The sequence below is a fragment of the Nycticebus coucang genome, chromosome 20, assembly GCF_027406575.1.
Source record: "Nycticebus coucang isolate mNycCou1 chromosome 20, mNycCou1.pri, whole genome shotgun sequence".
Taxonomy (NCBI): domain Eukaryota; kingdom Metazoa; phylum Chordata; class Mammalia; order Primates; family Lorisidae; genus Nycticebus; species Nycticebus coucang.
The window spans coordinates 65614481-65744188 of NC_069799.1; the positions used below are offsets into that span (position 1 = coordinate 65614481).

The following is a 129708-nucleotide window of genomic DNA, read 5'->3' on the forward strand; positions in this document are numbered from 1 at the left end:
ACTTGGAAAACCACTCACTACTTTTCAATCTTGGCAGCCCATTGAAATCATCACCTGGGGAGGCTTAAAGACTATTACTGCCTGGAGGCTGCCAGCTCAGAATCTCACTAAGGGGCCTAGGGTATGCCCTCAGGTATTGGGGTCTCTTAAAAGCTACCCGGGTGATTGTCGTGTGTATCCAGTGTTGAAAACCGCTGCACCAAAGTCCCTAAGATCTGTGCCCAAACCCCCCACTAAAGGCGCTGGTACCAAGTCCCCAATCCCTTACCTGGATCACATCTTACCTCTGTGTTTGCCCTTCACCTCTTCACTGGGAAAACCTAATGAAGTGTGCCCTGAGCTCACTGCACCCCCACGTTCAGGGTGCCCTGAGCTCGCTACACCCCCACGTTCCGGGACCCCTGAGCTCGCTGCACCCCCACGTTCAGGGAGTCCTGAGCTCGCTGCACCCCTATGTTCTGGGAGTCCTGAGCTCGCTGCACCCCCACGTTCCGGGAGCTGTCCCCTGCGTGCCGCCATGTCCAGCAATGAAGGACCCGCATCTTGTTGGTCTCCATGTTGCCGTGCAGGGGAAGTAATTGGGATTTAATAATTGTTGCCAAATGAATAGTTCTTTGCCCAGCTGCTGTCGCGCAGGCAGAAGGTCTGCAGGACAGTGGCGTGGTTTAGGGAAATGCAGGGCTAGAAGCAGAGGGCTCAGACTGCAGCCTGTGGGTGACTGACTGACTTGGGACTCTGGGCCATTGGGTTGGGGGCGTTTCATTCATCACCTCACTCCTCCGCATTCCCCACAGGGCCCACATTATTACCCATTTCAAAGGTAAAGAGAATGGAGTGACTGTCTCCAGTAAGCCTTCTCCACATCGTTCCTTACTTAGTCTCTCGGCCGCTTGTCGCCTCTGTGACACAGTGATTCTGTGGCTCTCCAGTTTCCTGGGTAGCCCTTTCTCTAACTTCTTCACAGAATTCGTTTACTCTCCGCCCAACTTGCCTTGCCACGTGGGCTCTTCCTGGGAGGATTCCGCGAGTGGGCTAACCCCCACCTTCTGTCTTTGCAGCCCAGCCGGTTCTCCTGTCTAGGGCCCTCCAGCCGCCAATGTGGCCTGCACGTTGAACTGCTGACCAGGCACCTCACTCGGGTGTTCTAGAAGCAGGTCAAACTCAACATTCCCAAGACATTTCTCAAAAAAATGTGTACACTTAGTCATCACCACGCTCCATCTCAGCCCTATCCCTAAGCAACCACGGACAGACTTCCCGTCTCTTATTCTGTTCTGGGCATTTCCTACAATGGAGCCATAGAATCCCTGAGCTCTCGTGTACCATTCAGAAGTTATGCTGCTGTCAACTCAATCTAGTTCTAAAACATTTCATTGTCCCCCCACAGACTCCATTCCCATTAAACAGTCACTCCCTACTCCCTGTGACCCCCCCAGCCCTTGCCAGCTTCCACTCTGGTTCCTGTTTCTATGGTTGGCTTGGTCCAGATATTTCATATAAATGGAATCACATGATATGTGACATTGTGACTGATGTCTGTCACTTAGCATAAGTGATAAGAGGCATCTCAGGGGGTGACTTGGATCTCGCTGTGGTTGGGATTGAGAATTCCCTGCCATCTGATGGGATGGGGCTCTGATCATGTGATAAGAGGCATCTCAGGGGGTGTCTCGGATCTCGCTGTGGTTGTGATTGAGAATTCACTGCCATCACAAAAAATCCCTAGGGGGGAGATTAAAGAGAATTCCCTGCCATCTGATGGGATCAGGCTCTGACCTTGTGATAAGAGGTGACCTGGGGGGTGATGTGGCATCTTGCTGTGGTTGGGATTGAGAATTCCCTGCCGTCTGATGATGCTGAGCATCTTTACATGTGCTTCTCGGCCATTCGTGTCTCTCCCTTAGGGACACATCTATTCAGACTTTTTGCCCATTTTTATAAATTAGGCTATTTGTCCTTTTATCATTGAATTGTAAAGGTTCTTTATGTATTCTAGATACAAGTCCTGTATCAGAGACGTGGTTTGAAAACATTTCCTCTCACCCCATAGGCTGTCCTTTCACTGTCTTCATCATGCTCCCTAAAGCACAAAAGCTTTACATTTTGATAAAGTAGAATTTATTTGTTGTTTTATTTCTTATGATTTTGCTGTCAGGCCTAAGAATTTATCAAATCTGAGGTCATGAGGGCCTGAGTCTTCACCCCCATTCTGTGTGTGAAGTGCAGAGATCGGGAAGATGAGCAGGACGATTCTTGCCATCAAGGAGGTCGCGGTCTGGTGGGCGAGGCCAGCGAGGAGACGCCCCACGGCAGGGGGTCAGTGCCCGTCTGGACTCTGTGGGGTGCACAGACCTTGGAATTGGGCCCCAAATGACTGCATGCCCACCTCTTCCTGGTCTTACCAGCTCTGGGGCTGTCCTCTGAGGATGAACTGGGATGCAGGAGCACACGCCCGTAGGTGGGGAGCAAGGGGCAGCTATCTGTGGGTGTGTGGATGGCAGACTCCTAGGAGCAAGCATCCACCAGTGAAGGAAGCATGAGTTATTATCCCTGGGCTTAGCCCTTGTGATCATGGACTTTCTAGAACCATGAAAGGGGGTGGTGAAGAGGAGGTGACAGGGATAGGCTAAGAGGCTACTGCTGAGGGAGAAGAATGGGCACTGGTGGCTCCCAGCCCGGTGGGCCTGATGCAGGTGCGAGGAGTCGGGGGTAAACCAGCTACAGGAGTGGTGGAGAGAGAGAAGCTGGACCATGTGCCCAGCTGGGGGGTTGCCTGGCCAGAAATGAGGACAAGATACACACTGGAAGGAAGGAAGGGGGCAGGATCCTTTGTCCCCTTACGCAGAAAGGACGTTTACTGATGACGTAGAAGGGGGTTGTGCAAAATTCATCATCAACAGAACTGAAAGTTGATGGGATTTGAAGGCAAGAGAAGTGACCTCTTATCCCAATGGCTTCCTCGCATGCGTACCACATTGCTCCGGAGTACCCAGGAGGAAACATTTCTCTGAGTTTTATCACCCATTTGCAAGTTATCTGGAATGGGTTGACAAAGTTGCTTTCCGTGGAAGGAAACAGGGAGTGTCAGAAAGGCCCTGGCTTCCGGAATGAGAATGATGCACGGTGGAGGCTGGGAAGAAAAATCCCCAAATAGAATGTTGAGGGAGCCTTTGTCTTTTGACTCATCTTTCTTAGGGCTGACCTTAAATCATTCTGCACATCCTCAATAGCGCTGACTCCTTGGTGGACTCCCCACGGCAGCTGTAAAATGTCCAATAACTGTTCACAGCGCTATCTCAGTCAATTGCACAGACTTTGCGGGTAGGTAAGACTACAAATGTCTACGTGCAATAACTAAGAAAATGCCACAAAGGCTACGTTGAACAGTTTGATAAGAATATTTCAGATTGTATCTGAAACCAGCACATTGTACCCCTTGATCTCACTAATGTACACAACTATGATTTAACAATAATAAAAAAAAAAAGACTCCCATTGCTGTTAGGTCTTCCCAGCCTGGAAAGTAAACTTATGTAGCCTCAGGTAGGCTGAGTCCTTTCTACCTGGGAATTGACCTAGAACTTCTAGTTCCTTCTTAAGTGTTTCCAGATGCTTTTATAAGAATGCTCTGCCCAGGGCTCCTGACATAACCCAGGAAAGGGAAATCACACCAGTGAGCTGAATAATAATTACCTGCTGGTCTTTCGGGGCACCACCCCCAAGTCCCCAGCTCTGCCCCAAACCCACCTGTTTTATCTGCACTCACCCTCATCTTCAGTTCCATGGTGAGCAGTTCTGTCAGGAGCACTGAAGCTCAGGCAGGAGAAATAGAGGGTCACTCTCTAAAGCCAGGGTGGGCTAGAGAGAGAGCCAGGAAGAACCTGGGCGTCCTTGGCCCAGTCCGAGGGCTGCGATGCAGAGGCCGCTGTTCAGAAGTGGCCTTGGGTGTGAGCAAAGCCAGCATCTAGGGAAGAACATGTCACACACACAACACCGCACAGCACACCCGGACCACACCCCGCACCCCATACGGACAGCCGAGACACCTACCCACCCACACACACCGCATACAACACACACATCACACCCTACAGCCCCGCACAGACACTCTTAACACATACCCACACCACAGCACCCACCACACCTGCAATGCACACACAGCCACCCTCCCATCCCCATCCCCTTACTTGGATAACAGGTTTTTCACAAGAGCAGCTTTGCTCGCTGTTCCTGACTCACTCATCCCCCCACCGGCCTGTGGTCAAGGGCGCCGCATGCCGGGAAGCGTGTGAAGTGCAGAGACTGGGAAGATGAGCAGGACGATTCTTGCCATCAAGGAGGTCGCAGTCCAGTGGGTGAGGCCAGTGAGGAGACGCCCCACGGTAGGGGGTCTGGACTCTGTGGGGTACACGTCACCCTCCCCTTGGTCCTTCTGGGCGTGCCGGAAAGTGAAGGCCCCAGAAGCTCCCTGCGGGATCCCGCTCCTCTCCTGGTCCCCACATCACCCTGCAGGGACAGCAGTGACCACTCTTTTCCCACCTTACTCTCTTTATCCCTTTGTCTGCTGACCCTTCTGCTAACTCGTGAGTTTCCTGAGGGCAGGGACTGTGCCCGCGGTAACCACGGCCTCTATCCCAGCAGGTGGAAGCCCTCGACTGATGCTCATTAGGTGAGAATGAATGGACACTCAAAGGGCACATCAACTCTGCTGATGGTGACAGGAACCCACGTGAGAGGTGCCTTACGGAGGAGACGCATCCTGCACGATGGAGCCATCATCCCTTTTCTGTCACCTCGAGCCTCTCCTACCCACTGCTTTTCTGTTCAATCCTGAGTGGTTTCTGAGTCTGGCATTTAGCACAGAGGCCATGTATTTCTCTTTCAAAACTGGAGGAGTTTTGCAGAAACCATGTTTGTGTAGAGGGAGCTTTAGTTGTTCATGGTATGAAGCTGAGGGGGGAGGTGAGCAGAGCATTAGAGCAGCACCAGGGACCGTCTACATAGCTGGCACCTGTTAGTGGAGGGGCACCTGGGGGAGCATCCGTCCGCACCTGTCAGTGGAGGGACACCTGGGGGAGCATCCGTTCACACCTGTCAGTGGTGGGGCACCTGGGGGAGCATCTGTCCGCACCTGTCAGTGGTGGGACACCTGGGGGAGCATCCGTCCACACTTGTCAGTGGTGGGGCACCTGGGGGAGCATCCGTCCGCACCTGTCAGTGTTGGGGCACCTGGGGGAGCATCCGTCCGCACCTGTCAGTGGTGGGGCACCTGGGGGAGCATCCATCCACCCCTGTCAGTGGTGGGGCACCTGGGGGAGCATCAGTCCACACCTGTCAGTGGTGGGGCACCTGGGGGAGCATCCGTCCGCACCTGTCAGTGGTGGGGCACCTGGGGGAGCATCCGTTCGCACCTGTCAGTGGTGGGGCACCTGGGGGAGCATCCGTCCGCACCTGTCAGTGGTGGGGCACCTGGGGGAGCATCCGTCCGCACCTGTCAGTGGTGGGGCACCTGGGGGAGCATCCATCCGCACCTGTCAGAGGTGGGACACCTGGGGGAGCATCCGTCCACACCTGTCAGTGGTGGGACACCTGGGGGAGCATCTGTCCACACCTGTCAGTGGTGGGGCACCTGGGGGAGCATCCGTCCACACCTGTCAGTGGTGGGGCACCTGGGGGAGCATCCGTCCGCACCTGTCAGTGGTGGGGCACCTGGGGGAGCATCCGTCCGCACCTGTCAGTGTTGGGGCACCTGGAGGAGCATCTGTCCGCACCTGTCAGTGGTGGGGCACCTGGGGGAGCATCCGTCCGCACCTGTCAGTGGTGGGGCACCTGGGGGAGCATCTGTCCGCACCTGTCAGTGGTGGGGCACCTGGGGGAGCATCCGTCCACACCTGTCAGTGGTGGGGCACCTGGGGGAGCATCTGTCCGCACCTGTCAGGTGGGACACCTGGGGGAGCATCCGTCCGCACCTGTCAGTGGTGGGGCACCTGGGGGAGCATCCTTCCGCACCTGTCAGTGTTGGGGCACCTGGGGGAGCATCTGTCCGCACCTGTCAGTGGTGGGGCACCTGGGGGAGCATCCGTCCACCCCTGTCAGTGGTGGGACACCTGGGGGAGCATCCGTCCACCCCTGTCAGTGGTGGGACACCTGGGGGAGCATCTGTCCGCACCTGTCAGTGGTGGGGCACCTGGGGGAGCATCTGTCCGCACCTGTCAGTGGTGGGGCACCTGGGGGACATCCATCCGCACCTGTCAGTGGTGGGGCACCTGGGGGAGCATCTGTCCGCACCTGTCAGTGGAGGGGCACCTGGGGGAGCATCCGTCCGCATCTGTCAGTGGTGGGACACCTGGGGGAGCATCTGTCCGCACCTGTCAGTGGAGGGGCACCTGGGGGAGCATCTGTCCGGACCAAACTTCCGTCTTGGAAGCAAGCAAGATTTTATGATCCTTACTTTACTGAAGTTGTAATTGGAGTCCAAAGTTAATAGGGGGATGGGAGTAGTTTGGCCAAGTTCATACAGCTGGTAAGAACACAGATCTTCTGACTTCTAAGGTGAGTCTCTTTCCTGAAACAAAGAGACTTCCCACCACCTCCACCCCTTCCACAGGAAGACACTTCTGGCCCAGGGCCCTGGACTCCCAAACCTTGCTGGAGAAATGAATTCCTTCTCAATACGTTTTAACTTTGCTAAATGCCAACTAATTCTTTTTGCTGCAGACTCCATGGCAAACTCACTTTTTAGCCAGGCCTGTCAGAGCTGGTCTGATTCTAATTAAAGATAATTAGTCTGTGAGGCTTAAACTAATGCTGGAAGTCCTTGTCCAGCCTAACAAGAGTGTGATAAATGCCACAGCACAATTGGCAAATGTGGGCAATCAGAGGTAATAAAGGCTTAATGGGTTTCAATAAAATCAGTGAAAAAAAGGTCACAGGAAAGCCAGGGAAGTGTGAGCAGAGGGAGGATGTTAGAGAGTTATCTCATCAAGAATCTAATAAATTTGCCAGATTTGGGGAAAAGAAACAAAGTAACATTTGTTACTCGAGTGGGACCGTGTATCCTGGAATCCTGCTCCAGGCTGAAGAAGATTCTCACGGTAGCTCCCAATACCTTCTATGATCTTGGGCTTTGTACTTTTTCTAATAGAAATGATCAGGAATCACAGGTGAGAGAGAGAGGGAGAGCTTCCCATTTGTGAAGCTCTAAGTTTCCCCTGAACCATCGTCTCCCTTGCTTGGCTCTTTACATAACTCCACGGGTTTGCGGGGACAGCGCAGCTTGCAGTGCTCAGAGGCAACCGTGCTGTCCTCGACGGTCACTGCGGTCTTGAGATCTGACGCAGGTACCAGTACAGGTGGTGCTCAAAGAACTTGCCTGTGGGTCAGACTCCGAGTTGTGTAAGATGCATAATTAGGAGAAGCCACGTCATAGGCCGTACCACTTCATGAACAGTAGCACCTGCTGTTTCACCCGCAGGGTCGTTTTTCTCTGTAGACTGGTTGGTACCTTTGGAAACCTTGAAAGGCGGAACTTCTGAAGCTGAGGCGGAGGCACAGGAGCCACCACAGCTGAGATATGGAACCAACATAATGTCCGTCCCCAATGCACAGATGGACGGTGGTGAGGATACCCACAGGGGGATGCTGTTCAGCCAAAACAAGAAGGAGTCCCGTTTTGGGTGGCAATGTGGACAAGTCCGGAGGGCATTACGTTAAGTAAAATAAGCCAGACACAGAAAGACAGATATTGCACCAGCTCTCCTGTGTGGAATCTAAACACGTGGTCTCATTGGAGTAGCAAGTAGACTGGAGGGGGAACTCAGGCGTGGGGAGGAGGGGAGGCCGGTGAATGGGTACAGAGTGACAGAGGGAACAGTCTGGTGACTGTAGCTAGCAATAATACAGAGTATTTCAAAATATTATAGCTAGAAGAGATGGCGTTGACTGTTTTCACCAGGAAGAAATGATGAATGTTTAAAGTGCTAGATACGTTAATCACTGTAATTTGACCATTACACATTGTATCCGTGCATCAAAACGTCACATTGTATCCTAAATATGTACAGTTATGTGTCAAACAAAAAGCTGGGGTCACAGGGTGGAGTGACGAGTGGACTCATCTCTCTGCCTGTCCCTGGGGAGACTCTCAGGGCCCTGAGGGCAGCAGACTGCAGTGACAGCCCCATAGCCAAGCCCCAGGGCAGGTGCAGGCACAGTAAGTCTTCACCACGTCATTGGCCGAGACTGAACACGTGAACTGCTGAGACCAGATGGTCTGCTACAGACCATCTTCTGTATAGAGAAGATGTTGTGCAGGCCACCCTGGGTGAGGGCCAGGAGCCTGGTGTGTGTGTTTAACAGATGAGGGACATTTCAGGGAAACTTTCACCATTTGCCCTCGGATCAGCCTTAGCACCCTCATTTCAGCTGCTCGTAGGACTGAACTGTGCTCTTGTCTGTCAATAGGACCAGCAGGGGGGACAAATGGCACAAAACAGACAGAATAGGGGTCTTCCCAAGGTGCTCCTATTGAAGCTGGATTCCCCCCCCCCATATTTTTCCTTTCGGCCATTTCGTTCATTTTTCCATGGGGTGCCATGTTGCGCCCCATCAATTCCAGCTCCTGGCGTTCAATGTCCTGAAATTCATTCTTGCTTCTGTGCCTTTGACCTTGCTGTGCCCACCCCAAGGCCCCGCCCTGCCCCCCTCCAAGTCTGTGCTCTGAGAACAGCTTTCTACTGGTTCCAGCACACAGGGCTCACTCGCCCCAGACTTCCATTGCCAATCTAGCCCTTATCACGCAAACCATCACTTCATTGTGCTCTAAAAATTTCTGGAGAGCTAGTTTTATTCTCCTCAACCAGATTTTAAGCCACGCTGGGGGAGAGGCTGGGCTGTGTGTGTCCCGTAGCCTCTGTCTCCATCAGGAGTGTGGGGCCCACTTCTGAGACGCACTGAATGCTTGGTGACCTTCGGCAGGGAGTGAGATGGTCGTCAGATGTGATTGCTCTTCTTTATAGGAGTCAAGGCCACAAGGACCAGGCGCGAGCAGAGTGGAGGAGAAATGGCAGGTGGTGGCTGTGAGAGGCCTGGTCCCCAAAACAGGTGCCTCCAGCCTCATGATATCTCCGGGAGGAAGGTCCAAGCTCCCCTAGGGCTGCGGTTGTGAGCGCAGGCTCCTGACATTGGTTCTGCACTCTGCTCTGGAGGGGGGCTGCCTTCCTGGTTTCTCTGCCCACCCCCTGTGCTGTCAAAATGTGGACAGGAGACAAGGACTTCAATTCTATTAAGCCCAGCATGGTGATGGATGTGTGTTCTCTGCATCTGAAATCAAATCAGAGTCAAATCTGATCACTGAGGAACAGAGAAACTCATTTACGTCCTGGGCTTTGCTGACAGCGTCCATCACTTTCCGTTGGGGAAAGAAGGGTTCAGTGAGTGTGGCCTTGCGAGGAGGGTGAGCAGGGGGCTGGGACTGCTGCCCCTCCCCACTCCATGGGCAGGCCCGGCTCTGGGAGTGCTTGTCCCTGGGTTCTGAGCGCTCAGCACAGGGGGCTTCAGAACACCGTGCCCGGATGATGGGAGCTTCCCTGGGAGCCATCCGTCCCCTGGGCTGTCCCAGTGGCTGCAGTCACAAGCCTGGGGGCTTCTGTTTTGAGGCGAGAGGCTCTCCACCTTCAGGAAAGCCTGATACAAATCCAAATGGCAGGGAAGAAGGAATTCCTCCAACTGTCACAGGCAGAGGGCCTTGGACAGTCGTGCCAGGAGGTAATGGCACAAATGACATTTGGACGAGGAAGGAGGATGGGGGACGAGGGGCTACAAGCTGCCCAGGACTCACCAGGTGGGCCTCCCTGTCTTGTCCAGGGAGGGCTCCAACCCAAACACTGCCGGAGTTAGGATTTTTTAAAGTCGGTGTTTTGGGGAATAAGAAAAGTTAGCTCATCTTCCAGAGCCTCTGGTCTACGGAGGTTCACATGCTAACACTTGGAAGTGAAATCTTTTCTTAGCTAACCAAGGACCTCTTTTTTCATCATTTGCTTTCAAGTCTATTTCAAGACGTATGCTGCTCACAGTAGGGACTGTGTCCTCCTCAGCACTGTATCTCTGGAGTAGGGAGACACTCTGTAATTTCGTAGGCAACACGTGTGAACTGTTGTGTTTTCCGATCTACACGCCTCTGGGGAAAACAAGTTCCCCGGCTGACAACCCTCTGTGTAAAGTTACACTTCCCTTGGTTTGGTCATAGGAAAGAATCAGTATTCCAAGGTCAAAGGAATAGGGTTTTTGGCATCTGCCATCCTCACTTTTATTTTTAAAGCAGGGGAGCTATTTTACCAAATACACTTTTCCTTGGAGCTTTAATATGTAACATGTACACAGGCCGGGGCTTCGTTTACGGGAGGAAGGCCCCCCCTTCACGCCTCCCACGTGGCGGCTCAGAGGGTATCAGATTCCAGGGCCCAGTGAATGGGGAAACCACAGCTCCAGAGCCCTGCTGTGAACACCCAGTTCACAAGCAGCGGTGGGTGCCTGGGGGTGCTGAGTTACATCCCCCTCTTCTTTCATTTTAGAGCCACGTTCATCTCTGGTGGGAAATGCTGCTCCCATTTTGCTTTAATGCTTCATCTCTGCTCAGGAAAGTCATCTGACTTCACAAGTGATTGGAAAGGCAGTTACCGCTTGTTAAAAAAATATGGCCAGTGGTCTTTTGTTTAGAGTAAAACTGCAAATCAACATCAATGAAGAGGGTGGTGCCTGTGGCTCAAAGGAGTAGGGTGCCGGCCCCATATACTGGAGATGGTGGGTGCAAACCCAGCCCCGTCCAAAAACTGCAAAAAAAATCAGTGAAGAGGTGTCAGGTTCCCAGTTATTTTATCTCATCTTTCATTTCACTTGGTTGGATTTCTGGAATTGGCTACAATTAGGAATTTTTAGAAAAATCACAATTTTCCCTCCTGGGAACTTTCCTTAAAGAATAGATTTTACTTTTTAGAGCAATTTTAGGTTCCCAGCAAAATTGAGAGAAAGGAGAACAGAGCGTCCTCATGCTCGCCCTGCTCCCCCGTCAACCCCCACAAAGCGTCCTCACGCTCCTCTGCTTCCCCATCAACACCCAGGACCAGAGGGTGCGTTTGTTTGGAGAGGAACCTGCAAGGACATGTTGTTACCACTCCGAGACCACGGCTCACATCAGGGCTCACTGTTGTAGTTGTGCCTTCTATGGGTTTGGCCAAAGGTGGGATGACACGAGTCCGCCACCCCAGTATCACACAGAAGTGTTTCGCTGCCCTGAAAACCCTGTGCTCCACCTTCTAGTCCTTTCCCTTCCTCAACCGCTGATCCTTTTCTATCTTCGCTGTCCCTTCCCCAGGACATCAGAGACCTGGCATCATACAGCACATGGCCCTCGCTGATCGGCATTGCCCCTTAGTGACGTGTATGTAAGATCTCCTCATACTTGTCTGTGGCTTGACAGCGCCTGTCCTCCAGTGCTGGGCAATGTCCCCTTGCCTGTCCACTCGCCCATTGAAGGACATCTTGGTTCTTCCAAGTTTTCATAATGATCAATAAAGTTGCTATAAACATGCAGATTTTTTGTGTAGATGTAAGTTTTCTATTCATTTGGTTAAATACCAAGAAGCGTAACTGCTGAACTGTGTGAGTCTGCTTGGTTTTTTAAAGAACCTGCCAAACTGCCTTCCGTGGTGGCTGCACCATTGTAAAGCCTTCCCACCAGCAGTGAGTGAGCGAGAGCTCCCGCCGCCCCACACCCTCACCGGCATTCGGGATTCTCAGTGTTTGGGCTTCTCACCATTCTTACGGGCACCTGCTGGTGTCTTACTGTTATTTTGTTTTCCAGTTTCCTAATTGTGTACGATGTCAAGCATCTTTTTATAGCTTATTTGTCACCTGTATATTCTTTTCAGTGAGGCATCTGTTCAGATCTTTTGCCCACTTTTTAATTGGGTCGTTCATTTTCTTATAGTTAAGTTTTTTTTTAGAGACAGAGTCTCACTTTGTCGCCCTCCATAGAGTGCGGTAGTGTCCACAGCTCACAGCAACCTCCAGCTCTTGGGCTTAGCCAATTGTCTTGCCTCAGCCTCCTGAGTAGCTGGTTGTAGTCAAGTTTTAAGAGTTCCGTTCATTTCGGACAGCAATCCTTCACCGTGTGTGTCTTTTGCAAACATTTTCTCCTAGTCTGTGGCTGGTCTTTTCCTTCTCTTGACAGTGTCTCTTGCAAGTAGAAGTTTTAAATTTTAATAAAATCCAACTCATCAATCGTTTCTTTCATGGGTCAAAATAGAGTGATATTGCTGAAAGAACAGACGGAGAGGCAGATCAGTGGGATGGACAAGAGGCCAGAGAGAGGCTCACACAAATTTAGTCACCAAAGAGCAAAGGTGACCCCAGAGAGAAGAGTCCATTCATCAGATGGTGTGGGAGCAAATGGACATCCATGGCCAAAGAGTTAATGGAGACACAAACCTTACATCTCTCAACTTGTGGATATTTTCCTTCTGTTATTCTAGTTTATATTTTCTTTTTCCTCTTGTGATATTATTATTTGCTTTTCTGTCTTTGTGAATTTACCTACTGGCTATGATTTATTTGCAACCCCAGAATCAACACCGTCCCCCCTTTCACAGACCTGCAGAGATGCAAAGATGGGAGTTGCCCGCAGGTACATCCCCAGCTGTGGTGGAGCCGGGCAACTCTGCCTCCTCCATCCGCTCTCGTCCTGTCCTACCTGTGGTCTACTGCACGCCACATTTCCAGCATTTTTCTGTTTCTTATTGGTGAGTTTGCTTTTGGCCCCCAAGTGCTGTGTGGTGTTCCTGGGTGCAAGAAGGCTATGACATGCCTTCTAGAAAAGAGGCAGCGTGTTAGATAAGCTCCGTGTTGGAGTGACTTACAGGGCTGCTGAGTTCACGGTACCGCAATATATATCTATGCAAGGGACCTTTACCCAGAAGTTCACACAAGACAAGTTTAGGTATTGGTTGGCTAAGAGGAGTGCTGGGACCAGAGGCCTGCAGGATGCTGGGTATTTCTCCAGAAGCAATGGCCCCGCCTTTCCTAAGTCAGTGTGCATAGCAACTTCACCGAGCATAAATACCAAAAGAATGAGAATTGATGGCATTTAAAATTTTCTTTTTGTCTTTTCTCTATCTGATTCTGGGGCATAACATCATTTGAGCATGAGGTATTATCCTCTTTACCTATTGTTGGATTTGATTAGCTGATCCTTTGTGGAGGGCTGTGTATCTATGTTCATGAGGGATATTGTTTTATGTTTTCTTTTTCCTCTTGTGATATTCCTGGCTGGCCCTGGTGTCAGAGTAATGATGGTCTCATACAATCCATAGGGATGCGTTCTCTCCATTTCTTCTTTCTGGAAGAGTTTGTGGGTAAGTGATACTGTTTCTTCTTAAAATGGGAATCATTTAAAAAGTAAAATATTTGATGGAATTTACTAGTGAAGACATCTGAGGCTGGAGTTTTCTTCACGGAAGATTTTTCACTACTAACTCAGTTTCATTGATAAATATAGGGTTATCTTTGTTGTCTGTTTCTTCTTGAGCAAGGCCACACTGGCTGAAACAAGTTTTCTAAAACTTAAATTTTCTCTCGAAAGCTTAGATTGTATCATTGGCAATGAACAGTGTCATCCTTAAAATGAGACAATGCTGGTATTCACCCAGATTTGAATCACTGACCATGGTTTGCCTACTAGTTGTTCTTTCAAGTAAAATAATGCTCCCTGACCAAGGCTCTGGTTTCAGCTTGGGCAATGGCTGAAACACCGGTGTGCTTTGTATGGGACCAAGCGTACTTCCCGCTTGGTCACGCAGGATATCACCCATTAAGAGGACGAGCGCTCAAGGTTTGAGAAGGGGAGACAATAACAGTCTTCTAGAATCTTAGTGGGGCTGTTCTCACCTGGACCTGGCGTCCTGTGATGTCACCAATGTCTGAAATACGTTTCCTGTTTCTTTTTTTTCTTCCGGTGTTTAGTTCCTTAAGGCAGGTGGGTAAGGGTGGTCCCTATTCTATGCCAATCTGTTTCTTTTCCTTCTGGAAATTCTCCCCAGCACTATTAGGTCTCCAGGAGCCATCCTTTCAGTGCCCTCTCTCTTCCTTCCAACTTTCATTTCTTAAGTTTCGCTTTCTTCCTTACACTCAGTCTCCTGGGCCAGTAAGTCAGGTCTAGTGAATGACCATCCTCTTCTTTAATTCCCACGTAGGCTCCAAAGTTCGAGACGTGTCTTGGGAAAACCCCTGGAGGGGGCTTTGCTTTCCTTTGGTCTCTTTGAATGTTCTCGCCACCTTCCCTTCCAGACATCATCTTTCTTCTCCAGGGTGATGTGGTCACATGCCACGTATGACAGTGGTCCCATAGGACACCATACTTTAACTGTGCTTTTTCTACGCAAGGCCCACAAATGCCATTGTGTTACAGGTGTTGGAGCAGTAAGGTGTGGTGTTGTGTGCAGCCCAGGAGCCTCGGGTTGTGCCGCACAGCCTGGGTGCACTGGAGGCTTCACAGAGAGGTCTGTGTCCGTGTATCCTGCGAGGTCTGCACAGCAGGGATGACCCTGCCTGACAACACATCTCTCCCCACGGTTAAGTGTTTTATGGGGCATGTGTTCTGAATGCTCCCCCACTTCTTCCTCTCTCTAGCTGTGCTGGGCCATATTTTTTTATTGGCTCAGCAGGGTTCACGACTTGTTGCCAGAACATACACAAAGGTGGGGGTGGTGACACCTGTGGCATCCTGAAAACGCAGTTCTCACACTTGACCGAGAGTCTCTTTCTTCTTGGATACTGGATCCATGTCTTCACTCTTTGAGAAAATGAAGACTTAGGGGGTCTGAGGTCAGAGGTATTTATTCCCGTTTTGTTTGTGTGGAATATGAGAAAGTCCCTGCGTGGCCTGGGAAGCACAGGAGGACGTCTGTGTCACAGCAGTGATTATCAGCCATCTGTCAAGCCCTTGTCCAGAGCTGGGCACTAGGGCAAACGTTTCCTCATGTGATTTTAATTATGGTTTCTGATGAAACCAAGTCGTCTGGTTACTAACGCGTGACATTCACCCTGTAGATACAGCTAGCGTTCCGCTTTACAGATAAAGAAACGGTGTCTTTACCTGAGACCCACACGCAGAGGGAGGAGGAATTGGGACTTTGCAATTCGGACCCGCCTGTCTTTGGAGACCTTGATGCTCTGCTGTCCCGGCATCTGCCGCCCTCTCTGCTGCCCCTGACACCTTGCTCAGTGAGCGGCTTCCACATTTAGAAAAACCCTTCATATTCGCTTATCGTCTGAGGTCGGGGGCCACCTCCCCGTCCCCTGTGCCCACCAACGCAGCTCTTATTGTTATTTTAATTGCTGTCGTATTTAACGCTTCATTGAAGAGATGGTGGGCTGGGTGCTGCTCCCAGGTGATGGGTCCTGCCCTGCCCTTTCAGTTGGCTGATTCATGGGTTGCTTCCTCATTACCATGAAATCCGGAGGCAGAACCATCCTATTTCTGGCTGCCATTAGCATTGTTTGTCTGGAGGCCTTCTGAGTGCTGGGTGTGGTGCCCTGGAAGCCTGGCCTCAGGGCTCAGAGGGTCTCCGCCAAAGGAGATTCCTGGCCCAGTGTAAGGAGAGGGGAGGTGGGGATACCTGGACCAGGCTTCGCCCCCAGACACTAGGTTTTTCAACTTTAAAACACAGACTGAGTTATAGGCTCTCTCTGTGGGAGAAGGTGGAGGGAGAAGCCCCACACATCAGGTACCCAGATGGAGGTCAGTGCAGATGGGGGTTGGGTGACCAGAGAGATTGGTCCAGTGAGATTGGCCAAAACCAGGGTGCCTGCCAGAGACCAGAGTGACGGCTCTCTAGCAAGTCATCCTCCCAACCATTGTCAGTGGACAGGAACCCAAACTCTGTGAAATAATTTAAAGAGGTTTATTTGTGTGTGAGCACAGCCTGGAGAGCCAGGCCCATGAAGCTTTGAGCAGGTGTACCCACCGTGTTTGGGTCACAGTGTGGTTTTATATATTACAGGGAGACAGGAATTATGTGCAAAGTCATCCATCAGTGCACAGAAGGTGTCGATTCCAAAACATGGGACATCCGGAAGCAGGGAATTGCGGGTCATAGGCGGCTTTAAAGATTCTTTTATTTGTAATTGGTTAAGGAAATGAATCTTTGTCTGAGGGCTGAAGGTTTTAAGTTAAGATAAGGAAGTCTGTTAATCAGAGGCAAGTGGCCAGACATGCACCCAGACTCGAGCGGTCTGTGAAGTGACTTGAGGACCTGCAAGTGTGGTTCAAGGTTTGTCTTGCATGACCATGAGTCTGCTCAGGGGTCACAGAGGTCTCCTCCAAAAAGAGGGGCCACAGTGAGGTGTGTCTGACCTCCATTCCCACGGCCAGCAACTCAGCTTCAGGGTACATCTGGGGTCCTCTTGACCAGGAGGGGAGTCCATTTGGTTAGCTGGGGGGCTTATGATTTTATTTTAGTTCAGACCATCTGTGGTTTCCCTACCCTTTTCCCCGGAAGGTTGAATCCCAGAGGGTTTTGGTGGGTCCTGGCATGTGTATTTGGGGACTCTGAGGCGTGCTACTTGGGCAAGGTGGTTCACCAGCCATAGCTGTCCAGAGGGGCCAGAGCTTGGGATGTAGTCGCTTACTCCTGAAGTCAGAGACCCAGGGTTTATTACATGAGAGGTGCGTGGCTGTGTGCCTGACACTTAGAGAGTGGCAGTCATCACTGCTACTGATTGACAGGGAGGGTGGTTCCAGAACACAAATGGAAAGTGAGTCAGGGTACAGGGAGGGTCGGGGTCAGGCATGATGGGGAGACCGCGGGATGCAGGTTTTAAGGCTGGAAAAAGACAAGGGCAGAGACAGGTGGTCCCAGGATGCCAGTGAGGAGGGGCCTGGGACGCAAGGCCCTGCCCATGGCTCCTTCCCTCCCCCGCTGCTCTGCTAGGCACCTCTGTGCATCCAGACACCAATCTCACTGCCTTTCTCCAGTTCCTTTAGGACAGTGTGGGACTCTTCTCACAGCAGCTTTTCCAAGTGCTGAGTAACCGACACCTGAGGGGCCTTCCTCCCCATCTGGGCCCCCACGGGGTGGGGTGGGGGACTTTCTTTCAATGCTGCCCAGAGAAACGGGGTGAAGAATGAATCAGCCTGAGGAAGGGAGGTCAACAGAGCAGAGGGCACGGGGACTGTGCCGTGACTGATGGCACGCTCTCTCTTGCCCAGCTGAGTCAAATTGTTCATTTAACATGGAGCAACCCCACCACTAAGGAATTTAACTGCATCATTTGCCAACCTGACAAAGCTTCACCCCTGAAGTTTGGAGAATGAGTTGACCCGATAGCAGGACTGTCTTCCTGTCCAGGAGGGAGAGGAGTCCATGGCATCGAACACCCCAGGGAGGGATGTGGTGTGGCAGGTGGGTTGGCTTTTCCCCCCACCCCGGCTCCTGTGCTGTCTGTGACCCCTGCTGGGGTGGTGACCAAGAGGTCCCTGTGTCCTTCTCTGCCCAGGCACCTAGGCCGACATTCAAGGTGATTCTGTCCACTCTGAGAGTCAATTGAGGGCCCGCAAGTGTGATTGTGTGTCCTCAATTTATTCAACTGTGACAAGTCATTCCCTCAGTTGCCCAGTGATGAAAATCCAGAAATTTAGCTTCAGGGTATTTTCCTAATTTTCTCTGGATTGCACCCATTTTCCCTGTCACCAGTTGGGTGAGAACGCACAAGGTCCAGATACCACGTCATCAAACACAAACACCCTCTCCCGGCTGAGGGCCGCTGCCCTGACCACCAGTGAACGGCACAGCTTTGTACGTTAACTGCATATTTTTATTCTTCTTTGATTTGCTTTCTTGTATTCTTTGCCCATTTCTTTTTTTCTAACTTTTGGCTTTTTGTTTTGATTCTGGGAGTTCTTTATCTCTTATGTCTGTAAGTCCTTTGCTAGAGCTTTGTAATATTTCTCCTGGCCTATGCCCCGACTTTTATTTATTCGTGGTCCCTAGTATGTTAATAAAGCAGAAGTTTTAAATTCTAATATAGTCAGATACATCGATCTTTTCCCTTGTGGCTTCTGTTCCATGTGCTGTGGCTCTGGAGGCCTTCCGTCCTCTTTGACAAGGTGCCCTGTGTTTTCTTTTAGTATTTTCAAAATGCTGCTTAAGATGGCCATTTTTATTGAGGTTATCCATCTTTCAGTTTCTCTGGGGAATGCTGTGAAGTAGAGGTTTAACTTAACTTCCCCATTATATGTGCCGCCCACAGTGCTAATAACAGTTACCAACTGGTCCCTCTGTCCCAACTGCCACCTGCCACGTAGACTCCTTGGTCTGTTTCTGGACCACACGTTCTGTGCCACTGTCGTGGTTGTGATTACTTCTCTAACAACATGCTATTTGCATCACAATAGCTGTGGAATATTTGCAATCTACAGGGCTGGCTCCACATCTCGTTCTTTCTCAAAATTTTCTTGGATCCTCTGGGCACATGAATTTTCAAATCAAAGTGGTCTTTGTGATGATTTTTTCTGTTTCTTTCCACCTCTTTCCCACCTGAATCTTTCACTTCTTCTCTTTTCTCCACTTTACCTCTTTAGTTTTTCTAGTTTCTCTCTCATCACCCCTTCTCTCCTTCCTCCATTTTCTTTGGGGAAATGGACAGAAACCTGTCCTGGGACTCTGTAAATCTGAGTTTTGGCCTGAGATCTGTGCTGTGTGACTGGGGGCAGGGGTGTCAGCCCTCTGCTTTAGTTTCTGTTTTCCAGATGAGACCAGACGCTTCTCTAAGAAGGGCTGGAGCAGCGGTTCTCAACCTGTGAGTCTCGGCATTGGGAAGGTTGAGAACCAGTGCACTGGAGGAATCCCGATTTCTACTCTTCCTTCGTGCCCCCATCTCTGTCAGCTCGGCTCGCCAACTTCCACGTCCTGCTAGGAACAGTCCTGTCTGTCTTTCTCTGCACCTTTCCATCCCGACCTTCTCCTCCCCGCCCAGCCACACACACCCAGGGCTGCTGACCAGGTACTGTGGTCATGTGGCCTGAATCCAGCACCTGGACTCAACGTCACTGCACGCTCCTTGGCAAGACAGGGGCTGCAGGCACCGTGGCTGCCGTTGGTTTGTCTGCAGGCTTTCTTCCACTGAGTCCCTCTTCAAGGAGGACAGTCAACTGTGCTCCCGTGGGTGGGATTAGTGACAACCTATTGCCCAGGCGGCTACCACCCATCGGCTGGCCGTAAGCCTCCACCTGAAACCTTAGTGATCGGCTGGGGTATATTTGCCTTTTCCCGGCTCTGTTTGCTTTTCTAACTGCTGATGGTCACAGTTTTAGGGCTAATAAGGCAATGGCTGCTCTTCTGGCAAATTAACCTCCCAGCAGAGGTGAAGCCTTAGATCAGATGGTCTCAGAGTTCTCACCTGCCCGGGGATGTGCTAACAGGCTGAGCCTTACCTCTACTTATTTGCATTTTCTGAGGGTACCGGGGAAAGGAAGGGTTTGGTCCATGGGCATGCTATGTTCCCTCATATCATTAATAAATGGCCACCAATCTGGTGGCTCACAGTGACACAGATCTATCAATTTACAGTTTTGAAGGTCAGAAATCCAAATGGGCTGGCAAGGCTGTGTTCCTGCTGGAGCTTCTAGGGAACACAACTTTTCCAGTCTAGAGGCTGTCTGCATCCCACGGCTCAGGGCCCTCCTTCCGTCCTCCCCTCCTCACCTCTCTCTGACCCCTCCTGCATCCCTCCTGCAAGGATCCATCCGGACAATCCGTGATCCGTAAGGAAACACTCACAGGTTTATGGGATTAGGATGTGGTCGCCTTTGGGTGGCCATTGTTCCGCTGACCACGGCCGTGAACAAAGCATGTTCGGTGTATGGTGATCAGTGTGAGCATCTTTGTTAACATGCTAGATCTGGAGGTGGGTCCCACAAAGACCGTGCTTTTCAAAGCACCGTCCAGGATGCGTGACAGTTGTCATGAGTAGGAAAGCTCTGCTCATCCTGTGGGGCAGTCGCAGGCACTGCTAAAATTGCTACATTCACTTAGAAAGAAGCGTCATTTTCAGTCAACGCTTAGTGAAAATAAGGATGCGATTTTTTCCCCCCTCACAAGTTCGTGGATCCCCCGAATCCCACCCATGTGTGATCAGGGAACCCAGATTAGGAAACTGCTCTGGGATGCGTGGTGGACACAGCGAGTGGTGATGACGGGGCGAGGCTCCTGACAGCGGGGAGCAACGCCTCTGAAGATCACAGGTCAGTCTGCCTGCTTCCACGAGCACCTGTCAAAATGTCCCCTTTGGCCGGCACGTAGCAAGCATTCAATTGATGCATCTGTTGTTTTTATTCTCATTGAGTTGTAAGGTCAGGAGTACAGGAAGGAGGAACAGACGGTCACCAGCTCCACTGGGGAAATGAGAGCGAACTGCCGATCTCCACCTGGGTGCTGACCCTGGCCTTGCTGGTCTTGTGTCTCCAGCCCTGCAGGTCACATGGTAGCTAGGTTGGCCTTCCCACATTTGCTCAGGAGCCTCTGGCCAGCCATCCTTGTGGGATTAAGTCAGAAACCCTGATTTCAGGTACACAACTGCACAGCAGGCAACCCCTGCAACTGAAGTTTGCAAATTGTCTCTCACAAGGACCCTGGCTGCACGGAGCCGAATTGTGTTTGAGTTGAGTTACCTCCATCCTATCTGCTGTTTTAGGCCACACATTCCCAGGGGACCGCTCCAGGCTTTACACTTTGTGAATTTCAGAAAGCCTGGCCGGGTGTCCGCAGAGCCCTTTGGTCACTCACCACACGCCCTGCCTGTCTGGTGGAAGACAGCGACGCTGCCCTAACTAACCACTTCTGCCACTCGCTGTGTGATCTTAGGCTAAATACCTGACTTTTGGGGTTTCAGTTTCCTCGTCCGCGGAATAAGCTAGTTGAAGGGAATTTGGAAACCGTCCCTAGAGTCTCCCAAACTCCGTTCTGTCAGTTTTGGAGCACAACCCCCCGGCTGGTGTAATACTGACTCCAGCCGCTAGAAGGCAGCGTAGACCAACATCCGCGCTGGACCCCAGCCCGAAGCTCACGGTGCTTTTGTTTCAGCAAATCCTGGAGACAGAGATTGTGGCGGAGAAGGCAGCTTGTCCACGCAGTGGAAGATCTTCCCGAGCTTTGTGTCGCTCTTTGTCCTCATGCCCGAGTTAGGGGCGTTCCCTCAGCATTTCACGGAGCAGGTGCAGGTGACCCCGAGTCTGCCAACCTGGCCGTCCTGCGGGGAGGCTCCGCACGGTCCCTGACCAGTCACTCCTCTCCTGCCCAGCTGAAATCCTTCAGTGTCAGAGAGACTGTTTTTATCCTGTCTCAAGTGCACATGAATAACAGGTTGGGAGACTACCTAAGAAAACCTTAAACAGTTGAAATTACTGGCAATATTTCATCTTTGTTTACGTTAGGCTGAAAACGGCCAGTTCACTCAGTTTTCTCCCCCACACAATTATCCTGCGAGTTCTATCCCGGGGCCCTTTTGGCCTCGGACTAGGATTTGCTATCAGGGGTTCTGACAGTGAATCCAAGGACAGAGCCCGGAGAGACCAGTGGGTTCCCAGGGAGGCCAGTGTGCTGCAGGGGACATCCAGAGGTGTCCTGGGAGGATGGGCTGGTGTCCCCACCGTGAGTCCCAGGCCAGTGCCTGCAGGGTCCCCACCTCAGCACACATGCATCTGGCCCTACTCGGTGTCCGGCACTGTGTCAGACCTGCAGTGAGGGGTGTGCAGGACCTGACTTGGCCCCCCCGCCTTTTGAGAGTGGCCAGCGAGGGAACAGACAGACATTTATAAACCAATTTCTGGAAATGGCTATGGGGAACAAGACCACCCCCAAAACTAAAAGTCTTCACCAAATCAAGGGTTGACTTTCTACTTGAGTCTGCCAGGTATCTGAAAGAGCTATCAGCTACTTGAACCATGATAGTTTTAGAGCAGTGGTCCCCAACCTTTTTGGGGTCAGGGACTGGTTACATGGAAACACTTTTTGCATGACTGGGGTTGAGGGTGGTGGTTTCAGGATGACTCAAGCCCTCGCATCGCCACCTGAACTCATCTCATGTCATCTGGCGTAGGTTGTTAAGTTAGGGTTCCGCTCCTGTGAGAATCTGATGCCACTGCTGATGTGGCAGGTGGCAGGGCTCAGGCGGTGACGGGAATGCTGGGGAGTGGCTCTAAATGCAGGTGGTGCTTCTCTCCCTTCCCTGCTGCTCACCCCCTGCTTTGTGGCCCCGTTCTTAACCGGCCAATACTAGTCCTCGGACCGGGGGTTGGAGACTATGGAGGATTTCCTTTAAATGACGAGGGAATTGACCAAAATGAGAAGGTGGGTTCCATTAGGATTTAGCCAGTACCTAGAATAGTCAAAAAAGTAAAGATGCCCTGATTTCATTTGGATTGTCTAGATGGCTTCTAGGAAGTAGTCATTGCTAGGTGACTAAACTTGTTACTCACCAGAAAAATCAAAGGAGAAAACAAGATGTCAATGTCATACAAATATAGGGTGACAGCTGTCTGTGAGCTTCCGAAACACTAAAGATGGATAGTTGAATCTCTAGATTTTAGTTTTGAAGTTGGAGACTATACAACGTGTTGACCCAGGAATGGCCTTCACTGGATCAGATTATCTGCATGAAATGTAACATCTGAACTTCTGAGATGATAATACATTTTATTTCTGATGAACTTCTCCAGGTAATAAATAATTCCAGTAGAAGCTGGAGTCCTAACAAGGAGCACATTCCAATTCATACACTGAATTTTTTCTTTGGCCTAAATTCAGAGTTTTCCATATAGAAATGACTTTGTGGTTGTGACTGCAATACTATCATAAAATAACACTGTTTCCTGCAAGGTTAAGGGCTCACCAGTTGTATTGCTCTGAAATTTCCTACCAGAAATCTGTTGCAGAGGCAACTATGTTATTATGAAGATTGCAGAGTTAAAAAAAAAAAAAAGAATTACGATTTGGATTTTAGAGATCATGCTTTTACTGAGGGCGTTCTATCAACTTTAAAATGTTCTATAAATATTTGTTCAACTTAGGTTAAGTTTTCTATGGTACCCAGAACCCCTTATAATTCAGATGAATGAATTTTGGTAGTATGGAAAGACAGTAATTCAATGTTACAGGTTCATCTGGTAGAGAAATATCCTGTTCATAATGACTCAGAGGTAGGTATAGAATGATCTGAAGTGGAAGGGTTGGGACTAGTGGTGAGTAGGTTTTCTCTGGGGAGTCTACAGCTGTTACTCAGGGTAACAGGATAAGGAAACCAGCAGTCATACTTTTGATAACTGGCACGTTTGTCAAAGAGATGACTCTAAGCCTGAAGCTATCTGCTTTACTTGTGTTGGGTCTAAACCTTCCTCATCTCCAACCATGAATCTCCTAAAAGTAATTTTGATCCATGATGAGTGACAAGTCTTTGTTGAGAAATAGGAAATTATTGAGGATGATTCAAAATGGAAAACAAAGGAAGTATCTACTTGTTCCTTCTAACAGCAACAGAGTTGAAATTAGAGCCAAGCGCGAGGAAGTCAGAGGCCCAGAGAACAGGAGAGTAAATGGGAGCTCCATGTAAGAACAGTTATTTCTGACCAACCAAGGCTTTGAAAAAAAAAAAAATATAGCCTCACCCATGAGAACTTTGTACATTAAAACAAACAAAAAAAAAACCCGTTGTAAACAGGACGGCCTAATTCACCAGCTAACTAACACGGTGGACACCAGCTCTGGGTCGGGTCCACGCGCAGTTCCAGGCAGTGGAGGAATGAGACCCACGGTCCTGCGCCTTTGTGGCTGGCAGGTTGTACAGGCAGGGTTCACGGGAAAGGACCTAAAAAATGTGACAGCTGCCACAGGGGGGCAGCACATGAGTGAGAGAGGGCAACTGGAGGGACCTGGTTTTCATGGAGTGGTTAGAGAAGTCAGCAGCAGCTGGAAAGAGCAGACCAGCCCGTCACCCGGACATCCTGCACCCCCAGGCGGTAAGGTCAGAAAAGGGGTTGTTTCCCTGGGACCACACTGAGGAGGTGGAGGAGGAAGTAGGAGAGCTCAGCTTTGCTTCCTCAGAGACAGGTGCAAGCCTGGCTGTCAGGAGTAACCAGGAGGCTTTACTGGGATAGGAATTTGTGTCTTGGTTTTGGTGCTACAGACCAGCCAGGAAGGATGAGAAGTCAGCCTTGACTTAGTGACAACCAGGGCTTGGGATAATCAAGGGCTTCCGTTCCCCCAGGGCAGAGTTGGGGAGGCTTTTGTTGCAGATCATCTGGGCTGAAGGTAGCAAACTATTGAGTTCTAGGAAGACCATTCAGACATTTGAAGAGTGGGTTGGAGAAACTTTCCTGAGGCTGGGAAGGCTGCGTATCAGCAGGGAAGGGACTTGGAGAATGGGTAAGGGATGCCTCATCTATTACTGCGTAACACACAACCCCCAGCTCAGTGGCTTAGGGTGAGACTTCTTCCACCACATTTCATGGGTCAGGAATTTAATGGCACAGTTTGGCTATAGGATTTTTCTGTCCCACTTGGCATTAGCTGGGGTGGCTTAGTTTTCAGCTGGCCACTGAAGGGTCCAGTGGTCTGGAGGGTGGCTTTGCTCACACACTTCATAACTTGGAAGGAGGGGCTGGGCTTAGGGGACCCTTCTGCCTCTCCTCATGGTCTCAAGGATTCTCCCGTGGGATAAGTGGACTTTGATGGCCATTTGGGGCTTCAGGAGCCTGCGATCGAAGCCAGTGGTCTCATAAAAGGTGGGAACTGCTGTGTTACCACGTCTGCTGCAGCCTGTGGCTCCCATCAGACACAGGGTGGGGGATTCAAGGGCTAGGGCCATAACATCCACTTCTCACTGTGGAGCAGTATCCAAGAGTCATTAATTCATCACTCTTGGGAAGATTCTGTCACTTGTCCTCATAGCTTCATCAGAAGGATGAGGGCAAGTGGTTTGAAGAGAAGGAAAGGGGGGTTTATTAATTTGCTGGCAAATGAGAAACATGGCAGACTCCTGTCTTAATGTCCCACTATCCTATCTTTTAAAGGGGGTTTTCAGCTTCAGTGTCTCGCCTTCCAGACAGAAAGAGTGTGTTTCCTTGACACTGCCTGACAAATGCCTGCTACCTGCTCCTTCCACAGGGACTGGAAACTCCACCACTTCCACCTCAGCTGTGTCTATAAAATGGCAGGTATCACTTCGCACCTACCATCCCCAAACTCCTAAGCCAATCACAGTTTTTGGCCCTAATGAGTCAGAAGAAACAAAACACACAAGTAACAGACATATGAGTAGATAAAGGATCTTTAGGGAAAAACATTTAATGTTTTTCAAAATGGCAAACATGCATCCAGTTTCTTCCCTTTGTGATCTGCAGACTTAGGGCCAGCTAACGGAGGCTGCTCAGCAGCGTGGAATTCACCAGAGGCCATGTGTCTGACGACCAGCCTCAGAGACGTCTCTGCATCACGACCCCACAGTGGCTGCCGCAGAAGGCATGGGAGGACCTCCACGCTAATATTCATCCGAATATGGGTAATTGGGGTGGTCAGAAAGTCTGCAAAGAGAAAGAATGGTGCAGAATGTGGATGCAATGACTCCGTTAGTGGGGGATAGGAAAGTGAGCCCTAGGAAGCTGCACTTGGGGCAGGAGTTACCAAACTTATTTTCTGGAGAGCTGTGGGATCTGCCTGTCTTACTTTTGTGACCATGGCTTTACGTGTCTCTAAAAAATACCCAACTGGGTGGCGCCTGTGGCTCAAAGGGATGGGGTGCCGGCCCCATATGCCGGCAGTGGTGGGTTCAAGCCCAGCCCCGGCCAAAAACTGCAAAAAAAAAAACAAAAAAAACCCAAACCAATCATTCAAGTTATATTCTCTTTCTAGAATAGAACACACAGAATGCTCAAAGTCACCCATCACATGTGTTTATTTACATCAGTGGTTCTCAACCTGTGGGTCGAGACCCTCAGGAACTGTGTTAAAGAACCACAGTGTTAGGAAGGTTGAGAACCACTGATCTGTATCTTTCACCAAGACAAAGAGATATTCTCTCCATTTTTATTTCAGATCATCAGTGGAAGTAGAAACCCTTTCTGTTATTTTGAACAGGGATAAGAGAGGTACATGCTCGTCACTAATAACTACTTCCGAGTGGCTCATGTGAGTGTCAGGAACTACACTTGCATTTTATTAATTAACTACTTACCACTGACCATATGAAGCATATTGTACTGGATTCAGAATTGTAAATTTTTGTATGTGTAGGGCCCTTCTCCAAAGAGCTGTTATACATTAATGAAAATCTCTATGTAGAAATACCACACAAAACAAAGTGATGGTTACGTGACTAGTTATTATTAAATATTTAATTGGTGGTAGAAATTGCTAATGCTTGCTAGTTTCTCTTTTTTATATTTTCCTTTCTGACTGTTTTACCCTGAAGTAATAACATATTAACAATGATAATGGATCCATCCGCTTCTGAGTGTTTGCGACGCGCCGTCACACGTACCCCTGTTCCTATCTTGTCTCTTCATCTCTATGAACTGTCAAGATCTCTATTAGCAGCAGGAACACAACTTCTTCTCTCTCATTGTGATAAATGTCCTTCTATTATCCTAGAATCTTAGAGTATGAAGGAATAGCAAGCACCTTTTGTTGGCTATCAATTCTCTCCCGTCAGGCCCGGGACTTGGTCTTGGGCCTGGCTTAACTAGGTTCTGGACGTGGACCGCTAAGCTACCTTGCTCAGGAACAATTTCTCTTAGGTGCCTGAGGGCTATCTACTTCTGCAGGGGAGAGAGAGAGAGAGAGAGATAGAGAAATAGAGAGAGAGCGAGAGAGAGAGATATCTTAGTCTTTAGTAGAGCTTGTTAATCTTCAGCAGAGAGATGCTGTGCTGGCGTTCTGCAGGCAGGAGAGGAGACAGAGTCAGAGTAAGCGAGTCCGTGATAGAACATGCATGCTCCCGACTGCCCTCTCCTCCAGCCTAATATAAGGCTGATCTCGTGCCTCTCAACACCATAGGTGTAGAGACTGCCAATTCACCACTGCTCTCATCTAGTGAGCTCTCATGCTTGTTAGGAGAGCTAAATCCCTCTCCATGCCCTTTGCACCAAGGTGTTCCATTGTTGAGCTATAGAGGTATTTCCTAGAACTCTCACCCCTTCTAGCCATAGGCTCTACGGGCTGCTACACCCTCCAGTAAGGAGGCCTTGTCTTCACCCTCCTCCCTCTCTAAACCATCGCCATCCTCTGTGCTGAGATGTCCATATTGGAGAATATCTACACCAAGAGCTCCATGGACGGCCATCAGGCCAGCCGTTCTAGAGGCAGATGCAGTGTTTGGGCCATGAAGGAGCAAATATCCAAGCAGAAGGAAGAAAGAAACTAGACCATTGAAGACACTGAATCTGCAGGATCTAGTGACCATTCCATGAGGGGAGGATGGAATCTGTGGCCCGGACACAGGTTGATAAGCAAGTTGGGGAGGATGAGATAGAAACAGAGATCTGAAACACATGATCAGGCTACACTGGGAATATCCGCAGTGTACGTCCACTAGACTCTGGTAGAAATGAGGTCCCCACGTGGAAGGTGTAGGTTCAGTGACGCTGGCTGCTCTGGAAAGTTCCATGGAGGCAGGAGTGCACAGGCCCATGCTGGCCCATGCTGGCCCTGGGCCCACTTGTTCTGTTAGAGAACAGAGCTCAGGAATAAATCTGGGAGGAGAGTTCCAGAAACTCCTGTCGCACTTGTGACTCAGTCTGGCCTTGCCTTCCTGGTGTTGAGGTGACTTAACACCTGTCCTACATTCCTCTTCAGAAAACAAAGTTAGACAACATATTAACCAAAGTTACTTACAAGTTAGAGATGAAATAGCGGCAATTTCTGTTCAGGCCATCTATGGTTTTCATGTCATCCGCAGTCAACTGGAATTGGAAAACCTATGACAGGAGTAGCAAATTGTCATCAGTCTGAGACTACATAACTGCCAATCAAGAGCACCCAGGCGTCTCGGAGAGTGTGGTGCAGAGGCAATACTTAAAATATCTGATGTTTCCAAAAGTTATGAAAGATGTCCAGCCAAACACTCAAGTGGTTAATGAACACCAGGACAGAAACGTACAGACTCCCTTGCTAGGTAAAATGTAGGGACACAGCACAGCTCTGCACTCAAAGAGAAGATCTCAGAAGATGATGGATCAGAAACAACCTGACACTTTTCAAACATTTAAAAAATACAATATTCAGAAGAATCAAGAGGCAAATTTTTGCAATGCATAAGTTGATATAGTAAATTGGATGGATATGGTGGGATTTCTATCTCTTTTCAATGAACACTTAGCGTATAAAGAACCTTTCAACACAATTCAAGCCAGGACTTGTCCAAACACAAATGATGTCGTGTTCAAAGCACATGGACACTGGCTGGAGAGGACCTCATTGTTTAAATTTGAGATATTTTAAATGTCAGAAAGATGCCCCTCATTGCTAACATTTGGACAAAATGATCCACGAATCCCTAGAAATACTCTGAACAGTGGCGCAGAGAATGCGCGGGAGGAAGAAAATAAGAAATGTCAGCAACGTAACACGTGATGAATTTGGGGAGGAGGAGTTCATTGCTTCCTTCTTTAATCATTTCTGTACATTTAAAAATTCTCAGTAGAAAAAATTTATCAAAAGGCCTCACATTCACAAGGGAATGGTGTGAAGAATTTGACTATTTAGGTGCAGAAACGTTTGTTTATGAAAACAGCCCAGACCTGGAGAGGCTACACCTGTCCACTCACTGCCCTGGCTGGTGCTGTGTGAGGGGGTGAAGCCTGGGCTAGGTGGCTGGAGGTTGGAAACTGTACGGGGCAGAGAGAGCGCCCAGGCCATGGCCGGTGATCACCGCGGAGCACAGTCGTCCCCCGCATCATCCCCCTTACACGTGCGGGAGCCCCAGGGACAGGAGAATTTGACTACATAGGTATATGAGTAAAACACACACACACACAATCTGGAGACCCCTTCACCTCGTCCAAAACTCTCACTTCAGAAACAGAGAGAAGGACACGTTTCTGGGGAGACAGAGCCCACTGCAGATGTAACCCTCAAACCCAGATCTCTGCTTGGGGCCCTGAGGACCTCTCCCCCTACTGCCTGTGCTGCTGGGAGCGGCAGGAAGCCCGGGGGATGCGCACAGCCCAGGCCCAGAGCATCTGGAGGGGGACATGGCCCAGGCTATTGGGGGAAGCCCACCCCTCTCCCCGTGCAGGAACCCGGGTCCAGCCCCCATCACCTGCATGTTTTCTCGGATCCGATGCTCATTGTAGCTCTTGGCCAGCACCACGACCCCTCGCTGCAGCTGGTAGCGCAGGGCGACCAGGGCCGGGGTCCGCTTGTGCTTTTTGGCCAGGGCACATAGGACTGGGTCTTCCAGGAGGACGGGGGAGTTTAGGTCCACCCTGGAAGGAGGGCGACAATGCTGAGCTCCTGAGGCCGAGTATTGGGTCTGAGCCTAGCGGGGGCTTCCCAAACAGACCCAGGCGTCCACTGTACACCAAGGCTTCTCCAGGGTGGTCCCGGGCCAGCAGCATCAGCATTTCCTGGGATGTTGTTAGACATGCAACTTCTCCCCCGTCCCTGAGCCACCCAACAGCTAACTCCAGAAAACGGAGTGCAGCATCACTAAAACAACTCTTAGTCCGAGTGATATTTTAGGTAAACTGCTACTGTCCCATTACCATCGTTTATCTCGCTGGGTCCCCAGAGCACTGTAGGCCACCAGGACGATGTCGTGGGCCTTGCAGAAATCCAGCAGCTTGCTCTGGTTGAGATAGGGATGGCATTCCACCTGTAGATGACCCAGACGGGAGGCATGTGGAACCGTAACATCAAGGTGAACAAAGATTATAAAACAAGAAGCTGTATAGAAGATAAAAATCCTGTAAAATTAAATTTGAGCTGAGAATTTTAGCCCCAATTAACGATCTTTTTTAAAGACATAAATTTTATAGCCATATGTCTGGAAAGAGTAAATTAATAAATTCATTTCTGAGAACAAGCAACTCCTTGAACTGGATTTTTAAAAACACATTTGTCCACTAGAGGGAGACATGGTCAGTTGCCAGCCTGAGCTCTTGTTGGGGAGCAGGCTAGGATGGGGGGTGCTGGCTGGGATGTGGGGAGCAGACTACGGCTGGGGCCGGGGGTGGGCACAGGGCAGCTCCGTGTTCTGCTCAAGAGCCTCAGTGTTGATTTCATCCACCATAAACAGGTGTCTCCACAACAGCAAAGTTTCTTTCTCACACCTGGATGACTTTTATTGTCTCCAGTTAACTTTGAATTTATCTTTGCCGTGTTCATGAACCCCTGAAGTAGAAATAAGAAGACCAAGGATTCAGGCATCCAAACCCCATTTCGACCCCCAGCACCCACCTCCTGTAATTCTCCTCTCCTTCCCTGCTGCCCATACCGCACCCTCACGGCCTTCCCACCTGTTCTCAGTCCCCTGCTAATCACCTCACCCATCAGTCCCTGCGTACCCTTCACAGCTCCGGGAATGACCAGTCCCTGTCCCCAGGTCTGATCCACCAGTCCAGGCCTCCTTGACCAAGTTCACCTCTCCAACTTACTGTACACACTTCTGCTCTGAGCTCTCCCCAAATTTGACTAAGACTTTTCCAAGCAGAGATACAACTGAAGGTCCCCCATGCCTCTCTAGACAGGGGCTGTGCTGTGCAGAATCTTCTGCTCCACAAAGAGGAGACAAATGGGAGGGAACGTCAGATGGCCACGTGTCAGGAGAGCAGGAGGAAGGACAGAGGAACAGGAAGGAGACGGGTCTGCCGAGCTCACCTGGTTGCAGACGGGCTTGTACTTGAGCCCGGGCTTGTTCAGGATCATGTCCAGCTGCCTGCGGTTAAAGTTGGACACCCCAATGGACTTGGCCAATCCAGCGTCTTTACACTTCTCCAGGGCCTGGGGAGGGAGGAATTGTGAAGGATCGCGTGTGCAGCTGACTGCAGATCACAGTCCATGCAGATAGAACGGTTAGAGCCCCATTTCTCTCTGTTTCATTCTCCCCCCAAACATGCAGACAGACTCCCCCATGAAGCTTGTGGATGTGTGGATAGGATGGCGCACATCCCAATACCGTAGGTGGAAGATGGGAAGCAGGTCCCCACCCCACTCTCCCCGCACACTCACCTCCCACGTGGCACGGAGATCCACCATGTCATATATCACTTTTCCATTTTCATCTTTTGGGAAAAGCTCCTCACCTGGCTAAACAGAAGTCATTTTAGTGCTGTCACAAATTGTCTCCTCTCCTAGCCACTGCCAGATACACCTCCAGGGGCTAATCCTTTGTGTGTGACAAGGTGCGGCAACATCCCCAAAATTGGTATTTGCAATGTATTTCCCATGCAGCTGTAGGCCATGTCTTCAGGAGGAGCTCCCTCTAATCTTGTCCATCTTTTATAAGTATGAATAAATACCGTCTTCCCAGCTCCCGATGAGGCCGCCTGACAGTTGACTTGTGTTATGTTTGTCTTCCCCTCTATATTCCTAGAAAATGCCTCTTTCCCTGAGAAACAATCTTTTTCAAAGAGATAAATTTTATATCTGTGTCTCTTGGAAATAACAAACTCAATTCTGAGAACAAGCAACTCTGCAAACTGGAATTGAAACACCACCACCACCACATCTGTCCACTAGAGGGACACATGGTTCAGATCCGGGACAAGGTAAGAGCTTTCTGAGCAGTTACTGGGGTAGGGAGAACATTTCATCGAGAAAGATCTCCCAATAGTCCTGCATGAGATCTCAGCCCAGGCATGAGGGTCAGGGCTCCTTATCCTCTTGACCGTGTTACGTCCACAGGTAGGACCATGACCCCAACATGGTCATTGGAGATTCTTTGTTTAAGATTAATTTGTATGTTGGAAGACCCAGAGAAGCTTTCATATGTTAATGACTATGGGCTTTAAATTGTTCCAAGGCCATAATCGTCAGGATTGATGAAAGGTGGGACAAAAAAAATACAGCAAACCTGTTTGAATACACAGATAAGGATGGAGAAAAGTTTCTGAAGACTTCATCAAATCCTGACACATAGCCAAGGCTCTGACTTCCTATTTACGTGATCCAATAAACTCCTTTGCTTACAGTAGCTTGAGCAGTATACAATATGGTAATTATTAGCTAAGTGCAGTTGCAAAACTCCAGTTCAAAAGAATAGTAAGAGGTACAAGGAAGTTTCCCAAGTCCCATAAAGGTCTGTGGTTTGAAACCAACCCAGTGAGTCTCTCCAAATCTGTCTCAGCATCTAACGGCGAGAGATGGAGAAACCCACTATGCTCCCCACGGCAGCAGTGTGGGTGAGCGCCAGCTGTGTGACATCTGTGTCTGTGACTATCCCAAGGGAGAGGCTGAGAAGTCACGATGGGGACAGAGCCTTGAACGCGGCTTCTGTTAATTTCTCAAGTTTTTGAGACAGATGCTTTGAGGCTTTCTTCTCCTGTTGGCATGCAGTAGAGAAGTCGGAGTGTGAACTTTACTAACATGAGGAGAATTGGGGTTATATTTAGGGTTCTTCTCCCGCTCGATAAACCCTACACCCTCCTAAGAAAAAACCTTAATCCAGCCATTCATGCTGACGGTGGGGGTGACCACGGCAACGTGGAAGGGGTTTGATCACCCCAGTCGCCTACCTGGAAAGACATTGGGGAATGAATGATGTACAGGTCAACGTAGTCCAGCTGAAGTTTTCTCAGTGACTTTTCCAAGGCTGGTCGGACCAACTCCGGTCGATGGAAAGTGGACCAAAGCTGTAGAGGTTAAGGAAAGAACGTTGTGTTGGATAAATGCTTTAAACAATGTTATTAGTTTGCTTTATTTAATTTTTAAACATTTTCCTACTGTTTCAACATGGTTGATCACTGGCAAAAAGAAATTCCCTTCCATTTCCTGTGTTTCCAGTTGATCTGAACTATCCATATGAACTCAATTATATGCTGGATATACAGGACAGCTACTGAAAATGGAGGCTAATTACACAAAAGATAACAAATATTACCAAGTAATAATTACTCCTGTCATCTGTCTTGTGTCTCACAGAGCTTATAGAGAGTTTGATGGTCTAATTCTGTCATCCCTTCAAATCGATGGGCAAGAATTAGTATTTCTGTTGTTTAGAGACTCAAGGGAAAAGGATTTTAATGTTCTAATGTGTGTTAGACACCCTTCAGGAAACTTCAGCTGTGTTTTGTTTCATAGTCACATACCTCTTTTATCTCTGTCTGACAATGGTGACCATTGAGATTCAGGATAATAAGACATTTTGTAGTGGCCCTGATTTGAGCTGAGTGTCACAAAAGCAAAGTGACAGTGATTACAGTGATTAACTTGAACACAGCAAGGCTGAGAGGGCCCTCATCATTCCCTGCTTTCCACTGTAGTTTTAATACAAGCACACGTGTGAACACAAGTTGAACCGATGAGCACCATTCACCGACAATTACCGATCCAGTCACATTACTGTCACCTCTCTCCCACCACGTTCCATCGTGCCCTCACCAGCACCCCATGACACTGCACCTTTGACGTGTAGAAGATGTCTTCTCTCCTCACAGAGCCGTCTGCAATCTTGCTGCGGATGGCCAGCCCAACCTGCTCTTCATTTTCATACAGGTGAGCAGAATCAATATGGCGGAACCCAGCTTCTATGGCCCATTTGGTGGCCTCCACAGTCTTGCTCTTGTCAACCTGGAGGAGCACCAGAGGTAGGATGAGGAGGCCCCAGTGACTGAGAGGAAGCTCAGGCACAAGCAGTGACCTTCACGAGAATCAGCTTTGAACCTGTCTCATTTTTCCTGAATCCTTCCCTTTCTAGTTTACAATTACTACACTAGTTAGGAATAGGAATAGGAATAATTTTATTACTATTATGCAAAGGTTGGGCAACCCAGGATTCACTTCAGTCCTGGGCAATCACTGGTTGATCACAGGCATGGGGTGGGGGGTGGCCCAAAGAACGTGCCTGGTCACTGATTAGTTGGAAAAATTAACAGGACTTAGCGCACCATTATGCTTATTAACATAGTGATTCATAGTTATTTTTATATAGTGAAGTTAACACAGAGAAAATGTGCATGCAGTGAAGTTTAGAAGAAACACAGTGCGAGCCTCCGTGAGTCATCTCCCGGGGTCAGTGAGCAGAACACACCACATCCCTTCAGCATCATCCGCTGTTAGCGTACGGGAAATGTCGCCTACAAGGGAGGCTTGGCAGCGTCTGCATTCCTCAGATTTTCACTGGGGGATGATGTCATAGACACCCTCTTTCTGCCTAGCACCCACCAAAACATGTTTTCCAAAAGCAAATGGGTATACATAAACCCTGCCATTAGCAAAAAGAGCTCAGTGACAGTCACCACACATGCAACTTAGGAAATCGGGAGGATGCAGGCCTGTAGGTCTAATTTTGAGAGTAGGTACTACCAAGGCTTCGGTCTATTACGTTATCACTTTTCTATGCTGTCTGTACCAAAGAACTAAACATCGGGGGTAACAGTGTGATGTAAGGATGTAGATCATACATAAGAATTGACCGCAGCCTGTAAAAGGTTAGTAAAGTAGGTGTCAGCCCTAAAAGTCAAGCCAACCCTTTTAGGAAAAACATCATTCTAGTGAAATTTAAAATGATTGTCTTATCTACCAATTTGGATAAACATTTGAAAGTGCATGTGTAAAGAGACAAAAAAGCTGAGTCAAAGAGACAATTTTCCATTTCTTTTTAAATATTTCAGAAGCTTGCTTTTAAAGGTGAATTACAAAGAGGTGTATCCTGGGTCTCCCTGTCCTCCCCTGACACTGGCCTTGATCAGCACTGTGGCTCCAACCCACTCCCAGACAGACTGAGGCTGCAGCTCCAGGGGTGTCCTCATCTAACCCCCCTTCATGCCAGTTTTTTTTTTGTTTTGTTTTACTAGTGCATATGCTTTTTTTTTTTTTTTCTTTTTAGAGACAGCTTCATTTTGTCACCCTTGGTAGAGTGCGGTGGTGTCACGGCTCACAGCAACCTCCAGGTCTTGGGCTTAGGGGATTCTCTTGCCTCAGCCTCCCGAGTTGCTGGGACTACAGGTGCCTGCCATGACGCCCGGCTGTTTTTTTGTTGCAGTTTGGCCAGGGCCAGGTTCAAACCTGCCACCCTCAGTATTACGGGACTGGCGCCCTACCCACTGAGGCACAGGCACCACCCCATGCCAGTTTATATTACAAAGTAAACGAGTCTGGGCAAGTCTTCCAAAGGTCTCTGCATATCCCTATCTTATAGACAAGACACTGCAACTCAACATCTAAGTAACCAGCCCCTAGTCCCTTGGGTCACTTGTAGCTAGGTCACGGTGGTGGAACTGCAGACTTTCCTCCAGCCTACCAACAGTTCAGACCCCAGTGGACTGTTCGTTCTGCTTACTTACATGTCACAACATCCCCCTATCATTCTGATAAACATTTGATGCATGTGAACGAGGACCAGTAGTTAAAACTTTCCCTCATTAGGTCCTAGTTTTCTACGAAAATGATGGCGCAGTTTCCTTTCAGGTAATTTTCCTAGAGAGAAGCGACTACATGGGCAATTCTATTTATTCCAGGTCCAGTATTTCTGTGTGGTGTTCAAGGCCATGACCCTGCAGAACAGCGATACTCTCCCAATTTTTAAACCCGCCCCATATCCAGTAACTTTTACTGGAAAGATTGCTTTGGATCATGTTTACTTAGAAGGGGGAAAGATTTCTTGAATTATAAAGAAATGGCTGCCTTTGCAATGAGTATGCCAGAAAGAGAGCAGCAGGCGCATTCCTCTGCGGAATTCACCTGCCAGGCTGGGAAACAGACAGAAGCAGGAGAGGAAAGAGTCGGTGGGAGGCCCTAAGCGTGGACCTGGACGCTGAGCAAAGTGTGACTTGCTTCTGTCTGGTACATAGACTATTTCCAGCCTGCAAAACTTAGAACCAGGAGAGGCCCCAGCCACACAGGCAGTGATCCTGACAACCAGGTTGCCTTCCACTCATCCAGGGTGGGGTCTATTTTTTTGAGCTTACAACACCAAGACCCCTTTGTTACCTCTGGAGGTGCGTAGGTGCCAAACCCCAGAACCGGCATGTAGTGGCCATCGTTCAGTTTCACCCGCCGGTGTTGGAGATCCATTGCCTCTTCCTCCTCTGCTCAGCACATCCTGTTTCCTCCCTCTGTCTCTGATGTTGGGCAACGCCCTGGTTGCCTGCCATTCAAAGGTTATAAAACCAAGCGGCAGGCAACACCCAGATTGCTCACTGTTGAGAGGCTAACCAAGGGAAAGGAGGCGGGAAACAGTTGGCTCCGTATTGCTCTGTGTGCAGAGGGGCGTTGACATGATGTTACAGGTTGATTATGAAGGAGAATTCTAAAGCAAAGTATTATATACTCATAAAAATATCATTAATTTTTGCCAAAATAAAGTTTCCCATTCAGAATCAACATATATTATCATGAGTTATGATAAGAAATTTGTAATCTCAACAGGGATGATGTTAGACTACTGTAAGAAACAGCCAGCTACAGACCTATTTTTTTTGTTTGTGCCATGATCACGCCCCTTCATCATGCCTCATTTAAAACAGTTGAATATCTTACACCGAGACACACAGACACTCAGAGACACACAGACCATATACACAGACACACATATACACACATACACGGACACACAGATACACACACAGATATACACACACAATTTAGAGGAAGGGATAATGACTATTTTTCAAAACTGACCCTCCATAAAAAATCAAAAGTTAAATTGGGCTGGGCAAGGTGGCTCATGCCTATCATCCCAGCACTGTGGGAGGCTAAGGAGGGAGAATTGCCTGAGCTCAGGAGTTCGAGACTTACATGAGCAAGAGTGAGACCCTGACACTTTTTTTTTTTTTAAATACATATTTATTTATTTATTTTTGCAGTTTTTTGGCCGGGGCTGGGTTTGAACCAGCCACCTCCAGTATATGGGGCCGGCGTCCTACTCCTTTGAGCTACAGGTGCTGCCCAAGACCCTGACTCTTAAAAAAATGGAAAAACCCAGTCAGGCGCTGCACCAAGTGCCTGTAATCCCAGGGGCTTCTGGAGGCTGAGGCAGCAGGATGCCCACAGCCCAAGTCTGAGGTTGCAGGGAGCTGTGACGTCATTGCACTATGCTCAGGGCATAGGGTAGGACTCTGTCTCAAGGGGGGAAAAAACAGCAAAGAATAAAAATAAACATAAAATAAGCAAAAGTTAAATTGAAAGGAAATTTCCCTTTTTACCTCCTGTGAGCACGTTTATCTCCCCTGTCCTTGCTCTGTGACAGGGATATCCATTTCTGACGATGCTGTAGTCCAGATGAGGTGCAATCCTGACCAGCGTTCAAAAACAAAAGAAAGAAAAGAAAAGAAATGCCGATATGGTGCTCATGGAGTATTAATTACTATCAGTTTGAGGCTTCAGGCATCATTTGCAATAGTAAGGTTCTGCCTATATTATTTATATCTTCTTGGTTTCAAAAAAAAAACTATCAGAAAGTAACTACCAAAAAATAATCTGCTATTTCATATAACTTGGGCTCTTGCTAAAGCATTACATAAAGAAAAAATTAGGACACTAATGATAATAAATTGGTGAATAACCTTCACACAGGGTAATCGTTTATGTTCCTCTTTTTGGAGGGGCAGATTAGGACGTGAGTTTTAGACTTCACAGGGTAAGTGAGTCGTATCTTAGAGTCATCAAGACATCCAGCACCCCCATCACTTCTGATTCTGTGACCAGTCTTAGAACCAAAATTTTATGATTCTCTAGTGCAGGGATCCTGAAACTTTTTAAACAGGGGGCCCGTTCACTGTTCCTCAGACTGTTGGAGGGCTAGACTATAGTTTAAAAAAAAAACTATGAACAAATTCCTATGCACACTGCACATATCTTATTTTGAAGTAAAAAAAACAAAACGGGAACAAATACAATCACACCGCCTCATGTGGCCCGTAGGCCGCAGTTTGAGGACCCCTGCTCTAGTGCCTTAGCTCCCTCACATTGCAAAGGAGTTTCCGGGGTTCACATCAGAACTGAAGCAGGTGGCTACGTGACCTTGACTGTGCAGTGTTAAAAGTCGGGATGAAACAGCGAGTGTTACCTCAGCTCCAGTGGCCCAGAAACTGGCAGTCTTAGAAAAAGTAAGAGACAGGTCTCAATACAAACTGCTGAACAGAACTTTGTAACTCTGTAAACTGCTACAATTTATTTGAGTTTTCCCCAGGAAACAGCAGAACCTGGTCACAGCCCTAAGATAACTACATACAGCGCCTTTCTCTACCAGAATGCCCAGAGGCAGTCAAGATACTCACAAACATTCCTGTGACATTTTCCCCAAGGGCAGATCCATTCACACTTGACTGAGACAACACAGGTGTGCCTAAGTCAGCCTTGGCAGAAAACACTGAGATCTGGGGAACAAGTAGGAAGTGGCTTTCACCCAGGGCACCCTCTCAGATATGCAGGGTCCAATGAATGAATAAAATCAAGGCAAATCTCCAACTGTACAGGCAGAACTTTTGGAGCCAGTCAGCCCACGCCAACATGAGTGTTATTTGTTTATATCTTTGATTACCTGGTGAATTGTTGGTGTCTTCCTCACGGGCTTATCTGTCCCCTTTCCAGATAATGACAGCAAAAGCTGAAGGGTTCCAGGCCCCCGTCAAGTATGAGGAAGATCTGGGAGCACGCCAGGCAGTGAGTGAATCACCTGTGATGAGAATTTCATGAGTTTCACTGAATAAGGCAAAACTGCTCTAAGAACAGTGGGGAAAATTCTCTTCTTGGCCCATCTCTGGCCAGCGGCCGCTGGGCTTGTCCTTAACTAGGTCTCAACCTTGGTCGTAAATATCAGCCCAAACACCAGCGTAGGGTCTAACAGTCCAAGGGCACAGCCCTAGATGCCCTGGCCCCTCAAAGTGCCTTCCTGAGGAAACTCAAGGCTGTGGGAAGAACTTGCTATTGGTTTCAGGAACCCCCATAGACAGGGACCCTGTCTCAGTCTCTGTTGGGGGAAGGAGGAGGAACCCACCTTGCATAGGGTCTGTGAGGCCCCCAGATGGACCAGGCACGGGTGCCAGCCACTCCTTTGGAACTTGATGTGATGTGTCCGTCCCTGGCTCTCCCCTCACGTCCTCCTTCTCGCTTTGCAGCGCAGAGTCCCTGTGTCTTCTCCCGGCTGTGACAGTATCGCCCTGATGGAGTCTGTTCTCACCCACTCAGTGAGCGCCTGCTCCTTGATTTGAGCAACAGCAGAACACATTCCTGCTGTCATGATTTAATGCACGCAGACAGCTGAGAATGAAGGCAGACCATTCGAGACGGTTTTTTTTTTTTTCCTTTTTGAGACAGTCTCACTCTGTCAATCTGGGTAGAGTGCTGTGTTGTCACAGCTTACAGCAACCTCAAACTCTTGGGCTCAAGTGATCCTCCTGCCTCAGCTTCCCAAGTAGCTGGGACTACAGGTGCCCACCCCAACCCCTGGCTAGTTTTTCTATTTTTAGAGATGGGGGTCTTGCTCTTGCTCAGGCTGGTCTCAAACTCCTCAGCTCAAGCAATCCACATGCCTTGGTTGCCCAGAGTACTAGGATTACAGACATGAGCCATTGCACTGGCCCATTTGAGACTTTTTCTTGGGTGTAATACATAGTATTGAGGAGCAAGCTAATCTTTTGAGGCTTAAAAATGGGATTAATTACTTAACCACAGTTTGTGGTAAGCCAAAAGAAACACTTAACCTTCATCATTAAAATATCAGCCGTCTATCTTTATGGGCAAAGCCTGTCTGTTTAGGAATCAAGCCTCTTTCATCTTCAAGTAAAGGGTAAGGGCAAGTTTAAGAAATTGAATTTCCCCTGTTACCAAATGGGATAGAGACATTTTCTCCCCTATCCTTGTCTTAGAGCATGTCATAGAGAAAACTTTTATTTGTAACTCCTTCCTCAGTCCTCTGACATGTATACAAATCTTTTTAGAAACTAACTAAGCCTCTTACCAGAATTGCAACCTAGGTTTTGTTTTCTTAAGGGCTTGACAGCCAACTCGTTGCAAACAACAAGGAAGTCAGCAGTCCTCTCTTCCTGGGCCTTGCTCCAAGCTGTAACTGACCCCTTGCCAAAGGGAAAGTTGTTTTTTCTTGGGAGGACGGTGATTAACACAGACACTGACTCATAGACCAGCTGAATTTAGGATTGAGCCCCGAAGACCACGTGAGGCAGTGTTGAGCGTTAAGCCTTATTCCATGAGGACTAGTTGTTAGTTATCTTCAGAACGTGTAAAGACTGTTTCTGCTGAGTGAAGGGGCTGACTTTCCGTCTGACTTTGTAATCTCATCAGCAGATTACCTGTGATGTTCACTGCAGCCTGGTTTAGTACTGGCATTAGAAATAATTTTTAACTGTTTGCCCCAGTTTAAGGGAGGAGGAATCTCACAGTTGGTGTCCCCAGTGCGGGACGTCAAGGCTGAGACCAGATGTCCCTATGGGCTGATAATGTCTACCTTCAGTGACATTATAGAGCACACTGGAGTACCCTCGCCTGTGCAGACTTCTCTTTGGTGTGGTCCAGTTGCACCCACTGACCTGAACACCCATTGACCCTCTCTCCTTCCCGCCCCCAGTCACTGGGGAGCAGCTGCAGCCCGGAGTCCTGGAACCACGTGGAGAGTGGAAAAATCCCCCTCCTCATGGAGGACCCCTGGGCAGAGCACAGCAGGTGCTGCTTCATTAGAGCCGGGAGGGGTGAGCAAAGTGAACACCCTGCCATGACGCTGCTCTAGGGATTCCGGAATCTCTGCCTTGTTTCCACCCAAGTCCCTCCCTGCTACTAGATTATAAACCCCGCACTGGTCCTGACTGGAGTCAGATCTGAGTCCAGAGTCCCTCTCCTATTTGGAGACCCCATTGCAGTGGTCCCTATAGCTAATGTCACAGTCCCTTGAGGAAAGTCTTTCTCACCCCACTTTTAACAGGAAAAAAACAAAACTCTGTACAAGAGGTTTATTCTGAGTTGAATATGTGTGACCATAGCCCAGAGCATATGGCCGCAAGAGGTTCTGAGAACACACGCCTGAGGTGGCCAGGTCACTGCTGGGTTTCACACCTTCATGGAGGAAGGAATCACAGGTGAGACCCTGAGTCAGGGCCTGGAAGGTGCGTGTCAGCTCAGCCCCAGAGTAGGACCTCCTGAAGCAGGGGCTCACACAGGTCACAGGTGGGCTCAACTTTCCCTGCATTAGTAATTGGTTAAAGAGATGAGGATTTGTCTAAAAGCTTAGAATGTTTGAAGTTAGGGAAGTCTCCTAATCAGGGATAAGTCTATTAAGGCAGTTGATGACCTGCAGATGTGGTTTAACTGTCACCCTGGCTGGCCTTAGGTCCTGTTAATCATTTCATATCTGATATGTCCTCACCAGGGAGGGGGCATGATGAGGTGTGTCTAACCGCCTGTCTCCTTATGGATGACAACTCAGTTGTAAGGTTTTCCTAGGGTTCCTCCGGTGGTGGGGGGTCTGGTCAGTCAGCTGGGGAGCCTTGGACTTTATTTCATGTGTCCTGAACATTTCTCATTGAACACCCTCTCAACCTGTAACACATTAATCCAGTGGTGGACACCTGAGTTTCTCTTGTGGGAATTTGAGGTGTAGAAGGAATATTGCAGACTGTGGGAGTCAGAGGTGCTTGAGGACCTTCAGGAGGCTCAGAGAGGAGGGGGAGTCACGGGTGTGGGGCTGAGAGGTCCGAGGCTGCCCTGCCCCTGGAGCATCCTCCACCCTACTGGCTCCACCTTCCTCACCCCTCCGGTCACCCAGTGTCCTGCCAACCTCCCTCCCCTTGCACTGGAGCCCGTTTCTACTGCAGCCAACAAAGGAAGGAGGTGACACAGCGTAAGGTGCTCCCCACAGCTCAGCAGCCCAGCAGCGGTGTCTTTGGAAGCGACAAACCCTTGTTATCTACTCGCTATGGCTTGAACGTGCCTCTAAAAGTTCATGTGACCCCAAAGCAATCGTGCTGAGCGGCAGAGCCTTTAAGAGAAGGTTTGGTCATGGAGCCCCCACACTCCTCAGTGTACTGAGCCCCCATCACAGCAGTGGTCAGTTATCAAGGGAGTGGGATTCTGAGAACAGTACGAGCTTGGCTCCTCTCCCTCATTCTGTCTGACTGTCTCTCTCTCTCCCACCCTCCTGCCTCTGCCATGGGATGAGGCAGCAGCAAACCCCTCACCAGCTGCAGCCCTGGGACCTGGGCCTTGTCGGCCTCCAGACCCGCAGGCCACGAGCCTCGCTTCTCTGCGAGCTGCCCAGTCTCAGGGGATCTGCTGCTGCAGCCTGAGATGCGGCCCTGGAAGTTTTGCCGTTTCCGGGGCCCAGCTCGTCCTCACTCCTGCCTTGTGCCATGTTTTTCTCCAGTGTTTGGGATGGTGCCATCTCCCGTCTCCCTCGCTTCTCGCTTCCACCGCCTCGTTCCCCAGCAAGTCTGGTGGCTCCTTTTTTCCTGTGTCTGTCTCCGACACTGTGTGGTGAGGGTCTCTGTATCTGGTGTTCGGACTAAGAAAAGGGGTACAATTGAGATGATTTGTCACTGTCCTGTGAGTAGCACCATTTTGGGGAATGGTCACCTCCAGACCTTCCGTGCCTTTGCCCAGCAGCGGAGGCCACAGGGGGGTTAGTTGCAGGTGCCTGTTCCCTACAGTCCTGCCCAAAACTGTTTGGCTGCATGGTGACATTAATAAAAACAGCGAAACAGTCACGTTTTGCCATGTATGATACATTTCTGAGTATAACGAGCACCTGCGTTTCTGACTGAAACGTTCAAGAAAACATCCCTCAGGAAAGTGGCCTGCTCTCCTGCTAAACGTGCCAATTGCACCGCCCTGCCGCAGCTGCCCACTCTGTGACCACTGCCCTTCCTCTCTCTCCCCCAGGAGACTGTCCCTCCCTGCCCCATTGTGGGCCACCCACGTGGCAGGCAGTGTGGGAGTTTCTGAGGTTCCTGGGGCTCACGTGGGGCTTCCGGTCCTTCACTGCACATGGCTGCGGCCTGCCTCCGAGCCCCGTCACTGCCTGCCCCGTCACTGCCTGCTTCCCTAATTGTGGCACTTGGTGGTGGCTCAGCCCCCTCCTACCAGATGCCAGATCTTCCTGGACTGGAACCCCAGGTTGCTGGTGGGCCAGGTTGTAGAGCGCAGCATCCCCAGGAGGCCTGCCAGGCTCCCCTGCTCCTGAAATCATGATAATCCTGATTTGCCCCCCAAAACTTTGGGGGAAAAAGTGCACATTATATGTGGGAAACTGTGCTACCTTGCAAAGTAAAATTAAAATCTTTGTAATCATTAGACTCGTGATTATTCAAAAAATTAAATTCTTTTTCTAAACTTGAAATACAAAACGTTTAGCCATTTCTCAAGGTCAGTGATAACTTTTCTTCTCACTAAAATCATTTGTGACAGTTTAGTGATAAGGAATTTCCCCATTCTTTTTCCCCAAAAGAAATTTTATAAGGATGAACTTTAGGGACCAAACAATACATCACTTATACAAAGAGTCCCCTGGGTCCCCCAGCAAGCCCTGCATCATTCTCCTTCACAGAGAGGAGGGCGCAGGTGCAGGCCTGGGTGTGGGGCCGTGTGACAGGACCGGAGTATCCTTAAACAGAGAAGGGACAATCACGGGCTATTATACTGTGTTTCATTTCCTTATCTTGCTGGTTATAACCATGTTATAACATTGTTTTAGTTGCTTGTTACAACAATGTTACAACATTGTTCTGGTGGGAAACTTACTATTTCATTTCTGAGTTTTCCAATTGTCTTGACTCTTAACCAAACACTTCGTTCTTTAAGAGATTGGCAGGTGGTGGCTTTGTCCTATTCTGGATGGATTTCTGAAGACAAAGGAAAACATTAAATTTCTTTTTGTGTGTCTGTCTGTCTGGGCTATGAATTTGATTGTTCTGAATCTTTCCCATAATAAAATGGCAGGATATTTTCAATGGGCCTCAAACTAGACGAACATTTAAATGCAAGGTAAGTGATGGGTAGGGTACAGTCCCTGTTGGTGAGTTTATTTTCTCTCTAAGCTAGTATTTTCCTCAGTATGTTTTCTTATTAGCATAGTGGTGGGGTTTTTGGTTCACAAAGAATACAAACTTAATACATAGAGGAACTGCCTAGAATGGTTAGTTTAAACCATCACGAGTGGTTTATACCCTGTTACCGTTGCTTTGTAGATAATGTAGGCAGTAGAAAACATTCCTGATTGATGTCTGTGACTGTTTGTCTCAGGTTCAAGGGAAGATGAGCTTCTGAAGACTGCCTTGGTTTGGGGCAAGCCCATCAGCTGTCAGGGGTCAGACGCTGCTCCGCTACCCCAGCCTGCATGATAGTAGCCACACTTAGCACACGTCCCTCACAGTCGATGGCACCTCCCTCTCCCAGAGACATTGCTGAGTCATGGTGACGAGAGGACTCTGTGGAATGTGGGAGCTGCTCAGATCACACACTGGGCGTGCCGCACAAGCTCGGGTTGCAATGGCTCTTTCTGGTACAAAGGGATTGAAAAGAGCCTTGTAAACATGTGAAGGTTAAATTTTAAATTGTTCTGTTAGTGGAAGCTTTTGTCCATTTTGCAAAGGAAACACCTGGAAGCAAATGTGCAAATAACAAACACCTTCTTAGGGATTATTTAATAACTAATGATCAGGTCTCTGTTTAAGTAGAAACTGCCCTGCCATCCTGGGCAGCAGGTTTTTCCTGTTTTTTGGCTCTCTGGCAAGATGACCTCCGGGACGACCTGGAGAGAGGGAGGAGGGTTCTCTGAGGGGGAGAGGAGGACAAAGGTCTTTTTCCTCCTCTTTACCTGGATTTCACTGATGGGTCCTGTAAAATAAAAGAGAAAAAGACTGATCATGAATAAAAAGCAAACAGAAGGCTGTTAGCATGTGCACGGCGCTCCCTGTGCTGGCTCTGCACCTGCACTTTCTGTTCCCCAACACCCCTTAGTCCTGCAGCCCTGTGAGGTTCCTCTAGATGTGACTCATCAGCACGAAATTCAAAATCCTCAATTGCTGTTAACATTCTTTAATGCAAACCTTCCCCCCACTTTTTCCCATTCAAATCTTCCCACTGCCCCAGGACCCCGTTTTTTTCCAGCAGTGATGCTGCCAAGAGGTGACAGTTCTCTTTCCTCGGGAGCATGGGGTTAGGGCAGGCAACCTCCTTTCTCCTCCTGCCTCTTCTGGCCCTCTCTGCCTCCCCGAAACACTGGCCTAAAAACTGCCTCCCTGTGTCCCAGTCAGCTGTTATGCACCCCACTTGGAGATGCTGACACCGGCCTCTGGCACATTCTGTAGAACTAATTGTGTCCCACTCCCGACATTTCCAGCAGGCATTTTCAGATGCTGCATCTGTCCTGTGCCTCTTGTTTCCTTTACCTTCTCTGTAATAATGCAAATACTTTCTGTTTAAAAAGCATTAGCCAGACTTTTCCTCACTTCCTATATTCCTGGCCTAATTCTCCAAAAAATTTCTCCATATTTGCTGGTTCTAATCCCCACCATCTTTAAAGTCACCCCGTGGATACTTCTGTCCTCCTGTGTCACTAACTGTGTCCCTGATAGGGTGTCCAGTGTCTTCCAGGTTGCTAAAGTGAGTAATTAATTCTCTACCCTGACTTGCCCCACCGACCCTTCATCCTCCTGAACACTCCCCTGCTCTTCCTCTCCCTGCCCCGAGCCTCACCCCTGTGCTGGCTTTCCCTCATTTTCAACACTTCTCAGCACTGGGGTGCCCCAACTCATAGCTCTCGAGCTCTTTTTCATCTCTAGGAATTGAGCATTCCTGATGATCTAAGACATTCTCATCACTTTAAATACCACCAGTAGGCTGTAAACTTTAAAATCAATAACCGAAGCTCAACCCTTTCCCTGGAAATCCAGCGTGGAAGATTTGCTTGTCTGCTCATCACCTCCACGTGGGGCTCCAGGGGCATCGCCACCTCATTATGTCCCAGGCGAAACTCAGTTCATGCCCCACCTTCAGCTGCCCCATTTTCAGCTGCCCCTGTCCTGACCACACAGCACTCCTGTCTACCGGCCACCAAGGCTGACATAAGGAGGCAGGATGGTGGGGCCACCTGCCCAGTCCCTGTCTGTTGAATTGTTAAGCTCCTTGGCAGGGTCCCTTCCCATAGGCGGCCATTGAGAAATGTTAGAAAATAGGAAAGGGGCTCAGCGCTTGTAGCTCAGTGGTTAGGGTGCCAGCTATATACACCGGGCTGGCAGATTTGAACCTGGCCCGAAGCTGTTGTATAACAATGACAACTGTAACAACAACAACAAAAAGTAGCGGGCGTTGTGACAGGTGCCTGTAGTCCTGGCTACTTGGGAGGCTGAGGCAAGAGAATTGCTTGAGCTTAAGAGTCTGAGGTTGCTGTGAGCTGTGACGGCACGGCACTCTACCGAGGGTGACTCTGCCTCAAAAAAAGGAAAAGGTTCAAGGAAACCAGGAACAAACATCTTTAAATTACAAAGGAAAGATGGATTCTGAAAAGTACGTGCTATGAGGTGTAGCACCAATCTGTAGTGATGCTCTAGGGTCGAGTTCAACGCAGGAGGCTTGGAGTCCTGGCGGCATTAGTGAGGACGAGCTGCCTGGCATCTTCCACTGAGACAGTCCCTACATTACGGACTCGGGGAGAAAGGGAGAAATAGGGTCCGTGCACTTCAGCAAAGCTTCCGTGCAAAGCACAGACAAATATCATAAGGGTATTAGATAAATTTGCAACCTGTGGAATGAGGAGCTCCAGGCTATTCACATTCAGGAAGAGAGAATTTCTTGCAACTTGACATAGAACTTGGACCCATTTCTGTTCAGTTCAACAGCTTTACCAATGGACTATAAAGGGGGTACTCACGCAACTCACAGCTGACACAGTGTTGGGTTAAATCCAAGCAAATGGAACACTCGAATAATAGAATCAGAAAGAGTTCTGACTTTGAGCAGCCGGAGGGATGGTGGAAAATAAGGTAAATGGCTATGTTGTGTCCTGTGGTTGGCTCTGATGTGCTAAGAGCACACAGGCAGGGTGGGGACTATGGCACCATGGAAACATTATTCAGACACCACTCAGGCTTTTATCTGGCAGAAGTCCCTTACTAGCTGACTGTGTAACTTCTGTAACTTGACTCTTCAAACTGCAGAGTATGAGCCATAATGAAGCAAGGGCCCTTGGGAAAGGGTGTCAACCTCATACAGAGGGCATGGGAGCCCCGAAGCTGTGAGGATGGGGCATCTGTGTCAGGGTCAGGAGGGGGTCATGAGCCGTAGGGAACAGGAGCGCGGGGAACGGGCCCTTTCTGACAGAGGTGGGAGCACAGAATGTTCTCGGCGGGAGCGCAGACGTTTCTCCTGCCAAAAGATTCAAGGAAATACGACAGACAGAACAGGAGGACGCAGGGCTGGGTGAGGGACTCGCGCAGTGGCCGGGGGTCCTCCCAGGGCACTGTGCTCCACATGTGCTTGGGAGCAGGGGCTAACTTGCCTCAAGAAATTGTCAGTAAGGGATATTTTGATGAGACGCCCAGGGAAACAGAACATACAGGGCGAGGAGGGGCTTACATCATGCCCTGTAGCAGGGTCAGTGTTTAGAAATGACCAGCCTCACGATGAGCTTCTAAAGTGAGTCGGTGTAATTACGAAGGACAAACTGGCGCCTGGATTTTCATCTCAGGAGTCAAGTGTGAGCCAGGCTGAAGAGGAGGTTAAGAGCCTTCTAGCATGCAGAGATTTCTGTGTGATTTTCCTCTAAGACACACCCGCAGAGATCAGAAAGGATTAGGGCACTCTTGGTCGACGGATTCCAGTTTCATTTCTGAATTACTGGAGCCAAAATTTCAGCTCCACCCAACTTGTGGTTGCGGAAATAAAGCTGGAGCCCTGTCCCCTCCTGGGCTCTCAGTGACGGACAGGAGGAAAGGACAGAGTCAGACTCGCTGGGCGGTGGGCGATGGCGGGGCTGAGCCTCCGTCAGTCCGTGGAGCTGAACGACGGACACTCCATGCCGGTGCTGGGATTCGGCACTTACGCTTCTGACGACGTGAGTGCACCCCAGGGGGACAGGGGACGTATATTCTTCTGCACTAAAAAGATGAAAAACTGGTGGGGGATTTAGAGATTGGTCACACTGTGGGTTCATGTTCTTCATTTCCATCACCGCTGTTGCCTAACGTATATCATATACTTCCCATATGTGCTAAGTATTTTCCAAACATTATCTTATTGAATTCTTCAACGACTCTTCTAGGGATATACTCTCATTATTATTTCCTGCATTGTCACTGTCCCAACCTCACACTGTTCCCTCTGCACTCACCTGCTGTGCTGGTCACCGCCTCTCTAATGTTACGAACCTGAGGGCAGAGGGCCCGGGAGAACTGGCAGCCTCTGTGCTTCTAACTATCGGGCGTTTAGAAAGGAAGACTCAAAGGCATGAAGTCACCACCGGGACTGGACTGTGCTTTTCACCAACGACATTATTCCCGATTCACACAGTTCTCTGCCGTGAACTTGAAGTGCCACACTCTGGTCACAGGGAGGGGGAGGGAGCTTTGGGGTTGCTTTGGAGGGATTGCCCCCAAATGACTGAAACCTACCTGCTCAGTTGTGGTAGACCCATGCCATTAAGTAATAAAAAAAAAAAAAACCTAACAGTTGTTAGACAAGGTCAGTTTGTTTCCAATGGCACGTGAACATAATTATCCATTTTAATCCATTGTAACTGCTTAAACATAAGTTATATCTTACTTGAGTTGCACGAGCCTTTTATTTCTGTTATTAAAGACAGAAATGTGCCATAAAGAATAAAAAAATTCTCATTTGCCAAGATCCTCTCACTTCAAAGAATAAAATTAATACCTGTATGTACTTAAGATTCAGGTGGAACAAAAGGTCCAAAGTGAAGCAGAAGCCTCCTCCATTCTGTTTTCTCTGTAAAGGCGGCTCCTCTGCCCCGTCACTAACTGGCAGTGCGTCCTGGCAGGCGTGAGAAGCATGTTCCCACGTGTGCTGGCCCTTCCTCTGTCTCTCCACGCCAGTTTTCTGGAAGGGTGCAGACGCAGTCTCTCAGATTTGCTCACTAGACCACTCACCACGAGAAACTGCAGGCCAGCTGTGCACATGTCCTCGTCCTGACGTTGCCCATGCGATGCCCGCCCAGTGGGCGAGGCCGTGTCCAGCTGTGGAGATGAGTGGCCGTCGGCTCTCGGGGCTCTGTCTGCGTCTGGCTGTGCTCTCTGGGTGTCCTCTTGGGTCTGGCTCTGGCCTTCTCTTCTCAGACCCTGTGCAGAAGTCCTGATTCTGACCCCGGGCAGCCTCACATGACTGTCTGCACATAAGGCCAGCCCATGACTGCAGTCACTTACAGGCTGAGCTGTCAGGCACACAGTGGGTGCCTACGCATGTGTTGTGTAGGTGTGAATGAGGGTCCCTGGGAAGGAGGAGCGGAAAGGAATCATGACATGAGGAGGCCAGGTGGGCGCAATCTGGAAAGGGTGGGGTGATGGTGGGGTGCAAGAGCTAGCTCAGAACTGACGGCGTGTGTGTGGACCTGCCCGTGTGTGTGTGTGTGTGTGTGGACCTGCCTCTGTGTCTGTGTGTGTGAACCTGCCCGTGTGTGTGTGTGTACCTGCCCGTGTGTGTGTGTGAGTGTGTGTGTGTGTGGACCTGCCTCTGTGTCTGTGTGTGTGGACCTGCCTCTGTGTGTGTGTGTGTGTATGTATCTGCCTGTGTGTGTGTGTGTATCTGCCTGTGTGTGTGTGTGTGTACCTGCCCATGTGTGTGTGTGTGGACCTGCCTCTGTGTGTGTGTGTGTGAACCTGCCCGTGTGTGTGTGTGTGTGTGTGTACCTGCCCGTGTGTGTGTGTGTGTGTGTGAGTGTGTGTGCACACACCTGCCCGTGTGTGTGTGTGAGTGTGTGCGCACACACCTGCCCTCTCTGCTGAGTGCCTTAGAAGGACTCTCCCGGAACGCAAAGTGTCTCTGTCAGCCTTTCCCACAGTGGATTTGTACTGAATACGACTTGCCTTTCCAGGATGCTGGAGCCCATCCCACTGTTGCCTTTCAGATTAGAAGTAGTGCTAGAGTTTATTCAATGTCCCCTGAGCACAGCTTTCTGTCACCGAAACCTGTGGCATCAAATAAGGGGCACAGAGGCGGCAGAAACCGTGGGCAGAGGTGCTCCTGAGCAAACACGTTCTCTCTCCTCACTCCTCTTTCACAGACTCCGAAGAGCAAGGCTGGAGAGGCCACCAAAGTGGCAATTGAGGTTGGTTTCCGTCACATCGACTCAGCGTACTTGTATCAAAATGAGGAGGAGGTTGGAGCCGCCATTCGAGAGAAGATTGCTGATGGTTCCGTGAAGAGAGAGGACATATTCTACACCACCAAGGTGAGCCATGTGCGGGGAGGGACCAGAGACCATCGTCTGTTCAGATATGGTATTTCTTTAAAATTGTGCATGGCTGTAGTCCAAGCACTCTGGGAGGCTGAGGCGGGTGGATTGCCTGAGCTTAGGAGTTCAAGACCAGTCTGAGCCAGAGTGAGACCCTGTCTTAAAAAATATCAGCATTGTGGCAGGTGCCTGTAGTCCTAGCTACTCAGGAGACTGAGGCAAGAGGATCACTTGAGCGAAAGAGTTTGAGGTTGCTGTGAGCTATAACCCACGGTACTTCAGTTTGAGTGAATACTATGCCTTCTAAACTGTGGGGACATGTTTCTAAAACACAGAAGAGTCTCACTCTGCTCTGAAGTGACTTAAAGGGGAAAGCGGTTCCTCCATGTCCCTGAAATAGACGTCACTCAGACGTGTGACCAGAACGGTAACCCTTCTCTCTGGAGCTGCCGTGCAGACCAGCCAGGGCACTGCGAGTCTGCTCGTTAGTTCCTCAGCAGCTTCTCTCAGGACGTGTCCAGTGGGGTGAGATGCTACACACAGAAGGGAGCCGCCTAGCAAACTCGGCTTTTCCTAATTCAGCACTGAGTCTCCTGGACTTTCTGAAGTTTTCTGGGTACAAGTCCCTGGCTCCAGTGTAAAAACGCTGGGGGTTCTGCAGGGGAACCCTGTGCAGGCTGATGCTGATGACAGTGGTTTGGAGGCTGTGAATCTCAGCAGAACTGTTGCAGGAGTTGGTTATTCAGGCAGAAGACCCTGTCTGCATCCTGCTGTGCCAGGACCCCTTTCAGAGGACCCCTCTGGCTCTGCTGCAGCGAGCGAGCTGCTTCCTCCTGACCCCTCTGAGTTTTCTCCTCAGATGTCTCACGCCGCCTCACTCAGGTGACTCTTGGGCCTGATTTGTCCCGAACACACGAATTCATCCCAGCTTCCCTTAGTTTTAGACCCCACAGTATTTCCTTACTCTATAATTTGTGTGATGTATAATTTCAGTCCCCAAAATGTGAAATCATAAGACCCTGAATATTTTGTTTAAGTGCATTATTTCTTTGTTTAGTTTTTGCTTGGAGGATCTGTCCAGTACCACCAATGGGTGTTAAAATTCCAGCCATTACAGTGTGGGAAGATATCATATTGTTCAGATGAGTTATGGTTTGTTTTATGTATCGAGGAGCATTCAGACAGGGTGCGTAGATTTTAACTATGGAAATCTCTTCATATTGTGTTTCCCTTGACTAGTGTGAAGTGTCCATCTTTGTCTTTCATTATTTTTTGGTTTGAATCCCATTGTATCTGCATACAAGATTGCAACCCCAGCTTTTTTCTGCTTTACAATTGTCTCGAATACTGTTGCCCATCCCTTCACCCTGAGTCTGGTTTTATCTTTTGAGTTAAGGTGAGTTTCTTGTAGGCAACAGATATCTGGCCTGAGATTTTGTATCCAGTCGGCCAGCCTAGGCCTCTTTAAAGAAGAGTTCAATCCATTCACATTAATTGAGGGAATTGCTAGATGTGGCAGAGTTTTGGTCCTCTTGTTTTTCAGAAGTCCAGAGCTTAATTTTACGCCTCTCACTATTGTGGAAGCTAGGCTTTGTTCTTTAATTTCTGGGTAGGTTTACTTTGGTGGTGTACCCTCCTGTTGATTTTTTATTTTATTTTATTTTATTTTTTATTAAATCATAACTGTACACATTGATATGATCATGGGGCATCATACACTCACTTCATAGACCATTTGATGCATTTTCATCACAATGGTTAACATAGTCTTCCTGGCATTATCTCAGTTACAATGCCAAAACATTTACATTCTACATTTACCAAGTTTCGCAAATACCCCTGTAAAATGCACCACAGGTGTGATCCCACCAATCCCCCTCCCTCTACCCACCACCCCCCTCCCTCCCCTCCCTTTCCCACTTCCCCCTATTGTTAGGTTGTAACTGGGTTATAGCTTTCATGTGAGAGCCCCAAATTAGTTTCATAGTAGGGCTGAGTACATTGGGTACTTTTTCTTCCATTCTTGAGATACTTTACTAAGAAGAATATGTTCCAGCTCCATCCATGTAAACATGAAAGAGGTAAAGTCTCCATCTTTCTTTAAGGCTGCATAATATTCCATGGTGTACATATACCACAATTTATTAATCCATTCGTGGATCGATGGGAACTTGGGCTTTTTCCATGACTTAGCAATTATGAATTGGGCTGCAATAAACATTCTGGTACAAATATCTTTGTTATGTTGTGATTTTTGGTCTTCTGGGTATATGCCCAGCAGAGGAATTACAGGATTGAATGGCAGATCTATTTTTAGATCTCTGAGTGTTCTCCATATCTCTTTCCAAAAGGAATGTATTAATTTGCATTCCCACCAGCAGTGCAGAAGTGTTCCCTTTTCTCCACATCCACGCCAACATCTCTGGTCTTGAGATTTTGTGATATAGGCTAGTCTCACTGGAGTTAGATGATATCTCAAAGTGGTTTTGATTTGCATTTCTCTGATGATTAAAGATGATGAGCATTTTTCCATATGTCTGAAGGCCGTGCGCCTGTCTTCTTCAGAGAAGTTTCTCTTCAAATCCCTTGCCCAGCCTGCGATAGGATCCCTTGTTTTTTTCTTGCTGATGCGTTTGAGTTCTCTGTGGATTCTGGTTATTAAACCTTTGTCAGAGATATACCCTGCAAATATCTTCTCCCATTCTGAGGGCTGTTTGCTTGCTTTACTTACTGTGTTCTTGGCTGTGCAGAAGCTTTTTAGTTTGATCAAGTCCCAATAGTGTATTTTTGAAGCTGCTTCAATTGCCCGGGGGGGTCCTCTTCATAAAATACTCACCCAGACCGATTTCTTCAAGGGTTTTCCCTGCACTCTCCTCTAGTATTTTTATAGTTTCATGTCTTAAGTTTAAATCTTTAATCCAATGAGAGTCTATCTTAGTTAATGGTGAAAGGTGTGGGTCCAATTTCAGTCTTCTGCAGGTTGCCAGCCAGTTCACCCAGCACCATTTGTTAAATAGGGAATCTTTTCCCCACTGACTGTTTTTAATTGGCTTGTCAAAGATCAAATAACGGTAAGTAGCTGGATTCATCTCTTGGTTCTCTATTCTGTTCCAGATATCTACTTCTCTGTTTTTGTCCTCCTGTTGATTGTTAATGAAGAAGGGTCTGAGTATTTCCTGTAGAGCTATTTACTCATGGCAAATTTCCTCAGGATGTGGATGTCAGTGAAGTATTTGATTTCTCCATCACAAATGAAACTCAGTTTAGCAGGGTATAGGATCCTGGGCTGGAAATTGCTTTGTTTAAGAAGGTTGAAGGTCGATGACCATCCTTTTCTGGCTTGGAAAGCTTTGGCTGAAAGATCTGCAGTTATCCTTATATATTTCCCTTTGTAAGTAATGCTTTTCTTATGGCTGGCTACTTGCAGAAGTTTCTCCTTCATATTAGCATTGCCAAAAGTAATTGCAATGTGTGTAGGAGATGCTTTGTTTTGTCTGAGTCATGCTGGGGTTCTGAAACTATCTACCATCTGAATTTCTGTGTCTCTTGCAATACTTGGGAAGTTTTCTGTCCTAATGTCTTGGAGCAGTGAATTTGTGCCTTTGGGACCATCCTCTTCTCCTTTAGGAATCCCCATAATTCGGATGTTTGATTTCTTGGAATGATCCTGTAACTCTCTCAGGGAATATTCTGCTTTTTTTTCTCCATTTTTCTGCTTCTTTGAATGCTTGGGATAGTGAAAAAGTCTTGTCTTCTTTATCTGAGATTCTTTCTTCGCACTGCTCAACTCTATTTCTAAAGGACTCTATTGTATTTTGAAGCTCCTCAAATACCTTTTTCAATTCCTCAAGCTCTGCTATGTCATTCCTCATTATCTCCATATCCTTGGTGACTTTGTCTTTGAATTCATTAATTTCTTGAGACAACCTCTGAACTGTTTTTTGGTTCTCTGTTTCCATCTTTTCCTCCATTCCAATTATCTTACTTGCAATCCATATTTTAAATTCTATTTCTGACATTTCTGCAGTTTCTCTGTGGATGGGATTCTCTGTTGTATTTTCTTTGATGTCCCCAGGAGGTGTTGATCTGCTCTGATTATTCACGTTGCCAGAGTTCTTCAGCTGATTCCTTTCTCTTGAGTATTTTCAGCTTCTTCCTCTTTTTCCCTGTTTAATATGTTAATTATATGTTTTAGTTGGATTGATAGGTTGTCCCTGAGAGCCCGCTCCTCACTGATGTAGTGCCACCAGTGCCCTAACAAGGGCAGAGAAGAGGTGAGTCCACAGCCCCAGGCAGTGTCTCCAGGGGGACAAGATTCAGTAGGCAGTACTGGCCCAGAGTTGTAGCAAGTGGCTCTGCCTGTGCTGGCTCTGCCCACCAAATCAAGCTCACAAGGCTGCCCAGCTGACAGCGCTGGCCCAGAGTTCCGGAGAGATGCTTATGTGCTGGGCACCATCCCCCCAATTGAGTGCTGAGGGCTGCAGCTCTGTGGACAGCGAAGGCACAGAGCTCAGACAGAGTCGCTCAGACACTGGGCACTGCCTGCCCAGTCATGCTCAGGGGGCTGCCACTGAGCGAGAGGCACAGGTCTTAATTTCATATGAGAGTGACTTGGGCACTGGGCACAGCCCACCCTATTGGGCTGAGGGAGCCTCCAGCCAGTGGAGAATGCTAATCCAAAGTCCAGTACAAAGTTGCTTAAACCTTGGCCCCACCCACCCAGTAGAGCTCAGGGAGCCCAGCCTGGTGGAGGCCAGAGGTCCAAAGTTCAGCCCAAAGTCACTTAGATACCTGTCTGCCCATCCAATCCAGCTCAGAGAGCCGTGCCTGGCAGAGGGGCCAGGTCCAAAGTAGAGACACAAGTCAAAGTTGTTTAAACACTAGCCCTGCCCACCAGTGGAGTGCAGAGTTTGTCCTGAAGGGCAGAAAACAGAGCTGCCTGAGAATTCTGAGGATCTGGAGATGGGTAGTTCACCCTCTCCCCACAAAGCTTAGCCTGCCCTGCTACTGTTCTCATGCTGCAGCTTGGAGGCTGCTGGCAGGCTTTCCCAGCTTCCCAGTGAGCTGGTCAAACACTCTGGACTCTCTAGGGGCAGGCCTTCTGGAAAGTAGGCTGGGGGAAGGGAGATCTGGATGCTCAGGATTGCAGGAAAAATATTTGGTCTCCTGTGCAGACCAAATGGGGCCCAGTCTCAGTGGTGGGACCTCAGTAATGAAGGGGGACTGGGACTTAACTGCTCTCCTGTGGGATATGATCGGGAGACTTTTGAACGCAGTTCACTGGCTGACTGGTCACCCAGCATGGAGCTCCCGTCTGCGGGGAGGGGAGCCGGGCTCGTACTATTGTTTTCCTTCCGCTTTCTTGTTTCTGCTGCTTGGTTCAGCCGGGTGGCGTGTTCCTCACACTGTCCTCTCAGTGCGGAGCTCCTCTCATTTGGCTTCCAACCACTTTAGTCCAATTATCTCTCCCTTTGGGCACGAGCCTCTGGGGAAAGCTGCTTCTAGACAGCCATCTTCCCACAATTCCTCACCCTGAGTCTTTGTGGTCACTGCAGGTTTGGAGCACGTTCTTTCGACCAGAATTGGTGCGACCAGCCCTGGAAAGGTCTCTGCAGAAACTTGGACTGGCCCACGTGGATCTCTTCCTCATGCACGTGCCGTTTGCTTTCAAGGTCCACTCTTCTCTCTCCCGGGACGTCCTCGGCTGTGTCCTCACTGCCACCAGCCTCTGGTCACCTCACTGCTGCCTACTGGGTCTTGCAGAAGGAGGGAGGTTGCACGGGGGGCCAAAACTGCCCTGTGGCTGCTGAGTCTCCCTGACACCCGGCCGACCCCACCTTCAAGTCTGTGTGTGTCTCATTCTCCAGCTCAGGGACCTCTCTGCCTCTACCTGGGAGAGTTGGGGCATTGCCCAGGCTGAATGAGTGGCCACTGTCATGGCCCTTGGCAATCAGGGTCCTCCAGGGTATGGGCTACACAGACTGCAGAGATACAATGGGGGGGGTTCCCCTTGCTAGGGACAGGGTCTCTCCTGTGTCTGCCTCTTAGCCCGAGGAGACAGAGACGGGGAGTCTCCCTCGCCAGGGACAGGGCCTCTCCCATATGTGCCTCTCAGCCCGAGGAGACAGAGGTACCTGGGTTGACACAGACGGCACAACGGGGCCCCCCAGGCTCCCTGAACCTGCCCCCATCACAGGGGATATTACCTGAGCACGCCAGGTGTCCTCCCTGCCTCCAACTTGGGGTTTCATATACTGGAGCTGAATATTGAATAATAGTCATGGTGCGTCCTGTCCCCACAACCAGCCTGTCCTCGGAAATGAGGGGACTTCTCACTGCAGGAGACCTCGTTCTCAGGAAGTTCAGGGAAGGCAGGGGAGGGGAGAAAATTGGGGAAGGTTTTTGTTTTGATTCTGCCCTTCCTTGTCCCTGGCTTCCTTCCACACACACGTGAACCTGACACACAGGTGCAGAGTGATGACACACACACTCCCACACGCTGTACACACCTGCACACTCTTATGCACACACTCACTAAACACACACTATACACACATGCACACACCTGCACACACGCATTCCCTGATGCACACCCACACACCCACGCGTGCACTCACTAAACACACGCACACGCTATACACACCCCCGCAGGAACACACATGCTCTCTGACCTACATACACAGACCGGACCTCACACTCACACACTCACACGCTCAGATTCACAGTCACAGTCCGCTGAGGTGATTCTTACAGGAAACGTTCTCTGTCCTGTGCTCTCTCTGTGTCCCAGCCGGGGGAGGAGTTGCTGCCAAAGGATGCCGACGGGAAGGTGATGCTGGAGACGGTGGACATTCGGGACACATGGGAGGTGGGTGCTGCTGAGACCCAGGGCACGGGCTGGGAGGGGAGGCTGAGAGGTTGTGGCACCTCAGCTGTGTCCTGGAGCTTCTCAGCACCTGGGGTCTCCCCTGCAAATGAGGCAGGGCAGGGGGTGGCCGCTGGGTACGTTTTGAATTTCGGCATCTACTTGGCCCTGGGATGGGGTTGAGGCCTGAGCCCTGTAAAAGGATCAGCAGAGAAAAAGCACAAAAGGCGTTTCCTGCTCCTTGGTTATCTCAGGACAGATAAACTCCCCACAGAGGGCGGCTGGATGCCGTGAGGGGGATTTAAGAGCATCCCCTGTGTGTGCATGAAACAGGATCACGGGGTGGACATGTCCGCACACAGGGAGGGGCACTGTGACACACGCGTGCAAGGGACAGACGTGCTCGGGTCAGTCTAACTGCTCTGTATGTTCAATTTCCAGCGTTTCAAAAGTGCAGTCAGTCCCATGAAGGGCAAACTGCACTGACTTCTTCCGCACGTTTCCTCCTGCCAGGCCCTGGAGCAGTGTAAAGACTTGGGTTTAACCAAGTCCATTGGGGTGTCCAATTTCAACCACAAGCAGCTGCAAATGATCCTGGACAAGCCGGGGCTCAAGTACAAGCCCACCTGCAACCAGGTGCGCCCTCGGCCCCCGGGGCCTTCCCCCTCCTCCACTGTGCACAGGCCTCCTCCTGACCTGGTGGCCACTGTGCCGTGACTCTTCCTTTCAGTGACACAGGAAACTGTGGGGAAGGCTCAGGTGGAGAAGGGAGGGCACAATGGCCACTGTGCAGAGGTGGTGGAGGCTGTGGGGAGGCAGCACGGTGCAGGGGCTGGGCTGGCAGGTGGCAGCACTGGGCTGGAGCCCGCAGGGGCCTGGCTGGGGATGCAGTGTCCAGGCCTGGGGCTTCTGGATGGTGATTAGCTCTGCCAGAGCACAGTCACAGAATGAGAAGGAAGAGGGCAGGAAGGGCCACAAGGCAGGGTCAGGGACTGGCAGGAGAGTGAACAGGAGTCACTAGACAGATGGGAGCAGGAGGGGAGAGGGTGTCAGGAAAAACAGGAATCGCCAGATAGGTGGGGAGCAGGAGGGGAGAGGGTGTCCGGAAGCTGAAGTCAGAGGGGAAGGGTCCGTGTGTGTAAATACACAAGTGCAAATATACAAATATTTTAAGTACAATTTTATTTCTCCTTGAAGATAATAGAGTTTTCTGTACCTAGCAGTAGGGATGTAGTCACACTTATGATGGCTCCGTGGAGAGCTCTGCTGGAGGAGTGTGAGGACTGATAGAAAAAGGAAAGCTTCGGCCACAGTGTCACCTTGACAGCACACAGGTCAGCTATTTGCCACTTGTCAGCTAAGACCTGTCAAGCCGGGAAGATCACAAAAGCACATTCAATCTGGCTTGAAATTGAAAGAAGCTGAGGCTCTCCCAGGTCGGGCTGCTGGAGAAGAGTTGGTGACTGTGCTGGACCCCAACAGCGCTGCAGGAGGGGCCACAGGCAGTGGCTGGACGTCTCTGGTTCATGTTCAGCAGGAAGGCAGTGTTTTCTGGGGCTGTTTCTACAGGTGGAGGAAGAGTTTTTGCAGTTTTCTAGCAAATTTGTGCTCATGGATCCTTGCCTGTGCCTTTCCAAACACAGCAAGAGGAAGCAGGTCGCCGTCCCCAGTTTATGAGTGAGCTTGTCCTGGACCGCAGAGGCTGAGTGTGCAGGAAGGGAGGAAAGGCAGACACAGTCGGGGCTTGGAGAAGGAGAATGTCACTCAGAGACACTCGCTGTAGATGCCGTATTTGTAATTAAATAAAAATGACTATAATTAAGGACAGCAAGATGGTTACAATTGCTGTCTGGCTCTGGTGGGATTCTAGGTGACTTTGTAGCATTTTTTCCTCTACTTAACATGAGAATATTCATTCTATGACTTTTTTTTTTTTTTGCAGTTTTTGGCGGTGGCCCGGTTTGAACCCGCCACCTCTGGCATATAGGGCCGGCACCTTACTCCTTTGAGCCACAGGCGCCACCCTCATTTTATGACTTTTAAAAGGTTTATAATTGTAATGTGTCAAGCTGTATAAAGGTACTGAGAATATTCTAAAGCCCTTCATCTCTTCCTGGGTACCATTCCCATTCTTAGGCAATCATGATTTCACATCCAATCTGTTACCTACCCTGTTTCCCCGAAAAGAAGACATCCCCTGAAAATAGGACCTACTTACAGGAAAGCTAAGACATCCCCTGAAAATAAGACCTAGCGCATCTTTGGGAGCACACCTTAAAATAAGACACTGTCTTATTTTGGGGGAAACAGGGTATTTGCTCTTACCTCTGGGAGGGTTTGCAGTGGGCATTCTGTCTTTTCATCTGTGTATATTTCAGCATATTTAAAAAATGTGCATGTTTTCGGCGGCACCTGTGGGTCAAAGGAGTAGGGTGCCAGCCCCATATGCTGGAAGTGGTGGGTTCAAACCCAATTATAGTGAGTGTTAAAATATGACCGTGTCACGTTTTTAGAGTGGATTCATTTTAATTGTGGTGGAAATGAGGTCCGTGTGCTGAGATACAGATACACGTCCGTCTCCCACCAGATTCACTTGCCTCTTTCGTCTCGTCTCTGCTCCCTCCACCTCTGCTTCTAACTCTCCTCTTCCCCGTCACTCTGCCCTCCCTGTCCTAATTCTCTTCTTCAGTTTATTTATGAAAGTTATTAAGCCCACACAAGGGGTTCTGCTCATTGATCTCTATGATATGGTTTGACACAAGCCCCGTGTACATTCTGGAAGTTGCTGGTTTGAGCTAAGGACTTCGGTCCTGTGTGATCAATGCCATGTGAATCATGAAATTTTACACGCGTGACTCCATCCATTATACTCATATGTACTTTTCTTACTTTCCTTTCTTTCTTTCACTCTCTCCTTCCTTCTTTCTTTTTTTTTGTTTTTGAGACAGAGTCTCACTGTGTTGCCCTCGGTAGAGTGCCGTGGTTTACAAACTTCAAACTCTTGGGCTTAAGCGATAGTCTTGCCCCAGCCTCCCAGGTAGCTGGGACTACAGGCGCCTGCCACAACACCCGGCTAGTTTTTTTGTTTTTGTTGTTGTTGCTGTTGTTGTTGTAGTTGTCATTGCTGTTCAGTAAACCCTGGCCGGGTTCGAACCCAGCAGCCCTGGTGTGTGTGGCTGGGGCCCTAACCACAGAGCTACGGGTGCCAAGCCAACAGTTCTGATGCTCAGAATGACAGCACGCTGGCCATCTGGAGCATCTTCAAGTGAGCGTCTGCGTCTCTGAGATCTCTCACCACCTTCTCAACCTCTGTGCTTTGTAGAGGGCAGACTGCTCATGGTCCAGCTTGCAACCTCCCCACGCAGAACTGGAATCAGCCAGTTCTCTAAGGAATCCTGGTTTCTCTTAGTTAACAACAAAAAAAGGCATGGAGAGGCTACACTTCGGATGGAAGGGATTTTTTATAATTTTAAAACCATACTAAAAAAAGAGTAAGAAGAAAATTGTATCAGTTTGGCAGCTGATGAGATTTAAAAAGGTATTTCAGATGTGCATGAGAAAAATGGCCAATTTGAAAAATATAGTACATATGATAAACTAACACTTCTGAAATTTACATGTGGCTGCTGGCTGATGCATTCTGACACCTTTTCATCTGGGAAATTGCAGGTGGAATGTCACCTCTACCTCAACCAGAGCAAACTCCTGCAGTTCTGCCAGTCCAAGGACATCGTCCTGGTCGCCTACAGTGTCCTGGGGTCCCACAGAGACCCAAAGTGGTAATAAGACTGTCAGGATTAACCTAGAAACCCTATTGATGATGAAATATTGTTTTTAAAACAAAGTTTTGACTACTATGGAAAAACACAAATATCCGGAAGTAAACTCTACGCTGTAGAGAACGCCCACAGGCGATCCTGGGGCTTCACCGCCCCCCACATTCTGCCCCTCCTGTTCCATCTGGTGTCTGCCGAGTCCCCGTTCCTCTCAATGCCCTTATTTTGGGTGGTTCTAAGGACACCTGTCTCAGCTGTGCAGTGCAGACCCCACCACGCCCGGTGCCACCCACACCCTGCCGTGACACGGGGACATTCTGCCTCCTCCAGATCCCTCTGTGTCCTCCTGAGACAATTCCTCTGCACCTCTAGCGAGCCCCTCTGCTGACATCTCATAGGAGGTGAGGACGTCCTGTGAGGACGGTGTACGTGTCACTTTGTGTGGGCTCTGCTGCCCCGTCAGTCACAGCAGCCACGCAGCGGCCAGTCTCTGCAGGGCTTTCTGTTTTATTGCTGGGTAACGTTCCACGTACAAACACACCACATGCTCTTTACAAGCTCGTGTGCTGATGGACAGTCCAGCTGTCTCCAGCATGCTGCAGTGAGGACAAATCTCTGTGCGTGTTTATGGGACTCTGTTATTCACACGATATTGCGTCTGCTGTCAGCTCCCTGGGGAGTTTGGGGGAAAGGGCGGATCACTCCTGATTCACCATCCTCATTTTTTAACACGTGTGTTATTGTGTGTTTTGTTCAGGGTGGACAGTGACAGCCCACATCTCTTGGAGGAGCCGGTCTTGAAGGCCATTGCCAAGAAGCACCATCGGAGCCCAGGCCAGGTAGCCCTGCGCTACCACCTGCAGCGGGGTATGGTGGTCCTGGCCAAGAGCTTCAATGAGCAGAGAATCAAAGAGAACTTCCAGGTAGGGCCGCGTGCATCTCCTGGAGGGAGCCCAGGAGCTGGGCTGGGCGTCTACAGGTGGAGAACAGGCACCATGTCTCTCTCATCCCCGTCACCCCCCACATGGGAAAGCTTGGAAGGCGGTGAAGGGAGAGCTCTGGGCTCGGAGTCCTCAGATGTCTCCCCCGGACTTGGCTTTGCCCCCACTAGTTGTGTGACACTAAGCAAATGTCAGCTCCATTATCTTTTTTGTTTGTTCTATAGACTTCCTGGTTCCTCTCTTTCACCTTCTCTACCTGACAAGCTCCTCTTTGTGTTTTAAGACCAAACCCAAATAGGATTATCTTGTTTGATGAGCCACTGGGACACCCCAGCACGTCTTGTGACCACTGTCGTCCTTGACCTGGCTCCTTAGGGAGGCTTTTCCTTCTCAGCCGACCTTGGCTTATGGGCCAGTGCGCTGTCTCCAAGGTGAGGCCCTGACTGCAGGGACCTGGTGTCACCCTCACCACCTCCTCTCCGGCAGGGCTCTTGGCAGGGAGGAGCCTGGACAGCCAGTTACACTCAGCAGAGTAGCTGCCCAGTGAGTGAAGTTACGTCCCTTCCCCATATACACTCTGCTCCCTTAGATCAATCGGAGGTCTTGAATTCATTTTGTTTTCAAAAGCTATGTAAGCTTTATCTCACTTGTGATCACAGTTAGAAACTTTATTATAAGTTTAATATTCATAAGCATGACATTTGAAATATATAATTTCTGATGTGTTTGCTTCAGAACTGTGCAGCTGTAGATGGTTTATTAATTTATATAAGAACAAATCAGTAGGTAAATAAGAATCTCATTGGCAATCTACACAGAGAATATTCAGCTCAGCATGCTGATCTGTGTCTGTGTCACTCGAGAAGGATTTCTTTTTTAGAAAAATGACTGATGAATAAATGGAAGGTTGGGCAGATAAATAATCCAAAATAGACCCATGTATAGGGCAATAGAGATACATCATGAGACAGTGTACCAGTAGATAGATAGAGCCTTGAGTGGCCAAGAAGTTGACTCCTGTGTTAAATAATGAACTTTTTGCACGCATGGGCTCACACACACATACATACGGGGTTGGACAATTAAGTTTACCAACTTACCCTAGAAAAAGTTCCACATCCCTGGTTGCTGAATATCACTACAGTCACCTTCAAGATACTCCCCTTCGGAAGCGTCTCACCCACACCAGCGCTGAGTCCACCTTTCAAAGCACTTTTTCTAGGATAAGAGCTTAATTGTCAGATCTCATACAGTGATAGCTCTGATAGTCATTCCAGAAAAAGAGTTACAAAATTGCATATACATGTTAAGAAAAGACCAAACCACCTGGATTAAAATTGAAATACTCAATATATACCAATAATATTTATTATCTTAATGTTATATCTTGTGTCTCTTGTAATTGCAGAAGTCAAACGTGATTTGAATATTACAATTTTAATACAGTTTTTTCCTTTCTTAAAATGTATATACTTTGGGGCTCCCTCTGTGTGTGTGTGTGTGTGTGTGTGTGTGTGTATACACAGTATATTTTTACCAAAAATTGCTTTGCTTATTCAGTGACTCTCCACCAGGAGTTATGTTATGTCAAAGGAAAACAAGTTTGAACTTAAGAGATTTATTCAAAAGGGGAAACTCTTTGAACGTGAGCTTTGTGTGTCTCAAGACCAGTTAGAAAGGTTCCTACAGGGAGGAGCAGACAGAGCTGGAAACACCCAGTGTCTGGGGACAGGCGAGCAAGGGGTGAGGTGGGTCAGCTGGTCCGGAAGTGCTTTGCCCTGAGGCCCACAGGTGCTTGGAGGGGGCTTGTCTTGTGGTCCAGGACTTGATCCACCAAGGCTGGGTCACGTTCCAGGGGGTATGGGGAGGGAAACACCCCAAAGTTTCTGTTCAAGTCAAGGTAGCAGGTATTTTTCCCAGATTCTTCTCGTGTTTGGAAATAAAATGATAGTTTTCTGTCTGCGGAAATTTTCTTGGCAGAATTAAAGATGGACAAGTTGTGTGACTTTCTTTGGTGCAGGGGGGCAGAGTAGAAGGGGCTGGGAGAGGAGGGCAGAGCTCGGGCCAGAGAGGCCTCAGGCCACGTGCACCACAGGCCGATGACAAGGCCCAGGTGCCCTGAGTCCCTCCTGCCTCTGCCTCCGGGAACATCCTCCTAGTCCTGGGTGGAAGCTGCTGTCCTGGGGACAGGTCAGCATGAGTCTTTCCTTCCTTTCAGGTTTTTGACTTTGAGCTGACTCCTGAGGACATGAAGGCCCTGGACAGCCTCAACAGAAATTTCCACTATAGTACATTCCAATTGTAAGTGACTATTTCAGACTGTTTGGCGGGTTGTTTCCTGTCTCGTGCAGGTAAACAGAGCAACAGGCTTCCCTAAATCATAATGTCAGGCCTGACTGTGGGCACAGGCATGAAACGTGAGCAGCCCAGAGCCCTCAGACCACAGGTTCCTCCAGGGCTCAGTCTCTGCCCTGCAGAAGTGTGAGTCTGGGGACCTGGGAAGTTTGCCCCTGACAACCCGGTTCCTGGTGCCCTCGCCTCTCTGCCCTTTAGACGTGAAGGCATGGTGCCTACTGCCCGCTGTGCTTTCAGGGGCCCAGGAGAATGTCCCCTCTTTAATTTATGTTATAATCAGAAGGAAAATGAAGAAAAATGAGTGCAGTAGGAATGAACTATGTGTAGCGAGGGACCCAGCAGGGCCGCCCTTCTCTCTGTGCCAAGGCGGCAGGAGCCCTGATTTTCACATTCCTGTGGGGAGGGGTTCTGGAGGGCGAGTGTGCCTGTGTTCTCCTCCCCTCAGCGTCCAGCACACTTGGACTGGGCGTGGCGTCCTCTCCAGAACACTCCCGGCTCCTCCACTTGCTCCTCCATGGCCCCCTTCACCCACCATCGCTCCCACTTCTGAGCTGTGTGATGTCACCAAGCTGAACTGCAAACTGTCATGACATCAACTGACCCTCCAGTGGTAGAGACTGATGGGTCTCCAGTGGCTTTACCAGGATGAGAGCTGCTGGGCTTTCTCTGACCTTGAGGTCAAGGCTGTTACGGAAGTGCCATCTTAGTCCATGAGAAGCCCAGCTCTGGAGTGCCCCACGGCCCTTGACTGTGGTTTATTCACACACGGGATATTGTGGGATCTCTGGGCTCAGGGGAAAGGAGAGTCCTCAGGCAGGGAGCAGATTTACTAAGAAGCATCAAAATTTACTCATGAGAACAAAGATTTCAGAAAGCTCTTCAGGGTCCCTCTCCTTTTTGGAAAAGAACCGCAGGACTGTGACCCAGACATCTGAGTGAGAATAACGTGGGAAGCACCTTCCCGTACCCGAGCTTCTCAGTGCCAGGCTGTGATCAGCCTTGTGAGACCTGTGTGGGCATGTGGGTGACATGGCTCCTGGTGCACACCACTGCAGAGAAGTGACCCTCCAGTGATGTTCGATTGCAAAGGACTAATGGTAAAACAGAAAAAAGAAACATGGAAGAAAAAGAAAAGCAAGGATAACACTAGTTAGTGTATACAAGCATTCTAATAAATTGTGATTTTGATAATGTTAGTCACATTATATAGGTCTGATTATCAGAGATACATCTCCTCTCTGGGTCAGGGGGGTGCTGAGTAGGTGGGTACAAGGAGCAACATGACCCTTACTGCTACCAGCCCCCCCATCTCAGGGCAAAGACTATACTTGGGGGTGAACTGGCCGCACATGGTAGCTGCAGGTCTGACACCCTCTTGGACTTTGTAATCTAAATGAAATTGCCAACTGCTTCAGTATTTACAGTACTTGCAGGTGGGCACTGAGCCGGCCTGTGAATCTGCCTGGGAAGGCAGAGCTTGCATGTGTGTGTGCCTGGGAAGGCAGAGCTTGCATGTGTATGTGCCTGGGAAGGCAGAGCTTGCATGTGTGTGTGCCTGGGAAGGCAGCTTGCATGTGTGTGTGCCTGGGAAGGCAGACCTTGCATGTGTGTGTGCCTGGGAAGGCAGAGCTTGCATGTGTATGTGCCTGGGAAGGCAGAGCTTGCATGTGTGTGTGCCTGGGAAGGCAGCTTGCATGTGTGTGTGCCTGGGAAGGCAGAGCTTGCATGTGTGTGTGCCTGGGAAGGCAGCTTGCATGTGTGTGTGCCTGGGAAGGCAGAGCTTGCATGTGTGTGTGCCTGGGAAGGCAGAGCTTGCATGTGTGTGTGCCTGGGAAAGCAGAGCTTGCATGTGTGTGTGCCTGGGAAGGCAGAACTTGCGTGTGTGTGCCTGGGAAGGCAGAGCTTGAATGTGTGTTGCCTGGGAAGGCAGAGCTTGCGTGTGTGTGCCTGGGAAGGCAGTGCTTGCATGTGTGTGCCTGGGAAGGCAGAGCTTGCATGTGTGTGTGCCTGGGAAGGCAGAGCTTGCATGTGTGTGCCTGGGAAGGCAGAGCTTGAATGTGTGTGTGCCTGGGAAGGCAGAGCTTGCATGTGTGTGTGCCTGGGAAGGCAGAGCTTGCGTGTGTGTGCCTGGGAAGGCAGAGCTTGCATGTGTGTGTGCCTGGGAAGGCAGAGCTTGAATGTGTGTGTGCCTGGGAAGGCAGAGCTTGCGTGTGTGTGCCTGGGAAGGCAGAGCTTGAATGTGTGTGTGCCTGGCAAGGCAGAGCTTGCATGTGTATGTGCCTCGGAAGGCAGAGCTTGCATGTGTGTGTGCCTGGGAAGGCAGCTTGCATGTGTGTGTGCCTGGGAAGGCAGAGCTTGCATGTGTGTGTGCCTGGGAAGGTAGAGCTTGCATGTGTGTGTGCCTGGGAAGGCAGAGCTGGCATGTGTGTGTGCCTGGGAAGGCAGAGCTTGAATGTGTGTTGCCTGGGAAGGCAGAGCTTGCGTGTGTGTGGCCTGGGAAGGCAGAGCTTGAATGTGTGTGTGCCTGGGAAGGCAGAGCTTGCGTGTGTGTGCCTGGGAAGGCAAAGCTTGAATGTGTGTGTGCCTGGGAAGGCAGAGCTTGCGTGTGTGTGCCTGGGAAGGCAGAGCTTGAATGTGTGTGTGCCTGGGAAGGCAGAGCTTGAATGTGTGAGTGCCTGGGAAGGCAGAGCTTGCATGTGTGTGTGCCTGGGAAGGCAGAGCTTGAATGTGTGTTGCCTGGGAAGGCAGAGCTTGCGTGTGTGTGGCCTGGGAAGGCAGAGCTTGAATGTGTGTGTGCCTGGGAAGGCAGAGCTTGCGTGTGTGTGCCTGGGAAGGCAGAGCTTGCATGTGTATGTGCCTGGGAAGGCAGAGCTTGCATGTGTGTGTGCCTGGGAAGGCAGCTTGCATGTGTGTGTGCCTGGGAAGGCAGAGCTTGCATGTGTGTGTGCCTGGGAAGGCAGAGCTTGCATGTGTGTGTGCCTGGGAAGGCAGAGCTTGAATGTGTGTTGCCTGGGAAGGCAGAGCTTGCGTGTGTGTGCCTGGGAAGGCAGTGCTTGCATGTGTGTGCCTGGGAAGGCAGAGCTTGCATGTGTGTGTGCCTGGGAAGGCAGAGCTTGCATGTGTGTGTGCCTGGGAAGGCAGAGCTTGCATGTGTGTGTGCCTGGGAAGGCAGAGCTTGAATGTGTGTGTGCCTGGGAAGGCAGAGCTTGCGTGTGTGTGCCTGGGAAGGCAGAGCTTGAATGTGTGTGTGCCTGGGAAGGCAGAGCTTGCATGTGTATGTGCCTGGGAAGCAGAGCTTGCATGTGTGTGTGCCTGGGAAGGCAGCTTGCATGTGTGTGTGCCTGGGAAGGCAGAGCTTGCATGTGTGTGTGCCTGGGAAGGCAGAGCTTGCATGTGTGTGTGCCTGGGAAGGCAGAGCTGGCATGCGTGTGTGCCTGGGAAGGCAGAGCTTGAATGTGTGTTGCCTGGGAAGGCAGAGCTTGCGTGTGTGTGGCCTGGGAAGGCAGAGCTTGAATGTGTGTGTGCCTGGGAAGGCAGAGCTTGCGTGTGTGTGCCTGGGAAGGCAGAGCTTGCATGTGTATGTGCCTGGGAAGGCAGAGCTTGCATGTGTGTGTGCCTGGGAAGGCAGCTTGCATGTGTGTGTGCCTGGGAAGGCAGAGCTTGCATGTGTGTGTGCCTGGGAAGGCAGAGCTTGCATGTGTGTGTGCCTGGGAAGGCAGAGCTTGAATGTGTGTTGCCTGGGAAGGCAGAGCTTGCGTGTGTGTGCCTGGGAAGGCAGTGCTTGCATGTGTGTGCCTGGGAAGGCAGAGCTTGCATGTGTGTGTGCCTGGGAAGGCAGAGCTTGCATGTGTGTGTGCCTGGGAAGGCAGAGCTTGCATGTGTGTGTGCCTGGGAAGGCAGAGCTTGAATGTGTGTGTGCCTGGGAAGGCAGAGCTTGCGTGTGTGTGCCTGGGAAGGCAGAGCTTGAATGTGTGTGTGCCTGGGAAGGCAGAGCTTGCATGTGTATGTGCCTGGGAAGCAGAGCTTGCATGTGTGTGTGCCTGGGAAGGCAGCTTGCATGTGTGTGTGCCTGGGAAGGCAGAGCTTGCATGTGTGTGTGCCTGGGAAGGCAGAGCTTGCATGTGTGTGTGCCTGGGAAGGCAGAGCTGGCATGCGTGTGTGCCTGGGAAGGCAGAGCTTGAATGTGTGTTGCCTGGGAAGGCAGAGCTTGCGTGTGTGTGGCCTGGGAAGGCAGAGCTTGAATGTGTGTGTGCCTGGGAAGGCAGAGCTTGCGTGTGTGTGCCTGGGAAGGCAAAGCTTGAATGTGTGTGTGCCTGGGAAGGCAGAGCTTGCGTGTGTGTGCCTGGGAAGGCAGAGCTTGAATGTGTGTGTGCCTGGGAAGGCAGAGCTTGCATGTGTGTGTGCCTGGGAAGGCAGAGCTTGCATGTGTGTGTGCCTGGGAAGGCAGAGCTTGCGTGTGTGTGCCTGGGAAGGCAGAACTTGCATGTGTGTGTACCTGGGAAGGCAGAGCTTGAATGTGTGTGTGCCTGGGAAGGCAGAGCTTGAATGTGTGTGTGCCTGGGAAGGCAGAGCTTGCATGTGTGTGTGCATGGGAAGGCAGAGCTTGAATGTGTGTGTGCCTGGGAAGGCAGAGCTTGCGTGTGTGTGCCTGGGAAGGCAGAGCTTGAATGTGTGTGTGCCTGCGAAGGCAGAGCTTGAATGTGTGTATGCCTGGGAAGGCAGAGCTTGCGTGTGTGTGCCTGGGAAGGCAGAGCTTGCGTGTGTGTGCCTGGGAAGGCAGAGCTTGAATGTGTGTGTGCCTGGGAAGGCAGAGCTTGCGTGTGTGTGCCTGGGAAGGCAGAGCTTGAATGTGTGTGTGCCTGGGAAGGCAGAGCTTGAATGTGTGTGTGCCTGGGAAGGCAGAGCTTGCGTGTGTGTGCCTGGGAAGGCAGAGCTTGCATGTGTGTGTGCCTGGGAAGGCAGAGCTTGCATGTGTGTGTGCCTGGGAAGGCAGAGCTTGCATGTGTGTGTGCCTGGGAAGGCAGAGCTTGCATGTGTGTGTGCCTGGGAAGGCAGAGCTTGCATGTGTGTGTGCCTGGGAAGGCAGAGCTTGCATGTGTGTGTGCCTGGGAAGGCAGAGCTTGAATGTGTGTGTGCCTGGGAAGGCAGAGCTTGAATGTGTGTGTGCCTGGGAAGGCAGAGCTTGCGTGTGTGTGCCTGGGAAGGCAGAGCTTGCATGTGTGTGCGCCTGGGAAGGCAGAGCTTGAATGTGTGTGTGCCTGGGAAGGCAGAGCTTGCATGTGTGTGTGCCTGGGAAGGCCGAGCTTGCGTGTGTGTGCCTGGGAAGGCAGAGCTTGCATGTGTGTGTGCCTGGGAAGGCAGAGCTTGCGTGTGTGTGCCTGGGAAGGCAGAGCTTGCATGTGTATGTGCCTGGGAAGGCAGAGCTTGCATGTGTATGTGCCTGGAAAGGCAGAGCTTGCATGTGTGTGTGCCTGGGAAGGCAGACCTTGAATGTGTGTGTGCCTGGGAAGGCAGAGCTTGAATGTGTGTGTGCCTGGGAAGGCAGAGCTTGCGTGTGTGTGCCTGGGAAGGCAGAGCATGAATGTGTGTGTGCCTGGGAAGGCAGAGCTTGAATGTGTGTGTGCCTGGGAAGGCAGAGCTTGCATGTGTGTGTGCCTGGGAAGGCAGAGCTTGCGTGTGTGTGCCTGGGAAGGCAGAGCTTGAATGTGTGTGTGCCTGGGAAGGCAGACCTTGAATTTGTGTGTGCCTGGGAAGGCAGAGCTGGCATGTGTGTGTGCCTGGGAAGGCAGAGCTGGCATGTGTGTGTGCCTGGGAAGGCAGAGCTTGCGTGTGTGTGCCTGGGAAGGCAGAGCTTGCATGTGTGTGTGCCTGGGAAGGCAGAACTTGCATGTGTGTGTGCCTGGGAAGGCAGAGCTTGAATGTGTGTGTGCCTGGGAAGGCAGAGCTTGCGTGTGTGTGCCTGGGAAGGCAGAGCTTGAATGTGTGTGTGCCTGGGAAGGCAGAGCTTGAATGTGTGTGTGCCTGGGAAGGCAGAGCTTGCGTGTGTGTGCCTGGGAAGGCAGAGCTTGAATGTGTGTGTGCCTGGGAAGGCAGAGCTTGAATGTGTGTGTGCCTGGGAAGGCAGAGCTTGCGTGTGTGTGCCTGGGAAGGCAGAGCTTGCATGTGTGTGTGCCTGGGAAGGCAGAGCTTGCACGTGTGTGTGCCTGGGAAGGCAGAGCTTGCATGTGTGTGTGCCTGGGAAGGCAGAGCTTGCATGTGTGTGTGCCTGGGAAGGCAGAGCTTGCATGTGTGTGTGCCTGGGAAGGCAGAGCTTGAATGTGTGTGTGCCTGAGAAGGCAGAGCTTGAATGTGTGTGTGCCTGGGAAGGCAGAGCTTGCATGTGTGTGCGCCTGGGAAGGCAGAGCTTGCATGTGTGTGTGCCTGGGAAGGCAGAGCTTGCATGTGTGTGTGCCTGGGAAGGCCGAGCTTGCGTGTGTGTGCCTGGGAAGGCAGAGCTTGCATGTGTGTGTGCCTGGGAAGGCAGAGCTTGCATGTGTGTGTGCCTGGGAAGGCAGAGCTTGCGTGTGTGTGCCTGGGAAGGCAGAGCTTGCATGTGTATGTGCCTGGGAAGGCAGAGCTTGCATGTGTATGTGCCTGGAAAGGCAGAGCTTGCATGTGTGTGTGCCTGGGAAGGCAGACCTTGTATGTGTGTGTGCCTGGGAAGGCAGAGCTTGAATGTGTGTGTGCCTGGGAAGGCAGAGCTTGCGTGTGTGTGCCTGGGAAGGCAGTGCATGAATGTGTGTGTGCCTGGGAAGGCAGAGCTTGCGTGTGTGTGCCTGGGAAGGCAGAGCATGAATGTGTGTGTGCCTGGGAAGGCAGAGCTTGCGTGTGTGTGCCTGGGAAGGCAGAGCTTGAATGTGTGTGTGCCTGGGAAGGCAGACCTTGAATGTGTGTGTGCCTGGGAAGGCAGAGCTGGCATGTGTGTGTGCCTGGGAAGGCAGAGCTGGCATGTGTGTGTGCCTGGGAAGGCAGAGCTTGCGTGTGTGTGCCTGGGAAGGCAGAGCTTGCATGTGTGTGTGCCTGGGAAGGCAGAACTTGCATGTGTGTGTGCCTGGGAAGGCAGAGCTTGCGTGTGTGTGCCTGGGAAGGCAGAGCTTGAATGTGTGTGTGCCTGGGAAGGCAGAGCTTGCGTGTGTGTGCCTGGGAAGGCAGAGCTTGAATGTGTGTGTGCCTGGGAAGGCAGAGCTTGAATGTGTGTGTGCCTGGGAAGGCAGAGCTTGCGTGTGTGTGCCTGGGAAGGCAGAGCTTGAATGTGTGTGTGCCTGGGAAGGCAGAGCTTGAATGTGTGTGTGCCTGGGAAGGCAGAGCTTGCGTGTGTGTGCCTGGGAAGGCAGAGCTTGCATGTGTGTGTGCCTGGGAAGGCAGAGCTTGCATGTGTGTGTGCCTGGGAAGGCAGAGCTTGAATGTGTGTGTGCCTGGGAAGGCAGAGCTTGCGTGTGTGTGCCTGGGAAGGCAGAGCTTGAATGCGTGTGTGCCTGGGAAGGCAGAGCTTGCGTGTGTGTGCCTGGGAAGGCAGAGCTTGAATGTGTGTGTGCCTGGGAAGGCAGAGCTTGAATGTGTGTGTGCCTGGGAAGGCAGAGCTTGCGTGTGTGTGCCTGGGAAGGCAGAGCTTGCGTGTGTGTGCCTGGGAAGGCAGAGCTTGCATGTGTGTGTGCATGGGAAGGCAGAGCTTGCATGTGTGTGTGCCTGGGAAGGCAGAGCTTGCGTGTGTGTGCCTGGGAAGGCAGAGCTTGCATGTGTGTGTGCATGGGAAGGCAGAGCTTGAATGTGTGTGTGCCTGGGAAGGCAGAGCTTGCGTGTGTGTGCCTGGGAAGGCAGAGCTTGAATGTGTGTGTGCCTGCGAAGGCAGAGCTTGAATGTGTGTGTGCCTGGGAAGGCAGAGCTTGCGTGTGTGTGCCTGGGAAGGCAGAGCTTGCGTGTGTGTGCCTGGGAAGGCAGAGCTTGAATGTGTGTGTGCCTGGGAAGGCAGAGCTTGCGTGTGTGTGCCTGGGAAGGCAGAGCTTGAATGTGTGTGTGCCTGGGAAGGCAGAGCTTGAATGTGTGTGTGCCTGGGAAGGCAGAGCTTGCGTGTGTGTGCCTGGGAAGGCAGAGCTTGCATGTGTGTGTGCCTGGGAAGGCAGAGCTTGCATGTGTGTGTGCCTGGGAAGGCAGAGCTTGCATGTGTGTGTGCCTGGGAAGGCAGAGCTTGCATGTGTGTGTGCCTGGGAAGGCAGAGCTTGCATGTGTGTGTGCCTGGGAAGGCAGAGCTTGCATGTGTGTGTGCCTGGGAAGGCAGAGCTTGAATGTGTGTGTGCCTGGGAAGGCAGAGCTTGAATGTGTGTGTGCCTGGGAAGGCAGAGCTTGCGTGTGTGTGCCTGGGAAGGCAGAGCTTGCATGTGTGTGCGCCTGGGAAGGCAGAGCTTGAATGTGTGTGTGCCTGGGAAGGCAGAGCTTGCATGTGTGTGTGCCTGGGAAGGCCGAGCTTGCGTGTGTGTGCCTGGGAAGGCAGAGCTTGCATGTGTGTGTGCCTGGGAAGGCAGAGCTTGCGTGTGTGTGCCTGGGAAGGCAGAGCTTGCATGTGTATGTGCCTGGGAAGGCAGAGCTTGCATGTGTATGTGCCTGGAAAGGCAGAGCTTGCATGTGTGTGTGCCTGGGAAGGCAGACCTTGAATGTGTGTGTGCCTGGGAAGGCAGAGCTTGAATGTGTGTGTGCCTGGGAAGGCAGAGCTTGCGTGTGTGTGCCTGGGAAGGCAGAGCATGAATGTGTGTGTGCCTGGGAAGGCAGAGCTTGAATGTGTGTGTGCCTGGGAAGGCAGAGCTTGCATGTGTGTGTGCCTGGGAAGGCAGAGCTTGCGTGTGTGTGCCTGGGAAGGCAGAGCTTGAATGTGTGTGTGCCTGGGAAGGCAGACCTTGAATTTGTGTGTGCCTGGGAAGGCAGAGCTGGCATGTGTGTGTGCCTGGGAAGGCAGAGCTGGCATGTGTGTGTGCCTGGGAAGGCAGAGCTTGCGTGTGTGTGCCTGGGAAGGCAGAGCTTGCATGTGTGTGTGCCTGGGAAGGCAGAACTTGCATGTGTGTGTGCCTGGGAAGGCAGAGCTTGAATGTGTGTGTGCCTGGGAAGGCAGAGCTTGCGTGTGTGTGCCTGGGAAGGCAGAGCTTTAATGTGTGTGTGCCTGGGAAGGCAGAGCTTGAATGTGTGTGTGCCTGGGAAGGCAGAGCTTGAATGTGTGTGTGCCTGGGAAGGCAGAGCTTGAATGTGTGTGTGCCTGGGAAGGCAGAGCTTGCGTGTGTGTGCCTGGGAAGGCAGAGCTTGCATGTGTGTGTGCCTGGGAAGGCAGAGCTTGCATGTGTGTGTGCCTGGGAAGGCAGAGCTTGCATGTGTGTGTGCCTGGGAAGGCAGAGCTTGCATGTGTGTGTGCCTGGGAAGGCAGAGCTTGCATGTGTGTGTGCCTGGGAAGGCAGAGCTTGAATGTGTGTGTGCCTGAGAAGGCAGAGCTTGAATGTGTGTGTGCCTGGGAAGGCAGAGCTTGCATGTGTGTGCGCCTGGGAAGGCAGAGCTTGCATGTGTGTGTGCCTGGGAAGGCAGAGCTTGCATGTGTGTGTGCCTGGGAAGGCCGAGCTTGCGTGTGTGTGCCTGGGAAGGCAGAGCTTGCATGTGTGTGTGCCTGGGAAGGCAGAGCTTGCGTGTGTGTGTGCCTGGGAAGGCAGAGCTTGCATGTGTGTGTGCCTGGGAAGGCAGAGCTTGCGTGTGTGTGCCTGGGAAGGCAGAGCTGGCATGTGTGTGTGCCTGGGAAGGCAGAGCTTGCGTGTGTGTGCCTGGGAAGGCAGAGCTGGCATGTGTGTGTGCCTGGGAAGGCAGAGCTTGCGTGTGTGTGCCTGGGAAGGCAGAGCTTGCGTGTGTGTGCCTGGGAAGGCAGAGCTGGCATGTGTGTGTGCCTGGGAAGGCAGAGCTTGCGTGTGTGTGCCTGGGAAGGCAGAGCTTGCGTGTGTGTGCCTGGGAAGGCAGAGCTTGCATGTGTGTGTGCATGGGAAGGCAGAGCTTGCATGTGTGTGTGCCTGGGAAGGCAGAGCTTGCGTGTGTGTGCCTGGGAAGGCAGAGCTTGCATGTGTGTGTGCATGGGAAGGCAGAGCTTGAATGTGTGTGTGCCTGGGAAGGCAGAGCTTGCGTGTGTGTGCCTGGGAAGGCAGAGCTTGAATGTGTGTGTGCCTGCGAAGGCAGAGCTTGAATGTGTGTGTGCCTGGGAAGGCAGAGCTTGCGTGTGTGTGCCTGGGAAGGCAGAGCTTGCGTGTGTGTGCCTGTGAAGGCAGAGCTTGAATGTGTGTGTGCCTGGGAAGGCAGAGCTTGCGTGTGTGTGCCTGGGAAGGCAGAGCTTGAATGTGTGTGTGCCTGGGAAGGCAGAGCTTGAATGTGTGTGTGCCTGGGAAGGCAGAGCTTGCGTGTGTGTGCCTGGGAAGGCAGACCTTGAATGTGTGTGTGCCTGGGAAGGCAGAGCTTGAATGTGTGTGTGCCTGGGAAGGCAGAGCTTGCGTGTGTGTGCCTGGGAAGGCAGAGCATGAATGTGTGTGTGCCTGGGAAGGCAGAGCTTGAATGTGTGTGTGCCTGGGAAGGCAGAGCTTGCATGTGTGTGTGCCTGGGAAGGCAGAGCTTGCGTGTGTGTGCCTGGGAAGGCAGAGCTTGAATGTGTGTGTGCCTGGGAAGGCAGACCTTGAATTTGTGTGTGCCTGGGAAGGCAGAGCTGGCATGTGTGTGTGCCTGGGAAGGCAGAGCTGGCATGTGTGTGTGCCTGGGAAGGCAGAGCTTGCGTGTGTGTGCCTGGGAAGGCAGAGCTTGCATGTGTGTGTGCCTGGGAAGGCAGAACTTGCATGTGTGTGTGCCTGGGAAGGCAGAGCTTGAATGTGTGTGTGCCTGGGAAGGCAGAGCTTGCGTGTGTGTGCCTGGGAAGGCAGAGCTTTAATGTGTGTGTGCCTGGGAAGGCAGAGCTTGAATGTGTGTGTGCCTGGGAAGGCAGAGCTTGAATGTGTGTGTGCCTGGGAAGGCAGAGCTTGAATGTGTGTGTGCCTGGGAAGGCAGAGCTTGCGTGTGTGTGCCTGGGAAGGCAGAGCTTGCATGTGTGTGTGCCTGGGAAGGCAGAGCTTGCATGTGTGTGTGCCTGGGAAGGCAGAGCTTGCATGTGTGTGTGCCTGGGAAGGCAGAGCTTGAATGTGTGTGTGCCTGAGAAGGCAGAGCTTGAATGTGTGTGTGCCTGGGAAGGCAGAGCTTGCATGTGTGTGCGCCTGGGAAGGCAGAGCTTGCATGTGTGTGTGCCTGGGAAGGCAGAGCTTGCATGTGTGTGTGCCTGGGAAGGCCGAGCTTGCGTGTGTGTGCCTGGGAAGGCAGAGCTTGCATGTGTGTGTGCCTGGGAAGGCAGAGCTTGCGTGTGTGTGTGCCTGGGAAGGCAGAGCTTGCATGTGTGTGTGCCTGGGAAGGCAGAGCTTGCGTGTGTGTGCCTGGGAAGGCAGAGCTGGCATGTGTGTGTGCCTGGGAAGGCAGAGCTTGCGTGTGTGTGCCTGGGAAGGCAGAGCTGGCATGTGTGTGTGCCTGGGAAGGCAGAGCTTGCGTGTGTGTGCCTGGGAAGGCAGAGCTTGCGTGTGTGTGCCTGGGAAGGCAGAGCTGGCATGTGTGTGTGCCTGGGAAGGCAGAGCTTGCGTGTGTGTGCCTGGGAAGGCAGAGCTTGCGTGTGTGTGCCTGGGAAGGCAGAGCTTGCGTGTGTGTGCCTGGGAAGGCAGAGCTGGCATGTGTGTGTGCCTGGGAAGGCAGAGCTTGCGTGTGTGTGCCTGGGAAGGCAGAGCTTGCGTGTGTGTGCCTGGGAAGGCAGAGCTTGCGTGTGTGTGCCTGGGAAGGCAGAGCTGGCATGTGTGTGTGCCTGGGAAGGCAGAGCTTGCGTGTGTGTGCCTGGGAAGGCAGAGCTTGCGTGTGTGTGCCTGGGAAGGCAGAGCTGGCATGTGTGTGTGCCTGGGAAGGCAGAGCTTGCGTGTGTGTGCCTGGGTGCCAGCGGGGACGGGGCTGTACCTCGAGCATTAACACAACTGGATCTTCACGGTCTTTGACGGTGTGGCCAAGGCGTTAATAGACGGATTTCCTTTCTCTTCTTCCAGTGCTGTCAACCACCCTTATTATCCATTTTCGGAAGAATATTGACCGTCAGCCATGGAATGTGACTGCCGGAAGTCCCCGCGTCTCGGCTGTGGGGAGAGGACACCTGTCGCTGGCGGAGGGGATTAGAAAGCAGTGTTTGTAGTTTCTGGTTGCTTGCCCTTCATTTCTCTTTCATTTTATGAAATAATAGAGACGTCAACATGAGGTTCATTGTTTTTCCCGTTTATTAAAATAATACACATAATTACAAAAAACTCAGAAAATGAAAAAGAAAAGATAGAGAATAAAAATAGCCTATAGTTCTCCCATTCAAAAATATTTAGTATTTGTTGTATTTTCCTTCATGATTTTCCTATGCGAAGGTACGTGTTTGTTTTTCCGAGAGTTTTTGTGAACTTGAAATCCTCTTTGACAGGCAGCTTGTATCCTTTTATTTCCATAAGTATGTTTCCAAACTGTTAAATATTTATTTTAAAAATTCTAGAATTATATCCGTTGCTTGAAAACAGTGCATCTTATTAATTAACTTAGTTTCTTGATCATCTTCACACCTTTGGGCAGGTTTATTAGTTTTTGCATATTGAAACACCCATTTATTCATTCAACAAAACTCTACTGAACATGCTATGTCATGCTATGCCAACCTGTAAAGTAAGCAAAAATAAAGTGAAATGACATAAAAAAAGTCTACAGCCCCGTTTGCAGCAGATTGTGGCTATGATAATACCGGAAGAACTGTCTGGCTGTTAGAAATCCGCATGTTCCCGATGTGACAGGTTCTGTGTGGTCGCTCCCCTTTCTGCACGTATCATAAGCAGGGGCAGCAGCTGCCCTTCACTCCTCACTACCTTTTCAAGAAATTTATAAGGGGAACAGCCTTGGCATATATAGAACTAGCTGCCTTCAAGAAATAAAAGGAATGTTTACTGTCCAATCATTCAAAGAAACAATAAACCCCTTCCTAACGGCAGGTGGAGGGAGAGGCCATGTGAAAATGTCCCCTTGGCCTCTGAAGTTTCCTGAAACATCAAGTGAGCAAGGCAGATGGATCAGAGAGAAGCGTCCAAATTCATCAGTGTGCACGGTGAGGGCCGCCGAGTCATTCTCCAACACCCAGTGGCATTAGACGTTTATACGCCTTCTGGAAAGTGCAGAAAGAATGGGAGCTCAGAGCCACAGCTAGACACAGTTTATGGTGGCAACTCAGGTTATAGTGACCAGACAGGTTTCAGTGGAAAGTGCGGAGGAGGCCTGGCTGGCCCTGGTGGCTTTGGAAGGTGGGTGGAAATGCACAGGTCGAAGAGCTCAGAGAGAGGAGATGGCGAATGCTCTTTCAGATCCTGAAAGGTGCCGGACTCTCAGGTTCTCCTTCCTACACTGGGCAAGGGAAGCACTCAGAAAGCCTGGCTGCAGCAGTGCAGATTTTCTCTCCTGAGCCAAATCTCCCCACGAATGACAGCTTCCAACCTATTCGTGTGTTTCCAGCCCTCAGGACAGCCCCATCTTGAAGTGCATCAGAACAGTGTATCTCGGGATGAAATACTGACAATTGCCAAGGATTGGGTTCAAGGGTGTTGCTCATCCTCCATTTTTACCTTTCCTTGTCTTTTTTTTTTTAAGTGATATTTGCATTCTTCTCATTGAGTCTTGTTTCTACTCTACTGCTTTCTTTTGTAGTTTCCATGGAAATGACGGACTGCCTCCTAAAGCCATAACCATCTATGTTGGAATCCATGTCAATTTAACTTCAATTCCGTACGAAACGACTTTTCCAAACTGTTTAAATATTTAAACAGTTTGTTAAATATCTGTGCCTCTCCACGTTACATTTTTGATGTCACTAATTACAACTTCATACATTGTGTACACGTTAACACGGATGTATACTTCTCTGAATGCAGTTTCATTTTAAATCTTGAAGAAAAATCGAGTACAGCTCAAACTTTCAAAAATACATGTTTTCACAGCTTGTCACACATTTTTAATTACAAGAGATCTTTGTACCTCCACTGGTTAGGAGGTAGAAATGTTAGGTTACTGCCTGACATTCTTTTGTTTCAAACTGAATTATTCCCTTTAGGATTTCTTGCAGGGTAGTTCTAGCAGCAATAAACGTTTTTAGCTTTTGTCTATTTGACATTGTCTCAAGAACTTCCTGATTTGGGAAGGTTGTTTTTGCCAGACATGGAATTCTTGGTGGATTATCTTTTTCTCTTCTACCACTTTGTCTCATCTCTTACGTTCTTTAGTGTGCAACATAAGAAATGTGTTACTCGTCTTTACCAAGATCCTGCCTACTTCATAATTTATGTTTTTCTTGTCACCCTCAGTAGAGTGCTGTGGCGTCACAGCTCACAGCAACCTCCAACTCCTGGGCTCAAGTGATTCCCTCGCCTCAGCCTCCCGAGTAGTGGGACTATGGGCGCCCGCCACAATGCCCGGCTATTTTTAGAAGCAGGGTCTCACTCTGGCTCAGGCTGGTCCCGGACCTGTGAGCTCAGGCAATTCACCAGCCTCAGCCTCCCAGAGTGCTGGAGTTACAGGCACGAGCCACCGTACCCGGCCCTCTGTTCACATTTCTTAATTTTTTTTCTCTTTAGACTCAATAATTTCAAAAGTCCTATCCTCAAGTATGTTCTTTCTTTTTCCTGCTGAAATCTGCTATTAAAACCTTCTAGTAAAATTGTCTGTTCAGTTTTCTTATTTTTTCAGCTCTAGGATTTGTTTGGTTTATTTTTCTAATTTCTGTAACATGTTTGATCAGTTTCTTCACATCCAGTTTTCTGGCGTTCCTTTAGTTCTTTGTCAATATTTTTCCTTAGCAATTTGGTCATATTTAAGATAGCTATTTTAAAGTCTCTTTCTACTCACTTTGATGACTGTGTTTCTTCAGGAATGATTTCTGCCAGTTTGTTTTTTTTTCTTGTAATGGACCATGTTTTCTTCCTGTGATTTTTTTTAAAATTGGGCATTTGAAAAATAGATACCTCTCTTACTTTATGCATATTTTTTCTGTGTCATGATGGTCATTAACTTATAAGCCTGGCGTGTTCTTAGTTTTGGAGTCAGCCCAACATTAAAACTTTAGTTCTTCTCATTCTTTTCTAAACATGCATCTTGCCTAGATAGTGTGTGCCATCTTTGTTTGCCCCAAATACACAAGTGCCTTTGAATACTTTATTTTTTTATTAAATCATAGCTATGTACATTGATATGATGAATACTTTAATATTTCAAATATTTTCCCCCTCCCTTCTCCTCAGTGCCTTTCATGGTCTGGTATGAAAGGTCTGTATCTCTACCTCTAATCTCTTGTCCATGGCATCTTGTGGACATCACTCTGTGTGCACATTTTCAGTGGTTACAAACTATCTCACTGAGTCAAAATATATTAATTTACCTATTTGCCAATTTATTTTGCTTCATTTTCTCAGGAAGAATTATACAGAAGCGATCAGGTGCTGCCTGGCTGCTAATGACTCCTAACCCCTCCTCCTGGGCTGTTGCCATCCCCCTCCCTGACCACGGCTCACAAGGATCCCTTATTCCTGGTGCTAGAGGGGTCCCTTGACTGTCATCACACTTTTGATAAACGCCTATCTTCCAGAACCTAGCAGTGTGTTTTCTTCTTCCTCAAAAGCTAAAGACACTCTGCTTGACAAATACCTGTGACCTGCCCCTTCTACAGGGGCTGGAAACTCCACCACGTCCATCTCAACAGTGTCTATAAATCATTTTTTCCCGCCTCTCACTTTCTGCCCCCTAAAGTCCTAGGCAAATCCATTTTGGGCCCTAATGAATCAGAAGAAAGAAAACGTACAAGCAGCAGACATGGGAGCAGAGGAAGAAACTTCAGGGGAAAATGTTCAATTTTTTCATAGTGACATAAATTTATTGTCCTCCCTTCCTAACCTGGGAAGGTGGCGTAGCTGCCCGAGGTTGCTAAGTGATGTGGAATTAACCAGAGGTCACGCCTCCAAGGAGCAGCTCCGGGAACACCTTCTGTGTCGGTGGACACAAACAGAAGCTCTCAGGATGAGTCATGAGACCGCTCCATGTCAATATTCATCGTAAAACGGGTAGTTAGGGTGGCCAGCAAAGCTGAAAGAGAAAGAATAATGCCCCAAATGGGGATGTGTAATGATTCCATCACTAGGGTGGCAGCAAAGTGATTTCTAAGAAGCTGCCGCCAGGGTGGAAGGCCCACAGTTTATTTCCTGACTGTAGGATCTGTCCTTCTTACTTTCATGAACACGACTTAGGGAGTTTTTTAAAAATAATAAATTATTGGGCGGCGCCTGTGGCTCAAAGGAGTAGGGCGCCAGCCCCATAGGCCGGAGGTGGTGGGTTCAAACCCAGTCCCAGCCAAAAACTGCCAAAAAAAAAAAAAATTACTCAAATTGTATTCCCTGACCTAGAACTTAACACACAGAATCAAATGTCCAAACATTCCTCTGCCTCTGCCAACAAAACAAGGGGATATTCTGCTTTTTCTCTTCAAAATCCTCAATGAAAGCTGAAACTCTTTCTGCATTATTTAGAACAGGAACAAACCTGCTGCCTGCTCATCACTTACAGGTACTGCTGAGTGTTAAAGGTGATTACACTTCCAGGCATTAATTCACTAATTACTTACCGCCTACCTTCTGCAACGTATTGCATAAGTTTCAGAAATGAGAAATTGTTACATATAATATAGAGTTTCATATCCCAGAGATACAATGCACTAAGGAAAATCTTTATTTGGAAATAACATCAAAAATAAACCGGTGAACAAATGACTTCTTTTTCTCCTCTCTCTTCTCTATTTTTTAAAATGGACCCCAGAGTTAAGGAATGGATTTAATCAGGACCACTTATTATAAATATTCACTTGGTGGGAAGAAGGCCATGTGCTTGCTGTTTTCTCTTATTTGTCATAATTACCCTTTTCATTCCTTTTCCTCTATTATAATAAAAGATCAACCATGATGTGCCATCCTGCTTACACCTGTGCATGAATTATCTTTTCATCTCTATCATCTGTTAAACCTCCAGGGGCAGCAGGAACATCCCATCTTCCTTTTCCCTCGTCCCAATAAATATTCTTCAATGAATCCTAGATTCTTAGATCATAAAGAAATAGTAAAAATCTTTTGTGGACTATAAATTATCTTCAACAACGGAGCTTTTGTTTCTAAGTTCTGCTGTTTTCAATTTCTTCTCTCTAAAACATCTTCCACTTTCACACTGAGCTCTCCTGCTGCAGACAATCTAAACCAAACACTACTCTGCCTCATTAAAGAGCCCTTTCCAGAGGCAAATGCTGCTTCTGGCTCATGAGCAACCAACCCACAAGAAAAAAGAAAGAAACTAGAGAGACTCTGGAAGACGTTGAACCTAAAAGCTTTTTGCATGGCTAAGGAAATAATCAACAGAGCAAATAGACACTCTACAGACTGGGAAAAAATATTTGCAAGCTATACATCTGTTAAAGGACTGACTTCCAGAATCTACGAAGAACTCAAACAGATCAGCAAGAAAATAATTATCCCATTAAAGGCAGGCAAGAGACATAAATATTAGTTTTTCAAAAGAAGATAGACAAATGGCCAACAAACACACAAAACCTATTCAACATCACTAATCATCAGGGAAATACAAATTAAAATCACAGTGAGCTATCACCTTACCCCTGTTAGAATATGGCTTTTATTAAAAAGTCCCCAAATAGTAAATGCTGGCGTCAATGGAGAGAGAAAGGACACTCAGACTCTGTGGGTGGGAGCGCCAACTAGTATAGCCTCTGTGGAAAACAGTCTGGAGAGTCCTCAAAGAATTAAAAGTAGACTTACTGTTTGATCTACCAATCCCACTACCCAGAGGAAGTAATTTTATCTAAAAGACATCTGTACTTGAACATTTACTGCAGCACAATTCATAATTGCAAAACTGTGGAATTAACTCAAGTGCCCACCAATTCATGAGTGGATTAACAAAATATGCCACTCAGCCATAAAAAAAATGGAGAAATTAATGCCCTTTGCAGCAATTTGGATAGAACTGGAGACCATTCTCCTAAATGAAGTATCTCAGGAATGGAAAAACTGACACCTCATGCACTCTCTAATAAATTGGAACTAACTACTGGGCAGACATGTGAACAGGGGGAAGTAAAAGTCATTAGAAATCAAGCAGAGGGGAGAAGGGGGGAGGAGAGGAGGGGAAGGACAAAACCCTACCTAATGGATGCGATGAACACTATTGGGGTGATGGGCACATTTGTACCCCTGATTCAAACCTTACCAAAGCTATCCATGTAACAAAAACATTGGTGCTCCCTTAATATTTGGAAATTTAATAATAAAAAAAAGATTAAAACACTAAATTGACAGCATCTAGTGAACATTCCAGGTAGGGGATATGGGAATTTCTGGCATGGACCTTAGGTTGATTAATCTGGTAAGAACTTCAGCAGGTTTAGCTAGAATAAGATATAAACAGAGATTTGGAGACACATAATTAGGCTACACTGGGCATATCCACAGCATATGTCCACTAGAATGTGGTAGACAGGAGAGGTCCAGGTGGGAGATGTTGACTCAGCAGTCATATCATCTGCTCTGGAAAGTTCCATGGATGCAGAAGTGCCAGGGCACATGGTGACCTGGGGCCCACTCACCGTGTCAAATATGAAAGGTGAATTCCAGAAAGCACCTGTCTCACCTCCAACTCCAGCTGGCCTTGCCTGTCTGGTGTTGGGGTAACTTTTAACACCCATCCTATAGTCTTCCTCAGACAACAAATTGAAAAAATACATTTATGAAAGGTACTTACAAAGGAAGAGTAATATATCGAACATTTCTGTTCACGTTGTCTAGGGCTTTCATATCCTCTGAAGTCAATTGGAATTCAAAAACCTATCACATGAATAGAAAATTTTCATTATTTTTAGATTACATAATAGCCAATCAAGAGTATCTGAGCATATCAAACACCATGGTGCAGATGAAGCACTTAAAACATCTGGTAAGTTTCCAAATGTTGTGAAGGATGTCAATCCAAACACTTGGTATAATATACGGAAACCTCTCAGAGAACCACAGGCAGATAGGAGCTCTGAGAAGGAAGGAAAACCAGAGACCTTCTTCAAACTTGAACAGGTCATGTGCTCACAAGGTCCAGAAACATCTAGAGGCAAAAATTTTTTAGAGGCAGATTTTTGTAATATTTTAAGTAATCTAGTAAGTTTGATGAGTATAGTTGGGTTTGATATCTCACCAACAAAAAGTCCTAAAGTGAACATATTTTTTAAGCCATGGATTACACAAATACTAATGATGTCGTCTTCAAAGGGCACAGATCCTGGTTGCTGAGGACCTCACTGTCTAAATCTGAGAAATGGCAGTCATCAAAAAGATGTCACTAATTAATACATATTGAACCACATAGATCCACTATATTTGAAAATTTTCAAAATCGTAAGCATTTATGACAGCTCATAAAAATACTATGGAAATTATGAAATCTTTATGGATAAATCTAAGAAAATATGCACAAATTCCTTAAAGAAAAAAGGTATGACATTTTTATATATGTATTAAAGGACCACTTACATAACTGGAGATTCTTATCATGATCATGAATTAGAAATCTCAAAATGGCTACGAAGTCAGGCTTTCAAAATGATCTGCAATGTCATTGTAATTATCTACCAAAGACTGAAAATTTTACTCTTTAATGGAAGATTATAAGGTGATTCTAAATTTTATATGACAGAAGTCAGTCAAAAATAGCCAAGATACTCTGAAATAAGTGACGGAGTTAGTTAAAAGTTTTACCATTCTGGACAGGAAGACTTATGTTTCAATGTACTTAAGACAGAACAGTAAAGTAATTATATTTAAGTCAACTAAAGAAAGAAGAGAGGCCAGAAAAGTATTTATGGACATTTAATATGTGATAGAGTTGAAAAATCATTATCTGTAGGCAAATAAGGGCTTGTCCTCAGTTGCTATAGGAACATTTTGATGCCCACTTGGAAATTGTAATATCCATATTTGGATTCTTCTTCTTACATAGTATTAAAAAAATCCAGTTGAATTTCCAAATTAATTTGTAAGGAGAGGCTAGTAATAATTTTATAAGAAAATATAGTAGTATTTTGTAATGTTTCAATATAGAGAAACTCATTAACTAGAAGGGAAAGGCATGAACAGCTTAATTACATTAACATTAGAACATTTGTTCATGCAGGCAGAGGGCAAAGAGAAACACAGACACAGTTGGGGATTTGGAATGTAAAAGAATATGTGTGTGTATTCACATTACGTCCTAATCTGAATGTAAGAGATTATCTACAGCAGTGATTCTCAACCGTTAATTACTAAATTATTTTTTAAAGAAGTTCAAAGTACAGTAAGTGTATTCTTTTTTTTTTTTTACTTTATCAATGTAATTTAAGTGTACTGTGCAAGTTTAATTATAGGTTCAAGTGTGCCATGAGATAAGAAAGGTTGAAAAACACTTATCTGGAGACAGAGACAGAGAGACAGGTTAGATTAATTAGAAATGTTGAATTAGGCATTCAGCGTTTCCCAAGTCCCTGTAGCCACCCTCACATTCCTTTTAAAATAAAAAGCTGTTTCTCTTCCCCTCCACTTCATTCTGGCCTGGCCTCTAACTTGCATTGGTTCATAGAATTTTCTAGAAGCACGGGTGAGCCAGCTCAGAGCCCAGACCTAGAGGGACAGTGCACCTGTCCACCCACTGCCCTGGGCTGGCGCTGCGTGAGGAGGTGAAGCCGGGCTAGGTGGCTGGAGGGTGGAGACTGTACCGGGCAGAGGGAGCCCCCAGGCCGTGCCGGTGACCACCGCAGGGCACAGCCGCGCCCCTCATCGTCCCCCTTGCACGTGCGGGAGCCCCAGGAACAGGAGAGCTTGACTTGAGTTCAGCCGAGCCCAGGCTAATTCTCATACCACAGAATCATGAGCGAAGAGAATTGTTCCACATTAAACCTCTGTGTTGAGGGGTTCTTACAGTACAACTCTACCTGTTGCTGAAATTACACTTGCATACATGTAAAGACAGAGAAAACAAAATCAAATAGAAAAAGGGAAACAGGCATTTCACCAGGAGAAAACTAAGAGGCAGAATACGTGTAAATTAGACCACGTGAGTATTCAGAGACATCACACACACACACACACATACACGCACGCACGCGCGCGCACATCTGGAGACCAAAGACCCTTCCACCTCGTCCAAATCCTTCACTTCAGAAATGGAGGTAAGGACACGTCCCTGCTGGGGAGACAGAGCCCCCTGCGAGGCAACGCTCAAACCCAGATCTCCGCTTGGGGCCCTGCGGACCTCTCCCGCCAACTGCTTGTGCTGCCGGGAGCGGGAGGAACCCTGGGGGGCGCGCAGAGCAGGCACGGGGGCGCGCAGAGCAGGCACGGGCGCGCAGAGCAGGCACGGGTGCGCACAGCAGGCACGGGTGCGCGCACAGCAGGCACGGGCGCGCAGAGCAGGCACGGGCGCGCAGAGCAGGCACGGGTGCGCACAGCAGGCACGGGTGCGCGCACAGCAGGCACGGGCGCGCAGAGCAGGCACGGGCGCGCACAGCAGGCACGGGGGCGCGCACAGCAGGCACGGGGCCATGCACCGCACAGGTCTAGGGCATCTGGAGCTGTCCGGGAAGCCCCCATGCCCGACCATGTCCAGGAGCCCAGGCCCAGCCCCCGTCACCTGCATGTTCTCTCGGATCCGATGCTCATTGTAGCTCTTGGCCAGCGCCACGACCCCTCGCTGCAGCTGGTAGCGCAGGGCGACCAGGGCCGGGGTCCGCTTGTGCTTTTTGGCCAGGGCACATAGGACTGGGTCTTCCAGGAGGACGGGGGAGTTCGGGTCCACCCTGGAAGGAGGGCGACAATGCTGAGCTCCTGAGGCCGAGTATTGGGTCTGAGCCTAGCGGGGGCTTCCCAAACAGACCCAGGCGTTCACTGTACACCAAGGCTTCTCCAGGGTGGTCCCGGGCCAGCAGCATCAGCGTCTCCTGGGATGTTGTTAGACATGCAACTTCTCCCCTGTCCCTGAGCCACCCGACAGCTAACTCCAGAAAACGGAGTGCGGCATCACCAAAACAACTTTTAGTCAGAGTGATATTTTAGGTAAACTGCTACTGTCGCATTACCATCGTTCATCTCGCTGGGTCCCCAGAGCACTGTAGGCCACAAGGACGATGTCGTGGGCCTTGCAGAAATCCAGCAGCTTGCTCTGGTTGAGATAGGGATGGCATTCCACCTGTAGATGACCCAGACGGCAGGCATCAGGTTATGTGGAACCGTAACATCAAGGTGAACAAAGCTTAAAAATAACATAAGCTGAAATAATGTGAACTAACGACCAATTTAAAAAAAGAAATTTTATATCTGTCTCTTGAAATAATAAATAAAAATTTCACTTCTGAAAACAATCAACATTATGAACAGAACTTTGAGTTCTAAACACCTTTGTTTTCTAAAAGGAAACGTGTAGAATTCAAGGTCTGGGACCAAGTACAAACATGCTGAACCACGGACATTAATTTCTCTCAGAAAGTAAGAATTTAGTAAGTGACTCAGGAGGGCAAGACTGATTGACCAAAGAATAAATTCAGCAGGAATCCCACTGAGAACATTTGGGTAGATTTGAGTATCAAAATGAATAACGAGGAAAATTAATTTTAAAGCACAAGGAAACAAAAACTCTTGAGTTCATAATAATGAGGGAGAAAAAAAGAGAAATGTTTGTTCCCACCCATGGTGATTATTACACTAATTTCTTTCTCTGGATATGGATAATTAAAGAAATTCAGTTAAGCTTTTACCTTGTATCACAGAAATAATTCTATTTTATCCTGACTTGATGTGTTTTTTTCCTCATTAAAATGACAGATAAGAAAAGTAAAAACAGTGGTTCAAAGTGAGAATAATTATTTAAAACCCCAAGGAAATAAATACAAGATGGTAACAAGAATACAAAGCAAAGAAATAAAAAATCATTGATGTGGGGCGATGCCTGTGGCTCAGTGAGCAGGGCCCTGGCCCCATATGCCGAGGGTGGCGGGTTCAAACCCAGCCCCGGCCAAACTGCAACAAAAAAATAGCCGGGCATTGTGGTGGGCACCTGTAGTCCCAGCTACTCAGGAGGCTGAGGCAGGAGAATCGCCTAAGCTCAGGAGTTGGAGGTTGCTGTGAGCTGTGTGACGCCACGGCACTCTACCGAGGGCAATAAAGTGAAACTCTGTCTCTACAAAAAAAAAAAAAAAAAAAAAAAAATCCTTGATGTGTAGTCAACCATTACCTGAATATTTGTTATGGAATATGATTCATCCTGTTGACAATTATGACCCATCAGATTGCTAGTAATTCTAAGAGAAATGCATGTTTACCAAGAACAGATCTGGTGGCCAGTAGTTCAACCAAACGATCAAATTCTGGCACTAATAGTTAAGCAACTTGTCAATATGTCCTGTCTACTGTGGTGCCAGTTGAGGGCCACAGCATGCTGAGAACATTTTGGTGCCAGAAATGTTTAACCCTAATGGATTAAAACATGAAAATCTAATTTCTAATTTTCAGAGACTTGGAAGAGACAAATAATTCACTGATATCAAAGTAAAATAATTGGGCCAGGGATGGTGGTTCATGCCTGTAATCCCAGTACTCTGGAAAGTGGAGGTGGGTAGATTGCTTGAGCTCAGGAGTTCAAGACCAGCCTGAGCAAGAGTGTGATCCTGTCTCTATTAAAAAAAGTAGAAAAATTATCTGGGCATTGTGGTGGGTGCCTATAGTCCCAGGTACTCAGGCAGCTGACGTAGGAGAATTGCCTGAACCCAGGAGTTTGAGGTTGCTGTGAGTTATGATACCATGGCACTTTACCCGGGGGCAACAGAGCGAGCCTCTGTCTCTAAATGAATAAATAAATAAAAGTAACACAATCTGAAAACCTCAATTGGATTATGGTTAAAAAAAGATTCCAGTGGAAATGTGAGCAGTGACTGAACTCCAGAGGATGTGAGGGTAATTTATTGTTGATTTCCTTGATATAATATTGACACTTTAGTTGGGAGAATACCTTCATTCCAATGACCTCCTTTTAAAAGTTTGTGGGTGCAAATTGTCATCTCTACATTTACTTTGAAGATGTTCAGCAAAGTATCATAGACAGATATACATGTGTACGCAAATATACACACATACAAGTACCTATGCATTTGGCAGTGTGGACAAATGTTAACAAACATGGGATGTCCTGTGGCATTCTTTTAAATTTTCCAGGTTATAAGTATCTGCACGTGTGTGAGAGATAGGGCCTTTCTCTGTCTCCCAGACTGGAGTGCAGTGGCATCATAACAGCTCACTGCTTCCTCTAATACCTTGGCTCAAATAATGCTTCTGCCTCAGCTGCCTGAATAGCTGCAAATACAGGGGCATGCTGCCACATCAGGCGAGTTTCTCTTATTTTTGTAGATAAGAGGTCTCTCTATGTTGTCCAGGCTGGTCTTGAACTCCTGGCCTCAAGTGGTCTTTCAGCCTCCACCTCCCAAAGTGCTGGGATTATAAGACTAAACCATGGCGTCCATTCAATTTTCTGAATTGTTGAAAATTGTCAACATTGCTTGTCAACCACGGACCCTTCCTCTTTGACTCCAAGTTGTAGAAAGTGAAGTAGAGCCCAGGAGCCTGTGCAGAATGGGGCGGGCGGTGGGGGGAGCAGGCTAGGATGTGGGTGGGCGCAGGGAAGCTCCAGGCTCTGCTTCATCAGCCTCAGTGTTGATTTCATCCACCATCAACAGGTGTCTCCACAACAGCTAACTTCCTTCCTCTTACCTGATGAATTCCATTGTCTCCAGGTGATTATTAATGTGTCTATGTATGCCTGGTCAAAAATCATTCTACGGCAAAGATGCTGAGATGAAGGACTCAGGCATCTGAACCCCATTTCGACCCCCAGAACCCCCCTTGTCTAATTCTCTTCTCCTTCCTTGCTGCCCATACCGCACCCGCACGGCCTTCCCACCTGTTCTCAGTCCCCTGCTAATCACCTCACCCATCAGTCCCTGGGCACCCTTCACAGCTCCGGGAATGACCAGTCCCTGTCCCCAGGTCTGATCTACCAGTCCAGGCCTCCTTGACCAAGTTCACCTCTCCAACTTATTGTACACACTTCTGCTCTGAGCTCTCCCCAAATTTGACTAAGACTTTTCCAAGCAGAGATACAACTGAAGGTCCCCCATGCCTCTCTAGACAGGGGCTATGCTGTGCAGAATCTTCTGCTCCACAAAGAGGAGACAAATGGGAGGGAACGTCAGATGGCCACGTGTCAGGAGAGCAGGAGGAAGGACAGAGGAACAGGAAGGAGACGGGTCTGCCGAGCTCACCTGGTTGCAGACGGGCTTGTACTTGAGTCCGGGCTTGTTCAGGATCATGTCCAGCTGCCTGCGGTTAAAGTTGGACACCCCAATGGACTTGGCCAATCCAGCGTCTTTACACTTCTCCAGGGCCTGGGGAGGGAGGAATTGTGAAAGATCGTGTGTGCAGATGACGATCAATGCAGGAAGATAACACTGTCAAAAGATCACCAGCTTTCAGGAAAGGACAATGAAACCAGCAGGCAATCACTGTCAAAGGAGAAGCAGAAACACAGTATGCAGGGACAATGCAGGCATGGCCAAAGGAAGAAGCTCTGTGTTCCCTTTAGGAAACGAGAGATTCCAATGAAGGAAGGAGTTGCTGGACTTTCTTTTGCCTGACTCCCCTTTAAGGTTTCTCACCATGGCATTGCAGTCATGGTGTCATCCCCACAACCACAGCAAATGTCCATTCCCAAAGCTCCAATTTCTGGAACCAGCGGGGCTCCTCCCCGGTGGAAGGTGGGAAGCAGACTCCCTGCCTTTGTCTTCCTCCTCTCTGCTCTCTCCCCAAGCACTTACCTCCCAGGTGGCACAAAGATCCACACTGTCATATATGACTTTTCCATTTTCATCAACAGGAAAAATCTTCTCATTTGGCTAAATGAGAAGCAGTCATTTCAGTAATGTCACAAATTAAAGTCACCACCCATAGCCGCATTCCCTGGTCCATTTAGGGCTGGGACACTAGTCATGTGAAGGTGAGTGCATAGTCTACTATAAGTATAAATAAATTCCTTTTCCCCAGGTCACCGGGGTCTCATAGGTGACTTATATTACTGTTGTCTGCCCCTATACGTTCCTCCTGGGAAATGCCTCTCATTCACTGGGCATCACTCATCAGTGCAATTTTGACTCAGGTGAGACAATCAAAGTTCCTGTTCTACAGAAGCACGTGATGGTTCATTGCCAAGACCACAAACCAGACACGGTCAAGAGAGTCTCTTTTCAAGATTGATTTGAACACCATAGAAGCTCTTCTGTGTTAATGACCATGAGGCCTGCACTGCTTCAAAACAGTAATTCCCAAACATGGGGAAGGGCTAGGACAAAAATCCAGCAAACCTGTTGGGATTACACAGATGAGGATGGAGAAAAGGACCCATTTTGAAGACCATGTCAGATCCTGCCATACAACCAAGGCTTTACCTTCCCATGTACATGATCCAATAAACTCTCTTGCATAAATGAGCCTGAGTAATTTTTTATAAATTTAAATTAAAAGTCATACATCAAACACAGAAATCAATGGGTAAGCGAAACTAGAGAGCTACACCGTGAGAAGAGGCAGCCGTGGACGTCGAGTTTCCCAAATTCCCATTGGGGCTTTCCTTTGACAGCCACCTGGTGAGTTCCGCCAAATCTGTTTCAGCATAGAATGGGGAGAGATGGAGAAGCTCATGATCCAGAAGTTGGAGCACCAGCCGTGTGACATCTGTGTCTGTGACCATCCCAAGACGTGGACTGAGAAGCCACGACTGGGACAGAGCCTTGAACGTGGCCATAACTGTTTTCTCATGTTTTTGAGGATGCTGTGCTCTTCTGATTTTACAGGCACAAGGCAGGATTCAACCTTTACTCAATAAAAAAGAATTAGGACTTAGGGTTCCTCTCTAGTGTAATAAATCCAACATTCTCTTAAGAAAGAGCTTAATTTAACACTCCATGTAAGCAGTGACTGTGCTGACAACAGAAATGTGTGAGGTTTGACCATACAAGTTGTCTACCTTCAAAGCCACTGGCATATGAATAAGGCAGAGGTCAACATAGTCCAACTGTAGTTTTCTCAGTGATATTTCCAGGCATGATCGGACCAACTCTGGTCGAAGGAAAGTGCTCCAAATCTGTGGAGGTTAGAGAATGGAAGTTGTGCTGAATAAATATTTCACCCAATTATTAGTTTGATTCACCTGATAGATCTTTTCCCCCAGGCTTTCAAAGTGATGACCACTGGTCAAAAATTATTCCATCCTTTCTTGTGTTTCCTTCGGATGTGATCCTTTCTCATGAAGTCTATTCATATGAACAGATAAATAATGGATAAATAATTAGTATATATACTGACCTATGGAAGTAAATTGCTCAAAAAATAAAAATTGTTGATTGTTTAATAAAAATAAATATGTTGCTTAGGATAGTACATCTCATTTATAAGTAATTATGTTTGTAATTTCCCTTTATAATAATATAGTTTTTCCAATTTTAAAATCAGGTATATCCAGATGACGTAGAATGAATTTGAAGAATTTCTTCTTTTTCTATTGTCTGTAAGATTTGGCAGGATCTGTTTTTTCAAATTATCTTCTATTTTTATTTATAAAAATTAGTTGTCTATTAAAAAATAAATAAAAATTGTTTCAAGAAATACAGTTGTGTCTGTTACCTACATTATTTTGATACAGTTTACAGAGTGTTTTAATACATAACTTGTCTTATCTCTTCAACTCTATGGAGAAGAATAAGTATCATTCTTTTATGGAACTAAAGGGAACAAAGGTTTTAACACACTAACGTGCTGGACCCAATTGAAGACATTTTAGTGATAAGGGTTTAATACTCGCGGTATTCTCTTACTATCACTTTTTCTCTCTCTGATAAAGATTCATTAGTCATAGGTATTCAAAATAAGAAATAATATATTCAGAAATAGAAAGGCATGCAGGAACTAAGAGAAACTGTGATGTGATCATAGATTCATCTAATTGTATAGGCCATGCTAAAACATTCCTATTTGAGCTGAGGCTCCCACCACGTTCCATCGTGCCCTCACCAGCACCCCGTGACACTGCACCTTTGACGTGTAGAAGATGTCTTCTCTCCTCACAGAGCCGTCTGCAATCTTGCTGCGGATGGCCAGCCCAACCTGCTCTTCATTTTCATACAGGTAAGCAGAATCAATATGGCGGAACCCAGCTTCTATGGCCCATTTGGTGGCCTCCACAGTCTTGCTCTTGTCAACCTGGAGGAGCACCAGAGGTAGGATTAGGAGGCCCCAGTGACTGAGAGGAAGCTCAGGCACAAGCAGTGACCTTCATGAGAATCAGCTTTTCCTCATCTTGGGTTATTTCTGCACGTGGGAGGAAGAACCCATTCCAGTTTTCCTGGATTATCTTGGATACCAATACAGGCTAAGCATCCCTTGAACTCCTTCCATCCCAGGCAATCTCCTGTTGTTCCCCAACATGGAGGTCCCCAGGAACACCTCCACATTCAGGAATTTGTTGGAAAAAATTAAGAGTACTTACTATATAGTTTTACTTAATAGTCATAATTAGAGTTTTATACAATTTTATAAATTACCTCAGGAAAATGGTGCATGGAAAGAAATATGGAAGAACTGTGGTGTGAGTGTCCTTGGGTCCTCTCCCTGGGACATCACACGGAGCACACTGTGTTCACCAGCATCCTATCCTGACAACACGTGGGAAATGCTGTCCACAGGGAATGTTCTTTAGATCCTCAGTTTCTAGGTTTCACTGGGGTCTGGTTACTTAGAGACCTTCTGCGGCACGTGCCAAGAATCCAGAAAAGAAATAAGGTCTACGCACAAGCAGTTTAGGCACAACCACAGTTCTTATCAGCCAGGAAAGGACAAGACATCCAAGTTCTCAGGTACTGGCCGGGGTCTGACTTTGATACAAGTGCACTATGGAGGGTGTTGATCTGTTATCTGTTATGTTGATCTGTTCTACACAGCCACTGTGTCTGTATCACAATTGTGGACATGCACATGAGGGGTAAAGAGGTGTATCCTATTTATATACAGCAAATTAACTATAGCTTGTAAGAAATTAGCAAAAATTGGGCGGCACCTGTGGCTCAAAGGGGTAGGGCGCCGGTCCCATATGCCGGAGGTGGTGGGTTCAAACCCAGCCCTGGCCAAAAACCACAAGTAAATAAATATAATAAAAAGCAAAAAAAAAAAAAAAAAAAAAAAAGAAATTAGCAAAAATTAGGCTCAATGTTCCTGCCAGTGAAATGTAAAATTATTATCTTATCTACCAATTTGGATAAATATTTGAAAGTGCATTTGTTAAATGATAAAATCCTGAATGAAGGAAGCTATCTTTTGTTTCTTTTTAGACATTTCAGAAGCTTTCTTTTTCTGGTGAAATTACAAGGAGAAGAAGATTTCTCCTGGGGCTTCCTGCCATCCCTGACACCAGGCTCGATTGTACTTTGGTGCAAATTGACCCAGGCTGGAGCCTCAGGAGGTCCTCATTTTCACTTCTCTTTCTTTTTTTTTTTTCTTTTTTTTACTGTTGTCTGGGGTTTTATTTCACCTTTAAAAAATGCAAAAAGTTGTTTTTATAGTTAAGACTTAATTACACGATTATTATATTTTTGTCAATTTCTATGTGCATTGCCCTCTGGATTATTTCTTTTTTTTTTATTAAATCATAACTGTGTACATTAATGCATTTATGGGGTACAATGTGCTGATTTTACATACAATTTAGAATGCTTACATTAAACTGACTAATGTAGCCTTCACCTCTCTTACTTTTTGCAGTAAGACATTTATACTCTTAATAGATTTGACGTGTACCCTTGCATTATGCACAATAGGCGAGGTCCCACTGATTACCCTCCCTCCACCTACCCCCCGCCCACCCCTCCTCTCTCCTTCCCTTACCCTCCTCTTCCCTTCTTCATTCTGGGCTATAGTTGTGTTTTATCATTCGTATGAGGTACAGATACGAATTGCTGCCCATTGCTATTAATATCATACTTTAAAGATCTGGAAAAAATAGTACTTTGTTTTATATGGAATCAGAAAAAACCTTCAATAGTCAAGACATTACTCAGAAATAAAAACAAATCAGGAGGAATCATACCACTGGACTTCAGGCTATACTGTAGATCAGAACAGCATGGTACTGGCACAAAAACAGAGAGGTAGATGTATGGAACAGAATAGAAAACCAAGATAGCTCCCAGACACTTATCATCATTTGATCTTTGATAAGCCTATCAAAAACATAAATTGGGGGGCAGTGCCTGTGGCTCAAGGAGTAGGGCACTGGCCTCATATACTGGAGGTGACGGGTTCAAACCTGGCCCTGGCCAAGAAACTGCAAAAACCAAAAAACAAAAAAACATACATTGGGGGGAAAGATCCCCCTTTTTAACAAATGGTGCTGGGTGAATTGGCTGGCGACTTGTAGAAGACTGAAACTGGACCCTCACCTTTCACCATTAACAGAAATTGATTCTCACTGGATAAAAGATTTAAACTCAAGACATAAAGAAACTTGGAGAGAGTACAGGGGAAACACTTGAAGAAATTGGCCTGGGAGAATATTTTACGAGGAGGACCCTCCTGGCAATTGAAGCAACACCAAAAATATATTACTGGGATCTGATCAAACTAAAAATCTTCTGCACAGCCAAGAACACAGTAAGTAAAGCAAGCAGACAGCCCTCAGAAAGGAAGGAGATATTTGCAGGTAGATATTTGCTGACAAAGATTCGATAACTAGAATCCATAGGGAACTCAATACATTTGTATTGCAATGTAAATGATTCCTGTCAACTGTCTTCAAAATGTCGCTATGCATATCCTTGTCGTATAGATGAGAACCTGAGACTCAAACTGTAAGTACCTTGTCCCTGGCCACACAATTAATCACCTGAGGACAATATTGGAATGAAAATTTTGGCTCGGCCCCATAGCTCAGTGGTTAGGGAGCTAGCCACAAATACCGAGGCTGGCGGGTTCGAGCCCGGCCAGGGCCTGCCAAGCAGCAGTGACAACTGCAACCAAAAAATAGCCGGGCATTGTGGCGGACACCTATCTCCCCAGCTACTTGGGAGGCTGAGGCAAGAGAATTACTTAAGCCCAAGAGTTTGAGGTTGCTGTGAGCTGTGCTGCCACTGCACTCTATCATGGGCTACAAAGTGAGACTGTCTCAATAAATAAATAAATAAAATTTTCTTCCAGCCTAGCAGTAGTTCTGATTATCATTCTTCTCAGTTACTATGTGTGCATATATGTATGTGACATAAGCTTCTCCCCTTATCCCTAAATACTTCAGTGAGTATTTGGAAAATAACAAAAATAAGGATGTACTCTTACATAACTATGTGTTCCCTGGATTAAAAAATTTATATTGATGTAATATTACTTTCTAATATACACACCTAATTAAAATTCTATTGAAAAAAAAAAAAGAAAGTGGACTTCCTGTTTTGCTCACTTTCAAGTCAGAGGACCAGCCCTCATCCCCATCCCCCAACCCATCACTTCCATACAAGCCAGGTCAGCGTCCGCTTATCCGGGGATAGTCTCAACATCAATAAGGCTCTTGGACTCTCAACTCCAAGAGCCTATTGTTACCTCGGGAGGTATGTAGGTGCCAAATCCCAGGACAGGCATGAAGTGACCGTCATTCAGTCTCACTCGCTGATGTTCCAGATCCATTGGCTGCATGTCTTCTGGTCAAGCAGGGCATGTGTTTTTCTTCTGCCTTCACCAATTTTATAAACACAGGTAGGCTCTGCCTCATGTGACAATGTCCAAGGGTCAACCAATGACACTTAGGAGCAGAGGGGTGATGTAACATCCCACAGAGTGAGATGCAAATAAAAACCAGCCATCATATTCTTGTTGAAAGGAGAATCATTACTTAATAATTATATAATAATTACTTTCTTAATGAGACAATTTTTTTCCTATCCAAGATCAATATACACTTTCATAAGCTACCGTAGGAAATTTATGGAACAAATAGTGATGGTGTTAAATCTCCAGTCAGAGAGAAGAGCCATCTGTATGCTTCATGTCTTTTAATGATCTGTTTCAGTTCTTCCATGAAGAGCAACTCTAGCATTATTCCCTGGCCTGTATCCAGGTCTGCCAGCTGGAAGAGTTCCCAGGGTCTCAGAATGGTATGCTTCACAGAGCTTCGAGCATGAACCTGAAGCCAGTCAGAAATTTCTGCAGTATAATATGGATTCAAAGGTACTAGAAGGGACTGAGGTCTTCTAGTTTGCTGCGGCTGGTATGTGACAGGCAGCCGTTGAGCACATGGAGGTAACCAGGAGCACAGGGATGCCTGTCCTGAGCTTCCCATTTGTGTGATCTGCCTAATAAGTTTCAAATTCTGATGCCTCAGCTCTCTCCCAACCAGGAGGAAGTTCTTCTCACTCAAGAGGGTGAGTGAGTTGTGTTTGTGTTATGATCTATGTAATATTTCCTCCCTGTCATTGTCCAGTCTGCAGACCAGCCGGGAGGAAGGGGTGAATCTTCAGAGCCACGGCTAGCTAAATTTCCTAAAGATGTGGCAGCAACATTAGGCCATAAATCTCCATAACTCTGTGGACGTCAACATCAGCTGAAGTAGTTCTTCAGTTATATCTACATGTATTGTAAATATGTAACTACTTTTTTTAGTTTAGGTAATCTTCCAAAATACACAGCACTCTCAGATATTAGTGATTCTGAATTATTGATGAGTTTCAATTATTGACAAAATGTTGAACATGTTAATTGTTTGATTTTATACAATAAGCTTCTTTTCTTTTTTTTTTTTTTGAGACAGAGTCTTATTATGTCACCCTCGGTAGAGTGCGTCACAGCTCACAGCTACTCAAACTCTTGGGCTTAAGCGATTCTCTTGCCTCAGCCTCCCAAGTAGCTGGCACTACAGGTGCCCACCACAACACCCAGCTACTTTGTTGTTGTTGTTGTCATCATTGTTGTTTAGCTGGCCAGGGCTGGGTTTGAACCCACCAGCCCCAGTGCATGTGGCTGTCGCCCTAACCACTGAGCTACAGGTGCTGAGCTGACAATAAGCTTATTAAACATATTTTTGTGGAAATGGAAAACAAACAAAAAAATCCAGTTAGAAATCTCTTTTTTTGATCATGCCACAATGAAGCCACTTCTTGATTATGGGTCATTTACAAATGGAAACAATTGATTACCTTACCCTCCTCATACAGACACACACAGACCCACACGCAGATGTCTGCATACAATTTAAAGGAATAACTGATGAGTATGTTTGAAAAAGTTGATCCTCGAGAAAACATTTAATAATTGAAAAAAATCTTGCCATTTTTCCTTTATAACTCTATTTTGTTTCTTTTATCTTAGAATTGTAATAGGACTACCTGTTTCTTGGAGCACTGATTGTTATTATAACAGCCTTTAGATTTTTGCACGTCATTTGCAATATGTCATTAGTGCTTTGTAGTATTTCTGTCTTCTGCCCAGGTTTATAAGAAACTATTATAAAGTAACTCCTGGAAAAAACTGATACTATTTCATAGAATGTATGATCTTTGTTTAACATTATCAAAAACAATAACCCTGGAAACGTGTTATGATCAATTGGTGAGTGATGCTGACATGGGGAAATGCTTGCCTGTTTCTCCTTTTGGAGGACAGACTAGTACATTATAAATGAAGTTTGATGAAAGAGGATTAAAGTCTCTTGAAATCAGAACTTGCAGACCTGGGTTGCTTCTCTCTGATTTTTCCTGAATAAAGGAAGCAAAATTGGAAAATAGGTAAAAAATTTTTATTTCAGAATATGACAGGGGTATAGATGTTTTGGTTGCGTGAGTTTTTGTGAGTCAAAGTTACGAGTGTGCCCATCACCAAGGCACTGTGCACTGGGCCTGCGAGGTGTAGATTTAACTCTCCCTCTTCTCCCTCCCATCTGCTTGAGCTGTACCATCATGTGAGCATGTGAGGGCTGGGAAATTAGTTCCAATTTAATAGTGAGTTCATGTGGTATTTGTTTTTCTATTCTTGGGATACTTCACTTAAAGAATGGTCTCTAGTTCCATCCAAATTGGTACAAACAGCCTTAGTTCACCATTTTACTATGGTGTAATTTATAAATTACAATTTCAATGTATAATACATTTAAAATTTATTTAAAAGAGAGAGATTAAAGATGGCGGCTGAGTAACAGCCTCCCTGCAACTGGGAACAGCGAGTCTGGGGAGACAAGACTCCAGGCATCTCTGGCCAGTGGGATCTGCCTATAATCATCCCTTTGAGGATACAGGGAGGCAGCAAGGGACTTCTGGACCCCAAGAGGACGACAAAAACAGTGGAAAACTGGCAAGTGGTTGTGTGTGTTCGATCAACCTAATCACACCGGCAGCCATAAGTACAAGCAGCAGTGAGACTGCAAACTGGAAAGGCCTTACCTGTGAACTGTTTTGGTGTTCTTGGACTTGGCACCCAGTTGAATTGCCTTGGGGAGAGCTTGAGCAGGGGTGTGGAGAACTTTGGGCATTGTCTGGGGCCCCAGACTGAGCCACTGACCTGGGCGCAGGAAGCCACTGTGAAAGAACTGCCCTGGCAAGCTCCGCCCTCAGGGTCTCAGAGCAAGGATTGGGCGGGTCAAAGTAAACTACTGACTGAGCAGCCTAAAGGTGGGGACTGAGCTGCCTGGCAGCCTTAATCCTTAGGGGCAGAGCGAGACGGTTTTGACACACTGGAGCCTTGGGCTGTTGCCCTGGGTAGAGTGCCGTGACATCACAGCTCATAGCAACCTCAAACTCCTGGGCTCAGTGCTGCCCAGACCTCCATAAGAGCTGTGCAGCGACCCCTGACTGGTGACCCGCACCCACTGGGCCTCCACATTCCCTGACCAGGAACTGTGGGAGCCACACAACCCTGCGTCCTCCCTTCTGTGTCCTCCCAGCTTCCACACTAGCCCGTTCAGCTGGACAGGGACTCTGGTAGCTGCGTGCCCTTTGGAGTCCTCCCTGCCTCTGTGCAGACCTCTTCTCCTGGCCAGAGACTGCTGGAGCCTTGGGCTCTCTGTGCCAAAGTCACTGGGCGCCTGGCACTCCCAGAACCGTGCGCACCACCCCCAGCCCTGTTGTTGGATCCAGGTGTGTCACAAACCGGAGCTGCCTCCACAACCAGAACTCCCTAGCTAGAGCAGCCCCAGAGGAACTACACAGGGTCACTCCCTACAAAGATCCAGCAACAATAGAGTGATCCCGTTGGGGTCTAATCTTAGAGAGACACCTCCCCAACTCAGAGGACAGCCAGAGGCAATGGTGAAAAACAACCATTAGGTGAAATCAACAGAAAAACTCTGGCAATATGAATAATCAGAGTAGATCAACTCCCCCAAGGATCAATGGGGGCAGAAACAGCACAAGACCCTATGCACAAACAAATAGCTGAGATGTCAGAAATTGAATTCAGGATCTGGATAGCAAATAAGATCGAATTAGAATTCCAAAAGTTATCTCAAAAATTCAACAGATTCAAAGACCGAATGACCAAAGATTTCAACACATTGAGACAAGAAGTTGCATCCCTCAAAGATCTGAGAAATACAGTAGAATCCCTCAGTAACAGAATGGAGCAAGCAGGAGAAAGGATTTCTGACATTGAAGACAAAGCTTTCGAATGCTCCCAAACCCTCAAAGAAGAAGAGAAATGGAGAGCAAAAACAGACCACTCTCTCAGAGAGCTCTGGGATAATTTGAAGAAAACCAATATTCGTCTTATAGGGATCCCAGAAAGTGACGAAGTGGCTTCACAAGCCACAGAGTCTCTTCTCCATGAGATTATGAAGGAGAACTTTCCAGACATGCCAAGAGATTCTGAAATTCAGATAGCAGACAGTTTCAGAACTCCAGCACAACTCAACCCAAATAAGACATCCCCCAGACACATCATAATCAATTTCACTAAAGTTAATATGAAGGAGAAAATTCTGAAAGCTGCCAGACAAAAGAAAAGCATTACCTACAAGGGGAAGAATATCAGAATAACTGCATATCTCTCTGCTGAAACCTTTCAAGCTAGAAGAGGATGGTCATTGACTTTTAATCTCCTAAAACAAAATAACTTTCAACCCAGGATCCTGTACTCAGCTAAACTGAGTTTCATTTATGACGGAGAAATTAAATACTTCAACGACATTCACATGTTGAAGAAATTTGCCACAACTAAACCAGCTCTCCAGGACATTCTTAGACCTATCCTCCATAAAGACCAGCGTAATTCTCCACCACAAAAGTAAACCCACCCAAAAAATTGTTGATCAAATTCCAACTTCCACAGTCACAAAAGGATTAAAAATGTCCACTGGTCTCTCAAAAGGCTTATCAATACTCTCAATTAATGTGAATGGTTTAAATTGTCCTCTAAAGAGGCATAGGTTGGCAGACTGGATACAAAAACTCAATCCAGATATCTGCTGCATCCAAGAATCGCATCTTACATTGAAAGACAGATATAGACTCAAGGTGAAGGGATGGTCATCTATATTCCAGGCAAATGGAAAGCAGAAAAAAGCAGGTGTTGCAATCCTGTTCGCAGATGCAATAGGCTTTAAACCAACCAAAATAATTAAGGATAAGGATGGACACTTCATATTTGTTAAAGGTAATACTCAATATGATGAGATCTCAATTATTAATATTTATGCACCCAACCACAACGCACCTCAATTTATAAGAGAAACTCTAACAGACATGAGCAACTCGATTTCCTCCACTTCCATAGTAGTTGGAGATTTTAACACCCCTTTAGCAGTCCTTGAAAGATCCTCCAAAAAGAAGCTAAGCAAAGAAATTTTAGATTTAAACTCAACCATTCAACATCTGGACGTAACAGACATCTACAGAACATTTCATCCCAAAAAAACTGAATACACATTCTTCTCATCAGCCCACGGAACATACTCCAAAATCGACCACATCCTAGGCCACAAATCTAATCTCAGCAAATTAAAAAAAATAGAAATTATTCCTTGAATCTTCTCAGATAATCATGGAACAAAAGTTGAACTAAATAACAACAGGAACCTGTATACCCATACAAAAACATGGAAGCTAAACAACCTTATGCTGAAGGATACATGGGTTATAGACGAAATTAAGAAGGAAATCACCATATTTTTGGAAGAAAACAACAATCAAGACACGAATTACCAGAACCTCTGTGATAATGCAAAGGCAGTCCTAAGAGGGATATTTATAGCACTGCAAGCCTTCATGAAGAAAATGGAAAGAGAGGAAACCGATAACTTAATGGAACATCTAAAGCAACTGGAGAAAGAAGAACACTTCAACCCCAAACGCAGCAGAAGAAAACAAATAACCAAAATCAGAGCAGAATTAAATGAAATTGAAAACAAAAGAATTATACAACAGATCAATAAATCCAAAAGCTGGTTTTTTGAAAAGATCAATAAAATAGATAAACCTTTGGCCAACCTAACCAGGAAAAAAAAAGTAAAATCTCTAATTTCATCAATCAAAATGGTAATGATGAAATAACAACAGACCCCTCAGAAATTCAAAAAATCCTTAACGAATACTACAAGAAACTCTACTCTCACAAATATGAAAATCTGAAAGAAATTGACCAATACCTGGAAGCATGCCACGTACCAAGACTTAGCCAGAACGAAGTGGAAATGTTTAACAGGCCTATATCAAGTTCTGAAATAGTATCAACTATACAAAATCTCCCTAAAAAGAAAAGCCCAGGACCAGATGGCTTTACGTCAGAATTCTACCAAACATTTAAAGAAGAACTAGTCCCTATACTACTAAACCTCTTCCAAAATATAGAAAAAGAAGGAATATTACCCAGCACATTCTCCGAAGCAAACATCACCTTGATCCCCAAACCAGGGAAAGACCCAACAAGAAAAGAAAATTATAGACCAATATCACTAATGAATATTGATGCTAAAATACTCAGTAAGATCCTAACAAACAGAATCTAACAACACATGAAAAAAATTATACACCATGACCAAGTCGGATTTATCCCAGGGTCTCATGGCTGGTTCAATATACATAAATCTATAAATGTAATTCAGCACATAAACAAACTTAAAAATAAAGACCATATGATTCTTTCAATTGATGCAGAAAAAACTTTTGATAATATCCAGCATCCCTTCATGATCAGAGTACTTAAGAAAATTAGTATAGAAGGGACATTCCTTAAACTAATAGAGGTCATCTACAGCAAACCCACAGCCAATATTGTATTGAATGGAGTTAAATTGAAATCATTTCCACTTAGATCAGGAACCAGGCAAGGTTTCCCATTGTCTCCATTGCTCTTTAACATTGTAATGGAAGTTTTAGCCATTGCAATTAGGGAAGAAAAGGCGATCAAGGGTATCCACATAGGGTCAGAAGAGATCAAACCTTCACTCTTCACAGATGATATGATCGTATATCTGGAAAACACTAGGGATTCTACCACAAAACTTTTAGAAGTGATCAAGGAATACAGCAATGTCTCAGGCTACAAAATCAACACCCATAAATCTGTAGCCTTTATATATACCAACAATAACCAAGCCAAACAAACAGTCAAGGACTCTATTCCTTTCACAGTAGTGCCAAAGAAGATGAAATATTTGGGAGTATACCTAACAAAGGATGTGAAAGATCTCTACAAAGAGAACTATGAAACTCTAAGAAAAGAAATAGCTGAAGATGTTAACAGATGGAAAAACATACCATGCTCATGGCTGGGAAGAATCAACATTGTTAAAATGTCCATACTGCCCAAAGCAATATATAATTTTAATGCAATTCCTATTAAAGCTCCACTGTCATACTTTAAAGATCTTGAAAAAATAATACTTCGTTTTATGTGGAATCAGATAAAAACCTCGAATAGCCAAAACATTACTGAGCAATAAAAACAAAGCAGGAGGAATCACACTACCAGACCTGAGACTGTATTATAAATCGATAGTGATCAAAAGAGCATGGTACTGGCACAAAAGCAGAGAAGTAGATGTCTGGAACAGAATAGAGAACCAAGAGATGGATCCAGCTACTTACCGTTATTTGATCTTTGACAAGTCAATTAAGAACATTCAGTGGGGAAAAGATTCCCTATTTAACAAATGGTGCTGGGTAAACTGGCTGGCAATCTGTAGAAGATTGAAACTGGACCCACACCTTTCACCATTAACTAAGATAGATTCTCACTGGATAAAAGATTTAAACTTAAGACATGAAACTATAAAAATACTTGAAGAAAGTGCAGGGAAAACTCTTGAAGGAATTGGCCTTGGTGAATATTTTATGAGGAGGACTCCCCAGGCAATGGAAGCAGTATCAAAAATACACTACTGGGACCTGATCAAACTAAAAAGCTTCTGCACAGCCAAGAACATAGTGAGTAAAGCAAGCAGACAATCCTCAGAATGGGAGAAAATGTTTGCAGGTTATACCTCCAATAAAGGTCTAATAACCAGAATCCACAGAGAACTCAAACGTATTAACAAGAAAAGAATAGGTGATCCCATCTCAGGGTGGGAAAGGGACTTGAAGAGAAACTTCTCTAAAGAAGACCGACGCAAGGTCTACAGACACATGAAAAAAAGCTCATCATCCTTAATCATCAGAGAAATGCAAATCAAAACTACTCTGAGATATCACCTAACCCCAGAAAGAGTAGCCCACATAACAAAATCCCAAAACCAGAAATGTTGGTGTGGATGTGGAGGAAAGGGCACACTTCTACACTGCTGGTGGGAATGCACACTAATACGTTCCTTCTGGAAGGATGTTTGGAGAACACTTAGAGACCTAAAAATAGACCTGCCATTCCATCCTATAATTCCTTTACTAGGTTTATACCCAGAAGACCAAAAATCACAATACAACAAAGACATCTGTACCAGAATGTTTATTGCAGCCCAATTCATAATTGCTAAGTCATGGAAGAAGCCCAAGTGCCTATCGACCCACGAATGGACTAGCAAATTGTGGTACGTGTGTACCATGGAATACTATGCAGCCTTAAAGAAAGATGGAGACTTTACCTCTCTCATGTTTACATGGATGGAGCTGGAACATATTCTTCTTAGCAAAGTATCTCAGGAATGGAAGAAAAAGTATCCAATGTACTGAGCCCTACTATGAAGCTAAATTATAGTTTTCACATGAAGACTATAACCCAATTATAGCACAAGACTATGGGGAAAGGGCCAAGGAAGGGGAAGGGAGGGGGGAGGTTTTGGTGGAGGAAGGGTAATGGGTGGGGCCACATCTATGGTGCATCTTAGAATGGGTACAGGCGATTGCACTAATGTACACAGCTATGATTTAACAATAAAAAAATAAAAATCATAGTGTTCTGAAATGAAAAAAAATTATTTAAATGTGCAATAGCATTCTGTCTAAAGCAACAATGTACACACCCTAATTAAAAACACTGCTAAGAAATGTCAGCCATCCTCTGAGCCCTCAGTGGATCTTAATCATTTCTTAGGGAATACCTGCTGTTGGCAAAGCTGATGGACTTGCTCAACACAGCTAGCCACAAACACTCATGTTTAATGTTTAACAATAGCCTTACGACTCCAGCACTGAACTTTGCTCCTCCAGGATTACTGAGTTACTTGGTGGCTTGCCTTCCAAATCACAAGAGATTTCCAGGCTTGCCAGGAGAATGTCTTGTTCTCAGTAATTCCTCAGATGAGTTATTATATTGGTGACTGTTGTCATAAGTATGATATTTAATCCTCTATACCTTACTTTGGAAAATTGCAATATTTGTGAAGGATGATAAGGAAAAGCACAGTAAGATAAAGCGTACTTGTGTTTATGAATGAGCAATTTCACCAAAAATGTAACAAGTAAACAAGTGATTTTAGGCGTCCACATGACGAGAAGCAGGGATCCCTAGATAGCTGGTGAGCATTATTCCAGGATGTATCTGGAAGAATGACTCAGGAGGATTAGCGTTTGAATCAGTGTCCCAGCTGAGAAGGGGCCACTGTCACCCAGTGTTGGCAGGCAGCACGCTATCGGCTTTGGATAGTAGAGAAAGGCAGAGAATTCAAATTCTTGGCTGTCTTTTCTGGAGCTGGGACACCCACCCTATTTGCTCTTTTCACATCAGGTCTCCAGGTCCTTATTTCTCAATATTGAAGTACAACTTGGATTATGGTATCTGCCGACTTTACCTGGTTGAAATTTGCAGGTCTACTACCATTTCTCTTCTCTCTTGAACTCAGAATATTTTGTACAAGACTTCAGATTCATGCCATGGACTAATCCTGGTATCTCTCAACAGGTCTATTTGGAAATGATACACTTTGTCAAGATCCCTGCTGCTCGACATAGGAACAGAACCAGCTTCACTCACATCAGCCTGAGCAATTCAGCATATTCTCTCAACAATGTCAACATTGTCTGTGTTTTCAGCCTGAACTATTTTACAAACATCATCAAAAAAGCCTGAAGTTGGAGAACAATCCAAGATGGTGGCCGAGTAACAGCTTCCCTGCAATTGGGCCGGTGAGCCTGGAGAGGTAAGACTCCAGGCATTTCTGGCTGGTGGGATCTGCCTATAATCATCCCTTTGAGGATACAGGGAGTCAGCAAGGGACTTCTGGACCCCAAGAGGAGGACAAAAACAGTGGAAAACTGGCAAGTGGTTGTGTGTGTTCGATCGACCTAATCCCACTGGCCTGAAGTACAAGCAGCAGTGAGACTTCGAACTGTAAAGGCCTTACCTGTGAACTGTTTAGGTGTTCTTGGACTTGGCACTCAGTTGAACTGCCTTGGGGAGAGCTTGAGCAGGAGTGCGGAGAACTTTGGGCATTGTCTAGGGCCCCAGACTGAGCCGCTGAGCCGGATGGAGCTAATAGTGTTTGGCTGTGGGACGCAAGGAGCCATTGGGAGAGAACTGTCCTGGCAAGCTCCGCCCTCAGGGTTGCAGAGCAAGGATCAGATGGGAGCTAGTAACCTAGCGACTGAGCAGCCTAAAGGTGGGGCTGAGCTGCCTTACAGTCTTAACCCTCAGGGGCACAGTGAGACTGGTTTTGGCACACTGGAGCTTCAGGCTGTTGCCCTGGGTAGTGTGCCATGGTGTCACAGCTCATAGCAACCTCAAACACCTGGGCTTGGCGCCACCCAGACCTCCATAAGAGCTACGCGTGACCCCCGACCGGTGACCCGTGCCCGCGGGGCCTCCATGTGCTCTGACCAGGAACTGCGGGAGCCGCGCAACCCTGCGTCCTCCCTCCTGTACCCTCCCTGCCTCCACATCGGCCCACTCATCTGGCCAGGGACTCGGGTAGCTGCGTGTCCTCCGGAGCACTCCCTGCCTCTGCACAGAGCCCTTCTCTAGGCCAGAGACTGCTGGGGCCTTGGGCTCTCTGTGCCAAATCACAGGGCACCAGGCACTCCCAGAACCATGCGCACAAACTCCTGCCCTGTTGCTGGATCTGGGTGTGTCACACTCCAGAGCTGTTTCCACAACCAGAACTCCCTGGCTGGGGCAGCCCCAGAGGAACTCTACAGGGTGACCCTCTACAAAGATCCAGCAACAATAGGGTGATTCCGCTTGGGTCTAATCTTGGAGAGACACCCCCCCCAACTCTGAGGATGGCCAGAGGCAACGGTGAAAAACAACCATGAGGCAAAAAGAATCATGAGGCGAAATCAACTGAAAAACTCTGGCAATATGAATAATCAGAGTAGATCAACTCCCCCAAGGATCAATGGGGCAGACACAGCACAAGATCCCATGCACAAACAAATAGCTGAAATGTCAGAAATCAATTCAGAATATGGATAGCAAATAAGATCAAATTAGAATTCCAAGCAGTAACCCAAAAGTTATCTCAAGAATTCAACGAATTCAAAGACCAAATGACCAAAGATTTTGATACATTGAGACAAGAAGTTGCAGCCCTCAAAGATCTGAGAAACACAGCAGAATCCCTTAGTAACAGAATGGAGCAAGCAGGAGAAAGGATTTCTGACATTGAAGACAAGGCTTTCGAACGCTCCCAAACTCTCAAAGAGGAAGAGAAATGGAGGGCAAAAGCAGATCACTCTCTCAGAGAGCTCTGGAATAATTCGAAGAAAACAATATTCATCTTATAGGGATCCCCAAAAGTGACGAAGTGGCTTCACAAGGCACAGTGTCTCTTCTCCATGAGATTATGAAGGAGAACTTTCCAGACATGCCAAGAGATTCTGAAATTCAGATAGCAGACAGTTTCAGAACTCCAGCATGACTCAATCCAAATAAGACATCCCCCAGACACATCATAATCAATTTCACTAAAGTTAATATGAAGGAGAAAATTCTGAAAGCAGCCAGATGAAAGAAAACCATCACCTACAAGGGCAAGAATATTAGAATAACTGCAAATCTCTCTGCTGAAACCTTTCAAACTAGAAGAGGATGGTCATTGACTTTTAATCTCCTAAAACAAAATAACTTTCAATCCAGGATCCTGTACCGAGCTAAACTGAGTTTCATTTATGACGGAGAAATTAAATACTTCAATGACATTCACATGTTGAAGAAATTTATCATAACTAAACCAGCTCTCCAGGATATTCTCAGACCTATGCTCCATAAAGACCAGTGTAATCCTCCACCACAAAAGTAAACCCACCCAGATAATTTTGATCAAATTCCAACTTTCACAGTTGCAAAAGGATTAAAAATGTCCATCACACTCTCAAAAGGCTTATCAATATTCTCAATTAATGTGAATGGTTTAAATTGTCCTCTAATGAGGTACAGGTTGGCTGACTGGATATGAAAACTCAAGCCAGATATCTGTTGCATACAAGAATCGCATCCTACGTTAAAAGACAAATATAGACTCAAGGTGAAGGGATGGTCATCTATACTCCAGGCAAATGGGAAGCAGAAAAAAGCAGGCATTGCAATCCTATTCGCAGACGCAATAGGCTTTAAACCAACCGAAATAAAGAAGGATAAGGATGAACACTTCATATTTGTTAAAGGTAATACTCAATATGATGAGATTTCAATTATTAATATTTATGCACCCAACCAGAATGCACCTCAATTTATCAGAGAAACTCTAACAGACACGAGCAGCTTGATTTCCTCCAGTTCCATAGTAGTTGGAGATTTTAACACCCCTTTAGCAGTCCTTGAAAGATCCTCCAAAAAGAAGCTAAGCAAAGAAATTTTAGATTTAAACTTAACCATTCAACATCTGGACGTAACAGACATCTACAGAATATTTCATCTCAACAAAAATCAACATTCTTCTCATCAGCCCATGGAACATACTCCAAAATCGACCACATCCTAGGCCACAAATCTAACCTCAGCAAATTTAAAAAAATAGAAATTATTCCTTGCAACTTCTCAGACCATCATGGAATAAAAGTTGAACTCAATGACAAAAGGAATCTGCATACCCATTCAAAAACATGGAAGCTAAACCTTATACTGAAGGATACATGGGTTATAGACGAGATTAAGAAGGAAATCACCATATTTTTGGAACAAAACAACAATCAAGACACGAATTACCAGAACCTCTGTGATACTGCAAAGGCAGTCCTAAGAGGGAAATTTATAGCACTACAAGCCATCCTCAAGAAAATGGAAAGAGAGGAAGTTAATAACTTAATGGGACCTCTCAAGCAACTGGAGAAGGAAGAACACTCTAACCCCAAGCCCACCAGAAGAAAAGGAATAGCACAAAATCAGAGCAGAATTAAATGTAATTGAAAAAAAAAATTATACAACAGACTAACAAATCCAAAAGTTGGTTTTTTGAAAAGATCAATAAAATAGATAAATCTTTGGCCAACCTAACCAGGAAAAAAAGAGTAAAATCTCTAATTTCATCAATCAGAAATGGTAACGATGAAATAAAAACAGACCCTTCAGAAATTCAAAAAATCCTTAACGAATACTACAAGAAACTCTACTCTCAGAAATATGAAAATCTGAAAGAAATTGACCAATACCTGGTAGTACGCCACCTACCAAGACTTAGCCAGAACAAAGTGGAAATGTTGAACAGGCCTATATCAAGTTCTGAAATATCATCAACTATACAAAATCTCCCTAAAAAGAAAAGCCCAGGACCAGATGGCTTTACATCAGAATTCTACCAAACCGTGAAAGAAGAGCTAGTACCTATATTAATAAACCTCTTCCAAAATATAGAAAAAGAAGGAATATTACCCAACACATTCTATGAAGCAAACATCACCTTGATCCCCAAACCAGGGAAAGACCCAACAAGAAAAGAAAATTATAGACCAATATCACTAATGAATATTGATGCTAAAATATTCAATAAGATCCTAATGAACAGAATCCAACAACATATCAAAAAAATTATACATCACGACCACTTGGAATTTATCCCAGGGTCTCAAGGCTGATTCAATATAAGTAAATCTATAAATGTAATTTGGCACATAAACAAACTAAAAAATAAGGACCATATGATTCTTTCAATTGATGCAGAAAAAGCTTTTGATAATATCCAGCATCCCTTCATGATCAGAACACTTAAGAAAATTGGTATGGAGCCAACAATCCCTTATATCAATGGGCAAGAGACATGAATAGAACTTTCTCTAAAGAGGACAGACGAATGGCTAACAAACACATGAAAAAATGTTCATCATCTCTATATATTAGAGAAATGCAAATCAAAACAACCCTCAGATATCATCTAACCCCAGTGAGAATGGCCCACATCACAAAATCTCAAAACTGCAGATGCTGGCGTGGATGTGGAGAGAAGGGAACACTTTTACACTGCTGGTGGGACTGCAAACTAGTACAACCTTTCTGGAAGGAAGTATGGAGAAACCTCAAAGCACTCAACCTAGACCTCCCATTCGATCCTGCAATCCCATTACTGGGCATCTACCCAGAAGGAAAAAAATCCTTTTATCATAAGGACACTTGTACTAGACTGTTTATTGCAGCTCAATTTACCGTTGCCAAAATGTGGAAACAGCCTAAATGCCCACCAACCCAGGAATGGATTAACAAGCTGTGGTATATGTATACCATGGGATACTATTCAGCCATTAAAAAAAATGGAGACTTTACATCCTTCGTATTAACCTGGATGGAAGTGGAAGACATTATTCTTAGTAAAGCATCACAAGAATGGAGAAGCATGAATCCTATGTACTCAATCTTGATATGAGGACAATTAATGACAATTAAGGTTATGGGGGGGAAGCAGAAAGAGGGATGGAGGGAGGAGGGTGGGGCCTTAGTGTGTGTCACATTTTATGGGGGCAAGACATGATTGCAAGAGGGACTTTACCTAACAATTGCAATCAGTGTAACTGGCTTATTGTACCCTCAATGAATCCCCAACAATAAAAAAAAAAAAAAGAAAGAAAATTGGTATGGAAGGGACATTTCTTAAACTAATAGAGGCCATCTACAGCAAACCCACAGCCAATATCATATTGAATGGAGTTAAATTGAAATCATTTCCACTTAGATCAGGAACCAGGCAAGGTTTCCCATTGTCTCCATTACTCTTTAACATTGTAATGGAAGTTTTAGCCATTGCAATTAGGGAAGAAAAGGCGATCAAGGGTATCCACATAGGGTCAGAAGAGATCAAACTTTCACTCTTCACAGACGATATGATTGTATATCTGGAAAACACTAGGGATCATACCACAAAACTTTTAGAAGTGATCAAGGAATACAGCAATGTCTCAGGCTACAAAATCAACACCCATAAATCTGTAGCCTTTATATATACCAACAATAACCAAGCCGAACAAACAGTCAAGAACTCTATTCCTTTCACAGTAGTGCCAAAGAAGATGAAATATTTGGGAGTATACCTAACAAAGGATGTGAAAGATCTCTATAAAGAGAACTATGAAACTTTAAGAAAAGAAATAGCTGAAGATTTTTTTTTGTTCATAGTTTTTATTTATTTATTTATTTATTTTATTTTATTTTTTTATTAAATCATAGCTGTGTACATTGATATGATCATGGGGCATCATTCACTAGCTTCACAGACCGTTTACCAAGTTTCACATATACCCTCGTTGAAGATGTTAACAGATGGAAAAACATACCATGCTCATAGGCTGGGAAGAATCAACATTGTTAAAATGTCCATACTGCCCAAAGCAATATACAATTTTAATGCAATTCCTATTAAAGCTCCATTGTCATATTTTAAAGATCTTGAAAAAATAATACTTCGTTTTATATGGAATCAGAAAAAACCTCGAATAGCCAAAACATTACTCAGCAATAAAAACAAAGCAGGAGGAAACACGCTACCAGACCTGAGACTGTACTATAAATCGATAGTGATCAAAACAGCATTGTGTTGACACAAAAGCAGAGAAGTAGATGTCTGGAACAGAATAGAGAACCAAGAGATGGATCCAGCTACTTACCGTTATTTGATCTTTGACAAGTCAATTAAGAACATTCAGTGGAAAAAAGATTCCCTATTTAACAAATGGTGCTGGATAAACTGGCTGGCGATTTGTAAAAGACTGAAACTGGACCCACACTTTTCACCATTAACTAAGATAGACTCTCAATGGATAAAAAATTTAATTTAGTGTATTTTATCAAAAATACACTACTGGGACCTGATCAAACTAAAAAGCTTCTGCACAGCCAAGAACATAGTAAGTAAAGCAAGCAGACAATCCTCAGAATGGGAGAAAATATTTGCAGGTTTTACCTCCAATAAAGGTCTAATAACCAGAATCCACAGAGAACTCAAACATATTAGCAAGAAAAGAACACGTGATCCCATCTCAGGGTGGGCAAGGGACTTGAAGAGAAACTTCTGTAAAGAAGACAGATGCATGATCTATAAACACATGAAAAAAAGCTCATCATCCTTAATCATCAGAGAAATGCAAATCAAAACTACTTTGAGATATCACCTAATCCCAGTAAGAGTAGCCCACATAACAAAATCCCAAAACCAGAAATGTTGGTGTGGATGTGGAGGAAAGGGCACACTTCTACACTGCTGGTGGGAATGCACACTAATACGTTCCTTCTGGAAGGATGTTTGGAGAACACTTAGAGACCTAAAAATAGACCTGCCATTCGATCTTATAATTCCTTTACTAGGTTTATACCCAGAAGACCCAAAATCAGAATATAACAAAGACGTCTGTACCAGAATGTTTATTGCAGCCCAATTCATAATTGCTAAGTCATGGAAGAAGCCCAAGTGCCCATCGACCCATGAATGGACTAGCAAATTGTGGTACGTGTATACAATGGAATATTATGCAGACTTAAAGAAAGATGGAGACTTTACCTCTCTCATGTTTACATGGATGGAGCTGGAACATATTCTTCTTAGCAAAGTATCTCAGGAATGGAAGAAAAAGTATCCAATGTACTGAGCCCTACTATGAAGCTAAATTATAGTTTTCACATGAAGACTATAACCCAACTATAGCACAAGACTATGAGGAAAGGGCCAAGGAAGAGGAAGGGAGTGGGGAGGTTAGGGTGGAGGGAGGGTAATAGGTGGGGCCACACCTATGGTGCATCCTAGAATGGTTACAGGTGAAACTTACTAAAGGCAGAATACAAATGTCTACATACAATAACTAAGAAAATGCCTTGAAGGCTACGTTGAACAGTTTGATGAGAATATTTCAGATTGTATATGAAACCAGCACATTGTACCCCTTGATTGCACTAATGTACACAGCTATGACTTAACAAAAAAAATAAAAATAAAAATAAAAAAATAAAAATAGCCAGGCATTCTGGTGGGTGCCTGTAATCCCAGCTACTCAGGAGGCTGAGGCAAGAGAATTGCTTTAGCCCAAGAGTTTGAGGTTGCTGTGAGCAATGGTACCACAGCAGTCTACAGAGGGCGACAAAGTCAGACTGTCTCCAAAAAAAAATAAAATAAAATAGTGCAGTAGGGGAGTGGGGTACAGGTGATACAAATCAATCATGAGTTGTTAGTTGTTGAAATTGAGTAATGAATAGACAAAGGTCTATTATACTCTTTTACTTTTATGTTTGTTTGACATTGTTCATAACAATACATTTTTTAAAATCTACTTTAAAAAATATAGTTAATCCAAATCTTGAAAGTATGATGTTGGTATTTTGATAGGAATGGCATTGAATAGGTAGATTGCTTTGGGAAGTATGGACATTTTAACAATGTTGATTCTTCCCATCCATGAGCATGGTATGTTCTTCCATTTGTTAATATCCTCTGCTATTTCCTTTCTGAGGATTTCATAGTTTTCTTTATACAGGTCCTTCACCTCCTTCGTTAGGTATATTCCTAGGTATTTGATTTTCTTTGAGACTATGGTGAAGGGAGTTGTGTCCTTAATTAGCTTCTCATCTTGACTGTTATTGGTGTACACAAAGGCTACTGACTTGTGGACATTGATTTTATATCCTGAAACATTACTGTATTTTTTGATGACTTCTAGGAGTCTTGTGGTTGAGTCTTTGGGGTTCTCTAAGTATAAGGTCATGTCGTCAGCAAAGAGGGAGAGTTTGACCTCCTCTGCTCCCATTTGGATTCCCTTTATTTCCTTGTCTTGCCTAATTGTATTGGCTAGAACTTCCAGCACTATGTTGAATAGTAAAGGTGACAGAGGACAACCTTGTCTGGTTCCAACATCATACTTTCAAGATTTGGAAAAAATGATTCTGCGTTTTGTATGGAACTGGAAAAAACCCCGTATAGCTAAGGCAGTTCTCTGTAATAAAAATAAAGCTGGGGGCATCAGCATACCAGATTTTAGTCTGTACTACAAAGCCATAGTGCTCAAGACAGCATGGTACTGGCACAAAAACAGAGACATAGACACTTGGAATCGAATGGAAAACCAAGAAATGAAACTAACATCTTACAACCACCTAATCTTTGATAAACCAAACAAGAACATACCTTGGGGGAAAGACTCCCTATTCAAGAAATGGTGTTGGGAGAACTGGATGTCTACATGTAAAAGACTGAAACTGGACCCACACCTTTCCCCACTCACAAAAATTGATTCAAGATGGATAAAGGACTTAAACTTAAGGCATGAAACAATAAAAACCCTCCAAGAAAGCATAGGAAAAACACTGGAAGATATTGGCCTGGGGAAAGACTTCATGAAGAAGACTGCCATGGCAATTGCAACAACAACAAAAATAAACAAATGGGACTTCATTAAACTGAAAAGCTTCTGTACAGCTAAGGAGACAATAACCAAAGCAAAGAAACAACCTACACAATGGGAAAGGATATTTGCATATTTTCAATCAGACAAAAGCTTGATAACTAGGATCTATAGAGAACTCAAATTAATCCACATGAAAAAAGCCAACAATCCCTTATATCAATGGGCAAGAGACATGAATAGAACTTTCTCTAAAGAGGACAGACGAATGGCTAACAAACACATGAAAAAATGTTCATCATCTCTATATATTAGAGAAATGCAAATCAAAACAACCCTGAGATATCATCTAACCCCAGTGAGAATGGCCCACATCACAAAATCTCAAAACTGCAGATGCTGGCGTGGATGTGGAGAGAAGGGAACACTTTTACACTGCTGGTGGGACTGCAAACTAGTACAACCTTTCTGGAAGGAAGTATGGAGAAACCTCAAAGCACTCAAGCTAGACCTCCCATTTGATCCTGCAATCCCATTACTGGGCATCTACCCAGAAGGAAAAAAATCCTTTTATCATAAGGACACTTGTACTAGACTGTTTATTGCAGCTCAATTTACAGTCGCCAAAATGTGGAAACAGCCTAAATGCCCACCAACCCAGGAATGGATTAACAAGCTGTGGTATATGTATACCATGGAATACTATTCAGCCATTAAAAAAAATGGAGACTTTACATCCTTCATATTAACCTGGATGGACGTGGAAGATATTATTCTTAGTAAAGCATCACAAGAATGGAGAAGCATGAATCCTATGTACTCAATTTTGATATGAGGACAATTAATGACAATTATGGTTATGGGGGGGGAAACAGAAAGAGGGAAGGAGGGAGGTGGGTGGGGCCTCGGTGTGTGTCACACTTTATGGGGGCAAGACATGATTGCAAGAGGGACTTTACCTAACAATTGCAATCAGTGTAACCTGGCTTATTGTACCCTCAATGAATCCCCAACAATAAAAAAAAATATATATATATAGTTAATCAACTAATTAAAAAAAAATGCCTGGAGTCGCTGTGTGGCAGGACGACCCCTTCGTCCGTGTGCAGGTGGAATGGTGCTCTCTCATCTCTACTCCAGAGATATTCCCTGCTTCCTTTCTGTGCTGTTGTCTCCGGAAAAATAGTCATGGAACAGAACAAACCTTTCTGTGTTCACTCGTACAGCCTTTCAGGGTTGCAAGAGTACTTGAAGGCTGATTTAAATCATAGAATGAATAAAAACATCAGATTTTGACATGAAGTCAATTGATAAACACCTTTATTATGCAAAACTTTATACTCAATTGTAATAAAGTGTCTGATTCTCACAAACAGAGTTCAACATAACTTTTCTTGGGCAAACATGCCCTCTCCAACGTCCCTGAGGATCCATCTAATCTGTCTCCAGGGAAAGCTATTTTACCTTTTCTTGTAGCAAATAACTCCATTGTGTGTGCATCGGCAGCTGGAAAACTCTTTCCTGGGTAGCATACAGAATTTTCCATCCACAATTTGCTATGAGTAAGAAAAAGAAAAGTTGTTCGTGTTCTTGAGATTAATTTTATTTGGGCCATTTCAACCTTGATCCTTCTTGGAAAATGTTACCTGGAGAGCCGACTGTCCCACAGAGCAAAGTCTGGGGCTGTCTCTGCGGCTGTCATTCTGTTTTCTCTGAGATGCCTGCTGTTTCCAAAGCCTTGTTCCTTTAAGGCCCAGCTTCTCTGCATGTCCACGAAGGTCAGCCAGCTCCACAGGGAAAACAGGCGGCTTCTGCCCGAGATACTAGAGTCTAAACAGGAATGTGGGAGAGCAGCAGGTGAAAAAGTTTTAACGTAAGTTCCCATGACATAAGGGGGGGTTGGACCTGAGGCTCTAATTCCACTCGGAGGAAGGACCCTGCCATCCAATGACACTTTTCTTGTGAGGTGGGGCCACATGTGACTTTCTGGTCCTTGAGTGAGGCCTTTTGATTGAATCCAAATTTTACGGAACAAATCGTTTTTATAAAGGGATTTGTTTGTGACATTTGGATTGTGTCAAGGGGCTGCACTTAGGGATCTGGAGGGCCACACGTGGCCTTGAGGCTCCACTCCTGGGTGGAGGTTTTCTTTTCTTTTTTTTTTTTTCTTTTTTATTGTTGGGGATTCATTGAGGGTACAATAAGCCAGGTTACACTGATTGCAATTGTTAGGTAAAGTCCCTCTTGCAATCATGTCTTGCCCCCATAAAGTGTGACACGCACCAAGGCCCCACCCCCCTCCCTCCTTCCCTCTTTCTGTTTCCCCCCCATAACCATAATTGTCATTAATTGTCCTCATATCAAAATTGAGTACATAGGATTCATGCTTCTCCATTCTTGTGATGCTTTACTAAGAATAATGTCTTCCACGTCCATCCAGGTTAATACGAAGGATGTAAAGTCTCCATTTTTTTTAATGGCTGAAAAGTATTCCATGGTATACATGTACCACAGCTTGGTAATCCATTCCTGGGTTGGTGGGCATTTAGGCTGTTTCCACATTTTGGCGATTGTAAATTGAGCTGCAATAAACAGTCTAGTACAAGTGTCCTTATGATAAAAGGATTTCTTTCCTTCTGGGTAGATGCCCAGTAATGGGATTGCAGGATCAAATGGGAGGTCTAGCTTGAGTGCTTTGAGGTTTCTCCATACTTCCTTCCAGAAAGGTTGTACTAGTTTGCAGTCCCACCAGCAGTGTAAAAGTGTTCCCTTCTCTCCACATCCACGCCAGCATCTGCAGTTTTGAGATTTTGTGATGTGGGCCATTGTCACTGGGGTTAGATGATACCTCAGGGTTGTTTTGATTTGCATTTCTCTAATATACAGAGATGATGAACATTTTTTCATGTGTTTGTTAGCTATTCATCTGTCATCTTTAGAGAAAGTTCTATTCATGTCTCTTGCCCATTGATATAAGGGATTGTTGGCTTTTTTCATGTGGATTAATTTGAGTTTTCTATAGATCCTAGTTATCAAGCTTTTGTCTGATTGAAAATATGCAAATATCCTTTCCCATTGTGTAGGCTGTCTCTTTGCTTTGGTTATTGTCTCCTTAGCTGTACAGAAGCTTTTCAGTTTAATGAAGTCCCATTTGTTTATTTTTGTTGTTATTGCAATTGTCATGGCAGTCTTCTTCATGAAGTCTTCCCCCAGGCCAATATCTTCCAGTGTTTTTCCTATGCTTTCTTGGAGGATTTTTATTGTTTCATGCCTTAAATTTAAGTCCTTTATCCATCTTGAATCAATTTTTGTGAGTGGGGAAAGGTGTGGGTCCAGTTTCAGTCTTTTACATGTAGACATCCAGTTCTCCCAACACCATTTATTGAATAGGGAGTCTTTCCCCCAAGGTATGTTCTTGTTTGGTTTATCAAAGATTAGGTGGTTGTAAGATGTTAGTTTCATTTCTTGGTTTTCCATTCGATTCCAAGTGTCTATGTCTCTGTTTTTGTGCCAGTACCATGCTGTCTTGAGCACTATGGCTTTGTAGTACAGACTAAAATCTGGTATGCTGATGCCCCCAGCTTTATTTTTGTTACAGAGAACTGCCTTAGCTATACGGGTTTTTTTCCGGTTCCATACAAAACGCAGAATCATTTTTTCCAAATCTTGAAAACACAATGTTGCTATTTTAATAGAGATGGCATTGAATAGGTAGATTGCCCTTGGAAGTATAGACATTTAAACAATGTTGATTCTTCCCATCCATGAGCATAGTATGTTCTTCCATTTGTTAATATCCTCTGCTATTTCCTTTCTGAGGAGTTCATAGTTTTCTTTATAAAGGTCCTTCACCTCCTTCGTTAGGTATATTCCTAGGTATTTCATTTTCTTTGAAACTATGGTGAAGGGAGTTGTGTCCTTAATTAGCTTCTCATCTTGACTGTTATTGGTGTATACAAAGGCTACTGACTTGTGGACATTGATTTTATATCCTGAAACATTACTGTATTTTTTGATGACTTCTAGGAGTCTTGTGGTTGAGTCTTTGGGGTTCTCTAAGTATAAGATCATGTCGTCAGCAAAGAGGGAGTGTTTGATCTCCTCTGCTCCCATTTGGATTCCCTTTATTTCCTTGTCTTGTCTAATTGTATTGGCTAGAACTTCCAGCACTATGTTGAATAGTAAAGGTGACAGAGGACAACCTTGTCTGGTTCCAGTTCTAAGGGGAAAAGATTTCAGTTTTACTTCATTCAGTAAAATATTAGCTGTGGGTTTGTCATAGATAGCTTCAATCAGTTTAAGAAATGTGCCACCTATGCCTATACTCTTCAGTGTTCTAATTAGAAAAGGATGCTGGATTTTATCAAATGCTTTTTCTGCATCTATTGAGAGGATCATGTGGTCTTTATTTTTGCCTCTGTTAATATGGTGGATAACGTTTATGGACTTGCGTATATTAAACCAGCCTTGCATCCCTGGGATGAAGCCTACTTGATCATGATGAATGACTTTTTTGATGATAAGCTGTAATCTATTGGCTAGGATTTTGTTGAGAATTTTTGCATCTATATTCATGAGTGAGATTGGTCTGAAATTCTCCTTTTTGTTTGGGTCTTTTCCTGGTTTTGGTATCAGGGTGATGTTTGCTTCATAGAATGTGTTGGGGAAGATTCCTTCTTCCTCAATTTTTGGGAATAATTTCTGCAGTACAGGAATAAGCTCTTCCTTGAAGGTTTGATAGAATTCTGGAGTGAAGCCATCTGGACCAGGGCATTTTTTGGTTGGAAGCTTTTTATTGTTTCTTTGATCTCAGTGCTTGAAATTGGTCTGTTCAGGAGCTCTATTTCTTCCTGGCTGAGTCTAGGGAGAGGGTGTGATTCCAAATATTGATCCATTTCTTTCACATTGTCCAATTTCTGGGCATAGAGTTTCTGGTAGTATTCAGAGATGATCTCTTGTATCTCTGTGGGATCAGTTGTTATTTCCCCTTTATCATTTCTGATTGAGGTTACTAGAGATTTTACTTTTCTATTCCTCATTAGTCTGGCCAATGGTTTATCTATTTTATTAATTTTTTTCAAAAAACCAACTCCTTGTTTCATTAATTTTCTGAATGATTCTTTCATTTTCAATTTCATTGATCTCTGATTTGATTTTGGATATTTCTTTTCTTCTACTGAGTTTAGGCTTAGATTGTTCTTCTTTTTCCAATTCCGTAAGATGGCTTATGAGATTGTTAATGTGCACTCTTTCTGTTTTTCGAATGCAGGCATCTAAAGCGATGAATTTTCCTCTCAAAACTGCTTTTGCAGTATCCCACAGGTTTTGGTAGCTTGTGTCTTCATTGTTGTTATGCTCAAGGAAGTTCATGATTTCCTGTTTTATTTCTTCCTGCACCCATCTGTTATTCAACAGAACATTGTTTAATTTCTATGCCTTTGGGTGGGGTCGAGCATTTTTGTTAGAGTTGAGTTCCACATTTAGTGCCTTATGGTCTGAGAGGATACAAGGTAAAATTTCAATTCTTTTGATTCTGTTGATATTTGTTTTGTGTCCCAGGATATGATCAATTTTGGAGAATGTTCCATGGGGTGATGAGAAGAATGTATACTCTTTATCTTTGGGATGGAGTGTTCTATATGCGTCTATCAAGCACAGTTGTTCTAGGGTCTCATTTAAATCTCTTCTATCTTTGTTTAATTTCTGTTTAGAGGATCTGTCCAGCTCTGTAAGAGGAGTGTTTAGGTCCCCTGTTATTATGGTATTATCAGATATCATATTGCTCAGACTGAGTAAGGTCTGTTTCAAGAATCTGGGAGCATTTAAATTGGGTGCATAAATATTTATTTTTATTTTTTCTTTTTTCTTTTTTTTTTTTTTTTGTGGTTTTTGGCTGGGGCTGGGTTCGAACCCGCCACCTGCAGCATATGGGACCGGCACCCTACTCCTTGAGCCACAGGTGCCACCCATAAATATTTAGAATTGAAATGTCTTCTTGTTGTATTTTTCCCTTGACCAATATAAAGTGACTATCTTTGTCTTTTTTGACTTTAGTTGCTTTAAATCCACATGTATCTGAAAATAAGATCGCAACTCCTCTTTCCTTCTGAATTCCATTTGCCTGAAAAATTGTCTTCCAACCCTTGACTCGGAGCTTTAATTTGTCTTTTGAAGCCAGGTGTGTTTCTTGCAGACAGCAAATGGATGGCTTGTGTTTTTTAATCCAGTCAGCCAATCTATGTCTCTTCAGTGGGAATTCAAGTCATTAACATTTATTGAGATAATTGATAAGTGTGGTAGTATTCTATTCATGTTATTTGGTGAGAGTCCATTGCTTAGTTTTATCTTTTGCATCAGTGTGGAGGTTAGGTTCTGTCCTTTAATTTCTGAGTTCTTACTTTGCTGCTGATCCATTGTGGTGGTCAGTGTGCAGAACAGGTTGAAGTATTTCCTGTAGAGCTGGTCTTGTTGTGGTGAATTTCCTCAATGTTTGTATATCCGTAAATGATTTGATTTCTCCGTCCATTTCGAAGCTTAGCTTAGCAGGGTACAGAATTCTGGGCTGGAAATTGTTCTGTTTAAGTAGATTAATGGTAGATGACCATTGTCTTCTTGCTTGGAAAGTTTCATTAGAGAAGTCTGTGGTCACTCTGATGGATTTGCCCCTGTAGGTCAACTGGCGCTTACTCCTGGCAGCTTTCAGAATCTTTTCTTTTGTCTTGACTTTGGACAGGTTTATCACAATGTGCCTTGGAGAAGCTCGGTTAGAGTTGAGGCAACCTGGGGTCCAATATCTCTCTGAAAGCAGTGTGTCAGAATCTTTGGTGATATTTGGGAAATTTTCGTTTATAATATTCTCTAGTATGGCTTCCATTCCTCTGGGCATTCTTCTTCCCCTTCTGGGATTCCTATAATCCATATGTTGGAATGCTTCATAAACTCCCATAATTCTGACAGGGAACATTCTGCTTTCTCTCTCTTCTTTTCTGCCTCTTTCACTATCTGAGTTATATCAAGAACTTTGTCTTCTACCTCTGAAATTCTTTCTTCTGTGTGGTCTAACCTGTTGCTGATACTTTCCATTGCATCTTTAAGTTCCCTAATTGACTGTTTCAGTTCCTTCAGCTCTGCTATATCCTGTTTATATACTTCATAGTGTTCATCTCTTATTTGATTCTGTTTTTGGATTTCCTTTTGGTTATTTTCCACTTTATTAGCAGTTTCCTTCATTGTTTCCATCATTTCTTTCATTGTTTTCATCGTGTGTATTCTAAATTCCCTTTCTGTCATTCCTAACATTTGTTTATAGGTGGAATCCTCTGCAGTAGCTACCTCATGGTCCCTTGGCAGGGTTGTTCTGGACTTGTTCTTCATCTTTCCTGGAGTTTTCTGCTGATTCTTCCTCATGGGTGATTTCGTTTATCCGTTTCCTTGCCCTAATTTTCCTTTCACGTCCTCTTGCTCTTTAAGTTCTCGTGCCTGTGGACTAAGGGTTCAGTGAGTCCTTTTGGTACAGGACCAGAAGGGTGAGAAGGTTGAAGAGCAAGAAAGGTATGAAAGAAAGGAGGACTGAGTGAAAAGAAAAAAAAAATAGAGAAAGGAGAGAGGGTGGGTAAAAGGAATATTGACAAAAAGAAGAGAGGCACAGAAAGAGGGAGACAGAGCAATATAGGTGTACAGTAGGGTACTTTGACACAACCTTAAAAAAAACCCACCTTCTGGGGGTGCCTAGTTGGGTGGTTCCCTTGAGGTCAGCAGCTCTTTGCTAACCTGATCAGACACAGTACCCCACCTCCACCAAGTAGAGAGGAAAGACAAAAATGCCATAAATCAAACCAAAACAAGCAAACAGAAAACTTTACGGGATAAAATTGGGTGAAAAACCATATAATAGCAGTAGAAACACTAGCAAAAATGAAGTTCTAGTTATTGAAAAAGGCAGCAATGGGAAATTATAATTAAACTAGAAAAATTGAGGAAGAAAAAAGATCTGTATGGAAAAGGTTAAAATTAAAAAACAAAACAACATCAACAACATCAAAATAAATAAAAAAACAACCAAACCAAAAAAAAAAAAAAACCACACAACCAAAAACAAAGCAGTATGTATATATTGTTGAATATTGTCTGGGCAACACGTGGTCTTCTGGGGTATGAGATGTTAATCACAGTTCTGATACAACTGGAGGCTGCTGATTTCTCAAACCCCAGCAGGTAGACACCCTAAATCTCTCTTCAGCCCACTTAAAAGGCACTTTAAACTTGTAAACTTGCTGAGCAGAAGCTTTCCCAGGAATGTGCTTGTTGCTGGAATCACTGCTGAAGTGGCTATCCACTTACCCAGTGTGCCAAAACCGGTCTCACTCTGCCCCTGAGGGTTAGGGCTGCAAGGCGGCTCAGACCCCACCCTTAGGCTACTTAGTTGCTAGGTTACCAGCTCCCACCCGGATTCTAGCTCTGCGACCCTGAGGGTGGAGCTTGCTGGGGCAGATCACTCACAATGGCTCCCTGTGGCCCACAGCCAAACACCATTAGCTCCATCTGGCTCAGCGACCCAGACTGGGGCCCCAGACAACGGCCAAAATTCTCCGCACTCCTGTCCAGGCTCTCCCCAAGGCAGTTCAAACAAGTGCCAAGTCCAAAGACACCAAAACAGTTCACAGGTAAGGCCTTTCCGGTTTGCAGTCTCGCTGCTACTGAACTTATAGTTGTGGGCGGGTTTAGACCCATTGAACACACGTGACCACTTGACGGTTTTCCACTGTTTTAGTCCTCCTCTTGGGGTCCAGAAGTCTCCGCTGACTCCCTATATCCTCACAGGGATGATTATAGGCAGATCCCACCAGCCAGAGATGCCCGGAGTCCTATCTCCCCAGACTCATGGTGCACAGATGCAAGGAAGCTGTTACTCGGCCGCCATCTTGCTCTCTCTCCCATATTTACCCTTTTGAAAGTAAACATTTCTCTCAGATTGCAAAAGTGATGCTTAGTTCTAGATGACTGAAAAACACAGACAGAATTTGTAGGAATAATCTCTTGTTTAAAAAATAAAATAAAACAAATCATAGGTAGGAGATTAAAAAATCATTTGTAGTTGCAATTTTCAGAAATCATGACTAGGAACGATTTGCAGCCTTGTCCCTATAATACATATGATGTGGCTGAATAACATTGTTGATTATAAATAATATGTACTCTGCTCTCTTCACAAACACATTAAAAAGTCCTTAGTCCTATATTTCAAATTTTTTCATGAATACAAAATTCATACTCTTTTGTTTTTAATCATTTCATAATATTCTATTGTATCAGTGCATGGAAGTTTACCAAACTACTCCAAAATGTAATAATAATTTAACATTATTCTAGCACTTTTCCCTGATGAACAAGGTTGAACAAAGTCTTAAATTAAATGCCATGTTTGTCTGCCTTGTGGGAAACTTAACGGTGTTTTGTTTGTTTGTTTGTTTGTTGAGACAGAGTCTCAGTATGTTGCCATTGGTAGAGTGCCGTGGCGTCACAGCTCACAGCAACCTCCAACTCTCAGGCATAAGTGATTCTCTTGCCTCAGCCTCCCAAGTAGCTGGGACTACACATGCCTCCACAATGCCCAGCTATTTTCTTATTGCAGTTGTCATTGTTGTTTAGCTGGCCCGGGCCAGGCTTGAACCCGCCAGCCTCAGTGGCATGTGGCTGGCACCCTAACCACTGTGCTACAGGCACCGAGCCTTAGCAGTGGTTTTGTAAAGCTTGTGTAACAGCTGAAGGACCCCAGGAGCTCCCGGGCCTGGCTGCACGTTGCAAGGTGGCTGCCCTGCTCAGTGGCACACACAGGACCTCTCACGGCACACTTGCCAAGGCTGCACCCTTGTCAGGTCTGGATGGTCTCCTGAGGCCACAGCAGCAACAACAAAATACACACAATATTTTGCTGATGGGAAAGTGAAAGATGCCCCTCTTTGAGTTTTAACTTGCAATTCTTTATTGGGGTCATAATTTGAAAAATGCTCAGCAGTCATCTCCTTGACTGTTGGTGGAGGGTAAGGGGTGTGTGGTGTAACACAGTTAATTGTTTCAAATTACGTTTAATCGAGAAGGGGCTCCCTGGGCCGGGCAGCTGCTGAGAGGGTCACGAGGTCTGCCTTTGTTCTATCCCTATTTACATGCTATGTCACATTTACAGATTTGCATAAGTTGAGCCATCCTCCCATCTCTGGGATGAAGCCCACCTGGTCACGGTGGGTTATTTTTCTACCAGGAAAATACAGTCTGCTAGGATTTTATTGAGAATTTTCCCCCTATATTCAGGATGTTGGTCTGCAGCTTCTGTTACGTCCATTCCTGGCTTTGGTGTGTATCAAGGTGATACTGGTCTCATAGAATGCGTTGGAGAGTATTCCTTCCTTCTCGTGGGATGAAATAATTTCTGCAGTATAAGCACCGGTTATTGTTGGTAGGTCTGACAAAATGCAGCTGTGAAACCATCTGGAGGAGTTCCTCTTTCATTGTAACTCTGAGTCCGATGACCATATACTGTTGTAATTGCCTCTTGGTGGTAACTCTCCCAGGAGTCTGTTGAGCTTCTAGGATCGGAATCTAGTCCAGATCTCTAGTAAGACTTGGGAAATTTCTGTGAAGCATTTTCTCAAATAGGCTTTCCAGCCCTTGTGTGTTTCCCTGTTTGCCGTCAGGGACGCCTGTGGGCCTCTTTACAAAACCCCACTTTTCTTGTAGGCTTTGCTCATTCCTCTTACTTCCCTTTCTTACTCTTTGACTGACTTGTTTAATTCAAACGTGTTGACTTCTAGCCCTGAGATTCTTTCTTCTGCCTGGTCCAGCTCATTCTTAAGGCTTTCGACTGTTGTGTATTTCCTCCAATGGATTTTTCATTTCCTGACGTTCTGCTTGATTTCTTTTGAATGATTCTATTCCTATAGTCATTCCTTGCATGTTTTTTGTGGTTTCCTCGTGTTGGTTTTCTATTTTCTCTTGTATTTCATTAAGCTTCCTTACAATCCATAGTCAAAATTCTTTATCAGTCATTTCGATATTCTCATTTTAGTTGATTTCCGCTGGTACAGATTTGTTGTTTTCTTTTGGGGGGTGTCCTTTCACTCTGATTTTTCATGTGTCTACTTTTTTCACTAAAAATGAGGGTGACTGAAAGTTATCATTGTAATTAAACTACTAAGGTACAAGAGAAACAATTCTATATGCAAAGGATAAAAGAACATAGGATGTGTTTTGATTAAAAGGTTATAAGAAGGTAAGGTAATGTGGGTTTTGTTAAAAGGAAAGTAATTTTGCCTAGTTTCGAATTTTAGGGATTGTTTTAGATTACTGAAATAAAAAGAATGATGGATAAAACTGAACTGATACAGAAAGCTGAGAAAAAGTGAAAAATTATAAAAGGTTTTTAAAAATATTACCTTGGCTTGGTATTCATAGTTCAGTGGTTAGAGGACCAGCCACATGCACCAGGGCTGGTGGGTTCAAACCCCAGCTGGGCCTGCCAAACAACAATGACAACAACAACAACAAAATAGCCATGTGTTGTGGTGGGTCCTGTAGTCCCAGCTACTTAGGAGGCTGAGACAAGAGAATCACTTATGCCCAAGAGTTGGAGGTTGCTGTGACTGTGACTCCACAGCTCTCTACCAAGGGTGACATAGTGAGACTTGTCTCAAAAACAAACAAACAAACAAACAAACAAAAAAAAAATATATATATATATAACCTTGTGGTCAAACTGACTGAGATCGAATGGATTTGTTTATAAGGTTTTATTAAGATTAAGCTTGGTAATAATATCTAAAGTTGAAGGTACAATTTGGTTTTCTCTTGAATATTTTCATGTACTGGTAAGAAATAATAAAAGATTTATATTTGCCTTTTGAGAAAATAGCAACAAAAATGGGGAAAGAGAAAAAGGAACAATTGAATTTTGCCTTGTCCTGTCTTCACGAGGCCTGTGATGGGGAAGTGAGTCTCTTCTCTGCCAATCAGTAGAAGTGCTGCTCTTTGACATTGCCGAATTATCACTTTGGCTACATGAATAGCTATTGCTTCACAATTACCTTAGAGCAAGTGCTTTAAACCTTTGAAAGTGGACAAACTTTAAAAAATCAAAATTTCTAAGTCTAGATTCTATCTTTTTGATGGAAACTAACATGGTGGCTAGTTGAGCCCCGGGAAGTCCAGGAGAGACGTGTTTGGTTGGTTTGGCATGTTAAAATCACGCAGAAAACATCGTCAAGTATGAAATGGTGCCTAACTTTCTTTTGGTTATGTTTTTGTAAACGTGTTATTAAAGTGTGTTCCAAAATTATGTGAGATTCCTGCAATTCTGATCTGCATCAGTGTATGTCATCAGTAATGTGCAATTATCATGTTCCTTTGTTGTAACCCCCAGGAATAACCAAATGCTCTTGTCAATTACTTCTTTAACCATGGATTTTTCTAAGACTTTTGTCATCCACAGATAACTATTTCTTTATTTTAATTCTTCTCAAAAACACTACATATTTGGCTGCAGTCCAAAATTTACTTCAGCAGTGATATTTACACAAAAGACTATGGTAAGTGCTCTTGCCTACAAATTTCAGATAACTTTGGAAATAACCCCATTGGACTAAGGGAAAAAACTTCCAGGACTCTAATTAAAAAGCTGATGCATTCATGAGAAATGGTAACCCAGCCTCAAACAGGGGCTGAACCAACAGAGAGCAGAAATAATTTTTTTTTACATTTTGTTCAAAATATTGCTGATTCATCATGGCTTGTTTTTAGAGTCAAGAAAGCCTTTTTTCTTTTGAGCTATTTACAGCCTCTAACGATTGAGAAAAGTGGCAATATTTATCTTTCTCTCTCCACCTGATATCCAGAATTTTGAAACTATTTGTGAGTATTCTTATTTTATCACAACATGCTTATTTGCAGAAGTCCAATAATAACATATTTTCCTTTATAACAAGACACATTATGGACACTAATTGTGCTACCAAGGTTTTCACTGCAATGACGTATTACCAGACCCAACTTACAAAGACCCTGTTCGACAAATCTCTATTCCTGTCGCAGTTTATGGAATTAATCAGGCCCAGGATAATAAGAGCAAAACTTTGCGCACACAAATTTGTCTTAAAATAATTTCTCTTTTATAGAAAAGGGCTACTGCAGAGAGAAAAAATGTATTTTAAAAAGAAACTATATCTCCTGGTTAGCTGATTCCAGTCCTGGCCTTTGTTTTTTGTGTGTTTATTACTTGCCTGCCGTTCTGACTGAATCCTGGGTTATTGCTTAGCTACAATAAATCTCTAAAGAAGAACCTTTCAAATAGTTAAATAGTTCATGCAAATAAAGGTATGACAGCAAGTTGATTAGCTGTCTGAGAACGGATTAATGAAAAGGCTACAAAATCAACTGCAGCTCTACAAAAGTCTCTAAATTCCAGCTCAGATGGTTTTAAATAAGTAGTTATGATTTATGTATCTAATTGCTACAAATCTGCATGGAAAACCAAGATGACAGTCACTCAATGCTTACAGATCAGTTAATTTTGTAAGTTTGCCTTTTGGCATTTGCTTAAAAGGGTTCTAAGGATTAAAGCGTACACGTCCACCTCCATTTCTGTCTGGCCTAAGATGTCTAATTGTCCGTAAGTACTTTAGCCATAAGAGTCCCACCAAAACCCTGGTTGGATCCAGGCCAGGTAGCCATACCATCTCCAGCAATAATGGGAAAAAATGAAAGTTTGACCATCCATGACAGCTCTGGAAATCTCACCCAAAGGGGGGAAATGTAAAAAATAGATAAAGTCTTACTCTCCCCCACAAACTGAGCAAACTCCCTTTTTCCAAGGAAAAACTGAAATCCCAGCCATAGGAAGATGAGAAGTCAGGCCAGGCTCCTTATTCCCCTCTCTGCCCCTCCCTCATCAACCATAATCAGACTGTCTTCCCTAAGATTTAAGCAGAAATCATAACCAGGTTCAGTGGCTCACACCTGTGATCCCAGGACTAAGGGAGGCTGAGGCAGGTGGATCACCTGAGCTCAGAAGTTCAAGACCAGCCCGAGCAAAAGCAAGACCCCATCTTTTCTATTTTCTCTAAAAATAGAAAAACTAGTGGGGTGTTGTGGCAGATGCCTGCAGTCCCAACTACTCAGGAGGCTGAGGCCAGAGGACTGCTTGGGCCCAGGAGTTTGAGGTTGCTGTAATGAGTTTACTTCTTTTCCTGCCCACAGCTGTGTTTCCCAGCCTGAACCTTGCTGTCCATTTGAGCCAGCTGGGTTCACCCCAGATGCGAGGACAGAGCAGAGTGTTTGGGAAATGACAAGCATGACCTTGTTATGAGCCAACTTAAAATATCTATGAACAGATAAACTGCACCAACATTCAGCACAATTGAGCAATAATCCTTGGTCTGGTTCTGTTATGAACAGAACATTTTCTGCTAACATTTTCATGTCATGTTGTAGAACCTTCTGGATACTCTCTGAAAGAAAACCTCAAAGAGGAAGGCGGAGCAAGATGGCAGCCGAGTAACAGCTTCCTTGCATCTGGGCACCGTGAGTCTGGGGAGATAGGACTCCAGGCATCTCTGGCTGGTGGGATCTGCCCATCATCACCCCTGAGAGGATACAGGGAGTCAGCGAGAGACTTCTGGACCCCAAGAGGAGGAC

At 46.5% G+C, this 129708-nt stretch overlaps 3 protein-coding genes, 1 long non-coding RNA gene and 1 other non-coding gene across 8 annotated transcripts; 2 read left to right on the forward strand and 3 right to left on the reverse strand.

Moving 5' to 3' along the window:
• Positions 1-25373: 25373 nt before the first annotated feature.
• LOC128572267 (aldo-keto reductase family 1 member C3) lies at positions 25374-36710 on the reverse strand. The gene is made up of 9 exons (XM_053572088.1): positions 36192-36710; positions 33663-33830; positions 32777-32893; positions 31272-31349; positions 30921-31043; positions 29807-29916; positions 29362-29527; positions 27936-28018; positions 25374-25627 (listed from the first exon to the last, which is right to left on the reverse strand). Exons 1-9 carry the CDS (start codon positions 36273-36275, stop codon positions 25585-25587), a joined length of 972 nt encoding a protein of 323 aa, XP_053428063.1. The 5' UTR covers positions 36276-36710; the 3' UTR covers positions 25374-25584.
• Positions 36711-44833: 8123 nt separating this feature from the next.
• LOC128572269 (uncharacterized) lies at positions 44834-49690 on the reverse strand. Its single transcript, XR_008376155.1, has 2 exons — positions 49087-49690; positions 44834-45041 (listed from the first exon to the last, which is right to left on the reverse strand). It is a non-coding gene; the product is annotated as an uncharacterized LOC128572269 (long non-coding RNA).
• Positions 47600-77382, forward strand: LOC128572268 (aldo-keto reductase family 1 member C15-like). 3 transcript variants are annotated; one of them, XM_053572089.1, is made up of 9 exons: positions 47600-48258; positions 50440-50607; positions 56166-56282; positions 57401-57478; positions 57989-58111; positions 61145-61254; positions 62009-62174; positions 64411-64493; positions 76697-77382. In XM_053572089.1, exons 1-9 carry the CDS (start codon positions 48169-48171, stop codon positions 76737-76739), a joined length of 978 nt encoding a protein of 325 aa, XP_053428064.1. In that variant the 5' UTR covers positions 47600-48168; the 3' UTR covers positions 76740-77382. The 3 variants fall into 3 exon arrangements, 2 of the variants coding, with proteins under 2 accessions (XP_053428064.1, XP_053428065.1); XR_008376154.1 differs by lacking the exons at positions 64411-64493; positions 76697-77382 and adding an exon at positions 61582-61652 and having other exon boundaries at positions 62009-62146; XM_053572090.1 differs by lacking the exon at positions 56166-56282.
• Positions 77383-80562: 3180 nt separating this feature from the next.
• LOC128572270 (aldo-keto reductase family 1 member C3-like) lies at positions 80563-96627 on the reverse strand. Of its 2 annotated transcripts, XM_053572091.1 has the most exons (10): positions 96473-96627; positions 92924-93091; positions 91860-91976; positions 91409-91495; positions 90655-90732; positions 90103-90225; positions 86872-86981; positions 86427-86592; positions 83514-83596; positions 80563-80798 (listed from the first exon to the last, which is right to left on the reverse strand). In XM_053572091.1, the coding sequence occupies exons 1-10, from the start codon at positions 96563-96565 to the stop codon at positions 80756-80758; spliced, it is 1068 nt and encodes a 355-aa protein (XP_053428066.1). In that variant the 5' UTR covers positions 96566-96627; the 3' UTR covers positions 80563-80755. The 2 variants fall into 2 exon arrangements, with proteins under 2 accessions (XP_053428066.1, XP_053428067.1); XM_053572092.1 differs by lacking the exon at positions 91409-91495.
• A 1854-nt stretch (positions 96628-98481) lies between these two features.
• Positions 98482-98614, forward strand: LOC128573207 (U8 small nucleolar RNA). Its single transcript, XR_008376365.1, has one exon. It is a non-coding gene; the product is annotated as a U8 small nucleolar RNA (small nucleolar RNA).
• Positions 98615-129708: the final 31094 nt, after the last annotated feature.

What these genes read in the sequence shown, in the direction of transcription:
- LOC128572270 (XM_053572091.1), bottom strand. Translation starts at nt 96,565, where the DNA reads ATGCAGCCAATGGATCTGGAACATCAGCGAGTGAGACTGAATGACGGT. An exon ending in ACCCAGCGAGATGAACGATG is followed by an intron (nt 86,593 to 86,871) that starts GTAATGCGACAG and finishes CCCTCCTTCCAG; the next exon opens with GGTGGACCCGAACTCCCCCG. An exon ending in CGATATATTACTCTTCCTTT is followed by an intron (nt 80,799 to 83,513) that starts GTAAGTACCTTT and finishes TTTCTCTTTCAG; the next exon opens with CTTTGCTGGCCACCCTAACT.
- LOC128572267 (XM_053572088.1), bottom strand. Translation starts at nt 36,275, where the DNA reads ATGGATCTCCAACACCGGCGGGTGAAACTGAACGATGGCCACTACATG. An exon ending in ACAAGCCCGTCTGCAACCAG is followed by an intron (nt 29,917 to 30,920) that starts GTGAGCTCGGCA and finishes GGTCATCTACAG; the next exon opens with GTGGAATGCCATCCCTATCT. An exon ending in CGCTATTTCATCTCTAACTT is followed by an intron (nt 25,628 to 27,935) that starts GTAAGTAACTTT and finishes TTCTCTTTGCAG; the next exon opens with ACTTTCTGACCACCCCAATT.
- LOC128572268 (XM_053572089.1), top strand. Translation starts at nt 48,169, where the DNA reads ATGGCGGGGCTGAGCCTCCGTCAGTCCGTGGAGCTGAACGACGGACAC. An exon ending in ACATATTCTACACCACCAAG is followed by an intron (nt 50,608 to 56,165) that starts GTGAGCCATGTG and finishes TGGTCACTGCAG; the next exon opens with GTTTGGAGCACGTTCTTTCG. An exon ending in GAATCAAAGAGAACTTCCAG is followed by an intron (nt 62,175 to 64,410) that starts GTAGGGCCGCGT and finishes CCTTCCTTTCAG; the next exon opens with GTTTTTGACTTTGAGCTGAC.